Genomic DNA, 142,359 nt, shown 5'->3' on the forward strand with positions numbered 1-142,359 from the left:
TCCTTTCTTTGCCTCTATCTACTGGCAAATCTGCCATTTACCACTTTAAATCGTGCATCTGACCCATAGAAGCTAATCTCTATCCTCTCCTCTCGTCTCAGCACCACACCCCCTCCCCTCCTTTCACTCCACAAAGAGTGTGATGACAGCCGAGGATCATCCTCCACGCTACCCTCTGGTCACTGTCTCCTCTGCTGACCCCTCTACCATGAGCTTAATATCTCCCTCAACCAGTCCTAAATGAAGTCCTTAAAATATTCCCATGAGTAGACTTAACTTCTGCCCTCTTGAACCCACTCCCTTCTCCCCCTCCCAGACCTGTTCAGACCACTGATCTGTTCTACTTCCCAACTGATATCATCAACCCTTCCCTGACATCTGGCTGTGAGCCATCTGTCATTGAATCAGTTATAGCCACTGTTCTCCCCACAAAACCTTTTCTTGACCTATCCGACACCTATTACAGACTGCTGTCAAGCCTTTCTTCCACACTCCCAGCCATTGCTGCATGTAGTTTTATCGATCGGGAAACTGGACTTCAGTGTTATTTCCATGAATGATTAAGAGACACTATATTGCAGAATATTCAATAATTTTCATTTAAATCATGTTAATTTCTCAATGTGAGGAAGCTATAAATTCTTGTGCTACAAATCCAAACGAACAAAGCAACTGCCCAAAGAGCTGTATGTAACAGAAGCACAATCACATCTTTGATGTGTAGTCAACATGATTTTTGCACAATATCCAAATTCAGAAACACTGTTAATAGGTTTTTTGAATGGAATTTGCACATCTGAAGTTAAAGACTGACAATTCTTATATTTTAATACTTCTCAGAAATAACAATAATGAGAGTATAGGCAATGTTTAATTTTCAGTTTACTGTGTCAGTATGCTTAATTAGCATGGAAACCATAGTACAGCTGAGGCTGATGGGAATGTGATTCGTTTTGCAGGTATTATCATAAACCACAATATTGGCCAGATATAAAATTCAACCTAATGATAGCTCTACATGAAAAATCTGGAAATCAAGGATATCAGCTTATTACAATTTATCCCAAATTCCACAAATGTGAACTTCATGGTAGCACTAATCATCTGGGACCCAATAACAAATAATAACAAATACCAAAGCAATGGACAATTAACTAGCCGATCATCTGCAACAGTGTCATCCCTAAAGTCACAACACTTGTATGAAAAAAAAAAGATATCCCACAACGCACAGCAAACCATCCTATTGCAGTAATTTGCCGAGGATAAACTCTAACAATCCCTGAAATACGTGTTGTGTTGAAATCATTTCTTTTTATCCACAGACAATTTGAGCAATTTCTGCAAAGCCAGCACTCTCTGCTGAAGCCTGGATGTACTGAAAACAATGGCCTACCTTACAGGACCTTTGGTAAAGCCTAAAGTCTTGATCTTGATAAAGACCATCTCACGGTGCTTTATAGCATCAGATGAAGATGTGTGCCAAGACATTCCTCTGCTGAAACAAAGGCTATAAAACGTGACTGATACTTAACTCAGCAGCAGAGGTTGGGTTTCATGGCACATGGCTGGCCAATAAAGTCTGCATTATAAGAATATGGCCTAGGGCTAAGGCTCAGTCACACCTGTGTTGGTCCACAATACAAGTCCCACCTTAGTGCCAGAGCAGTATGGGACTAGGCTGGAGAGTAACATAAACTGTCAGACTGATGGACAGAGACAGACAAAGAGACTCTGAGGACCTGGCAGACGTACCAACGGCAAAAGAAACTCATCACCGGAATACAAGCATGTTAAAACTGTATTGCTCTGTATTGCAATACTCCATAGGCTACTCATTACTTCCATTTGTTGATGAATGTTTGGTTGCCTGACTATGAATGTTTCTTGTTCTCAGGTCATCATGATCACAATGAGACGACCTGATCAAGTTACTGAAAACGAACAAAACAGCATCCTGGTAATGTCCTGTAGAAATGCTACATCACTGTTATCCAGTAGTTATAAATGTAGTATAAAATGATAGATTGAGAAATATCATGTACTGAGTCGCATACATTTGCAGTTGTTTTGGTTGATAGGTTTGGTGAAGGTCATCTGCCAATCATGGGTTCAGGACAATGTGACTGATTTTTGGATTTTTTTTTTTTTCTTTTCGTTTTCTTTCATTCGACAAATGAAAAGCACCCGACTTCCACAGGGTATACTGTCTCTTCAGCCTCACTATGCTTCTGCTTTTAGTCTGGGTCTATTCCTTTGTTAAGCTAAGGCTGCAAAAAGCTCCATCTTGGCACAGTGATTTTATGAACAGCTTGCTCTGTACTGAATAGCAATACTTCTCCAGCTCTTAGAACTGTGGAGAAACAATGTGTTGTCTGTTCACATTTCCTAAATGCTAGCTTCCCCTAATTGCCATAATTTGTGGCTTGTGTGTAGCAATTACTGCATCTCCTAACACTTTTTAGGTGTTTGAATGTTGGCAGCTGGCCTGTAGGTATTATTAGGGCGAGTAAAAATATACTGACTTTAGTAACTCCACCCATCATTTGCTGTACAGCCTGCTACTGCACACAAACGTGCATTGTATTTGACTTATTGACAGACTGGGGGTGAACTGGTGTGCCACTTTTCCATGAGCGTGACCCTGATTGACTATGGTTCTCTAGTAAATCATTTTCATGGCTGACTTACATATCGATGTGCATGTGCATAAAATCATACCACTGGCCTGCTCTTGTTATTCTAACGCAGCAAAGGCAGGGATTCAGTTTCCTAGTAAAAAATTATGGCACTTAGTTTTTGCCTTGATAGAAACTGTGCTGGCCATCCAGATGAAGACCTGAACTGACCCACCTCAAGACTTTACTCATCCTCATTCTTCTTGATCTAATTCTACTACTGCTTTTTGTTTGGTTCATTTTGCTTCATAGTAACTGGAACAACTGAGTGGATGCATCACTCCAGCGGACAGGCTAATGCATTTATCTCATTATATCTTATTTTCACCAGACCACCAAATCTCTGCTGTTATATTTACAAAAACAGAAAAAAAGAATATTGTTCTCCTCCATTTCTTGAGTATGTTTCTAAACATAATTTACAAAGATATTTCTATTTAAACTCTTATGAGTCAGTCTGACGACGAAAGCATCCACATTTTTACATTTGAAAGGATAAGGCTGGTGTTATTCTATTTTTTTTTCAACAAATTCCACAAAATGAAAAAAAATAACAATAATAGTAGAGTGTCCATGTTTCAATAAAATCTTCTGATGTCTCTACCCTGTCTGTGACACTCAGATAAGGATTTGCATCTTCAGTTCCTACTGAACAAATAGATTACGAATATAATATATAGTTTCTTAAAAAGGTTCAGAGTTTCCTAAAACAGTGGGGCAGTGTAGTTTTTAGATACTTAAACAGGAGTCAATAGTGCATTTGACTGGTTTAAGAGGGGGAGAGTATGCAGGCCCTGGTTGCACAAATGGCAAAGTGTTGTGTGAACCGTAGGCTTTGAATTTGTCTCTGGTAAACTAATGTACATTAATACAGAGATGAGAGATGAGAACATTCTTCATACTCTCTTCAGAGCAGGAGCACCAGAGTAAAAATCCTCTGTCCAGGTAAATACAATGTGACGGTGTGTAATCTCTCTGATAAATGACTAATTCTTATAGATTAAATCCAAATTTTCTTCAACATGAAGAACACAGCTGCAACCATTTCCCAACTTATCTTCTATTTATCTGCATTTCCATGGGGACCCAAAATTTCATGACCCCACTTAAAGCACTAATACATTTCCAGCCTCTGTAAATCCTTTCATTGTCATATGTTCCATTACTTCACAAAGTTCACAAAGATACAGTTTCAGAGGAGCAATCCACCTATAATTAACAGGCTTACAGGCTTCCAAATTCTGGGCAGTCTGCCCTCCTGTCATACTTTATTACATAGTCTAAAAATGCCTCTAATGCTTTATCACTAATATGATCTAACCTATAACTTTGTGATCATTTTAGTCTTAATTTATCCTATTTTAATGATACTAAAAATGCATTTATTACAGACTCCCACCCAAAACATTATATTTTCCCCCTTGTTGCTTCCCATCCATTTCTTTTTTTCATTTCATATGTTCACAGCAGTATGTAGTAGAGCTAAAAAAAAAAAAATTTGATGCATTTTTTCAGCATCATTTTCAATTTTAAAATAGGACAAGTGGTTTATGTAGACACAAAAACCTTTAACATGTAGTTCTCACCGTACACAGATTTAGATTATTAAGATTATTAATTGTTACCATATGGTAAAATGGAGATTGTACCAAATAATTGTTTATAAAACAGAGATAATTTTCTTGATCAAAAACCACAATTAAAATGTCCATTAGAGATCTGCTGTGGTAAAATCTGATAAGAGTTAACCTCCAGCTAAGTCTAAAAAAAAGTGCTTGATTTCACCACCAACTGTTTTTTCTTTGTCTGTATTTACCTAACTACAATTTGGGGAACCTACGTTGTTTATTTCCATTTTGTGGAACTTCACTACTTCACCCATCCACCCATCCAATCTCCAAACTGCTTTTCCTGTTCAGGGTCGTAGAGGGCAGGAGTCTTTCCCAGCACACATTAGGAAAAAGGTGCGGTACTCCCCTGAGTTAGCCGCCACTTCTCTCCACAAACCTCTGCTCTGAACTACAGTCCCTACTGTTACGCAGCTTAATTACCTGTCCTCTCCCCAACACAGTCAAATTACCCAAATACTGATCCATAGCTATCTCAGCCACATCTCCACCACTCCCTACAGGTCAGAAAACCAGTTTATGCTCAAAATAAAACAATCCAGTTCAGCTCAGTTCAGTTCAATTATACAGTATTTGCCTTCTGTGTATGCCAGTGAGTGTATCTATACCAACATGCTACTTTCCAAGGTTAATGAGTCACCTGCAAAGGATAGTTAAGTTGATGTCTGGGCTTTTCCTGCTTTGACAGGTCAAAACATCTGCTGTGAAAAAGGCTGATTTGTCTGTGAATACAACATCAACTGAAATAGCACTGGCCTAAAAATGGCTCCTGCATTATTAACTAATTTTATACTTTTAGTTTGTGTAATTTATAGCCCAACCAATAGGGGATTTCTGAAGCACATACTGATATCATTAATTATCATATCATATTTGGGAGTAAACTCGTAAAAACTTGATTAATGATACCTCAGCCAATAGAACATAAACACAGAACTAAACACCCAATCTTGATACAGATCCCTCAGATTTTCAGTTTATCTGTCTATAGTGTAATTTGTACTCTTTACTCTTTCCATATGTATGGCCTCAAAATAAAGACTCTTAGACATCGGTGCACAAAGGTAGAGCACTTACATGATGGACTGTAATAAAAAAGCTTTGCTGTAATCCAGAGATCAGCACTTATCAGATTTTGGCATGAAACCCTTGAATAGCATGCCATTGCTGATTTATTGTACTCTATGTTCAGACTGCATATTCAGCAAATGGGACGAGGTGAATTGCTCAAATGATGTCTTACAATGTGACCATAAAGCTGAAGGAGAGAAAAAGTTTCATATTAAATAGGAAATATAGAGACTAAAGAATGTGGAGTACATTTAACCAAAAACTGTGCTTAAGTAGAAGATTGTGGCACTTGTACTTTAATTGAGTATTCCTGGTTTTACGTTACTTCCTACTTCCGCTCTGCTAAATTTCAGAGGGAAATATTATATGTTTTACTCCACTATGTTGATTTATCAGATATTGCTGCCACTTACTTTTTCAGATTAAGATTTTACATTTAACATATTAAACATGTTATATTGTATGAGACATTATTAAGAATGAAACCATTGGTTCTTCTTTGTCTCGAGACTTTTTACAGAAAAAGCAGTGAGTTACAGTAAGATGTCTTTCAGTTGTTTGCAGTTCTATCAAAGAAACAGTTCTCCAATAAATGTCTCAAATGGTTTCAATCAAATAACTGTTAGAGGGTTTTTTTGGGGTTTTTTTTAAATGGCAATAGATTTGCAGAATTTAGGTTTTTCTTCTTTCCTCTCCCATTAATGATCTCAGGACTCTTCAGATTTATCTTGTCGCCCTTTGAAGGGGGCCCAAACCCTAGGTTGTGAACCTGGACTGATATACAAACTGTAGCCTACATAAAGTAGTTAAAACTAGCTGTAAAATACTGCTCTGTAATATAACTTTTGATACTTTGAGGACATTTTCTGATAATGCTTGTGTATGTTTTACATTTCTTCATTGAGGTGTACTTTTACCTCTTCCCCCAGCACGCCAAGACACATTTGGAAAACTCTTTGCTTAGTCTGGTTTGTTTTGTGTTTGAGAATATTTCCAATGACATTAAACCATAAAGCTCACCTATCCCGGCAGCGTTGTCCTGTCCCGCTAACTGCATGTAGCTCACCCGGTTCCATTTCTTGCCTCTTGCTTCAGGCCGTTTCTCAGTCACTCATTCCTTAGCTTTCCTGTTAGTCTCTCTTGAGTTGGGCACTTTTCTGTGCCTGTGTTACCATTAGCATCCTCTAACATGACATTCCCTGTCATCACGCTTCTTGACCTTTCGACAAATGACTCGCAGCTAGTTCTCCAGAAACGATGCTTTCCACTCCTTCTCACTTCCTAAAAACTGATTTTTCAGCAATAAAACAGGAGTAAGTAGAAGAAGATCTCTGTACTTACTGCACTGGACTTACCACAACTGTGCAGATACGAACTCCTTGGCTTCACAACACGCTCTCTTAGAGTAACTGTCTCTCTTATTCCTGTTGTGAATCAGAACATGTTCACGTATAAATACAACTGTGTTTTTGTAAAGGCAGAAAGGACACACTCCTTTGTTTTAAGAACAAAAATGCATCATTATGTCATGGTGTTCGAAATGTACTGCCTACATACTCAGTGTTTAACACCCATCACCACACAAATGACTGTGATACACAAGGAAGCAACATATACCTGCAGTAAAAATGATTTAAGACATTAGGATATATCATCTGTGCTTCACTCAGTGACTTACTTTTTTGCCAAACAGTGCATCAGTTGAAAATCAGCCTCTGACCTACCATTTAATGAGGCAGTATAGATCATGGAGTGGAGCAAGTTTTAGATTAAAATAGACTCCATCTAAGAGTGTTTTTGTAATGTCCGAATTTTTGTGATACCAGGGCTCCTTCAGTTTATTCTCCCCCACGTCAGAGTGATGCATCATTTTTTTTGTAGAGCTGTACTTCTGTGCCACCTTGTGGTTAAAATAGCCTCAAATAGTTTGTGTGTGTGTGTGTGTGTGTGTGTGTGTGTGTGTGTGTGTGTGTGTGTTTATATATATATATATATATATATATATATATATATATATACATATAACGGTTGCCTTTTCACTCTTTTTTTATGTTTTACTCTATTACCTTCTCCACAATGCTTGTCACTCTGAGGCCCCACTGCTCATACTGGTGGACTACAATACACATATACATATATAAAGATGTTCCTTAATTGAATCAAATTCACAGTATTGAGATCTCAAGTCTCCCATAAATGACATCTTCTCTGTTACAAACTATAAAGCTATGGATCAAACAATAAATACACACAGGAAAAGAGTCATGTTGAATTATATTGTTTGTCAAGTCTGTGCATCTTGTACTTAACACATTATTTTTCAGCCTTGTTATCATCAGATCACCTTTGTTCCCAAGTCAGTCAGAGTCATATGTTTTCACAGTCAGTTCAGACAGTTTCACCAACAGTAATAGTTAACTATGTTACTATTTACACCTGTGTTTACCTCCTTCTCACTTATCCTAACTGTTGAAGAAGAGTAGCTTTTAGCTGATGAAGGATCTGAGGCTCAGAGGATGCCACGGGGGGCTGAAGAAAGGCATTATATGCTCAATGACATCTGCTGTGTCCCAGCTCCCACACTTCTGCTAACATGTATCCCAGTGTGATCAGAGGGAGGGGGGTGCTGTGGTCTTGTTGTACTGGGGAGCCTCACCTCCAATGACAGCTGTGGGGACTGTGTGAATCACCTTAAAGTGCTCCTTTCACCCGTCTACTACCCTGCATGACATCAGCAGCACCCTGTGTGAAAACTCCTCAGTCTTTGTCATGACTTGTGGTTACAATGCCCCTCTGTTACGGAATATGGAACTGTGCCCAGAGATAGTGTTGTGATTACAACTCTTGAACTACTGCAGATGAATTATGCTGACCTACAAGTGAACTCTGCCACAATCATCTTTACTGTTCACTGACTGCACCATGCATAACCCCAGTAATTTAGTCAGACTATTGATAGGTATCTACCACTGTGGCAGTGACCTTTCTTAATTCAGTATGTGAACTATGAGATTAATTGGTAGTTACTTCTTCAGCCCTGCTCGTTTGCATTTTCTCATCTGTATTTAAGATTTATCAGAAGATGATGAAATCCTAACCAGACAGGTTGGCAGTACACATTTAGACTACTGCCAGCTGCAGGCTAATTGATCCAGATATCTATCTCACTTTTATATATTTTTCAGACAGATAGGCCCAGGAACGCAAGGGCCTATTTGGACCTGCTCCTAAATATATAAACGTAAGAATTATATGAGAATATATATATTTTATTCAATATGTAGTTTAAGAGGTATCATTAAGTAATTAACTATATGGATCCATGCATAAAACAGCCACAGCTGGACAAAAACTACTAAATGTCCTTATTGCCTTCCATAGAAGAATTGCACTCAAAGTAGTGACAGTCTATGAGTATGTTTTTTTTTAGTCATTTTTTAAATACCAGTGATTGATTGAAATCTAATACCGTAACACTGTTTTCTGGAGCAGTGTTTGCAGTTGACAGGCCCAATAAATGACAGCTCATCACCAGGGGTGTCACTAAAATCAAGGGGAATGTAAATTTTGAATATTTTCACTCTCATCAAAATAATCATATAAATGTTCTACCCCACTCCCAGTCTAACCACTACTCCTTTGCACAATCTGTTTTTCATTGATTGACATTGGTGTCTTTCAATTAACTTTCTAAAAAAACTAAAACATAATATGATATTGTGTTCATATTCTATGATAAAAGGGATCTCACTGATACACTGTAACCATCATTTGAACAATTATTGAACTCGTCAGCTACAGCTGCCTTTAATCTTGGATCTCAGAAAGGTATTATTGTATTATCAAACTTCTGGGTGAGGTGTTTGTGTGATAGTGACATGCATTGGTGCAATCACAAGCTACGAATGTTTCCAATTTGGTGGCTTTGTGTTTTGATTTTATAGAAATAGAATAAATACTGTCCATAAGGCTGTCTTCTGAGGCTCAGCCTGCAAGTTTGTTCCTCTGGTTCAATCCAAGGGCCCCTCTAGCAGAGAGTCCTGAATCATACACATATGAAGATGCAGGAAGGAGTTCATAAGACACAACTGTGTCTGTGTTGACCGCAGGACACCCAATCTCTGCTCTGGGTGCCAAAGACAACTACAGTATTTTCCCACACTTTTATATAGACTACCATTTATGGGGAATGGACTCCTGGAAGATATCAATTTCTCGCAGTGATCAGCAGTGTTTGTTTGCGGTCTTTCTGCCCTGGGATGGGATCTGCTCTGTGGTACTTTAAACACCAACATGCTCTTGCCAGTTTATGCTCGGATTTCAGTGTTGAAGACCACAGAAATAAACTGGGCCACATAAAGTCAGACATGTCTGAGAAAATGTTGGCTTGTCTGGAGCTGTTAGAGAAGGCCAATGCCTCCTCTTGGGTTTAAAATCAGGACTGAAATCAGCGGGTGTGACCAAGCCTTAATCCCCACAGAGTACTGGCCTCATTCCAGTGATTGATTTTCATTCAAGTGAATATTGATTGTCCCCATTTAGAGATTTCAAGCAGCCATTTGTAACAGTACCAGTCTGATAACTCCCTCATCTCACTCCCTTACATGTCTTCCTCTCCGCACCATCCAGGCTATTGCATTTCGGTAGAATACTGTGGTGGTAGTAGTCAAAGTAATGGTTTAGTTTTTTTCCCCTTTATTCACACTTATTATCTAGAAACATAACGCAACGCAGATGAAAAAGTTTAAGCTTTGGCTACCTTTTCACTCTCTGTGAAATATGTTTTAACAGTTAGATGGCCCTCGTCTGTCTGTAATCTTATGTCCTACAATTAGGATGTTAGATTAAAAAAATTTGAATAATGAAAATATTTGCATCTTTGTATCATCTATAATATGTTTTAAATCCGCTTACAAACATCAAATCTTCCTGTTTATCATACATATGATTTTATCTGTCTATGCTAGATCATAAATCATATTACCAATAACCTTCCTCTCTGTTTCCTCGCCCAGATCCTCCTCTGCACTTTCTCGACAGCTTCAGCAGTGACGGAGCACTGTAACCTTGGACATGGATGTCAGCATTATAATGATAGATAAGGCTGCAAGCAGCAATTCACTGGCTTGAAGCAGTTTGGAAATGCTGGGGGGCATAGGTGGTGAGAAATTATTTTTGGGTGATATTTTCTCTGGGCCATTTACTCTCTTAATTACAGTAGGTTATAATTAGGGTGTCTTAAGCAACAACTATGAGGCCATTTTGTCTTTTCTTGGGTATAATCAGCTATGGTTGTTTAATCTTAAAGAACCCCAATCTGTAATCATGCATGTTGTGACAAGAAATGTGTCTCATGCAGCTGTACAACCGATAAAGCCTCCATATGCACCAATAGAAACTAAAATATTGATCATCAACTGTGAAAATGTAAATAACGTGGCTGTTCTTCTCTGTTGGAAACTTTCACAATCATAATTGAATTTTCTCTTTTCCGGTGCTAGACCTGCACCTGTAGTACATCCATAGCTGCACTGATTCACTGATGTTGTCTTGCAAAGATGTTGTCAGAGCTCCTGCACACCCACACAGATGTTTTTTAAGTCTCTGGGTGATCTGACCTCTGATCAGACTGAAGCTGGGTTTGGAAATTTAAGGCGAACAGGAGAGTGAGGTCTGGACCCACAGTCTTTAGAAGAGGTCTAATCATGCAACATATGTGAAAACATTAGTGTGGGTGGACCGTGTAAAGGCTTTAACACCATTGTATATTTTGTCTTTTAGACTTGATTGTGAAATAAGAGTGAGAAGCATAATATAACATATATCCTTAAATATCTGAGCCTCGTGTTCGACCTCACAGTCACCGTTCACGGCCCTATGGAGACACCCAGTGGCTGCTGGCAATACTTTCTTTATATTTGTACAGACCATAATGGGAACACTGCTGGCCAAAAAACAGATTCTCAAAAACCAGAAGACAACAATGTCCTAATATGGGGACAAGAACTCATCTCTCTTAGACATTTGAAAAAAAAAAGAAAACTCAAAATGTATGTCCACATGGGAAAAATCTTTTGCACCTCTTCTACAATATCTTGAGACAAGACAAATAAGGGTTCACCTTTTTTTTCCTGGTTTAACATGAGCAAAGATGTAGGGTCAGCCTGGTTCTGGTGTCTTTATTGTTGTTGTTCTTGGCTCAAACTTCGGCCTTTTGACTAATTATTAACACACAAACGCACAAGTGTTTGAAGGATGTTTAGTGTTCCCTGTGGGTGGAGTGAAGTCGTGGGTTTAGTACTTCTTATTTGTGACTGACTTACAGCAAATGTGAAAATAGTTCCTTGTTGGTAGGAATTATTTAAAGGTTAGTGAAGTTAAGGAAAAAAATATTTTTGTGTAATTAATAACTGCATTTTATAGTTAATATTTTTTTGACTGTGCTTGATTCCTCATTCTGTGGACAGACTTGGCCAAAACTCTTCTCGGACATTCAAAATATCAATAAGATGTCTTATCACCAATTGTACTTATCGGTTATCGCAGTTTTACTTTTTGACAGAGGAGTTAAAGTCAGTGTGATGGGCAGTGAGAGAGCAAATGAGGTTTCAACAGAGCTATTATGGGTTAACATAACAAATAGAATAGAATAGAATAGAATAGAATAGAATAGAATAGAATGCCTTTATTGTCACTGTACATAAAATGGGCAACGAAATTAGCAAAACAGGCAGGTTTCGTAAAATCACACAGACATTTATAAAATCAGACAGTAACCATGTCTTACTTGTCGCAAGAGGTAGCTACTCAGTTGTGATAGTGGGCCTATCTAAAAAAAAATCTAAATTCTAAAGAATTTTTTTTTCTTTTTTCTTTTTTCTTTCAAATTTATAGGATACTACTTTAGTCAGGTTATTTTTGTGACATATCTGTCATCGTATGTGAGCCGAACTGAAGTGAGCCGAACTGAACTGATCTGCAGTGCGGATTGAGTTTATCTGTAGGTTCTTTGTTTTAAAGGAACACCTGTTTTTTCATCCGAGGTATTTCCTTGTGGGTTGATAATTAACAATGTCATTTTCTAAAAGTTACACATTTTTACACGTTTCATCGTCACATCCACAGTCATGTATCAGCAAGGTTTATGTGTGCATCCAGATACACTTTCAACCCACCATAATGTCAGAATTATTAGAAATTAACTCTCTCTCTCTCTCAACACACACACACACATACACACCCACTCTACCACCCCACCCCTCCCCCCACCCCACACACGCACACACACACACGCGCGCACACACACACACACACACACAGGCTACAGTATATCAGGTGCTTGTGTGCAGGTGCTTCAGTCAAAGAGGAGCAACTCCAGCAGCACTCCTGTTCTCTGCTCACCCTCTCAGCAAAATGCCTCACGATTACTTTGGATTCTCCTACATAAGGAGCAATCCAAGAAGCAACAATGCCACCGTGGTCCTTAACAATGCAGCAGATATCTCCGTCATCGTGGTTTACTTTTTGGTTGTCTTGGCCGTCGGAGTATGGGTGAGTTATCCAGTATTTTAGACGACCACTCTTTAAGTCCTTCTTGCCTGTGAAAAGTTAACTTGTCTCCAGCCTTATAGCTGTTAGAGTAGAACTGTAGTTTTATTTCAGTCTATGAAATAAAAATAATTTTTTTCCGTATTTGGTTTACTATTATGTGCTGATATAAGATGTTAACACCTTTATAGCAGCACCTTGGAGTACCAGGAGTGGACTGATAATGTGCAATCACAGCATCTTACTCAACAACCTCGTTTACAATTGTTTTATAGCAGATCAGAGGATTTTTACACCTCAGCCTGCACATGCGTTTTGTTAAATTTCATCCATTTATTGGCAGCAATGCTACTGTGATAGATTTGTGTTGCAAACATGCAAGGATTCTGTTGTGTTCTTTTACTCTTTTGATCACTGTGGCAGCAGCCGCATATCACATAAAATGTAGTCCTCCACAAATATTGCAGTAAGTGTTGAAATAGTGTATGACAGTCTGTGGCTGTTTTTCACAAATGCATTTCTCCATTCTCAAAAATGTTCACTTCTCCTGTTGCAGGCTATGGTTCGCACCAACCGAGCCACTGTCGGTGGCTTCTTCCTTGCAGGGAGGAGTATGGTGTGGTGGCCGGTGGGTATCTCACTGCTCAGATCAAAACAGAGAGTCACTCCCATGATTTTTGAGAATAAGATCTACATAAATCCAGTCTACAGTAATTATCCAACAGAGACACATGCTGACTGTGCTAATTGGCAGTATAAAGTATGATGCAGCATTACTATGAAAGTACTTTGTGTGAAATCAGGTTTTATTGGAGTAATTAGGTGTATAAATCATCAAGTATATTTATTACACTGATTTGGCCCCACGTGACATACCATAAAAGTACACTCAGGTGGAATCCCCCTGAAATTTCTCAGCTTTTTTATCCATCTGATGCTATTCTTGTTATCAAATGAACTCCAGAAAAACTGTGAATTTTAGAAAAGATGAATGCACTTCACTGACAGATTTAACTATGCACTCCACAGATCGGAGCATCACTCTTTGCCAGCAACATTGGCAGTGGCCACTTTGTAGGAATCGCCGGGACTGCTGCAGCTTCAGGAATAGCCATTGGTGGATTTGAATGGAATGTGAGTGAATTGCGTCTGATGTTCCAATTAAACCATTATCAGTTCTTACACAAATGTGTTTCTAACCTTCGACACAGATATTATCAGTTATTTCCGTCAGGTGATCTGATAAATCCATAGATTATCATGTGAGTGATCAGAACAACAGAAGTCAACTTTATCTTTATAGCAGCACTTTAAGTGACTGGTGGCATTAATTATTTGTTGTCTCCTTGTATATCTGTGTGTTTCAGGCTCTTATTGTGGTCGTCATTCTGGGATGGCTCTTTGTGCCCGTCTACATTAAAGCTGGGGTAAACAAAACACACAGGCCACATAAAAGACATAAAAGAGCACGCACAAGAACATGGAAATAAAAGAACACATACTCCTAATACATATACATACTGATTACCCCTATCCAAATGTGCATTCATAACTTCTGTGAAGTTGACAAAAGTGACAAAAAGTAACATTAATAAAAATCTCATGATTTGTGGGTGTGTTTAGGTGGTCACCATGCCTGAGTACCTGAAGAAGAGGTTTGGAGGACAGCGTATTCGCATCTATCTCTCTGTGCTGTCCCTGTTCCTGTATGTTTTCACTAAGATCTCAGTAAGTCGCTGTGGCACCACATCTTAACCTTCAGCCCTGCCCTGCAAAGGCTACAGCATCTCTCACATGTCATATTTCTATTTCATCATTGTACCCATATTGGACGTTATTGATTGAAATGGTGTGTTTTTTCCTCTTCCCTCCACTCAGGCAGACATGTTCTCTGGCGCCATTTTTATCAATCAGGCTCTTGGGTTGAATATCTACCTTGCTGTTGTCTTGCTACTACTGATTACCGCGTTGTACACCGTCACAGGTTTGTCCACTTAGGATGCAGTCTCTGCCTTTTCCACTGAACTCATAGATCGACATTTTGCTCATAAAATAAAGCCAGAAGATGGTGAGTCTTATCTACTTTATGAACGGGATCATGACCAGGGGTGAAGGTAGGGCCATCTGTGGAGATGTGGATATGCATGCACACTCTCTCGTCCTGGACAGTTTATCTGTGGTGTGTTATTGTGGTTAATTACCCATAGACTGCGATAAGCAGGTACTGTCCTTCTGTTGCTGTAATAATACATCCACACCTGAACTTTGTAGCTTTACAGGATGAGCATGAAACAGCACTTACATAACACCACCTAACACTGACTAACTAATTTGGTGAGATGAATTCGATCATGTGCAAACGTTACTCGATTTTATTTTCTGCAATAACTTCAGTTATGTACAGTAGTGGCGATTAAATGTGTTGATTTTGAATGAAATATTTCTAGATTTATGACATCACGTATTGTGTCTCAGGTGGATTGGCTGCAGTGATCTACACAGACACCTTACAGACCGTCATCATGGTTGTTGGATCATTCATCCTTATGGGCTTTGGTAATATTTTTCTTTTTTTATTACTTTTTATGACAGGGCAAATCCTGTTTGTGACATCAAACTGTTAAAAAGTAAATATCACTGCAAGCTAGTCTAACCTGTTCACATATCCTCAGCTTTCAATGAGGTGGGAGGCTATGAACGCTTCCAGGAGCGCTACATGGAGGCCATCCCTTCCATCACAATGGGCATCAATGCAAGCTGCTACGAGCCTCGGGCAGACTCCTTCCATATTTTTAGGAATGCAATTACAGGAGACCTGCCATGGCCCGGCCTGGTATTTGGACTCACCATTCAGGCCTTGTGGTACTGGTGCACCGATCAGGTCAGTCAGAAAAAATGGGCAGCCCTGTTGGGCCATTGTGATAGTGAGCATTCTAGTGACTAGTAACTATTGCTGAGTCAGTGGCAGTTTTTACTAATCACATGCAACACCACTGGTCATGAACACAAACACACATCCTTGTTTTACTATATTTGTGGGGACCTGTGACTGACATAATGAATTCTCTTTACCCTAACCTTAATCACACCTGAATGTCTAACCTCAACCCTACCCTGAACTGAAACCTAATTCTAATCATAACTCTAAAACCCAGGCTTAACTCTTAAATAACAAATTAAACTTGTGGGGTCCAGCATTTTGGTCCCCACAAAGCTGTCAGACCCCACAAGTACAGTAGGCTCCCAGTTATACCACAAATATGGTAAAACAAACCACACAGACACACACCTTTATCTCACCTGTTTATGCCAGATAGCACTGAAGCGGTCTGAGTTGGCCAGCTGTTAGTTAGACGTTAATGCACTCCCAGAGACTGAGATAAGATCAAGAGACAGACAAATGCTGGACCTCAATGAAGAGCTAGACGCCAAATCAAATCTTGACATCCAGGACACACACAAACACATTATGATCAGCTTCCCTTTATCCCTGCTCAGTCAACAGAAGAGAATACTTATCATCAAGGTTTATTTGGTTTAAGTGTTGTATTTACTCTGCAAATATTTTGAGTGGAGCTTGAAATGGAGAGAATTGTATGGAGTCCACTTCAACCATTTTTTTTATCCATTTAATATTGATAGTATCATGGCTCTACCAATCTTTTCCCCACTGTAGGTGATTGTCCAGCGATGCCTCTCAGCCAAGAGCTTGTCTCACGTTAAGGCAGGCTGCATCCTATGTGGCTACCTAAAGTTGCTGCCTATGTTCCTCATGGTTTTCCCTGGGATGATCAGCAGGATCCTCTACGTCGGTGAGTGTGTTGTGGGTTTTTTTGAAGCTCAGCCTTAAGCTCACAGGCTGAAAGCGCTATTGCAGCTCATGTATATCTTACCGCAGAGATAATTTGAATATTTCTGAATATCCTGCTGATCTTATTCATTTTATAGATGAGATAGCCTGTGTGGTCCCAGCAGAATGTGAAAAATACTGCGGGGCTAGTGTGGGCTGCACCAACATTGCTTATCCGAAACTGGTGGTGGATCTTATGCCCAATGGTAGGTGGCTGTGGATCCCTGTCTGATGTGGTTAGAATGCAAACTGGTCTTTTTCAAGTTATCCTCCTTCATATTTTTCATCTGTTGTTCCATGCATTTCAGGTCTGCGAGGTCTTATGCTGTCTGTGATGTTGGCCTCCTTGATGAGCTCACTTACCTCCATCTTCAATAGTGCCAGCACTCTCTTTACAATGGACATCTACACTAAGATTCGCCGCTCGGCCAGTGAGAAGGAACTCATGATTGCTGGCAGGTAAAACACATTCGGCGTTGTGTTCAATTTGGTTTGTAATTATTTTTAAGATTCCTAACTGCTGCTATTTCCACGTGTATCTGACTGTGTACAGAGTGTTTATCTTGGCCCTGATTGGTGTGAGCATAGCATGGATCCCAGTTGTGCAGTCAGCCCAGAGTGGTCAGCTCTTTGACTACATCCAGTCCATCACCAGCTACCTCACACCACCTGTGGCAGCTGTCTTCATGCTCGCCATCTTCTGCAAACGTGTCAATGAGGCTGTGAGTTGCCACTTCAATCATCTATTGAATAGTCTGTGACTGAGCTAGGGGATCTACAAGGCTCTAATTAAGTAGAGCAGTGCTTTGAGTTACTGTCATCACGTGAACATGTTTACAGTAGAGTGCTGGAAGAACTCCTAAAACCCAGAAATTAGTTATAGCACTTTAGCACTTTTGATTCCCTCTTCCCAAAGTCTTTGGGTTTTTTGAATGGGTTTTTGATTAGATGCCTGAAATAAGGTCTGTAGTTAACAGAAGCACATTTTATTCTGGGACATAAAATACCAGTTGCCAACAAGTGGCTAAATGAGACTATAGAGTTTGTCGTAATCAAATCGTAATCAGGTTGTGTTGTAATCAAAAAGCCAATGTAAAAATCCCCTTGGTTTTTTGTTGTGGGAACAGGGTGATGCTAACTTCTGGGTTGGCTTACAAAAATATCTGATCCCTGCATTACTCTATGATATTTTTAACATGGTGATGTTAAGCAGGTACAATGTTTATTATTATAGCATGTTAGCATTCTAAGTATCAGTGTCAATTTTCTCATCTAACTCTTAAAGAAAATCACCATTTTAATCTAAACTTCTTTCTTTCCTCAGGGTGCTTTTTGTGGTCTCGCGATAGGCCTGTTAATTGGCCTGTCCAGGATGATAAGTGAGTTTGCCTTTGGGACAGGAAGCTGTGTTGAACCCAGTAACTGCCCCACCATCATATGTGGAGTCCATTACCTCTACTTCTCCATCATCTTGTTTGTCATCTCCTGTATCATCATCCTGGCAGTTTCTCTCATGACCAAACCCATCGACGACAAGCATGTACGTGACCGCTGAGAGATAAGGCTGGATAAATCATTAATTTCCCCAAACCATTCACAGAAAAACATTACATATATTAGTTTTAACCCATGTGTTGTGTTTTTCATCTAGTTGTATCGACTATGCTGGAGCCTGAGGAACTGCACGGAGGAGAGGGTGGACCTTGAACAAGAAGACTGGGTTGATAACAACAAAGATATGGACATAGAAGGTAATCAGCTGACTAACAGTATATACATAGATGGATGCACTCAAGTATGTACACAGACACAAGCAGATTTTCCTCATCGTTGTTGTCTCATCCATCACAGAACCCGAGGAGGAACCTGGTTTCTGCAAGAAGGCACTGATGTGCTTCTGTGGCCTGGAGCAGAAAAAAGCTCCCAAGTTGAGTGCAGAGGAGGAGGAGGAGCTGAAGAAAAAACTAACAGACACCACAGAGGTGCCTCTATGGAGGAACGTCGTCAACGCCAACGCCATCATCCTCCTGTGTGTGGCTGTTTTCTGCCATGGCTTTTTCGGTTAAAGAAACTCGAATAAGTCCAATTGCTCTCTGTAATTTATACGAACACTATAATTTATATTCAAGTGACAGATTTTTACATGAATGTAATATCTAACCCAACAAACCAGACAGTGACCCCAACCCACTAAAATAAGATAATACACACCCAGACCTTTTTATAATCTATCATTATTACAATCTGTATTGTATATTGTGTATGGCTACTGAACTCCCCCAGGACATAAAATATATTTTTGCTGAGTATGTTCCTGTCTAAAACTCTGAAAATATTATGTAATTTTGTTTTATTTTTATAATTTTTCAACACTTAACCTGTCCTGGTATTTTGCTGCTGTACACCAGTAAACCATACTATAATATATTATATTGTAACATGTATTGCACTTAAAAGACATTAATATTGTGCATAAATATTTACAAATCAATATGCTAAACACTGGCCTGATCCCCTGCACATATGTAGCTTCTCCAGACTTAACTGAAAGGTTTCTCTCTTGTCTTTACTGCTGCTTTTATGAGTGTAATCATAAAGAGAGAGGGCAAGGGTGGCTGGGGAAAACAGCTCATGAACGAAGCTGCAGGATGACTCACGCTTATCCTCACAAAGTCATGCGACTCAGGATATTTTATGTAATATGTTTTTATATGTTTTAATTCAGCATTCTGCCCTAAATCATAAGAACTGGAGCTCCCGTGATAAAAGAAATGCCAGTAAATTTTAAAATTCTTGATAATTACTATATTTGCTACCTCATTCTACCTAAGCCATGTTTTTTGTGTGCTCAAAGTCCATGAGTGCTGTCACTTCTTAAATCTTTGCACCTTGCTGTATGTTGTTTTAAGCGTTAATGAATAAAAACATCTCAGGGAAAAAGGCTGTGAATTACACGGTGATTGTCTGAAACTCTTTACTTCCCTCTGGTGGTCCCTGCCAAAAATGTAAGTTGTTGCTGTTTATTTTAATACACATCACATTACTGGTAAAATAACTGAGGTAAATCCGCTCAGCCACCATCAGCTAAACTTCCCAATGACTGAATATATAGTCATCCTGGCCAATCAATCTCTCCATCACAATATCAATATAAAAATCATCTCTCCATCTCTAACTTCAACCAAGATCATGTGAAATCTGGGCATCATGTTTGATGACCATCACTACACACAAGGCAATCACAGTTCAGACCGTTCTTGTCTGTGGTTCCCTGATGATGGAACAAGCTACTTAATGCTATCAGAGCAGAGGTGTCTCTCTCTCTCTGTCTTCAAGAATCTCTTTACTCGTCTCTTCTGAGAGCGCCTCCTCTCCTAATACCTCTAACACCATAATGTGCCTAACCAGCACTTTTTGTGCACTTTGGGTGCGCGTCTTTACCTGATGTCCTTGTACTTATTATTATTATTATTATTATATATCTAGCACTTACTGAACAGATTTAATTCTTAATACTTACACCAAGGTCTCCTACTGCACTGAGGTTTAGTGTTGTCCCTTTCTTGGAAGTCACTTTGGATAAAAGCTTCTGCCAAATGATAAATGTAAATCAAACTATCTTTTTATGTGTTTTGTAAATAAATGCTGAATATAAACGAATAAAGTCACTTTTTTAATTTACCGCAAGACTTGTGAGTCATTCCGGTTACAATACATTTATTATCTCTTATCACTAACTCTGTGGTTAATGTGTGAGTGAATAGCACTAATGTAGCCTTGAATATGAGCACCACAGTTGAATCATTTATGATGTCTGCCTTGGACTTACATTTTGTTCCACGCAGTTTTGGCTTTTTATATCCCTGCATAATTCTCCACCAGCTGCCCTATCAATGTTATATCCATTTGGCTCATATGTCCAGCGACAAGTCATGACTAAGTGGAACATACCACAGTCGAAGGGCAACTTGGAGGCTTGTCTCATTCTGAACAGTCAGAAGACAAGTTTTGGTTTTAGTGCTCCATCCCATCTGTCAACCAAATTTAACCCTGTGTGGTGAAAATTGCAAACAAAGACTGAAGAGTTTGCAATAGACTAATGTAAAATAATATGATGTACTATATCTGTTTGCACAATGTCACTTTAAAACTGGAAAATTAGGGTAAATGGAAAGCATGTAATAACACTACAATATGAACACGTGAGTCCTTAATGCAAAGCATTTGATGTTATTTTTTTTAATTTGTTGAGTTCTACAATTATACAAAATGGAATACAATACAAAATGATTTGGTTTATACACATACAAATAATCAAATAACAATCAAATAAAGTTGTAGGACTATTGTGTTAGATTTCATGAACCTGTACAGACAAGCACTGACGTAATGAATGTTCTGTCTGAATAAAAGCTCTCACAATGGAGATAATGGCACAGGCCCCACCTGTAAAAACACAAGGACAAAAAACAAGGTAAGATGGCCTCCCACTGGCACAAGAGCCTCATCGCAAAGGTCAAGGTGCAACATTACACCCTGCAACAAACTAGTTTAAACAGTTTAATCCCTTTTACTCAAAAAGCTACTGCATTTTGGTTAATTTGGCTTTAACAGACTGAGCTTCTAAGTAGAGTATAAAAATATTAGCCCTGCCTTTACCAACTGTAATATTTAACTGATGAACACACTAATTAACAATAATTGTAATCTGACAGTAATAAATTATCCTGAAATGTGTCATTATGATGAGTGCTTTTGCTATTGGTATTTAAGTATATTTTTACATTAACACTTATGTACTTAAATAGCATTTGAATTGTAGAGTATTTCAACAATGCAGCTGAAGTGGAAATCGGGCCTTGTTGAACGAGGCATGCTTCAGGGCATGTCGGGCCCGCTTTGCATGTGACAGGTCTCATTGTCCCAGCAACTACAATTACATAGGGCTTCAGGTCCTTACAGCTTCCTCTGAACCGCACTACACCTGTTCAGACAGCAGTGGGAAAACAACCCGCACACTGCAAACACTGTGACTCTGCCATACACCTTTTATGGCAACCCTTCATGGCCAATGTCTTGCACACACATTTTTGTAATGGTTTGGTTCACTGGCATTTGAAAAAAAATATAATAACAATGTACTTGGTCTTGGACTATTCTTAAACAAGCAAACAATTTAGTCCTGCTGCAAGTGCGTTTCTCATTTCTTACACTAGTTGCACACCAGTATTTTTAATAGGTTACTCATATCTATAGGATTATTATGATTTGGACTGATTTCACATTGAGAAAACCAAAGGCCTTCTGCCTTCTGGCCTTTGATTGTTGCTTACTTATTTATTATCGGTGTTAATAATAATAATAATCACCTATTACCCTCTACTCACAGAAAAAGTTATTTCATTATTTGCCAATACAGCAAAAGTAATATGTGGCATTATTTTCGTTACAGCTCCGTCTGAGACTCAAAATCACATGCTGCATCTTGTGTATTTCGCATGTGAAAAGGAGACATTGTGCTTTAGCATGACAAACATTACAGCCGGAGGTTTACACTGACCACCAGCAGCTAGCTTGACACCGGAGAAATATAATTTCTCCTATGAAGACATTTAACATTATTTCACATGTATTTTACGGTATTAACATTCATTATCTGTTTATACAAGAGGTGTAATACACACTTATTTCTGCATTCTAGTGTATCCCATGTATTAAATGGTTATATAACCTACTGCTCATTATCTCTAAATAGGGGCACTTAAAGTAAAGTGTTGCTGTGATGTAATTGTTGCTCAGAAAGCATTAATGTAACAGGTTACAAAGTAATTATTACTTCCCAACACTGGTTGTAAATATTTAATGTTCTAGAGAAATATCTCATTGTCATGGGCTTTCAACATGACACGCACATCCATTTACCTAAAAAAGGCTTCTGGGTAAAAGAAAAGACACCAGAGCAACAGAAAACTGCACAGCAAAAAGCCAGTTTGAGGAACTTCGGTTGCATCAGTGATGTACTGAGCACATTCGGTGGCTTTTCCACAAACGTCTGACTTCTCAGAAGTCTGAAGATCGAGAGAAAACTAAGTTTATGGAACTGAAATATACAGTACTAACTACTTATTTCTTTTTTTGCCTCTCATTACATTATGCATTTGATGCCCATATTATGTAAGCACAACCCTTTTAAACCCTCTATCTTTTTTTCCCACTTTGATGTGAGGATTATTTATTGGTCAGCACGAAGGCTCGAGCAGATAGAAAACTTATTAAAATCCTAGTTATGCAACATCAGTGTATGGTGATGTATCTGTGGTGGGAGCTTAGGATGCTGCCTTCATGTCACTGAGTGAATTTAAAGGCACTCAGCAGTGTCAGATTTAGCAGACAAGCCAAGGAGGAATGAATGCAAATAACACCTCCCTGTTATATTGTTGACATTTTTGCTTTGAGACTCTGTGTGCAGGAATCCATTCCTGCACTTGACAAACATGAATGAGAGATTTGTGGCCCATGCTGAATATGATTGGTCTGTTTTTGCCAAGTTTCCAGTCAGCATCCTGATAGAAAATTAATTTGTGAGTGAATTTATGCTTTATTGTCCCCTCTGAGATGTGCTGCACTGTGTAGATTAGAGCTACTTGCCCCAGCTTCCTGTATTAGCTGTGTGTCTGGCTGGTGTACTTAACTGTGTGTGTGTGTGTGTGTGTGTGTGTGTGTGTATTAATATTGCATATAATGTATAAGTGTGATTCATGAAGGGTGTGTGCATGTTTGTGTATACATGTGTGTGTATGTTTGTGTATACACACGCGTGTGTTTGTGTGTGTGTGTGTGTGTGTGTGTGTGTGTGTGTGTGTGTGTGTGTGTATGTGCGTGCGTGTGCATATGTGTATTTTAGATGGGGGGGTGTGGAGGGTGAGTAGCATTGTTAAGGTTCGTCATTGGCTGAAATATTTTCTCTGGCAACTAGAAAACGTGATCCTGCCTGCAGAGGCACTGCAGTGTGTGCTGCAACGAGAGAGAGTGGATGAGAGAGAGAGGGAGTGTGTGTGAGAGAGAGAGAGAGAGATAGAGAGAGAGAAAGAGAGCGAGAGGGAGGGGGGTGGGCAGGCAAAACAAGCCTCATGCATAAGGAGGGTGCCAGAAGCACAGAGACAGAGAGGGAGAGTGTGTGTGTGGGCGTGTGCATGTATGTGTGAAAACACTGCGCATGTGTGACTGTGAGGCGCACTGACTGAAGCAGACAGAGGAGGAGAAAGAGGAGTAATGAACGGCAGCTGAGTCGAGAGGAGAGGTAACATCAGAGGAGAGGGAACGAAGGAGAAGGGAGGTTTACCTGAAGACCAGAAGAAAGAGACGGGCAGAAAGAAAGAGAGCAAGAGAAGGGGACGTGCACGCAGAGGAGCACAGCACAGATACTCAGGTCACCACACATAATAAGCTGAATAATTTGACAGGCGTAGGAAGAGAGAGAGAGAAACAGAGGGATGGAGAAAGAGATACCAGAGGGAGACGCTCAGCCGCAGCTCGTCAGAGAAGGAGCAAGGGTGGGAGAGTGAAGGACAAAGGTACCAGAGGGGGGAGGAGGAGAGGAACGAGGGATGCGAAGCTCAACGAAAGCAGCCCGAGACATGACGCATCCACCTTGCAACAGCTTCCTCCATCTTACATCTCCTCCATCTTTTTCTTCCCCTCGCTGCTGCCTGTTGTTCATCCTGCCAGAGTCATATGGACAGGAGAGAGTATCCTCCCTCTGGTGAGACATCGCTCGAACAAAGAGACTGAGCGGCTTGGTTTACCTTTCGCAGAGCAGCATCAACAACGAGAGCGTCGGCAAGAACAGGAAGAGGAGAGAGGAGGACCGGAGAAAGGACTGGAATAAGACAAGTGCGTAAGCAGACAGGTGAGGGTGAGAAAGGGCTGTGCATCTGTTTCGTGGCGAAGATCGTGAGATTTTCTTGTGTGTTTATCTTCATGTTCTGCATCTGTGTGATCTGTACGTTTCAGATGTGCGAGGTCGGGCTTATCTGTGTGGGTTCTCTCCTTTTCAGCTCCCTTTGTGCAAGAACACAAAAGACAGCGGTGGTCTTTGCCTTGTTGCTTTGTTAAGTTGAGCTGGGATTTACGTGGTTGTTGCATCATGGCCGTCCATTTTGCAAACACACACACACGAATGCATGAATGGAAACACATATGACCACACACACCCACACACACCTGCTAATCTGCACAGACCACAGCGATGTTTAGGTTTGGGTGTAGATGGTATCTTGTGGGTGTCATGACTCCAGCAGGTCTGACATTTGACAGACCTCTGCACAGACAGACAGACAGCCAGCGGGTGCAGGGGGGAGGGAGGGTGGGGGTTATAGGGACAGGGCAAGAACGGCGTGTTCTGTAGTTGTCAGCAGTGCTAAGGCATCTCTATATTGGCCATACATTGGCGCTGCAGTGAGAGTGCTGGGCACACCATGCTGCGATTGCATAACTGCTGCTCCTGAGCTGCACCCCTCCCACATGCGAAGCAGCGAGCTAAAGCTGCTCCATCTCACACGGCCCAAACATTTTGGCCACCTCACCTCTATCTCACCGATGAGTCCCCTCTCGAGCTCACACAACATCAACAGTGCAGTCCACCTTAACCCTGTGCTGAGACAGCCTCCTTTAAAGGAAAATCAATCTCCTTAATCACTCGAGCCACTGTTGTTATTGAAGAGCTGGGCATTTGCTGAAGGTTTCCCTCATAAATCTTTTATGAGGTCTGTGTCAGGCAGAGCGATGCTGGTTATTGCTTTTATTTTTCTGCCTGTGTGCAGCTCTGCCATGTTGCTGTGGGAGCTACATAGACGAGAACAAAGAGCACTTGGCCGTAATGAATTGCGAGGCAAAATGGCCGATGTCTGCCATGAATGACAGCAGGCAGAATTATTAACCTCCACACACACTCAACGAGCAGTTTGTGCCCATGCAAAATGTACAAACAGACTGCAATTATACAGTCGCTGATGTTGCAAGTAACAACAGCCTGATGGATTGACTGTAAATGTATAGTCATCGCTTGGAGCCAAATGTCATATGTTCATCTGAATTCTAGGAAAAAAATATCAAGATGTATTACATCAGCCTGACACCAATCTACTGTATGTCATATGTGCATGAGACTCATTCCTTTATTCAGAAAATGATGGTGTGCAGAACTCCTCTGAGCAAAGCAGAAACATAAAAACAGCCTAGACACTGAGATGCATCTGACATCTGCATGCATACAGCACCACACCACTTTCAAAGTGTAAAAATGCAAACACAAACACATCCTCCGGTTTTTGAATTATTCACAATATTTCATTAAATCCCTGCGTCCACGATTCCCAGAGAGGAGCCGCAGCCAGCAAACATACAGTAAATCTGGGGATTTGTCCCCAGATCACGCTAAGGTCATAATATGTTATGCAATCAAAATACAACATAATATCCCGCACAGGTCCGAGTAGACATGTGACGATGCTTTTTACCAGCCGAGGCATGAATGTGGATATACATCTCCACATAGCTGGCATACCTGACATACTGCAGGTATGTGGTGTAGGGGCAAAAAGACCCAGGACTGTCCGTTCTGTCCTGGCCAACAGACTGCTCATAAAGATAGATAGATAGATAGATAGATAGAATAATAAGAATAATAATTTCATTGAGAGAAAAGCGAGAGAGACAGGTAGGGAGACAGACCGATGTGCATGGTCTGTATGACTCATTCAGAACATGGTGCCCTTCTCCTGTTCTTCTGATGTGTGTGTGTGTGTGTGTGTGTGAAAGCGATGAAGGAACCTAGTGGGAGTGTGAGAGGATAGGAATGTTCTAGGCATGTCCTCTTCAGGTCAGGTGTGTGTTTATTTCAGTTCAATCAGCCAGAAGGAAATCTAGCCTGACCGATAGTGTGCACATTTAAAAATACTCCTTTTAGTGCTTGTTATCTGTTTGTTTGTGTGCCTACTGGAATGTAAAGGGTGGTGCCGTGTACGTGATGGGGAGATGTCTGAAGGCGAGAATGTTGTAGGATATCTGTGTGTGTGACTTTACACTGCGTGTGTTTAATGGTATGAGGAATGTGCTGCTGAGACAGACTCCTCTGACATCTCTGTGGTCAGCTCTCCTCTTCCTCCTTTTGCTTGTGATGACGAGGTCAAATGCCTGCCATGATTTCATTAGTGTGATAATTCCTCTGCAGGGAAAGCATCCACAGATATGTATACACACACACACACGCACACACACAAAAATACAATGTCAAGACTATGGGAGAGCTGCAGCAGTTTACACTGTTAATATGGTGGCTGGGCCAGAGATGAGCTCCTTACATAACCAAGGGAGCTCTGTCGATTAGGAGGAGGCTGCGCCAAAGCAGGCCCATCAGCAGGCAGCCTGCATCAGTTATCAGCCCTTTTCATAGCACTGTCACCAAATTAGAGGGTAATTTTAGCTGCTTCATCTCCCCCAGGCTCAAAGGCTCCTCATGCAGTCTGGTTGCTTTATCAACTCGACCCCTGCCACCATCAGACAGAAGTATTTTCACAAGCTGTTTGTGTCCACAAAATACGTCTGGACATTTAATATCTGGGAGAAGTGGAGCTGGGCTTGAATTTCCCTAAGGCTTGATCAATAGCAGACCTGATACTGGATTTTTTAGGCCAAAATCACTATTTGAGAGTTTAAAAGATCTGATAATCATGTATAAGCTGAACATATTTTATGTTGTTTTTTTTTACTTATCATACAAACATGTTTTGCTTATTTTAGATCATTTAAATTTGTTTGTACTCTGCAGTTGATGTAATGGCGACACACACTCCTCAGTGATGTAAGATAGTATACTATAATATCATGTAGGGAATCATTTAAAATCAGTTCATGCTGATGTTATTATTATAAGTTTAGCGAGTAAATTATATATTTTGATACCTCAGGTTGATTAATACAAACATGATTTTCTTCAAAATATTTGTTTAATTCAACAAAAGAAGCCAAAACTCTCAAATGCTAAGTGTCTAAATACAAACAAATCTTTTCTAAATAAAAAGTTTTAAAGTTAGCAAAATTATTACCATAACTATTACTATTACTACCTTATAGATGTATTAAAAACGACTAAGAACCTGACCAGGCATTCAATGCCAACATGCTGTACATGTCAGTTTGTTATCAGTTTGTTATCCAGCCATAATAATGAATTGATGATCATATTTTTTGAATTGTTTTTCAAAATGTACGAATTAATATGTCAAAGGAATTTGTACGTAAATACAAACAAAATTAGTTGCCATAGTGATATATAGAAATTTCCAATAATTATGCTTATTATAGCCAATATCACTCTGCATTTGTATGGTGATATAAAACCAGAGACCGTCTTAGGCTATCGTCCGGTTATCATAATATTGTGAGTCTGTGTCTGAGTTTGTTAAAGATATTTCACAATTTCTATTCTTGCTCGGACCTTTAAGGTGATCATATAGCCTACACACTAATGATGGGGGTTTCTTAAAAATGTCTTGCACACATACTTGCTGAAAGCACCATGGATGGCATCCAAAATATATCACTAGGAAGACATTTGTATGGAAATAACACAATATAATAATAATGATAATATTAAAAACACAAAAAGAACATGAGTACAGAGGAAGTAAAAACAATAAAATAAGATCAATTCAATAGGAATAAAACAGTATAAATAAAAACCTATGTCAAACATCCCTAAAAGCTTTCACAAAGAAGATGTTTGAGAAGAGATTCAATTTGATGATAACACCATGTCCTCATACTGTGTGTAAGGATGAAAAGGAAACAGGCAATTTTGGGAGAGGTGTTGCAGCACTGCAGTGCTGGAGACACATTTGGTGAGATTGTGAGTGATTCTAACAGCCCTGTGGTGTTTGAGTGTAGCCTGTACAAATATGTCAACAGATTCATGGAGAAAGAATAAAGGGGAGAAACGAATGTCTGCCTGTGTGCCCAGCATGGCTCGCTGCATCACGTGAAAGTAATGGGCTAAACCACTTCCGTCTGTTAGGTACATCTCTCATACGCTGTGAATCTTCAGCAGAGGTTGGAGGCAGGAAACCACTGAGAGGTGCATAGATAAACAAACCATAAATAGAAACCAGGGCCAGCGCTTCGCTCCCTCTCCTCTTTCTCTCTCTCTCTCTTCCTCGCCATGTAGGTCACCTCCTCTTCTCAATGTTTTTTTTTTTCCCCTCTAATGAATCACCACTGTTGACAGCCATGCAAAGAATGAAAAGATGTGTCATCCTCCCTCTTCTGTTGTTTGGCAGTAAAAAATGTTCTTCCGTGCACTTGTTCTTTTTCACAAACCCACACACAGAATGACACAAAGCCTCCGTGCAGATTATAACCTGTTCCCACTCATGTCAGGGTCTAGCTGACGCAACTCACAAGACGACTCAGTGTTGACAGGAAGCCGGAACCATGACAAGAGTGGGGCCGCAACATGTGTCACAATCACCTGCTCTGGGAAGACAGTGTGGCAGGCTTTAGCTTCTCGTTATTTATCAGTGACTCTTACTCTGTCTCTGCAGCTCACAGCACAGTTTACCTTCAATCCTGCCATTTTTATACTGTATCGAACATGTGTATATGTGTGTGTGTGTGTGCCACACACACACATATACATGACACTGGACTGTATATGAAAAAATGAAATGATTTTAACTGAGAGAATACTTGTATCTACAAAATGATAAAAGCTCATATTTACAAAGAAAGATCATAAAACATATGATATAATGTATGTACATACAAGTACACCTGCATAATCTAATCTAATCCGGTACAGTCCTGCCATGACATGTTGTCTTAATGAAACTCATGATGTTCAGGCTTTGGGTTAAGTTTATTCGTACTGGACTAGATTATATTAAGAGGCGTCTATTTTTTTGTCCTTTCTATTCTACATACATTAAGAGGGGCGAAATATTAGAAATTCCTCCCGATATAATTATAAAACACGATCATGAGCCATGACCTCAGTGCTAACACATATAATTGAATCGTCAACAGCGTCATTAAAAACATTGTAGGCATCAGTAGTAGAGCAGAGCTGTACAATTACTTCATTAACCAATGGACAGATGGTGGACGGCAGTTTTAATAGTCAAAAGGAAGGCGCAGTCTCTGAGCTACACCCCAGAGCAAGTGGCTACATGCTAATTGTCTCACTCTTTAAAGAAATACACTTGGGCCAAGGCCAAGATGCAAAAGGAAATGGGACAAATCTTTTTTCACCTGAGTGAGCCATCCTGGTATCATCTCTAATCAGATAAAAAGAAACTGATCTTCGTAGAGATATAGTTGAGTGAACGCTGCTTGGATGATTTTTTTTTTCCAATAAAAAAATTCCAATGTGAAATATTCTAAAATCTTCCACAGAAATATAACATTTCTTCTTGTTACAGAAATCTAATATCTAACAGTATGTGTTCTTTCATGCACAGATATAAATCACAATGTAACCTGCGTACACCTACATACCTTTCTAAAAATAAAAATCATACTCCAGTAAAACTTAGCTTATCCAGCCCTCCACATTTGTCTTTCATCTGCATATTTAATGTTATTAACACTCACTTAAACTGAAAAAAAGGAGAAATGCATATTTTCATGTTATATATAAATATCCCTTTTTCCTGTTTTCACAGGTGGAAGGACCAAAGGAATCACGTTATGAGTCTGACTCAGTGAAAAAGGGAGACAAGCACAGAGGCATCCTTCAGACTGTTATCACTTCTGCTGCTCTGTTGGGAGGACTGTTTGAAAATCCCCCCCCCCCCCCAAAAAAAACCCTTCACTCCCACCTTTGAGGAATTTAGGAGCCTTGGAGATTGAAGGAGTCATTCCAACCACAGCTTTCTGGAGCATTATAGGACACCTCCCAAAAAAAGACCTCGCCCTCCTCCTTCTCCCTCCTTCTTATCAACAAGCCACTGAGAGGGTCACACAGGGTCACCTGACCAAATTGGAACAAGACCAGAGAGAGAGAGGTTATTCTTTCTTTCTTTCTCACGCATTCAAGTCGATGTGTAACACACAGGCAGGCAAAAACAGGAAGTCAAGCGGGCGTTAAAGCGAGACACACATGTGAAGGCTAGTTTGAGAAGGCAAGAGTTTCCCTTGGCAGGCCACAGGATATAGTTTAAGACAATACCTCTTGGACCTTTCCGAACTGCCTGTACTCAGTCCTGTCTGCCCCCTCCCCTCCCACCTCAGAAAACAACCAACCTGTTCTGTATGTATATATGTGAGCATCTGTGTGCATATGAGATTATTTATTGGTGTTCACTGAGTGAGAACATATCTTTGTGCTAAAGTACTAACTGTCCTTGTGTGTGAATATATATTTCTGTACATAGCCATCAGAGACAGCACAGGAACATCAGCGTAAGTGATTTAAAACAACAAAAAACTACCTTTAAGTGGTCAACACTGGTCATATACTGTAAGCTGGACTGTTAAATCATCTGTACATATCAGCCGTGACAGAATAAGAGCTGCAGACTGTGGTGCTCTGGCTGAGCTCCTCTATCTGTCATCCCCTCATAAAGACTCAGGCTGACAGTAGTGCACACCAGGGGGGATCTGTGAGGGAAACATGGAGGCAACCATCCGTCCCCACGTCCCCTCGAATGGCTGACTTTAGAGAAGGAGCACAGTCTTTTTCCCCTCGCGCAGAACCAGGCAGGGCCATCCAGCGCTGATTAGAGCCACAACCCCTCTCTCTTCCACCTCCAAAAGCGTGCGAATGTCCTGCCTCAGGCGTCAGCCCGTCACCATCCCCATGGACACCGTCAAGATCATTCAGTCGGAGAAGTTCCCCAGAGAGTGCCCCGTGCCCGTCACGCAGCCGCGCTATGCCCCACCCCCCAGAGTGGCGTGGGACGGCGGAGGTGAAGGCGAAATAATCGTCAACCAGGCCTGCAGCGACCTGACCCTGGACATAGCAGGGTCTCCCCGGCCGATGGTGTCCCCCCCGGCCCCAGTGACGCGCAGGGAGCAGAGCTTCCTGGCGCAGCGCAAAACCAGTGCCAACGAAATCTGCTACCACCAGTTCCACTACAAGATGGAAGACGTCATAGTCAACCAGTACGTGCTGCGCTCCTCCTCCACCTCCTCCTCCACTTCGTCCTCCTCCTCCTCGGGACCCGTCATGCCCTGCGAACCCCTGGACTGCCCAACCTGCGGTCACACCTACAACTTCGCCGGGAAGCGTCCGCGCATCCTCTCTTGCCTGCACTCGGTGTGTGAGGAGTGCCTGCAGATCCTCTACGAGTCCTGTCCCAAGTACAAGTTCATCTCCTGCCCCACGTGCCGGCGCGAGACAGTGCTGTTCACTGACTATGGCCTGGCTGCTCTGGCCATCAACACCAGCATCCTGAGCCGCTTGCCCTCTGACCCCAATGGGCCCGTGCAGTGGGGCGGGGACGCCGACCGCAGCTGCTACCAGACTGTGCGCCAATACTGCCAGTCAGCCTGCACCTGCCAGATTGCCAACCCCTTGTCCTCCTGTGGCATCATGTAGACAAGGGGGGGGGACGCTGCAGGCATGACTCGACGCTAACCCCCCCTCCCCCCAACACCACCACTCTCTTCGTCTATAAGCTCTCCCCTTTCTGCCAATTCCCCCTCTCACACACATACAGTAAATAAATTCCTCCACAGATGTTATCTCTATATATTTAATAGCACAGATGGATACTGTGTGGGACTAAAGGATGCTGGTGGTTCAATAAATAGTAAATAAATGTATTTTATGTATGGACTGGAATCCTATTCACCCTCTCTCGTTTGGTTGGACGTGTTTGTCATTGACATCTCTTTACATGGGAATGCCAGGGGAGGTCTATCCCCCCAACCTAGGTGAATAAAGATTAAATAATGATAAAAGTAACTATGTGTGGCCTGTGCTTGTTATCTCTCAAGCTACAGAGCATTTACAGCTGCAGAACACTGCCTTTTCTTTTCTTATTTATTATTAGTATGGAACAGAATCCCTTAGTTTAATTTCTTACCTTAGAATAGACAGATAGATAAATCTATAAAAATCAGGTTTTATGGGGATAGTTAATAGTTTAATGAAAGAAATACAATATTTTGAGATCTTTTCTAATGGGTTTTCTGCACAGTTTATAGAGGTTTAAATGGTTTTGTAAAAACTAGTTGAAATGCACAAAATACCATGAAGACCATCATTTATTTACATTTTACTTATTTAGTTAAGAGAAAAATTCTGAAATGGCTTTGATTACATTTATATTGTAGTGTAGTGTAAAGTGCAATCCTAAAACATACAAGTTTTAACTTTTTCTTATGAAGCTTTGTACTGCTTTGAATTATGAATTATATAAGAAACAAACTATACATTTTCTTTGTTCCATGTCAAGGTTTTACAGAAATGACACCGTTTATCAGTATAAATAATGAAGGCAAGTGTATAGCAGGCAATAAATAAAAGGCAGATTGCTACATGAAATGGGCTGAATAGGAGGTCAGTTTGAAAGCAGTGATAGCGCTCAAACATTTAAAGAGAAGTCCAAGAAAATGTCCAAACATCATGACAGACACTGCGGTCCATTCATACAGGCAGAGTCTTCCTCCTCCTCCTCCTGAACAGCTGGCTCAGCCGTCGTCGGGCCGAGCTTTTCTCAGGTGGCTGCATCTGTCGGCTGTGCAGATAAAAAATTCATCAGACATAGCTGAAGCAAGACTTTGTGGGAAACTGGGGGCAGTGTGTTAGCTAAGTTTCATGAAAAAAGGACAAAATGTTCAAGGGGAACAGATGCACAGGCTGAAAATGAACTCCCACCAGCGCCTCTGCATCTATTGTGCATTAGCTGTGGAGCACTGCATCAGAGTGGCTGGCTGCCATGTTGGAGCAGCACACACATTTCCTCAGAGCATCATGCATCATATGAGATTAATTATGCTGTCCCCTTAAAGGTCACTGTTATGAATCCAATATCTTACCCCTTTGTATCTCTCAGGGAAAACTCCTCTCTTCTCAAAGACCCAATTTTTAACTTCCAGGTCTTGCTAGTTTTACTCATCTCCTCCGTTTTAGACTCCTGAAAAGCGATATTGAAACACTCGTGAACCAAGATTGTGAGAAAAAGTAAAGTAAAAATAGCATAACTCTGTATAACACAACACAAATGACATAGAGTCTGTATTCTTTAGCTGGTACTTTGATTGTGGTTATCACATACATACAAATTGTGTTGTATTGGGATGCATTATACCTCTTTTTCATGCTCTTCCTCTGGCTTCTCCAGAAGATCATCTTTACTCAGACGCTGCCCTCTACAGTCTAACTTCATCTTTCCTGCACCAAACACACACACAATAAGTTACACACATAACCATATTCTTCTCTTCTCTCTAGACTGGTGGTCCAATTCCAAGAATATCGTAAATATTGTATATTTACATACCACATACAACATATCACTAAAAAAGGGTAGAGTGAAAATGGACAGAAACAAGATGACTCACTTAAATGCAGTCTTGTAATAGCTGTGTCCGAAGCCGATCTCTGACGAAAATGTTCAGAAGGATTATGTTTGCACTGCTGGTCTTCACTGGAACTGTGCTCTGCATTTTTTGTATTTTCAAGCCTTCGACAAGAGGAGAGGTCCTCATCAGCTGCTTTAGACTCACTCTGACAGGTGTCGAGAGCCTGAAAGAGTCAAGTGATGAGAAGGAAAATATCGTCATGGTTTAATTCCTGTCATGATCCCTCAGGCGGCAAGAAGACATCTTGTCATCAGCAGCTTGACAAGCCAGTGTCATGTTTGTAAACCCAGCGCAGTGTGAAAACAGTGACAGCTTCTTAATTGCCCTGCAAACATGTGATACATGACTGTCTTCACTTGGCTCACCTGCGTGTCTTGAAGTTCCCGCAGGGCATCCACCTCCGTCTGTAACGCTAGGTTGTGCATCTGTTGCCTGGCAATTCCCTCCAACATTTGGCACACCTGCTCCAGGTAGCTCAGCCCAGGGCTCAGTCCTGCCCGCTCCTCCTCACCAAGCTCCTGCACACATCATTAAGCAAGGAAGGTGTTACCTTGTAAGCTACAAATAAAAATACAATGTACATAGGTCTGTACGATTTTCTTCATACTGTTTGAAGAATCCAAAATAATGCAGTATTAAAAAAAATTACATATTCAATAGATGACTTTGTCCAGGTGGAATTCTTATAAAATCTCAATAATGTTAGATGGATTCAATTTGGGCAAATATTCATGGTTCTCAGAGGATGAATGCGAATGGCTTTAGTGATCCCATGAGTTTACATTTAGTGCCACCATGAAGTTGACATTCGTGGGTTTGAGTAAAACATCCCAACAACAATCAGATGAAATGACATAAAATCTGGTATACACATTTACAATATCTTCTGTGTCACCTTAAACTCTCACACAGCAGCATCACCAGGTCAAATTTTCAGTTCCTCCAATACCTTGGCTTATGACCAAATTCCTGTGAAATTAATGGCATTCCCATTAGCCTGAGTTGTACTTTCTGCTCAGTGCTAATTAGCAAATATTAGCATGCCAGCATGCTAAACTAAGATGGTGAACATGGTAAACATTATACCTGCTAAATGTCAACATGCTAACAGTGTCATTGTGAGCATGCTGATGTTAGCATTTAGCTCAAAGCACTGCCATATCAATGTATAATGTCACAGAGCTGCTAGCAAGGGTTTATGTAACTAAGGATTATTTTTTATTACGAATAAATTGGTATATTGTTTGTTTGTTTTGTTTTGTTTTGTTTTGTTTTGTTTTGTTTTGTTTTGTTTTGTTTTGTTTTGTTTTGTTTTGTTTTGTTTTGTTTTATATCTGTCTACAAATTGTCAAAAAATAGTGAAAACCCATCACAATTTCCCAGAGTAGGAGGTGCCGTCTTCATGTTGGCTGTTTTGATGAACAGACAGTGCAAAATTCAAGGCCATTGAACTCACTACTTATAAAACAAAGAAAAGTAGCAAATACACACATTTCAGAAGCTGAAACGGCAAACTGCAACTGATTTTATGTTGTCTGACAAATCCATTTGTCAACTTATTTCAGCACTAAACAGAATGACGAAGGGGACAGAATGATATAGTTACCAATATGGTAGTTGCAGTTGATCATGATATTAAAGGCTGTGCTATGTTTCATAATGTTACTTTTTTAAAATTACTGAGCTATTCTCTCTGATGAACCTTGAAATCCCGACCTGTTCTGTGAGAATATCCAGACTTGACTGAGTGAGCAGTCATTTCTTATTTAATATTAACACTTGCATACACTGAACTAAATGAAGGAAGTAGCCTATAATTAAATTTAATTACAAAAATATAATTGGGTATTTATGTCCACTGGATAAATAGGCTAGGCTACATGGTTTCTCAATAATGCACTCAAAGCCTTTTAACCCTGGCCCTCACACAAGACAACGGACAGTGTGCACACACACCCAAGGACTAAAACAACAGTCAATTAAGTACAATTGCAATAAATCCAGTTATTTCAACACCTCTGTGTGCTGTCAGCATGAACAGGTTCTCACACTGAGCTCACCCACTCATGACAAATGTGAAGAGGAATGTCTCCAACCTTCTTTTACGTACTTGGTCCACATAAGATTCAGACACATTTTTTTCCGTTGTGTGGTTACCAACATGTCTGTCACATTTATCTAAAAACCTCACAGACTGCTCAACTTCCCCCACATTTCTCCATCCATTCCTTTCGTGCCTGGGGGCATAAAGTCACCTAGGCAGACTGGTTTATGATCCCTCACACCACAGACGACTCATGGCAGGTTGCACGCATGAAAGAGATCCTGTATGAGTAATGACATGCCTGTCCTACTTTAAACTGGAGAGCAACTTGGTGAATGTATGTTGCAACTCTTTAACCACAGTAAAGGTAGAGGCCTTGTTACACCTCTGGAACTTTCTGTCATGCTTTCTTAACATTTACAAACTAGTGCTTTGCAAGACCATACACGTTTGTGTGAAACTTCTTATGTAATTCTGGAGCTTGAGGAACAAATAAGAACAACTTTTTGTTGTCTTTGTCATCAGTAACAGGAAGACATTGTACACATTTGTATCTCTCCTGCTCTTCCAGAAAACTGAAAACTAAATTTTTAACAGATTTGACCAAAATTTGTTTTGTGACATAAACAGCATCTCACCTCTGGTCTCTGCCTGTCACAACTCATAGACATCGGCCGTCTGCACATTTCTGACATCTGCCTGGTGGGCGCTGATGGGCTGGCTGTTCTCCTTAGAACAAGACTCTCTGACCTTTGACCTCTCACTAGCCCCGATGTGTGTCGTCTGGGCAGAGAAGATGCTTGAGGCTGTCGCCTGAGCACCTCCTCCACTGTGAGGGGCTCTGGGTTGTCCCTTTGATGTTTAGAATCAGTCCTCTGTACTGCCAACTCCAATTTAAGGTGCACGGTGGTGGAGCCGTCCTGAGGTCTGCTGGGACAGAGGTACTGGGATGAGGAGGAGGAACAGGAAGGCACAGGAGAGGAGAAGACAGGAGACTGTGATGTTGAGGCTGAAGTGAGTCCATCGCCTTCTCTTTCTGGTATAAATGCATCTATTTCTGCATTATCTGCTGAGACAGAGCAGGATGTGGCAGGGAAAGATGTGTCAGAGCTGGCTGTCTCCACTCCAGAGTCCACCGATTCTGAGCGCAGGTTTGTCTCCATGTCAGAGGAAGGTGTAGGAGAGTCTTCATCATGAATTCCAAGCGATTGTGAATCAGAATACAGGTTTCCTTCAGTTATCCAAGCCTCCATTAGGTTTCCAAAGCTCTTGTAGAGATTCATTCCCAAAGGTTTCTGTCCCACACACCTGAGCTACTGAACTGCAACAGGAAGACACCAGTTTAAACAACCTACGCTGTCATTAGCCGAGGTGAGCTGGTGATGTAGCATTCAAAACATCCCCTACGATCCGCCTCTGTTCCTTCACCACGCCTCTCCCTATCATCTGCCCTGTCACAGCGCGGAGCTGCATGTTGGTACCTGCTCCTTCCTGTCGCTAAACACTGGGGGGAAAAAGCTGTGACTCATCTACAGCACTATTTTTATGTTTGATTTGTCCTTACACCTGTAAGAGGTCGAAGACATAACAAGAGCAAGCCGTGGCATGGGTGCAGAGATTTAACCTGGGATACTCTGTGTATTTGCAGACAATACTCAGAGGGAGAGAACGCAAAACAAACTTGAGTTACATTGTGTTTTTCAGAGACAGAGGTGCTGTAAAGGGAGTGAAAACAAAGGAATGCTGATAGATAAAGCTACAACAAGTCTGTGAACAACCATTAAAATGTGTCCCACAAGTTGACATGGAAATAAAACTCACTTCTAAGACCTACGTGCATGTGAGAATGGTAACATTATATGTTAAAATTCCTCAGTGGATATACAACATTAAGGCATGTGTGTGAAAAGAGGAACTGTAAGAAGGAGTGGAAACAGTGGACGCCGTTTCGTCATTTCAACAAACCAAGATTAAAGATCTGAGACTGCAGGAATGTGTGCGCAGGAATGGACTGTCTGGTTGATATGATCTACATTCCCCAGGTGGACAGTGACAGCACAGGTCGTCTGATCAAACACACAGGCCCATTCACAATCCTGGAAACGTAAAACAAAAGCACGTTATACTGAGTCAGTGCACAGTCTGCTCACATTTATGTTGCTGTCGTAATGAATCTTAACAATCTTAACTTATTTGTTTTTTTTACTTATAAATAATGAAAAGTGGAAAAATGCTGTGGTTTGCCATACACACATACAAACACACAAACCCATAAAGCAGGTACCTGCCCTCATTCAATCAGATGCCAGCTTGACTGATACAAAAACTATTACATTATTTATTTATTTACCTTTCTATTTATCTGTTGCAGCATTAAAGGATAGGCTCACATTTTTCAAGTCTGTCTTAATACATTACACACGTTAATAATGTAGTATACCGAGATGGTCCTCAGTATTTGGGATTGGATATAGGGCTTTTAGCAAATTAGAGGGAGTTACATTTTACAATTACAATAGATCAATGAAGGAGTTAATAAATGGATAACACATGTGTTATGCGTTGTGACTTGATGTATTTAAAGTGTTTTCAGCCAAAAATTATTTCCTGGCAGTGTGGAGAGGGTGTTGAAACTGTATTTAGGCCGTCATACAGGCAACTAAAATTTACAGATAATATCATTAATAGAAATATATATATTTTTTTATTATTGTTGTTATTATAATTTTAAAGGCCTGGTGTATCTTGTAATCTTTTAGAAATCTGACATGAACTCAACAGCACAATAGTATTTCTGTTTTGTTTGTTTGCATTTATCCCTTTCACTTTTTTATACTTATCTATTTTAGATTCATACTTGATTTCTGGCACTTACATGCAGACATGGTTTCGTCATTATAAAATTGGTCACTATAAAAACATTAATTCTTCCTAATATTAGCAGCAACAACAGAACACCGCTAGGGGTCGTTGTTGAGCATTTCTGAAGAATATCTATCAATCAATCTATCTGTCTATCTATTTTCCCAGTGTTCCATTTTCGTGTCTTCGTGTCTCCGTGTTTGTTCTGTGATCCGCAAGGTCATCTTATCGTTTATTTATTTATTCAAAAACATAATTTGACAACGCAGTAAACTTTAATATAGACCTACTCAGCACTCCGCGGACTTTCTCAGAGGTGAGTGGGGTGAAGTGCTGCTTAGTCAGTCTGTCACACAAGAGGCCACTATAAGCTGAGGGCATCCTCTGCTCGCTGGGAGACGCAGCTCTGAGAGCAGGCTCTAGCTGGAGGCTGCAAAGACTGTTTGTCTGTTGCATCAACATTTGGAGGAGATGTGGGCTGCAGTTTAAATGTGCACCAATTCAATTTGGAGCAGTTTAATTGCAATTATTATTATTATTATTATTATTATTATTATTATTATGTCATAGTAGTTTCTTGGACGCGCACGTCAGTTTAACGACGGGGCTGTGTTTGTGTTTGTGTTTGATTCTCTGTGGCAACCGGCAGACACCGCGGCGAGGCGACCTGCCTCAGCAATGAACCGGGTCAATATGGAGAAATATGCCCCCAAATTCAGCAAAGTTCTGCTGACACCTGATCCGCATTATATCCCGGGGTAAGTAGATATCTCCAGACATGAGCACTGCTAGGAAATACTGTGAGAACTAAGATTAAGATTTAAAACAAAACAAAAGGGTGCGCGTGTCCTCTGGGCTCATTATTGCTGTCAAGTTCCTATAATCAATAAGAGGAGATACAATATGAACGTTTCATAAAATGTAATACGGTGTTATAGCCCTGGAAAGAACACTTGTATTATAATGTTGACATTGTATTTATTTATTCGAAGTGGTGTTAAATGTATAGTTATTCAGAAGGCCTATTCTGCTGTACTGCAATAAGTAGGGAGGTGTTTCTGTTCTTTTGTTCACAAAATTAAAGAGTTGGATTAGCCTTTAGTCTGCTACAATAAGTGTTTGTGCCGTTGTCAGAGAGCACAATGTGAAATCTGTTAAAAATTATATGAATTTCCTATTCATTTCTCATTGTTTCAAACTGAAAAGCTGTCGTCAAGGCACTGTACTGTAGGTGCTTGTTTTTCAGGTATGCAGGTCACTGCCCACAGCTGAAGTTTAATGTGGGGAAGTCCTATGGCAAGCTCACAGCTGAGCTGCTTACCAGCCCTGATGTGAATCACTCCAGTCATCTGGTCGTCCAAACGGGTCATGTCCCCTCAGACGACACGGCTGCTCTGACACTGAGAAGCGTCCCTGACAGTAACTTGAAGAAGGTGATACCAGGATACACAGGCAGGTATCACACACTAACACAGGGGGTCAACAAAGTAACTGAACACCTCATGGAAATTTATTTTATGCTGGGAACAAACACCACTACAATGTTTGGCAACATTTTAATTCACAAGCTGTTAATTACTTAGTTATGATTTGAAATAACTAAATGCCAGTTAGCAGCATGTGCCAGTTACAAATGAAGTCTGGCAACGAGCCTTTAAAAAGGAGCGTTTTCACAGCAACATGAAAACAAATAATCTGTGTCCAACTGCTAAATTATTAATTCTAAGCAACCAGGTAAAATAATAATTCTCACATACGTCATGCAGAAAGCTTTTGTGTTGTTTGCAAAGATTTTAAGATATCTCAATCCTTGCCATCCCACCTCAAATGAAGGTGAGTGAGTTTGATCTGGGCATCGACAAATAAAAATAATATCTTGATTACTCTGGATAATATACGGACATGTTTTTGGATTATACAGAGTAACAGGGACTGTCTCTCTGAAAATAACTTTTTTTTTTTTTAATGTCACAAAACCTGAGCTAATAAAAATGAAACCATCAATGAAACCAAATGATCCTTTTAATGTTGCTTGTTGCTGTTTTAGGCTTCATTCCAAGAAGTCGGAACTACTTTTCTTGCAGCTACTCTGAAGCATGTCGAAAAGCGCTGACTGAGTTTCACCAGGAAGGGCGTGCGAAGACTCGACGGCAATCAACAGACCAGCCAGCTGTTGTCAACTACACCAGCCAACAGTCTGAAGTAATCTCTCACACTCTTTCTTATACACACATGCCATGGCCCTACCACTCTCTCACTCTGTTGCCCACATACACCTACATGTTGACATGGCACCTCAGGTTCACTCTTGTTTAATTATCCATGGTTGAGCTATATTGACAGTTCACTGTAATGTAATCCAACTTAAAAAAGCCTGAAAGGTCGATGTTATTCTTATAGGTTTACATTAAATCTGTGTGTGTGTGTGTGTGTGTTGTTGCTTTTATAAAATGTCTGTTACGGTTTGTAAACAGGTTTGTCATATGATCACAGAGTCATGCATGTTTTAATGGTCCTGTCATCTTCTGTCCCAGAGACCAACCCTCCCCCTGAAAGCGATCACCAACGAAGTGATCTCCTACAAGCCCTTGAAGCCCTTCATCCCGACTGGAAAACCGTATTTCATGGAGGATGATAACCCACAAAAGTACTTTATGTCAGGTACAGTTTTACAGCTGGTTCCTGTGGCATTTAATACCATAAGACCTTAAACCACACAACAGTGACATCACATTTTAAATGACATGGCAAACTTGTTAGCAAACAGTTGCTTATTTCCACAGCACGTTTGTCTCTTAAGCGGCTAGAAGCTGCCTGAAGTCCACTGGTTGCTAGCTTTGTCTGTGTGCCTTTTGGTGCTGGGCAGGTAGCGTGCAGTGGAAAGCAGTCAACAATGACACTATGAGAGTACTGAGAGGGGAGAAAACAGTAAATTTGCTAGGCGGAAAATCTAAAAGGTATCAGACTCTGCCCTGCAGGTCGCTAAACCAAAACAACAAGCTAAAAAGCAAACAACAAGGAGGCTAAAAAGCTGTGGGGAGCTGTGAATTGGCTATTACTCTATGGACTCACTACTACACATTACTGATATGGTATGTATATCGGCATAAAATGGCTTAATGAGTGATGTCTTTCTGCAGGATTTATGGGACATGTGCCAAAATCTCGTTTCCTGATTGGTAAAGGTTACCCTATGATCACCAACCAGGCACTGATCCAGTTTGGAAAGCGGCAGAGTGACCCCACATCCCAAGATATCCCAGGGAGGAAGGACAGTACAACACCTCACATGCCCACTATCTATCCATCAAACAGGGGTGTGGTGCCATCATTCACAGGACACATCCCAGGTCTGTGTCAGAGCTAGCAACACATTTCACACCACACAGCCCTGTGATCAGATAAAAAGTTACTTTACTGAAATTGAACACTCGGCCAGGGGAAAACATCAAGCATGTCTAACTCTACACCATCCCACAGGATACCAGTTCATGTATGGACATACCTATGGTCAACTTTCCCAGAATGCACTGGAAAAAAGCAGCATCAAGAGGACCCTTCGAGAAAAGTCATAAAACAATCATACACCTCAATAAAATGATCATTACTGACATGACCAGAAGTCCTCACATTTCCATGAAACCAATTTGCACTGGATTGCACATGAATAAACTTTTGTACACTGCTTGCATACAGACAGAAAACCGGTGAGCATGTTACGTCTTTATTGACAGAGTTTGATTGTCACTGGGCATTGGAGGAAGCATTCATAGGCTGAGGAGAGAATAATGCTGGGTATTATAATTTCACAGACTTCACATTATTGTAGAACATTAAAAATTCTCCATTCAATAAATGTAGAGAACACATTTTCTATTCATTCCTCCTGCTTATCAAACTAACAGTCTATCAAAATATACCTTACACACATTTAAATACCTGAAACAGCCACAAGATGGCTTGTATTTGTGCAATTGAACAAACTTCACTGGAAGACACGCTACTGAACATACCAAACGTTTCCACACTTTTAAAATTCCGGTGACAGAAAATTTCCAGAAGCTTATTCTACACCTATAAAAAACAATAACAGGAAGTTAAGAGATCTAATAGACTGGAGCACCTATGGTACTGTATGTTTGTTAACTCATGCACCTACAGTAAATCCATGCTAGGAATTTGTTCAAAAAGGCAAGTTACTGGAAACATCACTCACAATGCACTACAAGAGGCTGGTGTGTGTGTGTGTGTGTGTGTGTGTGTGTGTGTGTGTGTGTGTGTGGCATATTTGGCACTAGTAACAGTGTATTGCTTGGCTTTTTTTTCACCTATCAATGAGATAAAGGATAGAGCTATGAGGAGACTGACAATGACATATAAGAAATGGATATTTTGGACCACATGAATGTCCAACAGTCTACAGCAGGTCAATATTCACATTTTATGATTGATATGCACCTATAATGAATACAAAGGAGAGTCACAGAAGCCCCTACTTACAGTTATTCCAGAGTGCAATTGCAAAATGGGGCATTGGCCTTTATTCATCAAGCCATTTCCTGGACTAAGCTCAGAATCTGATGTGGAAATAATCCAGCTGCTTCTGATAGTTTCATGAAGCCTGATTTCACAAATAATATGAGCACAAATCACAAAAGTACATGGGAAAAGCAACAAGACATTTTAAGACCAGGAGCTGGTTGCACCAAATGTTCACAAGTGTAAACTAAGTAGAGATTTACACATCTTTAAGAGAGATACTTTCTAAGAAGTTAAGGACCTCAACCTTAGTTATGGATTTATCAATACCTGGTGCAACACTAAGCTTGATGAATCAAGGCCATTGCCACAACTATTCATCTTGTGTTTTATGTGCTTTCTGATCAGTTCAGCAGTGTGATCGAGCACTGTGTATTATCATGCAGCTAAGACTTTTTATTATTACAGTCAGTAGGCTCTACTCTGTCCTCCACCCATAGAAGGTGTAGTTTTCAGTGGTCCTTGTTCTTGTCAGTCTGTGCTCCTGCGAGCTTCATCGACTTTATGGACTTAGCCAGCAGTCCGAGCTGCGATCTGTTCAAATGAAGCCACTGTGACGGTCGCCTGAAACCAGTCATAAAGAAATATTGGTCATGAGTACAGAGGAACACTGTCAATCTTTCATCAATCTAGATCAAGTAGAAAAACTGATAAAAAAGAGGAGCATTCTAAGATAAAGGAGAAACAGAGTTTAAGTCCTGTTTTCATTGCGCATGGCTGGTTCTTACCTTCTGCTTTGTGCTCCAGTGTGACTCTGAGAAACTGTCTCTGCTCTGGTGGAAGTATCAGCTGCTCCAAATAGTTTGGCCCAGCGCAGCCCACCCTGACAACGGCTCTCTGCCTGGACACAAGTCGACATATTTGGTGTCCAATTGTCTTTATCTGTCCTCCTCTCTTCATGTCTGCTGTCCATACTTACTTGAGACCAAGTGCCTGCATAATTCTGGCTACAGTCCTCCCCTTCAGCCACACCATCCATAAGGTCAGGCTCTGTCGGCCACAACTCTGGAATAGGAGCTAACAATGGACTCCTGTTAACCTTCATCCCTCCACATTGCTGCTTGATGCAACCTGAACTCAGAGGACTGAGTGACTCTTGGTAATGCAGACCTGTCTGGTGTGAAATCTTAGTTTGCTGACCGCTGTGGCTGCAGTCCACCTCTCTGTCGGCTTGCAGTAGTGGCCAGCTGGTCACTAGGAAGGCTGAGCACGGCGGAGACGGAGAAACGCGCTGCTCCCCAGGACACAGCTGCCTGTCACATAACAGTCGAGGCTCCAAGAGCAAGTTGAGGTCAAAGGGCAACACAGAGAGTGGCTGAAGCAGAAGCAGCAGCTCCTGAAACAAGGGCTGACACTGACCCAGTGACATCGACAGGAACCCCCAAGAATGGTAGTATGTCGTCACCATATCTGTGGAGACAGTAACCGGTGTAAACACACAAAGACCTGAACATATGTAATAATTTAGTAGTGTTTAAGAAGACCCTTATTTAACAATTATTTAGTAAGGGTCTAAAGACGTGCTGACAGTTCTGTATATACTTGATGTTAACATGGTCACAATAACAATATTAACATTCCGATTCTGAAATTTCATTAATGACCTTGGAAACAGTAGTCTAATGATAAAAAAATCTTATGTCAAGGTCCACTCTTTCAGATCTCAGTTTAGAATTTGCACGCTAACATTAGCTAATTAGCACTAAACACACAAGTACATAAACTGGACCGAAGTAAACCTCAGCCTGTGAGGAACATGAATATTGGTACCAAATTTCATTACAAGCTATTCAATCGTCACAGAGATATTTCAATGTGGACCAAGCTAACAACTGACTGAGCAACAAACAAGTTGTGGCAAAAAAAAAAAAAAAAAAACTTAGTGCACTCACCTTTTTGACTCTGAAGGTGACTGAGCCAGAATTCCAAAGCTCTCAAGCTGAAAAAGCAAAAAACCATTAAAAGATACAAAGATTTTTATGTAAAGGAATTCCAATAGCATTGTTTAGCATCATTAGTATCATCAAAGATGTGAGAATTTTGGTACATACTTAAGCAGGCCCATTATGAAGGCTCTCAGTCTCATGCAGTGGCTAGTGAGCTGGGGACATTGTTGGATTTTTGTGACCAGGCTGTGGAGGACCCTGGTCGATGGACCTGTAGTGGAGTTGGACAGACATCAAAGAGTTCATCAGAGAGCCCACAAAAAGCTGTGTACGACAAGCAATGCTGCACCGCCTATCAATCAAGCCAAAGCCATCTAGCACTGCTTAGCAAACTGACCCAAAAATACATTTATGACATGAATTATTCAATTATCTTATAGTTGCATATACCGATCCTAGTAGAGACTTCCACCACAGTCCAGGAGTGGTTGCGGCGCTGCCCGATGATGAGATCCAGTTTGTGATCCCTAAGCCCGTCCTCTAAAATATTCTGGATCGTTGGACACAAATGTTCCAGGACCAGACCGGCAATAGTGGGACTCCAGGAGCTGTTACCCAGACGCATCTGTGCCAAAGGAAAATAAATATAATACAGTACATTTCCTGCTGACACAGGTAATTTGACTCCAGGCCTAGAACGTAAGTAATATAGTTTGGCATTTTTCCCATTGTAACACACACTGTAGCTCAAGGTGCTTAGCTCTGCCAATTCATACCTTTTCTTCAGGGTCTCTGCTGCTGCCAAAATGAGCCATGATCAGTTCTACTGCCCTGCTCACAGACCTGAGCAAACCTAGAAACATTGGACAACAGAGGTTTTGACAAACTGAAGTAACAATAGTGCTTCATGCATTACAACAAGAGAGCCGAAACTTTTATTTTCCTATAATAAGTGAAAAAAAAGTTATAAATCTGACCTGCTTCAGTGCAAATCAACTTGTTTCAAGAATCTTCTGCAATAGTCAGTTTGTTGACTCTGGTGCAGCAATATCATTTCTAGAACATTCTTGAAACAAACTGATTTGTTTTGGAAACAGGCTGAGATTATCTTACAGCGCCAGCAGGACTCCATAATAAATAAAAATCACCTTTCCAGATTTTCCTGACTAACTGGGTCAATGCATATACATATGAGAGAATGCCTTCAGGGCTCATCATACTGCAGGAATGCAAATGTGAACGAGAACTGAAGATGAAAGAGTCGGTTTTCCATTTCAACGGTGACCCTCATTGCTTTTCTCCCTGCCTTCCTTTCTTCATCTCATCCTGGCTAGCGTCTGCAAATGTCATGGTAAATTCTTTATGCATGTTGATGCTGCCTGCAGTGCTGCACCACACTGACTCTTCACCGCTGCTGCAAATACATCCATCGATGATAAACCGTCACGAAAGGATCGCATTTGTATAATTACATTGGCACCAAGAGGCCCATATGGCAGCACTAAAACTAAATGATTAGGCGTGTTATAAATCATTAGCACCGTTTCTACTGCATCATTCTCCCTCTTATTTTCTTGCAGTCGCACTCACATAGGCTACAGAGCAGAGGGCTCAGCCAATCCTGTGCTGGGAGAGTTAAAAATAGGTCATGTTTGAAAGGAAGCCCCTTCAGGGTATTGGAGGCACTGCTGCAGCACAGAGAGATTTTATTGCCACTCTCAGCGGCTCATCACTGAATAGACAATCCAATCAAGGAGGAATCCTTAAGCCGTAACTGCTACTGAGTCACTTTTTACTCCATTCACATTCCTGTGTGTGTCATATACTGTGTTTCACATCACATTTTACATAAACTGATACAGTGTGTCAGTCATTAGTTGACCCTCACCTCTCCTCTGAAGGTGGCTGATAGACAGAGACTCATAAGATGTATCGGGCGAAAGGCAGAACTCTGTGGGCGGCCTGTCACTCAGGATCAGAGATTCACTGTGCTGACTCTGTCCATGTTTCCCTCTGAGCCCAGCAGAGTCCTGCATTTGCTGTGAATGCAGCCCAGAAGCAGCCAAGGAGAGCAGAGAACCCAAAGAGGAGAGAGGAGCTACTGAGGAAAAAGCAGCTGCAAAAGTACCATGAAAAAAGCCAGAGTCGGCTGCAGGTGCAGCTCTGTACTGTGGGAATTTCTTTTCTGGTTGTGAGAACATGGGAGGAGATGAGGAGACTTGCAGGTTTGGGTGATGTGTATCAGTGGTTAGGGGTAAAGTGGGTGGTGTATTGGAGAATATTGAATGGTAGGAGGTGTGGTTCTGGGACTGATGGGGACTGTCAGGTTCAAGGTTGTCATGGCTCTGCTCGGGGGTGAGGTTGATCAGGTCCTGGTAGGTGGGAATTTTAACAAGTTTCGATTGATTTGGGGCTGAGATCAGATTTAAAAAACCGTTAGACTGAGTTTTGCCTGAGTATGGGCTTGTGTTATCTTGCAGCTGAACCAGTTTGGGCTTTGGGCTGGTGTGAGATGGATCCAGGCTGCTTTTTGATGTACATAGACGTGCTTGGCTTCTGCTGGACTGGCTCCATGCGTGTCTGCGGCTGAAGCACTCTGGGCTCGGCGTGCAGGTGGAGCAGGTATCAGAGCTCGAGGGACCTTCCAGGAAGATGGGGCAGTGGCTGCCCATGGGTGATGGCTGAAGATTAGAAAAGATCTGACTGCTTTTGCCCTTGCCCTTGAAGCCTGGTCGGGAGCTACTGGACTTGCTGCTCTTGTGATTTATGTACTGCTCCAGGAGACAGCCCAGGTGCTGGGCCTGAGCCTGTGGTTTGCCTTCGGGAATCAGAACGAAGGGCTGAATGGGCAGCGAGGTTGGTCTCTGGGCCTTACTGTAGCGCACTACTGCATTTTCCAATGAACATGCGCCTAGAAGGATAAGAGGATAAGAAGTGGCAGAACAGATGTTACATTCACTTTAAACTGATTAATTTTTCCTGATATCGTATCTTTTTCTGTACTTTGTTGCCCTTCTTATAAAACCTAGTAACAAAGAAAGATCTCTTCACTGTTGCCTTACCCTTCTCAGTAGCATCAGTATTACAGCACTCTTGGTCCAGAATCACAGATGGCTGTGTGGACACAGCACTTGTGTCCTGGCATTTGCTGCTATGTGGGCTACACTGGCTGGGGCACAGTGAACGGGGAGTGTGGGAGAGGTTCTGGATGCTGTCTGCATGTTTCTTCCTGCAGAGGGCTTTGTCAGTGGAGGTGGTGGCAACCTGGTAATCATAGGTCTGAAAGTGGGAGCTGTAAAATCCGGAGCTGCGCTGTGCTGAGGAGAACTTTTCTTCCTTCTGTTGATCCTCGTTCTCCTTAAAGCAATAGAAAACAAAAAGATAGAAGTGCTAAGGTTTACACAACCAAATCATCAGTCTATTTTACACAGGCCATTGGCACCACTTTCTAACAAGGACCCCTTTATAAAGTGTTCATACTGTTATGGTGGCTTCAATCGTTTATGAGTGCTTTGTAGATTTTTTTAATATAAGCCAGGTCACAAACCATTAATAAATACTCACTGATTTCTAGAAGAAATCTAGTTGGCAGTTGTAACTGTTCATACATGACAAATAAAGGCTTATCACAATAATCCATCAAGTTTCTAATAAATGGAAATCTACTCTTCAGCTGTTTTCCAAAATGTAAGTGATCAAATCGTCCAGTGGTGGGACAAACACCAGATAAACAAAGATGCTCTAATAAATGGCATTTAACTAATGATTTATTTACTATTAATAATACTTTAGACTTATTAGACAGCGGTACCAAGGTGTTCTAAGCTTGCAAGAATGGTAATGTTCATGCATCAGAATTCACTACATACATACAGCGCCTTTGTTAATCTACGTCATGTTCTTTTTCTTATATTTGCAAATAGTCATCACCCTGTACAACCCATGTATCCACAAAACACATCAACTTCAGTTTGAAATGTCTGTTAAGTTATTTTTAGAAATGCCCAACCTTTTAAGTTTTATAAACTCAAAATCACCAAATTCCAAGATACATGGTTTTTACTGGACAGCAACAAAATGTTAACCTTATTTTTTTAAATATATACTCGCTGTAAAAGTTGATGTTTAGCATACAGAACTATGAGAAAAGTTGTTTTATTCAAAAATTACCTTCTTGACTTCTTTGTGTTGTCCTTCTTTCTTGTGATGGTTAAAGAGTTCAGAGGGAGGGAAGGGGCTGCTTCTGCTCTGACCCTCGGGACAGCCGGTCAGACTGGTCCAGGCTGGGCTGGGTGACTGGGAGGGGAGGTCACAAGTCACAAGCTTGTAGTACTTCTGGTTGGTCCCCATGGCCAGCGTGGCCTGGCTTTGGAGACAGGCAGTCAAGTCTGATACCTCCAGAGAAGAGAGACCCGGGGGTAGCGGCTCCAGGGAGTAAAGGTTGCAGTTAGAGTCCAGGCCCTGAGGAGAGAAGCAGGAAGCAGAGGGCTTCACTTCAACCTCTTCTTTCGGGGAAGAGTTAATCGTCAAGTCGTCTCGCTTGTCCTCTTCCTCGGTCCGAGTCTGGGGAACAGGTTGGAGGTTGAGGAACACAGATCCCTCACATGGCTGAGAGGGGTGAACTGCAGGACTGCTGAGGTCATGAGGCGTGGCAGGGTTGTTGCTCCTGTTATAGATGGTGCAGAAGTTAACCAGGACGCCATCAGAACTGTTACAGGAAGAGTCGCTGACATACTCTGTGTGACTGTTGGACAACAACTCTGGGGAACATTTGTGCTGGCCGTGGATGCAGCAGGACATGTTATCCTTCAGTCTGTCTGAGTCCTGCTCTCCACAAGCTATCATCATGATGCCAGATCTGCTCACATGAAAGCACTGGCATTTAGTCTGCAGAGAGTCCAGCTGGTTAGGCTGGTTAGAGAGCCACTCTTGGTCACTCTCAGTGGCCAGCATGGTCCCTTCATTTCCCCATTCGCTGTCCATGTCTTCATGGGGCATTGTATAATTTCTGGCACCATTATTTAGTGGCCAGTTGGAATTTCCATGCAACACAAAAGACGAGTCCTCATGATATCTGTGCAGATTATCTCCATCGCTATCTTCATCTTCCTCATCCTCATCTAGCTCTGTATTGGGAAGGAAGGAGTTGTGTGAGCGCAGACTGCCTCCTCTAGCCCCAGAGCTTTCCTTCTTAAGATGGGAACTCGTCTCCTCTGGCGACGAGGTGGAGTCGTATCTCCCGCTGCTGTCGCTGGCCCCCTCCTCCTCCGCTCGGTCCTCATTGAGACTACTGTAGCTGCTGGAAAAATGTCTTCGGCCACCGGTGAAGGCATGCTCTCGGTTGAGCGAGTCTTGCTCTGGGAGGGAGACAGCTCGGGTCAAGCCTACTGAGCACAGACGGCCGGGCCTCTTGGCCGAGCTGCACAAGGCCTGGACAGGAAGTTGCCATGTGGGAAGCTGCACCACAGGGAAGTGGCATGCTATCAGGGTGTCCCCTGAGAGACTGGACGCTCCAATCATACTGCTGGATGAGGTTGGACCATGGAAACGGTCTCCATGTTCCTGAAATTAATCCTGAAAGAATAGAGCAGAACAAAATCACTTGTAAGTGTGCTTTGATATCTGCTTTGAATGTGATATCAGTGGTGCACAAACATATTCACAACGAGGCCAGTCGATGCATAAAGGACTAGCATAGTAGATTATATGTGTAAAACATAAGAGTGCATGGAACATACAATCTCTAGTACTAATGTGTATTCAGACAGAGCACAGTTTGGTTGTCGAAGGTGATGAAAAATGCATTGAACTTGTTCTATAAGAATATACTAATGAGAATTAAAAATGTATTAGATTCATGCAGTAGAAAAGTTTGGTGGACCTTCAACACACTTCTTAAGGCTCGCAAAACTGTTCATGCTATTATTAAAAATATAAAAGTAAGTATAGGAATTTTAGGACAGTTAGACTTTAAACTCTATGTGAGGTTCTGAGAGAGAAGGTGGTATTATGTCCAATCTGATAAATTTGAGTAAAAAGATTTTGAATTGTGTGTAGACATATTTTAATGCGGTGTGTAAATGTTATCTGTACAAATGATTTATTCATTTTTGGTGTCTGCATATGAAGTGTTTATGTTGATCTCCCTGTGAGTCTGCTCCTGGGTTTTTCTGTTTTGCCTGTGTAGGTGTCAAAATGATCCAGTAGTTTCTCTTGCTGTACAGCTAAAGCAGGCTCATTGCCTCTGGGACCCAATTATAGACTTGTGCGGTTAGTAAAAAAAATGCATCCAAACAGAATATAAAAAGATTTTTTTTTAAAAACATAATGCACAACTGCAGGCTACTGCTGTCAGAGTCTGCTCCCTCACTTTAAACCACTGGTCCTCCAGTCAAAGTCCTACTGCGCTGTCTGCATCTGGCCCTCAGCAAAGCCAACCCTCCATAATTCAGTCAACCATTAAAAACCCCTCCTCTCTCTGACTGGGCCAACCACAGTCTCTCACAGTTACTCAGCTGCTCTGTAACTAGGGCAGCTGCACTGCAGAGATGCTCCGCTGGCACTGCTCGGAGTAAATACATTTTCACATCAGTTTAGTTAATCCAAAGTGTTACCTTATTCATACATACTGCTCCTGATTGTATACACATCAAGCTTGAAACAGAAACAAGTTGCGTGATAATAGTCATCATCCATTTATAAAATACAACTATTAAGACTATTATCAAGTGAAAATGTAATTACAAAGCATCTGGAAACTCTGCACATGAAATATTTAACCACTGGAGAGTGCTGATGACATTATTCATAGAGAAGAAGAAACCAAAGTGAATAAAGATGATATCAACCCTTTAAGTTATCAGTTTTAATAAATGTTGCTAGGATACAACCACCATTTACTGATGATGTGAATTTGAAGTAGACTGAAAAACATGTTCAGAAAATTAAATATTTTGGATTCAAAAACTTAAAACAGTGTTTGGGCTTTATGTGTTTCACAGGAATCAGTTCATGGCAGTCAGACTGTTGAGCTACTGCCTGGTCATAATATGCGAACAACCTAAACAACATCTGTTGCAGATGATTATAAATATGTAATCCTCTTTATCATCACAATGCTACAATAACAACATCTTTGGCATGGCAACAAATAGTTCATCAATACATACAACAACACATCAATAACATGCTCGCAAGCAGTAATGCATCCTAATCATAAATACCATCCCTAATAAAGTATGTTAATCAATATGGTGCAGTTTCAACACAAAAACAACAAATTAAAATGTAGCCAAATTAATTCTTTATGAACAAAAAATGCTCAAAAGCTCAAAGTGCTATTTTAAGTCAGGAGAATACTCTCTTCTTCTTGCCTGTTAAAGCTGGTAGAATAAAGTTTTCTGAACTATTGAACCACTTGCTTCAAAACAGGGCAATATTATTATCTTTACTTTTTAGGCTGCGATTGTTGGGAATCGCTGCTGAGGTAACTGTTTCAAACTAAAAGGCTCCAACCTCTCTTCATCTCCTTTAACCGAGTAGTGGAGATTTTTTAAATTTGTTGGGTAGGATGTTCTGGGATGAAATTTAAAAAATAAAAAAAAAAATCAGTGGGGGCAAGCAAGTCTATCGCTGCTACTGTTGTAGTGGATGTGGCCCGACACATTTAAATGAAGCTTCTTCAGAGTCTGATTTCAAACGACAAAATGTTTTTAAAAAATGCATTTTAGCAGACTTATAATCCTAAAATTAGCATTTTAGCAGGCAGTCGGTTTATTTTTAGTCCTTCAGATATTCAGCAATACACAGAATCCCAAACTGCTTCCTTGTGTAGGTGTGAGGACAAATGTAAGGAAACAAAAAGCTCATTTAAAATCAATATGTTTACACTTCATTATTAAGATTAATCTCTCTGGTAATATAATAAGATAATATGATTCAGGTGAGAATCTTGATTTATCATGTCCCTGCTTATTTTCAACAGTTCAATGGTTCAATACCACAGGAAAGTAGGCCAGTGTGACTGACTAGTTGTCTGCAGAGCACTAACAATGTCACTGCAAAGTGGACGCGAGTCCTGCATTCTATCACCGCTGGACGTCCCCTCAACTTGCAGCACAAAAATCTATGGCAAACAGCTCTGTCCTCTGGGCACTGGAGCACACTGAGATGGTTGTGATTAGCTGAACTACTTCACTGTCAGGTCAAGTCAGCCATCTCACATGAAGGATGTGACTGTGGCTCTGTGAAAGAGAAGACTCCGAGGCCCGCTGTCCTTGGAGACAGACTCACATCATGATGCTGCTTGTTATCAGTGATGTCCCCCTGTAATGAGACTGCATCATTACAACTCATACTGATGCGAGGAAAACTTTTTGTAAGAACTGTAGATAGTTAAAGATGATCAGATGTGATGTTCCACCTAAATCCTGGTCTTGGTTAAGTGGCCTTGTGCGTGTGTGTGTTTCAATTTTGCATATTTTGAACAGTTCTCACTTTCTGACACACCTTTAAATAGCTGTTGGGTAGTTAAGGCTTGGTTTTAGGATTTAGGTCAGTAATAGGTTTAGGTTAGGGCCAGGGTTAGGGTTAGGCAGTCAGGTGTGATGGTTGATGTCAGGGCAAGAGGCTGGGGAATGCATCGTGTCAGTGAGCCGCTCACACAGATGGCTGTGCAAACGTGTGTGTTTTGGTTTTCATGATGAAAATGAAATATTCAAGAGGCTAAAGTAGGACAACATGTTAGACAACAAGAGACTTTGTGCACACATCCATCCATGTCAAAAGTAGCATCTCTCCCTCTCTCTTTCTCCCACACACACACACACACGCACACAAAACACAGGATAAAGATACAGCTGAACTGACTTCTAGGCAAAGTAGCTAGGGCACATAAAAAAAAAACAAGCGCTCATACATCCCCTGATTCCCTTTAATATTAACACCTACTTGAAAACAGTCATCAGTCTGAGGTGATATCCATCCGCTTCTTCCAGGTGACTTTGATTTGCAGGTGCGGTTAGGTCCAAAATCATGCAACCAAACATTTAAAAAAAAAAAAAAAAAAAAAAGATCATGCGAGTGCTCGATGCACATTTGACGTCAACTGTGCATCAGAGCGCAAATATTTTCATCTCTACTACCTGATATCTGCCATTAAAATGTATGTGTTATCCCGGCAGTTTTTAACTGTAACACAGGGTAATATGAAACCGGTCCGACGTGAAGGTCCGGACAGAAGCAGTGGTCCCCACGCCGGCGCTTCAGCATCGTTCAGGCTGGGGGAGATTTTACGTCACAGCGGTTTCAACCAATGAAGAGACAAAGGTACCTGCCAATCAAAGCAACCAGACACCTGGTAGGAAAAGAGTTAAAACCCTGTGAACACATTTCTTTTCTTTTTTTCTTTTTTTTTTAAGAATGATAAAAATAAACACCAGAAGCTGACATATAACCTGCTGCCAAGTTATAGCACAGTACCTGAAATTATGACTTTGTATTATTTAATGATGAGTCACAAATATGACAGACTGAATCATAAGAAATTAAAAAGATAGCCTAAGGGGAAAACATTATAATAATGAATTATGCCACAATAACATTCTGATTATATGACTTTTTATGATCTGATATTTACTTTCTAATTTCTAACTTCATTTTTGATATCCAAATAATTCATTAAATAATTAAATCTTCCCCATTCAACATATTTTTAACAGTGTAAACCATTAAAAATCATTAGTTTATAAAATAAGAAAGTACAGTGCAGAGCACAGATATTCTGGTGCCTGGTGGTATTCAGCTCACTAAACCTGGCTCAGCTCGCCCTCCAGTGGTGACAATGAGCTCTCAGCTACTGATGCAATCATAGGACAGTTGTATAAGTCAGGAAGTATCATGTGAATTCCCCCATTTTAGGTCAATTTCACTTCTAAAGCCATAATGGATATGGAGATAATGGTGTTCTCTGATGTAGGTATTAATAGGGAATCCTTATTAACCATGGGACAGGGTTTGTCTCCTAGTCCAAGTTTCTTGAGGTCTTTCAGGCAGATAGCTCGCGTATATGTTAACCTCCAGAAAAATATGTTTTAAGGATTATAGGAGTTATTCAGGATTAGTTGATGCTATGCAAAAGCTTCTCTCTAATTCAGCTGTTCCGCAGCTGAGTGCCCCGAGGCCTGTCGGATGTGAACAAGGAGGTCTGAGAGGAGCCCCACCCAAACCGCTTCTCAATATGAGATATAATCCAGAGCATCAAACACATTGAATGTGAGCACATATACCAGCACGGTGAGAGAGAGAGGAAGCCCCACCAAGTCTACCATGATAATCCTGATTAAATGCTGCACTGAGCCTCGGATACAGTATTAGTGATACATAACATTTGTTATCTCCAAACCACACACTACAAAGAATTTGATATATTAACATGGTAAAAAAAATATCCTCACAATCACCTTACTACTCATGTTAGGCAAAAAGTGGCCTTTCACGCAGCAACTATGGCCAATTTCAGGTCAGTATTCGCACAGATATGCAATATTTAGGCATATCTATTTGAAGCTGAATTTCAATTTTTTTTAATATATATTTTATTATTTATCACATGAGATTTTGGTGGAGAAGCAGCAATACAAAAATAATAATTATCAAAAACATGTAAAAGCTGTGAGGCAAAGCCTGCCCCTTTGTTAGAAGATTTACAGAAACATTTCCTCGTACCTCAGAACGAGTTTTTTTTTTTTTTTTTTTGAATTCCATTGCATTAAAACGTACAATGAACTATAGGGAATATTTTAATTTGTTTTGAATTCTTTTATATTTGAAGACAAACAAAATATCAGCAAAACAACCTCTTAAAAAATGTAAAGTATATTAGAATATTTACATTACTTACAAAATGTACAAATAAATATATAATAATAACATGAACCAATAAACTCAGAGCACCTCACAAACTTTGCATGAATTTCTGTATTTTCTTATTAAGACCATGCTCAGATGTACAAAACCTTTCTGATGTTCTGCCAGATTTGTAAAGTAATAAGATGCTAAAAAATCCAAATATGGAGCCATTTTACTGTTCATGTGACTCCAGCTTTTACAGCTTTGTTTTGCTGCAGTGCACTGCCCGGTCAAATTCCTTGATCTGATAAACACCCACCATGTCTTCAATATATAAGTCAGAATATTAGAGCAATAATTTGGGTTCATTTTGAGGTCGCTTGGGTCCATAAGGTAGATGTTTGTTTGGTCGACAGTCACCCCGATGGAGTCATGTTTGTGTAGCTCTTCGTTAGGTGGTGATCCAGAAGGAACAGATATTTTTCCTGTAAAGATAAGGAGCAGCTTTATTGCAGTGTCATTACTTTCTGACTTTGTCCGCACCACGCAAAATGCACGTGGACAGAACTTCACACACTACACAAATGTAGTACAGAAATATCACTGGACATGTGAAAGTGAAGGAAAGGAGCATTAGATATTTAATACTGTATGGTGTGATCCAGAGCAACATGTCTGGTTTCATATAAATGGCAAACATTTAAGAGACACAGATTTATTCATGTTAAAGTAGTAACGCAGCAGTGAAAAAAAAAAAAACTTCATCAGAAACACAATCTTCTGACTGTCTGTGGATGTAGGCTGGAAACAGTTAAGTTTCCTTACTGTGCCCAATGTGTGATTACTTAGGCTTCAAAACTTCTGCAAAGCTCTGCTGTACCTGCAGTATTTCGTGCCGCACTCTAAGTGATCTCTGCAGCTGGCACCAACAGGCTTCATGCTGTTCCAACGCCACAGCAGTGATCGTTTGGTCCGCAGGATCAAACCATTCCAGTCCTCAGGCAGAGGCAGTGAGTCGACCTGTAAAAGTCAAATATAAGATGCTGTAAGAGCTCATAATGACCTTCATGATGTACTGTGTGGTCATAAAGTAAAAACTACTACCCCATCAAAAAATAAAAAAAAGCCATGTTGTTAGCACAGAGGAGATCAAGCAAACTTTACAGTAGCCAAAGGGTCATTAACTTACCTGAACGGCACAGATCAAAGACAGAAAAACTGAAAGAACTATGATCTTTTCCTGAAGCGTCGTCATCCTGGTTGCAGGTCAGATTCAAGAGAGATGCTGTTCTGTAGCAGGGCTGGTGTGTTATCCCATGCCACTTGTATAAAAGGCTTTAATTAGGTTGGGGAGGAGTCACTGTCTGACAGATATGAAAGATTAATTGGCCAGTTTGCTGTCTTAAACACTGAGGTTGAGGTTTGGCACAGGAACTGCAAACCTCTCTGCATAGTGGCACTTATCAGTTTTATAACGACAGCCAAAGTCAAAGTTTATCTGCAGGGAGTCAAAGTACACTTTAACCCGGTAATTGAGGACAATTCCACGTCGGAGGTGTCTAACTGAAACTTCATCATGTCATGGACTGTAGTACCAAAATTAAAACCATTTGGATGGCAGTTAGCTTAGCTCATCATGGAGTGGCAGTCTGAAATAACTAGCCTGGCTATTATCCAAAGTGAAAAAAAGTTCCTACCAACACATCAAAAGTTCACTGATTATAATATCTATATTAATTTACAAATATAGCAGTAGGTAAGTTATCAATCTTTCAAAATTTTACAGTGCACTATACAACCATTAGTTTTACCAGATGATGATTCATCATTCATTCATCTGTTGAAATCAGTGGTGGCGTGAGTGTATGAAGTGCAGCCTAGAGAAGTTTCAAAACCGATCAGACTTCTGCAAATAATAAATTAGTCAGACCGACCCCTGTAGTTAGTCACAAGGCAATGAATGCTTTATGGTGACCTGCATTAAAAAAGGAAATGGTGAGGTAAGTAATGATACAGCACGTTATAAAGCCTTTTTGCAATTTGTGATGGAGGAAATACAGACACATCTGAACACAGGGCACACCAAGTTTATTGAAGTAGTAGCAAGTGACAAGACAATGTGCAAACTGTTCGATATGTGACCTATTCAGGGTATGTAAACAGTGATTACATATTGATTTTATTGTGTAGTAGTGGTAGTGTACACAATATTATCTTTTACATATAAAACAAACTCCACAATTTAATTAACGGTAGACAGCTTGTCAGTTATGCGTTTCAAACAGTGGTTAAAAATAACACATTATAATGACATTCTGTATAGTGCTGGACAGAAAATCCACTGTAGTGATCCCAACAGCACTGCAGTTTTCTGCAAACTTTGAATAAAGTCACAACAATCTGATACATTCTGCACTTCTAAACCGAATGTAGCAATAAAAATCATGGAACATCCCTAGTGGTTAAAAAGAAAAACATTACTTTATATCTGGCAAAAATTGATCAGTAGTGTCTCTAGGGAGAAGCTGTTTATACACTGATTTTACCAAAATATTGGTAGAGGTTACAAATCACACATACATGCCAACATATTGTAATTAGGGGAAAGAAACTACTGCATCTTAAGACAAGACATCCAACTTGGCTAAAAAAACAAAACCTTCCCTTTATACTGCCACTGCTGAAGTAATACTATTTGGCTTTTATTCCACATTATATGATATATATGTACTGCTGATTAATGTGTTTCCACTTAAAGCTACAACGTGCATGGTTTTTAAACTAAGTTGAAATTATTCACTGTAGATTCAGAGCTTCAGACGCCTCAAGAGACTGAGTGATACGTCTAAATGACATGAAAATGACTCCTTAGATAGTGAAAGGACATGAGAATCATATTCTGAGAGCAGCTAATTTTAGGCTACAGAAATAATATTAATCACATTAAGGATACAACTTGCCAGCTATTTTGCTTGATTTATGTCTAGACAATAAAAAAAAATGTGAAAGAAGAACAAGAGGACACTCCTTTTCACAAAAACTATGGTCTAGATCAAATAATGACACTTTCATTTTTGGATTTGTTCTGGTGCAACTCTCCAGAGGATCCAACAATCTAAATCAGAGTTAAATTATTCTCATGTTCTAAGCCCCACATTTCAAAATAAATAGAAAAATACGCTCAATTTAAGATTTAATTAAAAAAAGGGATTTCAGCATCATTACAACTGTCTTGAGAGGAGACATTAGTCCCAACCCTGTAACAAGCAACACAGACTTCACCTCCTTCATTCTTTTCACTTTCTTAAACCAATAGATTAAAAAACGGATTAAAAGGTGCAATTCTAGTTTACAATGGAAACTGTGAAACTGTTATTTTTGGGTGAAACTGTTACTGTAGATTCACTGAACCCTTGAGATGTTGAATTATACTGCAAACATGACAATCGCCTTCTTTTCAGATCCTGTTTGGTGCTACGATGAGAGCAGGGGCTGTCGTTCAGCAGTGGTGCTCTGAAAAAGTCAAACCAGACACAAAACATGTTAACGCTGATTAAAATCTGATCCTTTCATCACTGTACTCTGCTGTGTTTTCTCCACCACAGCCTGCTGCAACACTAGCAGCTGCCCAGCTGTCTCTACTTTCAGACAGCTGAGCTCTACAGTGCAGCATCCTGCTGCATAAGCAAGTAAAAATTAATGAGGGTGAATGCGTAATATTAATTTGCTAATGTTGTTAATTTTCTTATGTGACCTATTCTCTCGCTCTCTCTCTCTCTCAACAACAGAAAATCCAAATTTTGTTAAATTAGAAAGGTTTTTTTGTTTTTTTATATGGTCACGTACCAGTTGCTGCTCTAAATAGTCACAAATTCATTAATGTCCATCTCAAACACTCACCTCGGGGACCTTCTGTCGACACATCATGAACATGAAGACTCCTCCCAGAATGATGCCTAGACCAATCAGCATGAACGGAATGTTGACCACAACATTCTGCTCCGCAGCAATCACCTGCAGCTTCACGACTGACTCGTTATCGATGACGACGCTCTGAGAAGATGGTAGGAGAAAAGATAACATAAAAACATACATGTTGAAAACATGCATAAAACAAAGAAAACTCAGATTTTCTATTAGACTAAACAGCAAACTTCATTATCCTGTCATTTCATGTTTGTAATGTGTGCCAAGTTGAGAGCAGGGAAAGCCATTATGGTTTTAGTTTAATAAGTATCTACTCATGAAATGTGACCGCGACTGAATACTTTGAAAAACACTTAATTGCACTTTCTCAACTTAAATTTTTTCCAAGTTGCACGGTCTGAAAAACTTGATGTTGTGTATTTTTTGTATTATGTATATATTTTAGGATTCAAAATGTCAGATCATTCAAAACTCAAAAATAATTCACACCTGCCAACTAACAATAACAGCCCTTAATTCCAGGCTAGATTTAACAAAGTTTTTCATTTTAAAAGGAAAAAAAAAACTATGTCTGTTAAAAACAACCTTGTTTACAATAAGGTAGCTGATAGGGTTTGTTTTTTTTCTGCATTCCCACCAGTGCTCAGGTGTGTGTGTATAACTGTGTGTGTGTCTGTATTTGTACCTCATTTAGGTAAACCACAGGAAAGATCATTGTCCTCACGTTTCCTGTTTGACTGAAACAAATAAAAATGAAATAAAATAATTCACAATTTACAGTAATTCACACTTGAGATGGTCTTTTGAGTAATTTGAGAATCTGCAATGAGTGAATGAACAAATGGCAAAATGACATTCAGGAAACAAATTATTTCCTCATACAACAAAATCCTCCCAGGCATGCCTGTCAGTTTGTACATATTCAGTACAGTGTACACTGAGTTTTGGTACATGACATTTGATAACATGTACATCTGTTAGCTCTGGACTCATGATTATCTTGCTGTTTTTTTCCTGTTGATGCCAAGTAGATGCATAACAAGTGAGCCAGGTCTGTCCAAAAGTCCATTTATAATGATGATGGTGGCAAAATTGCCTTACAGTTATCTTACTGGCAACCCGACCCAGATGTAGGTAGTCATACAGTCATTACAGCTTTGTTGAAAGTCAATATGGTTACGGGGGTTTTTATGAAAAAAGGGGACAGTATGTAAATTGCTAGGCAGTAACTAGATACTGATGAAGTCCATGAAATGATTACCTGAAGTTGGGAATTTGTTCCATATACACGTTGATCTGTAGCCGTTTTGCTGCTTGCAGAATGATTCCTGTTAGCTGCAAAACAAAATTAAATTTGGTTATGTTGTTTTAAGAGGAACTAAAAAGTGCTGACCAGCATGGAGAACTATGCTCAGATCTGTCACTCCTCGTCTATGAACAGTTATGCCTTGTTATAGCATATTCAGTACCACTACCAAGACACTACATAGTACCTGCAAGATCTTTATGCTGCAAGTATTTTTCAGTAAGCTTATATTTTGACACCAAATATATTTTTGTAATAGCTGTATGCTGTGACGTATTTGCATACATCTTTATTGTAGGTGGTCCAAGAGAAAATCACAGCCCTGACATTGGCAGCCAACATTGTTTTTTTGCACTACCCATGATGATGTTCAGGGCATCACAGCCCAATATTTATGACCCAGTAATGAGGACTTTGATCACTCTCCATGATCACTCATACAGTAAGTGGCACAGTGAAGATTACAGTATAGGAAGGAGGATAAACAGACAAAACAGTAGCTTGTTTACCGGGTTCAGTGACACCTTTTGAACTTATGATGCTACCATCTTACACGTAGGACTAGAAGTGAATGTGAATTTGTGTGAAATCAAAGCGTATGGTTGCGTGCGGGGTTAGGCGATATGACCACACATTCTTTAATAATTGCAAATAATAAAAAACCTTTCCCTAATATTCCCGCATCACCGTGCATTTTTCACTGTGCTTGACTGACCAAATTAAGCTTTACTGTACTAAATAATACATTCTAAATTGTATCAGTGCAGCTCTCTACAAATATACTGCAATAAGAACAAAAGGAGTTAAATAAAATCTATGTGGAAAGCAAGCACTGCATGGCTGCCAAAGAAAGACAACAATGTGAAGAAAGATAAACAAAAGTCTGTCTTATAATTAGACCTAAACTTTTTTTTGATTGCACAAACATTTATGTCTTTATAGTCACTCTGCTTTCTTGCAGCATTCAAAGTGGTGTCACATTCAGTAGTGGAGCAAATAAATTGTAACAAGGGTCATGAGCAATTTATTAGCTCTCATTTTTACAGCTATTAGGAAACCTCCTTTGATAGCTGATTTATTCCAGAATAATTTATAGTCACTCTTTTTCCACTTCAAGTAGGTCTGAAAAGTGTAGTGAAGTATCACATTTTATATTTATTTTCATGACATTTTAACTTTTTTATAACTTAACAAATTTTCTGGAAAAAAAAAATAGCAGAAAATATTTTATTTAATGTATTATTGCATTTAAAAGCACTGAAAATGGTCAAAAAGAATAAGGAGCAAAAAAAAGGGGCAGATCTTAATTATTAAAAAAGCTTCTTAATGGTGCTTCGTCCTCCAGCGTGACAGTTGAGGTGTCACACAAAAGGATGTTTCAGCCTTTTGTGTCAGTTATTGACCTTGCTATGCTTAGCTAACTTGTCATCAGCAGTCAGCAATACACATTTGCATAATTTTTCATAATTATGCATCTCAACATTTACAGGGGGCTTCTATCCACAGGCTTCAGTAACATTACCTTGTGGTCCCTCAACCGATTAAAGTTGCCAGTGGAATTGCCCGATTTAAAATCAGGATATGGTGTCAGCACACCAGAGGACATGGTATCAAGGAAATGCATCAAGTTCCTACGCATTCAGAAAAATATGGGTGAAAAAAAGACTGCCATTTACTATAATAGACACTTGTAAAATGATGCCTGAGGTATTTATCAAAGTTTGTATGCTTTTGTTTTTTTATTTTTTTATTTTTATTTTTTTATTATTTTTTTGGGCTTTTTATGCCTTTATTATAGATAAGTGGAGATTGACAGGAAAGGGGGCAGAGAGAGGGGAATGACATGCAGGAAAGAGTCGGACCGGTCGGGAGTCGAACCAGTGACTGCCCTGCTAAGAGTGTCTTGCGCTCAACATGGTATGCGCCCTAACCACTCGACTACCGGGCCACCCTGCTTTTGTTTTTTTAATTGATAAAAGTTATAATTCATTGAACTTGAAAAAAATTTTAAAAATCTAATAACAAAGCAAAAGCTCAATGTGAAACAAAGAAATGTTCAACCATTTACTACATTTTAAATGGTAACAATAGTAATTATATTCCTTTTCATCTGGTGTGACAGTGTAAATGTTGCGTCATGTCTACAGCTAATTTTCAGTCTGATTCTCTTTATCATAGATTTACCACAGGCTCAACTAAGTTATTATTACACATGATAAGAGCTGTTAGAGCTTATCTTTGGTGACAGCTCCGTACCAAGACGCCCGCTTTAATCTTTAACCACTGTTTAAAGAAGTGGATAATCATTGGCTCGCAGTTACAAAACTGAGATAGTTCACCATCTAGTGGTTAACATGAATGTTACTGTCACTGTGCCAGGTTTAATACACATTTTCCTACAATAAAACATATTCAAAACATGAGTGTATAAAGTAAAGAAAGGCTTAGAACAACATTACTTATTTAAGTATGGAAGTCATAATTCCTACCGGATGGATATCAATGGCAGTCTCATGCTGTTCCTTGTTAGGTTTCATGCCAAATATATCCTCCACAAATTTCTCATCTGCCTGGTAGAAGTGTGGTGAAGACATGATGATGGGAGCTCCTGAACACACAAAAGATGCAGTCATTAAGTAGAGCAGATTCAGAAAAACAACAGTCCTGGTTAAACCCAACACTACATTCACTCATGATGAAACAGCCACCTAAAGAATATTTGCCTATGTGGCACAATGAAACGCTGTTCTGTTCTGTTTTTTTTTTCTGCTTTTGTTTTCATGTAAAAGAGCTGCTTAATGCATTTCCCACCTTGTTTACATACGCTGACATTCAACACACCGGAGCCCAGGCAATTTCCAGCAGGGACACAGAAGCCTGCGTTTGCTGGGTTCACGGTCAAATTGGCAAACACCTCACTGGGGGGAACGAAGCGATACCCAGGGATCCCCTTCACTGTCACATCCCCCTCGTACAAAGCATACAGAGACCTTGGAAACAGAGTCAGATGCTGGTTAACCTTTGCAGGCACAAATCAATTCCATGAAGCTTAAAATGCAACAAAAGGAGGGAAGGTTTGCATTCATTTTGTGCATGAGCTCTGTGGTAAGATGATTTACTGAAAACCTGCTCGGTAGAAACAGGTTTTTCCAAATTTGTGTTGACATTTCACGGCCTAAGAAAGCATAAACCTGTCTTTTCAGAACCTCAGTGAGAGTTAGTTGATGTGCAAATACTGCACTCTCATGTCTGAAGTGTGAACAGTTAAACAGAGCTGATATTAATTACTTTAAGCAGCACTAAACAGGCATCAACATTAACAGTGACCTCATTCAAAAGGCTAACACTGACCAGCCATGCAACCAGCCAGGCTAAATTGGTATCCCTAATCCAATATCCAGACCTGAATAATGCAAGGGGGAAGGCTTAGGAAGACATTCTTAGCATGATTGAGGAGAAGCCGTTTTTCCTTGCCAACTCAAGCCGGGTGGATATGTAATACCAGAAAAATAGTGGACGAGAACGCAAAAAAAAAAAAACCCAAAACGCTACAGTATACAGTATTTCGACTCTGCTGTCTACTCACCTGCACAGGTCAGAAGAGAACATGTAGAGCGTTTCAGTCTTGGTGATGATCGGATGGAAAGATGCTCCGTTGGTTCCATTAATCATATTGCACTCATCAGATGTCCACCAATTCAGCGAGCTGTACGCAAGCACAAAAGTGATCATGTTAATGTTTTTGCTTGCATCAGTGTTTCAGGTTTCTAAATGGCCCAGCATTCAAGCAGTTCATCATTTGTCTTTTGTCAACTTGATTAAAGGACATCTAATCAGTTTCTCAGACAACAGTGTGGGCTTGCAGTAGATCAAGACTGAAAACGTTTTTAGGTCAGGAGAAGCTTGGCTAAAGCTGCTGCCGCTGATGACTTTGCTAAACAGCAGTCCTTTGTGTGTTAAAGGAATAGTTCAGCATTGGGGTTAAGCTAAGCTAACTACCTGTTGCCTATAGGTTCATATTTGACTGACATATACTGTATGAGAGTATTAGTTGGCTAGCAAGTCAAGTATGGAAGATTATCATTATACCTTCCTGACAGAGACAACAGAAGAGTCTGAAACAATGAGGTTTTAAAAAGATACAGGAAAAAAACCCCACAAGGTCAAAAAAGGAGGATTGTGGTGTGAGTGAGTGACATAGCTTGTTTTCTGTTGCACAGATAACCAAGTGAGATAGTTGTTTTGACTAACTAATGAGCCTGAATAATCATATTTCATTGATCATTATAAAGACAGGCCCAGAAACAGTGTTACATTAACTGTGATATGATAATGGCCTGGAAAATCAACAAGAAGTTCCCTTTGTGCTCCTTAATCTGATCAAACAAGATGAAGTCAGCCTGATACAATCAACGGTTATCCATCCATGCAAATTCCATGTTATTAATGATTTCCACTGATTGGATTTACAGAGTGATTGATAGTTCTATGAATTTGTGTTGGAAGTGAGGGGGGGGCAATGACCTTTCACCATTCCATGTATCCACTCTAGCAAAGTCCTTGTAGTTTTGCTGGCCAGTGAAGAACACATATTCACCATCATTGGAAGCATTGCTCTGTAAGAAAAAAAAAGAATAATTTCAACAAAAATATCTTTTGTACTACTTTATAAATGTATTTGAACTAAGTATGCAGTGCATTTATGTACTAAAATGCTTAAATGAGACCTTATAGAAGAGTCCAAACACATCATCCAGCTCAGGTTTTATAGTTTTGAGGGCCTTGAGCAGGGCATCTTCATATCCCCACAGCAGCTCCCCCACTGTGCGGGTGGTGAACAGGCCTTCATCAGTGGCCTTCATGTAGGAGGAGATCAGATTGTCCACTAAAGGCTCATCCTTGAATCTCTCCATTACCGTCTACCAGGAGGGAGGGAGACAAGGGGTCTAGTTAGTTAAAGACAACCTGTTGTATAAAGCCCTACCTCCATACAAAATACCAGGTAATTTAATCAATCATTTACCTGCATAGCATTTTAAAAAACCTATAGGACAGATCACACGACAGTAGAACAGTACAGCAGAACATACTATCAGTCTGAGAGCTGCAACAGATCCTTTGCTGCCATATTTTTACAGCCAGGAAATCACGCGCACTAAGAATAAGATAATTACATACAGTAAAAAAAACTACACAACATGGACTAAACTGTGAACTTTAAGATTAAACTCTGTGTCAAGTTAGTTAGTTTAATAGTTTTTTCCTGTAGCTTTTTAGTGGATGTCAAAATCATCTCAGAAACAAGAAGAAACACTAAGTGGGTTAATAGTCAGAGATTTACTGAGTGTGCTGTTACTCCAAAGAATTAAGTACTTATTATTTGTTTCAAAAGTAATGTTACCCCTTGTAGTTACATGGGCAACATATTAATCCTCTCACAACTTAAAAATATTACATACAACGAACACATAAAATATTACTATAACACAATTTCCTCATTGGTATATTGCTACACAGTGACATTAATAAATAACAGTAGAGAATAATATTACTGAGACTCAATAATGTGTTATCAAACAACACTGTAATTCATTGATTTCTTTGGCTCACCACAGCAGGGATGTTGACTGTCCTGATGAGGTCACTCTCTGGCCCTCGAGACATGTTACGCTGGAATATGTAGGTTTTAGTGTTGACAGCTGATACTTTAGTGCCATTATCCTGGAAGCTTTCTTGCTCCATAGGCCGGTACTCCCTGCGTAAAAAAATATAACAGTCAAGTGGGTTAAGGTGGAAGGAGGTTAACTGTTGCTAGTTAGACATGACAACAAGCGTTCGTCCAGAATGAGTTTATGTCTCTATCTTGCTACAGTATCAATCTCCCCAAGTCCCATGTAGAATATTAAACATATTTAAAGTTAAACAATCATAAAGTCATCTGTATCTGGAATCTGTACATCTGACTTAAATATAGCATAATGCATAGGAGCAGAGGTTTCCTTAAAGTTATATTTCTTCTTTCCTGTCTATAACCCACAGCTTTCCAGTTGTTGCACAATGGTAACTGTTTCTGTGATGAAATTACTGACAATCCAGAAACACAAAACTCTTCACCAAAAGGGTGAATCTAAACTGTCCTACACAACTGATTATCAACTTCTTGTACCCTGAAACATATAAATATCAGTGTTTTGATATTGAAGTGAGTAATAATGGCCTTTTAAACAACTCTTCAACCTGCCCAGTTTAACTGATTCAGTGAACATATTTGTGACTATAAAGAAATGTAGTGCCAAAATACATAAAAAACACAGCTCCACTACAGAATGTTAAGATATTTGCCATTTTATTTGTCATATTTATGAACTTCTGCAAGTAGGGACTGGGTGAGTAATTGGGTCAAAGAGCTATGGTAAACCAAAATAATGCTGAATTGATACAATGAAATGCTTTTTTGGGAGAAAATAAGGAAGGAAAAATATAAATATCTTAGTGATGCAATTCTTACTTTAAACAAAGCTACTGTGTCTGTAAGTGCTGAGGCAAACAAGCAGCTTGAAACAGCTAGCCAGAGACGGGACCACACTATTATCTCTCTGGATCTGCAAACTGTCACTGTTGTTTCTAAAATGATAATAATTAAGTAATGGCATAAACACGTGATTTTAACTGTTTCTTTTTTTTTATTGTTATATTTTGTAAACTATTTACAGTTGCCTGCTAAAATGAAAGAGAAAGCCTGGAGATAAGCTTTTTAAACATTTTTTGGACCGCCATCAAGTCTTTGTGTGGTAGCTTTGGTGCTTTTATCAGTGTGAAAATTTTCATATAAGATTCCCTGTAGATGTACTATGATCACACTATTCATGTAAACCTAAATTTCCTATGGTCAACTTTGTTGCTGTATTTTTTTCAACTTTATGCCTCAAGGGAATGGCCATTATTCTTTCAAGTCAAGAATCCCATTCAAAAACATCAAAATCTATTGTAATAATTGATATCTTAGTGGATTATAAAATTTAAATTTTGTATTGTAGTGTAGTTTTCTTCCCCTCCTCTGAGTGGCTGACTGAGTAGCTTATCTTCTTACTGTGACATGTGCACTAATGTTTTATTGAATAGATAAACAGAGAATGAAAATTGAAGCTTTTCTCTTAGTCCACTTTTACCTGTATGTATATGGTCCAATCTCCACCACAGCTGGCCTGTCCCCATCCAGCACCTCTAGGGGATTGGTCAGGTTAAAGAAGTAAAACTGCATGTAGATAGGTGCTGGTGGATTTTCCCAGGCCTCAAATGCCTCAGTGCCATTCTTCAAAACTACTTCCTACGGGCGACAAAGGTCAGTGGGTTACTTGTCTCGCACAGTTGACAAAAATGTGTGACTTCAGACAGTTTATCTCCTGCTGACTAAGGTGTCCTCACATCATATGACAAATCTGCTGCTAGTTGTGGGCTAAATGTCATGTAATGCTGTTAATGTCACGTTAACGTAGACCACATGAGGTGAGGTTACCACAATGCAGAAACAGAAAGCAGAATAAGTGAAAAAACTATATCAAACATCCAGGTGATGCGGATTTGAATATTAAAACAATGCAATGTTTATGATAATCATATAAATGTTAGCGACATACAAAGTTGAGCAACATTTTACTTTTAGGTTCCCATATTCTGCCTTTATAAGCACTATATAGGCATTAAATAAATCACTTATAACAGATTATAATATAGTTTTAAGTGAATGTAACCATTTGTTGTCAACAACTGTAAGTCCTCCATGAGTGGAAGTTTGTATATACACAGGCAATTAATAACAATAAGGTAAAACACAGATAAGTTGCAATTGTTAAAAAATACGTAATCATGACTAATAATATTATTTATTTATCTTATTAAACACTTAAAGCTGAGGACAATTATATTAGTGTGTTGTAAACCATATATAAGCTAGGCCTTTGCTAAAAAGGAGGAGTTAAAGTAAATTGCCACCTTAAATTTAATCAGATATTTCATTTAAAAGTTGATGTATATAACAATGCCCCTCTGATAGCTGAAAACATTACAATTAATTGAAATGACTACAAAATATGTCATGGCAGCACCGGCAGCAGCTGCCACAAAATTTAGGGAGTCGTCTGAAATTACATTTCTAAATGTGAGCCATTTGTAACACATTCAACTTACTCAGCTTGAGAGCTACAAAGCGGGATCGACATCTTTCATAATGAAACTCAGCATTTAAAGACGCTAAGACAGTGGCTTTGCTGTTTTGTCAAATCATTAGCATTAGCTGTCACCAAAATGTCTAAGTTAGCTAACTGGCACACTTCCAAACGTCAACGCCTGCTATAATATGTTAGCCTGGGAAAATGCTTACCTTCTTAACCAGCGACTGCAAAAAATGTGGAAACACGTTAGACAAGACCAGAGAAATGCCCGTGATCAAAAGTAGCAAAGAAATAACTCCTACGCTGTAAATACAACATGATTTCAGCATGATGAGACAGCAGGCTAGTCGCTAACAGATACAGCTTTCGGTAAGCTTTCACTGACATTAGCTACTGTGGCTGTGTTTGTTTTGATTTCCCAGGAACTCGGTCGACGGTGCAAAGACATCCGGAATGAAATAGTTCACTGACATCACTTCCGCTTTCCTCGAAGGGCGTCGGCTCCGTGAAGCGTGAAGCCGTGACGCATACGCTACAACAAGGTGTTTAAAGCAGCCCATGTAGGTTGTATATACTTTTGAAATGTGACAGTCCTCTAACAACCATTTGGCGGTTCACAAAATAACCCTTTTACACGTGATCTGGTTGTTAAAGCCGAACTGTAGGTCAATATCTATCTTGCAGGTGAACACTCTTTGTTTTAAATCACATGACAGTAACAGTCAGATTTATTGTGGACCATTGTTTCAAAAATGGGCTAAAAACCATTGATATAGGCCTATATATAATACTGTGGTATGGACTTGTATGAAATATTTATTTGCTAATATACTTGAGTAAATATATAAAACAAAATTGGGCACAAATGTGAAAAAAAAAAATTAATCTAGGAAAAGGTCCATTTTGCTACAATGCTGAGGTATTGTGGCCATCTGCAAATGTGTTTGTTTATATGTAACCCTTATGCAGAATATCAACACACAGTTCTCTCAGGTGGGTCCTGCATTATTAACTGTCTTCTATGTCGTGTATAGGGGCCCACAACGCTGTTTAACTAACTTACTATTTGCAGGGTTTCATTTGGAGGCCCAGAGCTCTTTTTGTGCTGGTGCTTTCCTCGCAGGTAAATCCATCTATGTTTATGTTCTCTGAATTTTATACATAAATGTAGGCCTAACTTTACTTTCCTCTAGTTTCTTCATCCTCACTGTACTTCATTTTTACATTTACAGTGCTGAAGTACCCACGAGCAAGGCACTTAACTGCTTTGAATCATTTCTTGGCAAGACAAACCACTTTCATACTACCTATCATTCGGGTAAATTCAGTGTTTTACGCACCCTGACCTGAAGCCTGCAGACAGGATCTTAAAGAAAATATGGAATTATCACTTTGTGGGTCCTTAATAACACAGAAACCATGTAAATTGAATGACATATTTTGTTCTGTCACTTAGTTGATGAAGTGTTTGTGCACTATGCCTGCATTCAGAATATGTTTAAACATAAATTGGTGTATATCTATAGACTGAGAACAGCTCAGACATTAGTATATGTAAATATACTATGATTTTGATTGTTTTCATGGTTTATTGTGTAAACCACTGGGAATGACACTTTTGTTTTTATTTTATCAATTACATTGTTTCACAAAACAACAATGTAGTAAATATATTCTCCACTAGACGTCACTGTCTCAACAATTTCTGAGACTTCATGCCACTGCCTACATTCTTTGCTGCCCAATAAACTGGAGTCACAGTACTTGTTGAGTCATAATTTCATATAAAAGGGGCCACACCTTGCCTAACTTGACTTTCATGTGAGCAGTCATCTGTGTATCTGTGCCACACTCTCCTTTTCTCTCTCATTTTCCTTTCCCTGATTGTTTACACAGAAATTCCAAAATTACATATTTTGAAAGACCCAGCCGGTCATACTCATTAAGGAGATATTTTAAGATCTGCCAGATTAAATAAAGTAAAGGAAATTAAAAAAAGTGTATATAAAAAAATGAGAATATCAGATTTAAATGAATAGTTTCGGTTTATGATGCACAGATAGTGAGGTGGGCTAGGTAACATTATCTCAGATTACCAGATGGCATCAGCATTACAACCTTACAGCTCAGACACGTTCTTACACGTATCAATAGGTTTCATTGCAGTGCTGTTGCAACATAGGCCCTAACGTCATGACTTGTCTGGCTAGCATAGCCTCTCATCAACACTGATACACCCTGATTTTACACATGAAGACCAAGTTTGGGAGGACAAGACGTCCTGTAGATAATTGATGTATTCTGTTGACTTTGTCAAATCTGAGATGCATTATGAGAAATGAAGGATCCAGCTTTTGGGAGCTTGACCCATTTTAGGTTATAAAAATTAGGAAATCTCAAACCCTGCTTGGTCCACTCTTAAATATATATCACTTGGAAGTACATTAGTTTTATACCTTAAGGTAAGTAAACTTTCCCTGGCCACTTAAGGTAAACCTATACAATCTAATGTGATCCAGCATAACAAAAATTCTTTCACTCTTTTAATCTTTTAAATCTTAATTTCTGTGTCAAGGAAGACTAGCAAAGTAAACATTAAAATGCACAATGTAAGCGCCTGTTTTACTGTGGTATGGCAATCAAGACTTTTGAATCTTGAAAATAGTGAATCTTTCTGAGAAGTGTAAATTTAACAACATGTTTATAACTGGTTGTAGATAGTTATGATGTTGCAATGCCTCTAGAATTTAAGATGAGCTGTTGGATTATTTTACAGGTGTACCAAATGGCATGACCACTGAGTGTATACTGACAGATTAATTTGTTTAAATTAAAAAAAATACATTAAAAGGTTTGATATAGGACTGTGTGATAGTTGTATTCTGATGGATTACTGAATGGGCCTTCCAGGCACAGGCCTGGGGGTCCAGAGGGTCAGGGGGGCTCCTGGGTCAAAGACAACACAAGTCAATCAAAATACCACAAAGAGTCTCCAAACAATGACAAAGTGATGCAAAATGACACGAAACAGCTACAGGGAAACTTAAAACGACTACAAAGAGACTCAAAACAACCACAGAGTGGCGAAAATAACGGGGAAATATGGGAAATACCCCTTTAACCAGAACATGAATGGGCCACAATGGAGAACACAAGGGGGCTTGCCCGCCGCGGTCACGGGAGCACCGGGACAGTGACGTCACTTTCCTAAACCGGGCTGCAGCGGTTGAGTTGAGCCGAGTCCCGGGCGAGAGCCAGGCGAGAGTCCGCGAACAGCCCAACTTTTAATGTCTGCGGGCCGAGCCGGGTCAGCGTGTGGCCGCGGACGCACCGGTTCTCTTCTGCTTTATGCATCCTCCTGCTCGACTTATCCTCACGACGGCTCGCTGTTTTCTCACCGGTTCGGCTGCTAATCCGGTTTTTTTGGGCACGAAAAGCGGTTGTGTGTCAGTCTCTTTTATGTGTCCAGCCCTTCTGCGACTCCGGCACATAACAGGGTAAGAGTGTCCAGTAATTTCATACCATGTGAAATGTCGTTGGTCGAAATGATTGCTGGTCGTGTTTACAAAAGCCTCATAACTTAATGTTCGTGACTGCCGGCGGTAAATGAAACAAGTATCTCCTGTGCAGTCCGCGGCGCAGTTACAAAGCTCAGATATTCAAGTGTTTTGTGTACAACGATGCACGTCTCCCGCCTTTGATACTTTTTGTTCTCAACGAGTCGCAGCTTCTCTCTTGTTTATTCGCGTATCCATCCACAACCTCCGTTGTTTGAACATGCACAGGTAACTACTTGATCAACTGTGGTCTGAAGTGTTTGTCGGTGGCAGTGAGTAGCCTATGTGGCAATTACCAGACTCAGTTAGTGCTTTAATAGGACGCTTGACAGCGGATTCAGTGGTAAAGTTTGCTGTGTGAAAGTTGCACAAGGCTACACATTTATATGATATTTCTTAATTGGCCTCTGATGTCTGTAGAAATGTTCTCAATCCGTACCACCACGTCTTAACTGTGGGTTTGATTCTGCTTACAAAGCTTTGTCATTGATGGACTTCTGTTATTTTACAGTAAATCTGAATGAATGTAGTCAGCAAATGTGTTAATCTGAATGGCTTGGGTGTTGCCAAAGGACCCGAGACATGGCAGTCCCTGGTGCTCAAGACACCCGCTCTAATGATATATCAGTGTCTGTCCACAAAAATTCAAGATTTACTCTAGCTTACACTTTATATCCGCAAACCTTTATGAATCAAACATTTGAAAATGTTAGCCCTTTAGGACCTAAATACCAGCACTCTTTGCAAAGAGTCTTAAACTGCTTACATGGTTCTTTAAGTTGACATACAAGTTGACATAGAGGACCCTGGACATAACAATAATGGAGTAAGTAGCCTAATTCTGGCTGGAGCACTCCCCAGGATATTTTGGGGGGGCAAGTCATTGACAAGGTAATTTCAGGCATGAAAAACTGGAAATAGCTTGAGGTGCAAAAATGCAGTCACCAGACATCCCCAAGGATCTTGTGGTGATTTGAAACATCTCTATAGGAAACAATACAAAGCCAGATACCGTTTCCAGCAGCAAGTTTAAATTAGAATTGCATGTGTTTATGCTATGTCTGTTTGGTGACTGTAAAAGTTCATCATATTTGTTAAAGCTTGAGTAGAGAGTGTTGCGATGAAACACATTATAGAAAAAGTTTTAATAAACAGCACGTTTCAGTTTTTATTCAGAAAATGTTGATTTACTAAGGCTGTAGACCAATGCCACCTAAATCCCTGATGCTTCACTGCACATTTACATCTCATCTTGACTGTAACTTGTGTGGGCACTGTGTCACAAAGTACTTCATAAGTCAGGTAGTTCAGTCTTTTCAGAAACACTAAATTGCATTTGAAAAAAGGAGCAAACGTCACTGAGGCCAAGTTTAAACATCTGTGTTTTTTTTTTCTTCGCAGCCTTGACTGAGTGATTGAGTAAGTGACTGCATGGACCGGACTGAACATGAAGAGCCTTAAAGCCAAGTTTAGAAAAACTGATGTAAGTATTGTAACATATGTTCATGGCTATGTAAAGTGTGTGCAGATGCCACCATGTGTGCAAGTGTATGTCTGCATGGCTGAGTCAGTGTCTGTGCATGTATGGCTTGAGTAGTTGCAGATGATTTATGGTTGAGTTTTCTCAACCTTGGGGTCAGCAGCACCCAGTGGCTTGTTGATATTTTGCTATCTGTCCAAGAAAAAATAAATAGTTTTGAAAAATGAAATAAATAGATTTTAATGATACTCTGTATGTAATCCATTTAGAGCTTCCTCTATGATGTTGTAAACAGAAAAAGCATGCCATGTTCAATTTCACATGTCAACTTGTCGGCTCTGATTATGGGTGTCGTGAGAATTTTAGGACCTTGAAAATGGGGTCATGAGGTTGAAAAATCATGATTTGTGGTGGTTAGCGATAAGACAGACTTTAATACAGACGGGCAACACAGAAACCACAGACTAATCATGTTGAGCCACTTTGGAAGGTTTTTTTCTTTATTAATCCTACAGAGACCACAAGTAGATTCAGATACTCTGACTCTGCACTGTTCCAGATGAGGTTTTCATCCTGCTGACTATGAATCAGCCTTTAGGAGGAATTTTGCTCCATATTGGTTCAGTCATTTATTCAGTCACAGTCTAAGATACTCACACACTCACAGGAAGTGAGGCGTCTCCACAGCATCTGACTCATCTGTTGTCACGGTGACTGTAATGACACAGAGTCGAATGCCAGACAGGAAAAGTCTGGAGGGCTGCTGGATGAATGGGATAGGTTTTAGGGGATAGAGGGAGTTTCACAAGTAGAGAAGTTGTGATATGGAGTGAAGAAATGAGACACTAGACAGAGAGACAGTAGAGTAGACAGTTTCCATGAGATTAAGAGAGTGTGGTGGGGCAGGATGGTGAGCTCTGGTTAAATGGCATGCTGTTGAGAGAGACTGTCCCACACAGGAAGAATTAGGTGGAGTACATCCCTGCTTTTACTCAATTATAGTCACAACATACTGCAGGGCATAACTAGAGTATGGATTATTTTGCAGAGAGCAGGGCTTCTGTTAGTGTAGAGCAAATGAAAGACTTGAAGAACGTTCAAATGTACTGTTTAAACTGTTTATAAGGAATAATGAACCATAGAAATATGTATATCAATAGAAAACCTGAAAAACAGCATTTTTTCCTGATGTCTAATTTGACAGCCTGCAATTTTGCATGGCCAACCTCCTAATATTAGTAAATGATTGCAAATTCAGTCAGCTATGTGGGGGAGTACAATAGTGTCCATTGTTCTTGAAAATATTGAGTCCAGGATTGGGCTGCAAGGTCACAAAAGTTCCTCCTCAGTAAGTTTAATGGACGATGGCAGTCTCACCTTTACTATGTGCTTTCCAGTCAAAAACTGTATTGTTACAGTAAGAGTTGTAAATAGTTTGAGATTGATGCTTTCAGAGGGAAACGCTTGTCCTCGCTAAAATAGCCAGTTGTAGGCGGTTTGAGAGAAGGAAGAGAAGATCAGTGGATGTGAATGTTGCTTAGAAACACGACTGAGGCCATTTTCAGTCATGCATGCCTTTGCAGACCTCACACCCACATACATTGTCACAGTTTGATCATTAGGATGTCTCATAATTTTTCTTTTTGTCCTTTAATAGTAATAAATCCCCGTTTTATGTGTGTACATTGACATGGTTCTGTTTGGAAAAGGAAATGATACTGCCTTGTTGTACTGTACATGTATTTCATGTTCCATGCCAAGCTATGTCCATCATCAAAGTCAATATTACACCCTCTGTGTATGTATGTCATGCTAGATATATTGATTATGTACTATAATCAGAAAACAGTGTATTTCTGTCCTGCTGCTTTCTGGAAAACTGTGTCTGACCAGTTTAAAGATAAAATCATTTTCTCTTGAGCAGTGTTGTGAAATACCGAGCTATTATACCTTTTTTCAAGAGCACATTCATTTTCTATGCAGAGGAAACATGGGTAAAACAGTACCACTATTATATTGCACACATAGTAATTATAATTAATGGTCATGATTAAGATATGCAAAAAAAGGTTCACAAGCCAGGATGTTTGTCCTTTGAGCCAATAGTCATTCCATTGCTTTTTATAGAAACCTTGAACAACCGTAATAGAAAGAAAATATCTCTTTGGTTCTATTTTAGGCTGTGTATGTCAGTGACAGATTACTCAGGAATGTTCTCCCCAAAACCAGCCCTTCACTTTTTAACAAAATAACAGAAACTTAATGCCCTCGTAAAGAGCTTTTTTATAAAGTCAAGACATTTCCAGATAATGTGTAATGGAACATGTGTTTTAGTGTCAAATCTTTACTAAACACCTCACTTTGAGGGTTGTCCTGCAGTGCAGTGAACTGAAGTGGACTGAAGGAGAGAATGGGATGTGTTTTTACTGTAAAATCAAACAGGCTATGTATGGGCAAAATATAGATCTGATTGCTAAGGCCTAATATTAAAACCTTGGCCGTATATATTTTTTAAAATTTATGATATAAATGTACACAACATATATACACTTACATCAACAATATATTTTCACACACAGCAGGAAAAGCACAGTTGTGCTTTTTTTTTCACCAACACATCTAAATGTCTGTTATTAGCAAAACTAATCCCATCACTTTAGCCTTGAATCTCAATTATATCATTCAGACATTTTGCACACCATGCAAACACATAATTACGCTAATTAATTTGCCTGTTTAGAGCCACCTGGCCCACACAGGGGTCATTATATCAAAGTGCTGTGCAGACCCACCAGGGCTTAATTTTAAATTCTATTTCACATAATAAATTTTCCAAACATGAGAAATACTTCAAGCTGAGCAGCAGAGATTGCATAACAATTTATGCACAAGACTTCTTCTATTTCATGCAGTGGTGCAGCCATAAATGATATCTTGGGGTTTGAATATTGAACTCAGGGAGGGAAGGAGATAATGAATACGCTCTAAACCTGGTTATCCTTTATACCATTAACCTGAGATACACATGAGTCCATGCACTTTACTTTGTCTGGATCATAACCCTCATTTCTGAAAGTCAGATGTGATGACAGTTTTTCTTATGTTTTTTTAGGTATTTTTGTATCATTCATACATTGATTTTCATGATGATTTTATAAGTTATTGTTTTATTTCCTCTTTGACCCTATGTTTGTGTGTGTGTGTGTGCTTTTAATGCTCTGTGATGTTGAATGCCTAGCTGCAAACTAATGTCCTCTAGGATGATACATTTTAAGTGTGAACTATAAATGTGACATGATGTTAGTGTCTAGAAAAATACTTTATGAAGCTTAAGGAATTAGTGCTAGAGTTTATTTCCCTATCCTACGTTAAGTTATTCCAAATGTAATTATTGATTATGCTGCTGTACCTGGTGGTATCAGAACTGAAGGTGATTATTTCTGATAGGAAAGATGTAGAGGTCAGGTTGTGGGATGATTATCAGTATGGTTGCCTGAGAATGCACACACATTTGCACAGACAGAAATTATTAACTGCACACCAAGCACGTGCACATTTGCCACTGTACTGTGTAATTCTTGTACTGTAGGGATAATGTGGGCAGTAGGCTGCAATCAATATGTACTGAAATAAAACTAAAATCACTCAATGCTAGCACTTAAAGCTGTACTTGAATGATCTAACACTTCCGACCCTTAATCAAGGCAACATGGAACAACTCGATGTCATATACTTAATTAAGTTTGAGAAAAAACAGACCTTTCTTCTCACATTTGGTTTGGAGAATGCTTTAAATTATTTTTATGACCTAGCAGCATTTTTGATTGTTGGAAAATATGTTGGGCCATAGAAATACCATGCGAACTATCGAACACTGTACAGCGAGGCAGACTCCGCAGGATGTGTCACCAGGTTAAGTAGATCGGCCTTCTCAAATGCTGCACTGTGAATGCACTGTGAGGCTAAGTAGTGTGAAAATGCCGCCTACACTAAAGGTGCTTCTGCATTTCCAACCTCAATATTAAACAGCGTTGATGCTGCACAAAAGATGAACTGAGAACACAACTGAATGTGTGATTTTTCTCACAGATTACACAGCAGTGATAATAACAGTATTTATTCGGTACTAGGATCATCATGTCTGTGTTGTAATCTGACTTTTTCCACAATAAATTTTTCCACCAATATTATGAGCATTCCAGTGCTTAAAAAGGAGAAACATCCGTGTTGCTTTATCAAAGTCTCAAAGCAGGTGTGTAGTTATGCAAGGGAAAAGTGAATCAGAGGAATTCTACTCAGACTGTGTGTCCACCATGTATGTGTGTGCTGAAATATTTGCAAGTCTATCTGCTAAACTGTGTCTGCATTTCACTGCTGTTTCTGTTTGTCTGTTCTTGTCTGAATATGTCTTTAGAATACATCATTGACATTTTGGGATTCATTTGTGGATCATTTCAGCTAAGTCTTTTTGGCCAAACAGTCAGTATAATGAGTTTGTGTGTGACTGTGTGTGACTGTGTGTGGATGTGTGTGGATGTGTGTGGATGTGTGTGGATGTGTGTGTGTATGTGAGCAGTGTTTAAGACAAGCAGACGGTGTAATCTGGTTTCTGGGAATGGGTTTGGCAAATAGCCACAGAGAGACTTACAGGCATTTTGCTTCAGTCATGTCACAACAGTCAGCTGTCAGAAATGGGTTTGCTGTGACCTGCACTGATGATATTGATAAGAATGGATCTCTTTGTTGTGTTCAAATTAGACCTCACTGATTTCATTTAAATTCAATTCTACCAATTTCACTGTTTTGACACATAAGGAACTGCTGAGGACACAAAGCCTTTGTAAAATATGTTAGTGTAAGAATGTAAATGATACTGTTTTGTGTCTGTCAATTGATTTGATAACCATTTCTGGCCCTGAAATTATACTAATAAACTTTAATTAATTTAAGTCTGAGTTTGATTGTACAAGATTGATTCAAATATGGGTCCCAAAGCATTATCTGTATTAATGTGAGTATTTTTATTAGATTAAATTGTAATAACACCATTTTAGCCTAATTCAGTATTATATGGCTGGGTATCGTTTGACAATTCCATATTTGAGTTTCAGTACTGATATCAAAATTATACTTTTCTGATCCCTCATTTGAGAAGTAAACATGTTTTTCTAAAAATCCTTGTTTTTATTCAACGAAGGATGCTAAAGATCTCAATTATGAAATATTGTGTATACACAAGCATCTGTGCAAGAGCTTTGCCTTAAAATACAAAACTTTCATTGTGACTATGCATTTAACTTCAAATCTGAACAAACATTCAGTTCCAGCCTTCAGTACTTGATGATTATCAATAGTTAGTGTTACGGACACATTTTGGTTGATTTATTGAATATTGATATATTGTTTCGCTAACCAGCTCTCAATAGTGTACTGTAATATGTTACATACTGTAAAACAGTTCCAACACCATTCTGTAATGTAGAAAAACATGGCCATTTTTCTTGAGGGTTTCTCGAAGCAAACTTAATCTTAGACCAATCATGTGTAATTAGAGAAATCTTAATTAACTCTTGTAGTGTGCGTCGACCCTTTGAGACCACATTAACGACCGAGTCCCTGCTGTTTGAGCAGAGCTGCTCTAAATTAGTTAATTTGCTTAGACTATTATCTTACTCTCAGCCCTTTACTACCATCCCCCCAAGCACATTACTTAGCGGCTGTGCTGTTGTGCATACACATGCGCACACATACTTACACATACTTACACATACCCAGGCTTTGTTATTATCAGTGTGTTCTATTGTTGACAGTAGTTCTAGTAGTAAACCCTCACCCAGCCCTTCATACTGTCGCACTACTTAAACCTGCTCCCCCAGCTGCTAGACTAAGCGGGATTACTTAAGGCTTTCACACACACACACACACACACACAGAATTTTGCATCCATGTACATAGACCAGTATCCAGCATATGTGCAGACACACACACACCCACTCCCTTTATCATCCACTCTCTGTGTCTAATTGATGTGTGGATTATGCTGTCTCCTCTCACTCTACACAGCTGTTTCATGGCTTCAGTTCATCCAAGCTACATGACACTGGAGACTAAACTGTACATTTAGTGTATTTTTGACACTTACAAAACCTGAATTTAGCTGTGTAAATAATATAGGAATGGGGCTCTGCTTATCAGGAGTTATGAAATGTGTCTGCTAGAGCAGCACTACAAAGAAAATCACACGCTGATAACCTGAAAACATTTCTAAAAAATGCCTTGTGCACAGATTTGTTGACATTAAACCATTCTCCTGGCTCCTTAGTACAACAAGGACTATGTAACCATTAAAGAAAAATGTTACACCCTACTTTTTCCATGAAAGTTAAAAAATAGCGCAGCCACAACATAAAAATCATTATGTAGTAACCTAATAATATAGCAGTCCTTCAGTTATTGGTTTCTTTTTAACTGAAGCACAGCCTGAAGTATCTCCACTTGGCTCTGTTTGATTTGGCCCAGATTGACTTGGTTTGGCATGGAATGGTTTGTTCTGGCTGGGTGTAGTGAAAGGGTATTAGTACTGGGAATGACAGTAAAACCTCAGGGACAGCCCGGCATTAATCTGGTAGAGAGGAGGTGGAGGAAGGGTGCATGTCTGTCTATTTGTTGTCCCTTGTTAGCAGGAGATAGTTCAGGAATCCAAGGGATGAGTATGACTCTGTTCACACTTACTGCATACAGTAAATTCAGATTGTATCTAGCTCCAGCTGAGAGAAAAGGCAGTTCAGGGTCAACATTGATAGCAAAACATCTATGTAGGCAATGCAGAGAAGGAAAAATAAAGGTGATTTACAAGTTTGATTCAATCACGATTGTCATGAGGATGAGCCACCTACCAACCAATCACACAAAAGTCAATCCGTGGCTTAGGATTCCCCTGACTTGATCACCCAATGGCATTAACAGAAACAGAGCTGAAATGGCTAGTTGATTAATTGATCAGTTATTTAACAGAAAATTCATCTGCAACTATTTTGGCAATTGGTAAATTGTCATTTTTTAAAGTAAAAATGATAAACATTGGTTTCTCAAATGTGAAGAGTTTTATAACATTTTAAAAGGATTTTTTTTTTAGTTTTGGGTTGATGGTTGGACAAAACAAGTTTAAAGATGTCACCTTGGGCTTTAAGAAATGAACAAAAAAAAGAATTTTTCACAATTTTATGACATTTTATAGACCAAGCATTTTAATGAGAAAATAATTTGTGTATTAATCTTTAATTAAATAATAGTCAGTTGCAGCTTTGTACAGAAATGAAAAGTACTCCACCGTTCACCAACTATCTATTACTGATTTCTTCTTATTTGAAAAATTACATTTTAAGTGTTACAGACTGATATGGTCTCATAAGGTGCATTCACTATAGGCATCTCAGTAGGATGGGACATTACATGATCACTGGTTGATGCTTTTTAAATCCTAAGCTTCTCAGCTGCTTCATGTGGCATTGTAAGGGTATTAGAGTCCACGTCATGAGTATGAAATGTTAGTCTTGACATAAGCTCTATCAATTAAACAGAAAGTGAATGCCATTTAGTTAAATGTCTCTTACGTGGAATGGCAATATAGTCCTCTGATGAAGAGTATTTTCTTTGTTTGTACTGGTCAACTTGCTTACAGTAGCTTGTGCAGATGTCCAGTCCACCTATGCTTCTAAATTACTCACAAGAGTTAGTTAGCTCTTGATAATATCACTGTGCTCATGACCCTGGTTTCACCCTTGATTTCACCACATAGCTTTCTCTAAGAATGCTAAAAAATACCGACTTGAAATAGCTTAAATTAATCCAAGTCAAAGCAAAAGGAAAATGGCTTAGGGCCTGTTTAAACATGGATCCAATTAAAGCAGGAACCGCCCATGGGATCTCTTTATTCCTTATCGCCTGTGTACATGAACTACAGACATACAGCCAGGAAACCTGCTCGTCAGCAAATACACAGAGCACTGAGCATTGTAAAGGGAGGCGGGTGTGATCCTTGTGTCCCTGTGCATGTGTTTGCATGCTCATTTATGCGTGGGTGTGTGTTTGTCATGGGCTTGTTTGTTGTCTGCTGTGGGTGTGAGGGCACTGGTGATGATGCAAGGTGCTTGTCTGCTGCTTTGTGTGTATAGTTATGTATTTGTGTTTATCAGAATTTGCTTGTGGAGGTGTATTTATCAGTGGGAATTTTAAATTCCTGTGACTCACTCGACTGACATGTCTGTTGACATGGTTCAGAACTACATGTAGATGAAGTCATGGTGTAAGATGCAACTAATCACTGATAATGATGGCGGCACCAGAAAGATAGACAGAGGCTGATATGGTGGATGAGGGGAGTTCAGCTGAAAGCTTAAGGAAAAGGGGGAGGAGTTGCAAAGAATGATGAGAGAAGAAGAGACCCAGATGAAGAAGTAATGAGGAACAAGAACTGGATAGAGGACGAGATGATTAAAAGACTAAGATAAAGGAGGAGAGATTGGGGACGATGGGGGAGAAAGCGAGCCAGAGAGAAACCCTATTTGAGTAAGAAGGGCAGTCAGGCTCCCGCCCCCAGTTAGACTCAGAGGGTTTGTTTAGTTTGGCTTGCTCTGAACAACTGGAACAATATTCATGCTAGGAGATGGATAGGGGAGGGGTTAGACTCAGTTCACCTGAAAAAACTATGAGAACTTAACTTCATGAGAGACTTTTGGCATTGCACATTGATTTGCTGCTTACTTCCGAGAACTGTTTCACTTGCAAACGTTTGTGAGGTGTGTTTTTAGTTCTGTCTCAAGATTTAAGTGATGGAAGTGACAGTTTTATGGATTTAACTTTAAGTTGATTAGCCAGACAAACACTGTTTCCTTTTTCAGGTTTGTTGCACAAAATTTTGTCCTCGGAGCTCAACACAATGGTCAGAGAGGCTGTGTAACTTATGTTTTTACACTATCTTGACTCTTTGTAAACTGACTGATGTCTTCATGCATCTGTGTGTGTGTGTGTGCAAGTGTGTTTGAACTGCCTGCCCTATCCCAAGTGAAGTGAGCGATACAGTATATTTTGCCTTACTCCACTGACTTTATGAGCAGCCCTCGAGCGTAATGAGGCTGGTTGCTTTCCAAGTCCAACAGTGTTTATTTATAGGGCAGGAAAGGCTATTTGTGTCAGGAGGAAGTGTTGCATGAGGGCTGGTTTTTACTGGAGGTCTTCTTGCACCCGTAAATGTCCCAGACTGGACTTCTACATTAATTTAATCTTTAAAATGGAAATTAAGTACTTTTCAATGACAAGAACAATATAATAACGTGTATTTCTACTAGAGTTTGAGGCAGTACAGAACTCACAATTTCTCAAATCAGAACTTCTACAAAATTAGCTGATGACCGTATTCACAGCATCTATGAATGAGTACATGAGTACAATGGCTTCCTCTTCCTAGAGTCATGGTGGCCTCAGAGTATTCCTGTAACTACACAAGTTGTTTGTCAGAGGAGCACAAGAATAGGACTAAAATAAGATACAGTTAGTGGAGTCAAAGGGAAATGCTTTGAGCAGAGGTCAAATAATGTGAGTTTTTCAATGGCAGATACTGAAGTGAAGTGAAGGGAGGGTAAGGAAGGCTGATGGATGACGTTCAATTTTTGGTCAATTTTGGGGGTTTTTTTTGTACTCTTCACTGCTAAGTCTGTTAACAGTGGTGAGGCTGAGAGACCTTTAAAACAATAAGATTAAAGGTTGAACAATTAATCGAAATATCAAAACTGCATTATGGTCAAGTCCATTATCCAAATCACAAAATCTGCAAAAGAAAAAATGGTGAAATATGTCACAACACACCATAAATGATTTTGTTGTATTACAGAGATACATTGGCCTATAAATTATATTCTCGAGACATAAAGGAACATGCTTGTTTGGTACAAGCCCCACCAAAAATCACATCATCATCATTTTTTATATTTTTTTCAGTGAATATGAAATGCAAAAATGACCATTCAAAGTGAAATTGTGACTCATATTGCAATTGCAATATCTGCCAAAGTAATTGCAATATGATATGAAGGCTAAAATGACATGAAAATAAGGTCTTAAATGCCCTACTTCAACATCATCAGATGTGTGTCTGATCTCAGATACATTTACATGGCAACTGCAACTCGGTGCCTTTGAAAATGAATTCTCATCAATGCATCTAGGGCACAAATATTCTCCTTGGCAGTCTCAGATGTTGGCAAAGTTGGTACAAAGAAGCTTCCTTGGCAGACATTTGGTGTTAATAGTGGTGCCATTCAGCTTAGTTCTCATTAGTGTCTGTGAAGGGTAACTCCACCAATTTTACACATCAAAGTCTGTTTACAGGTCTTGGGGAGTGCTACTGCAGATGTGAAAAATTTTGTGTATGAAGTCTTTTGTTGCCCCAGAGGCAGTGACACAAAGTCTTATACATTGCCTCAAGTGATGTCCTCCATCTGAAGGCTACAAGTTTGCAAATGAAAAGAAAATATGCAGAGTTAGAAAATGATCTTAGTGAGCTGTAGCCTGCTCCTCTTGTCAGTTTGAGGCTAGAGGCTCGAGGCTACATTAGCCACTGCTATTGTAAATACGCCCAAATTTCCAATCAGACTTGGTGGCTGAGTTGCATTGTGGGTCATGTAGGCACCTGGTTTTTACAAGGAAGAAGAACAAAGATGTTACCTCTGGTTCTGCTCATAGATTTTGATATCTTTTCCCCAAACTTTCCGTTGTATCTGGCAGTGTTATAGGAGTGCAGTGATATATTAATGTACTCTTTTAACTGCACCAATGGCTTATGTACATGCATGGATAATATACTGAATGTACCAATGATCACTAGTTTTAGAATAAAACCCATTTAGTGAAGTAATGAGGGTGTTAAAAAAATGCAGTTAATCTAAAACAAAGTTGCCAAATGAGAAAAATGATGTAAATTTGTTACATTTGTTATAACGTGTGGTCCAGATTGGGCTGTATTGTGAAATACATAGCAGCGTCTTTCATTATGAGAGCAACCATCTGGTCTTTGTTTAACAGTTCTGTCTACCAACTCTCTTATTCTGGGATTTAGTTTCAGAGTCTAGTAAACTATTGTGGTGTGTGTATGTGTGTGCGCCTGTTGATGTGTGTTTGTGCTACAGAGGGCAGTAAGCAGTTTCAGCTGTGGCCCCAGAGAAAGGATGTATTGTTTGAAGACATCTGAGCATCTGCTTTGTTGCAGATAAGGGGATTGAAGTTAACAGCCACTGCTGATCAAAGGGCATTGATATTGTAGATGTGTCAAACTTTGTCTTTCCTTCGCTGTTTCTTTTCCTTTTTGTCCTGTACATTGTTCACCCTTCCATCCTCTCCTCTGCTTCCTGTCTGTACTGCCCTCCTGTGTCTCTGAACCACTCTCTCAGACAAAGAATATTCTTGTAACATGTATGGAGGTCATTCCCCTCTGGAGTTAAATCTGTGTTGTTTGTGTGCTGTGCCTCCCATCTAACCATCCTTTCTTTATGTATTTATTTAACTTTATCTCTCATCCCTGCATGTAATCCCAAAGACAACAAAATTCTTGTTTACACAGAAAATCTGGTTTAGTGTGTGAACTGGAACAGTGAATGGTATTTTGTGTTCATGTAATGTTCGGTCAATTCCCCTGTCTGAGAACCTGCGAGGAAGAAAAGTCTTTATAAGAGTTTCTCTGTATTTTAATTTATTAATAATCTTGTGCTACTTGGCTGTTATTTTTCCATTTCTACTTGACATAACCTGAATTAATCTGCTTTATTTCCTCTCCATGTTTTAGCCTTTTGGTTAGTAAGTCCCTCTCTGTCCTCACTCAGTCTACTCTGTCTTTTCCCATCTATTTCCCTTTTGTTCTCTCTTTATGGCAAAACGTTTTGTTTTTCTTCCCCAGCTAACAGCAGGGCCTTGTTGGTTGGTCTGTCTGTCCAACACTTCAGTCCAGAGCAAGATTTCCTGACAATTACTGAAAAGACGACCGTGAAATTTGTTAGGGATATTTTTCATTCCCAGATTATGATTACCGGCGATTTTGGTGCACAGTCAGGTCAAATTCCCCTTAAACAAGACTTTAATCCATAACAAGTCATCTGGAAAAGTAATTCTTGGATTTCCATGAAGTTTGCCATGGATATGCGTTATGATTTGTCTATTTTCTGATCTGTAGACTTCCTGAGAAAGGATTTGCTCAACATGTGCTTTGTTTTTTTTTAGTTTCAACTGAGTTCACAGAGTTCACAGATCTTGACAAATAATGGAGACGTGAAGGCCTCCTGGTCTCTTTGCTTAACAGGTTAAGCTTAACTTAGTGTTAAATGTACTTATAGTCTTACAATCTTTTAATAATTTATATATACAACTAAAGCATTTGCATTGTAATTTATAGTGGTGTAAACATAGTTAAGGCAAACAGGAACACCCAGAAAATCAAAGAAGAACAAACACTTTTTTCTGTAGATCAACAAAAGTGTTATTTTGTCTTTTTATGGAGGCAAATACTAAAGGTTTTCTAAAGTAAATGTTTTTCTCTTAAACTCTGTCTGCTCCTAGCCACTGAACTCTACAAACATACAGAATGTAATGTAGGAATACTGTTGCCCGATCTTAGTTTGTTTTTCCTTCAGAGAACTGAGAAAGTTCAGAGAAACTGAAAAAAACACTCAACAGAGCAGAAATGTTTATGCAAAAACCATAACATTAACAGTCACACACACTAGAACACTTATCTGTTTTCTTTGCAATTTAGTCTAAAACTATAGTAATGACTTGATGTTTGAAGTTGTGATTTCATAGTTTGTTTTCAAGACTTTACAAATAGAGAAATTAACACCTGTGAGCCACATGAGGAGATGAGGGAGGTAATGAGTCTCTAAAATATAACTTTAAAACAATGCACAAGGTATCAGTAGTAAAACTTATTATTTGTGCAAGTCCAATATTTCTTTGTCTCTCAGCATGTCTTATTGCTCCTTGCTCTCTTGTCCTTGTCCTTGCAGCCAGCCTCAGGCTTGGACAAACAGGAAACACTTAGTGTTATCAGTGAACTCTTTGTGTGTCTTAATGAGTGTCAGGCTAAAGACAGAGAGGGAGCAAACACTACTGTCCACACCCTGATCCCACTGTAAACACACTTATCACAGCACAAGAAACATAAAAGAGAGGGAGGACCTGAAGGAGAGGCAGGCAAGCAGATCGAGCCAGAGAGAACGGGGACAGTCGAAGAAACAGCACAGAAAACGAGAGAAAGTGAGCTCTGTTCAACTTCCTGCTTTAACACATATATGCACAGTCGTCTCTATTGGTTTATAATCTCAGGATTATAGTCTCATGACCTACAGTTGGCGCGAACCAATGTGGGCCAAACCTACAATATTCAGTGCAAGCAGATATTGTCTGAAGTCATTTAGAGTTTTTGTGTTGTGTGCTGGTTTAACTGTTTTTGAAAGTGTTCTGGTTTGTACAATGTTTTCCATGCTGTTTGCTCTGTTATGTATGGCTGATAAAATGTCGGATAAAAAGCCTGTTGCAGTTTCCTAACCTCAAGTGACATTTTCAAAGCACTTGCTTTTGCTGACCCAACAGTCCAAAACCCAAAGATATTCAAGTAACTATCACATAACACAAAGAAAAGCAGCAAACCCCCACATAACTCAGAAGCTGGAACTAGGTCATGTTTGTCTTTTTGCTTGAAAAATTACTTAAATGATTAATAGATTATCAAAATAGTCTCTGATTAATTATCTGTCGACAAATTGTTTCAACTCTAATGAGGGGTTTTGGGGTAGTTCTGATGAAGTGCTGCCCTGATCTGATTGATGTTGTGGGATGTGTTTGGCACTGATATTAGGATATTACAGATGAATCAAAGGCATCTACAGAATATAACTCTTTTTCCAGCATGGAAGTGGTTCTTGTCCCTGTCAGCTTGTTGTCTCCATGTCGGTACATCCATCCAGCATAGCCACCATAAAGGCATCTGTTTTACACTGCATGGACTCAGGACTGTTTTTAAACCATGAAACATTTTTAAAATAATATTTGCTGACACAAAAAAATGTTAAATCTTTGATGTACTTTATTTTAAGTTCTTTTTATCTAGTATTCTTATGCATAGAAGTAAACACAGCAATTTGTTATTTACTTAAAAGATCTGAAGATATTTTTTCATTGATGTGCTGCTAGAACATGGTCATTTTCAGAACAGGCAACATTTTCCTGCTTTAGGCTCTTTTTTAAGTGTAGAAAACTCTACAACACACTTTTTGTTTGAGCCAAGGCCTTCGCTCATTTTGCACCATCTCTCCAAGCACATGATTATTTCATCAGCCTCCTTGCGATGATGAGTTATGTGCACGGCCGAAACTGGAGCAGTGCATTCCGCTCCACTTAAACCTGTCCATTACAATGTAGTCTAATGCTATCGGTGTCATGCTGCTCTGTGGTGACGGCCTGTCATTTTTTTGTTCAGCCTATTAAAATCACAGAGGCCATTAGGCAGGATCATGCTACACAGTACATCAGTGTTTCCCCTGTAATTTTTTCTATTAGTGCTGGTAGGGGTTCATAGTCCATTCCAGTTTTTCTCCCACATGCAGGTCTTGTTAATGAGACCATTATAGGAGCATTCACAGCAAATGAATACTTGTCAGTTTTTGGATTTGGAGACATTTCAGTAAAGTGTCTACCAAACCAAACCATTCACCTGCCCAAATGCTAATCACAATATGGATGTTTTCATATATCCCAATCATTTTGTTATTGCTTGTTCTTTAAACCATTAGATATTTTTCTGATTTGAATTAATGTCGCGGTCGAGGGTGACCAGTGTGATGCTTCAGTGTACAAAGAGGAAGTCCTGTCCAATATGAGGCGAGTGACATTACTCATGAAATCTGGACAATGTGCACTTCTGAGACACAGATGTCCAGATGTTGTAAGACTGATTTCTCTTTCATACAAACCCCTTTTGACCTGGTAATAAACAGTGACAGTACATCTTTCCTTTTGATAGTGAAAGGGAGTGTTGACTCTACTCTGTAGACATGGTGGAAGTTCAGATGAGGTAAAAGCTTTTGCAGAGTTGTGTATTTTTAGAGTGAAAGTTTTGCTAACAGGGAGGCTATAGGGAGATGCAGGGTAGTGGGCCTTCCTACTCTTCTCTTTGCTCTCAATGTTCTGTAGTTTCTTGATAAAAAGCAACTGACAGTGAGCAACAGCATGAACAAATCTTTACTGAAGCAAATATGAAAACTGGCAGTATGGTGTTGCTGGTTGTGTTTTCAAATCTACATTACCCAGATCCATGAACCTTAGTTTTAAAATGCTGCATGGGCCCATACCCTTTTTTGGCTCCCTTCACTTTAAAACCACACTCTAACTTTCTAATTACCAGGTTACTTGTCTTACTGCCCTGTTGGGTCAGCCAGGTTTGTGTGGTAGACCACTTTTTATGGCAACTCTGTTCTGTCCCCTCTGGGTTGTAAATCTTAGGTGGGTACATTTTAAAGATAAACTTTGGTAGTAGTTTCATTGCATGGTGCATTTAAAAGCCTCTATCCTCTTTCAGTGATACATTTTCCAAATATACTGTCTGTTGCTAGTCTGAATGCAATTACACCAGTGTGTTTCAGCTTTTTGACATCAGTCTGTGTCATTTGTGACATGCTCCTCCAAAAGAACAAGTCTCAAAATCATCTCGAGTTTAATATTTGCTGCTTGAGTGGAAACCAGTAACCGAGATGGCCAGTATCAGGGGAGAACATCTTACTCTTGTCCTGCTGCATGCTAGTGTGTGGACAACTTTGCAATGCTTATTCAGTACTTGCAACAGAGGTAACAGAGGAAATATAAATTATTTTGGATTTTCAATGTGAAATTGGCAGGATTACATTTTCCCGAAAAGATGCAAAGTCTGGTTTGATCAGAGCAACCCCAGGGAAGCTGGAGCTAATCCCAGAATGCACTGAATAAAAATAAAGTGGGTAGTCAGCTTCACGAGTACAGGCAATGTCAAGTTTACTTTCAGGGTTAGATGCTAGAGATGAGAATATTGAGATCTATTTATCAGAGTAAGAATTCATACATCCAAACAACAACAGGAGTGTCCATTCCCAGTAAAGAATCAGATGTGAGATCAAAGTAGTTTGTTGTTCTTTTTTTTTCTTTTTGAGATCTGATTAGTCACTGAACTATTCAGGTGCATGCTATACAAGTTAGGCTTAAATTTAACTGTAGTAGACCGATTGAAGTCATATTAAGTTTCACTTCACTATGTGCAAGATCTGACTCCTGCTGTTATTCAGTCTGTCATGTATAGGAGCAGGTTTGTTTTACTGCTGTTTCCGGATCACAAAGGCACTCAATTACAGTAGTAAGTTCCACCCTTCCTGATGTCTACATAACAAGATAAGAAGAACTGAGTACTATTAAACAAGCACAACATCTAATTCAATGAAATGTACAGAATACAGGAAACAAACCACTCTTGAATTTACTTTAAGATTCTCTTTAACGGTTTTGGTAAAACTTGGGCAACGGAGGCTGTGGTTACAGTATATACATATTCCTATTTTGATTTTTCTTTTCAGTTCCTCCAACATCTCACAAGCGTACCTATTTTTAGTATTCGACTGAACAACACATGACTGTCTGTATAAAAATCATGAGACTTTTCATACCATCACATTGGGAGGCAAATCCAGCCCACCTCTGTGAAAACAAGGACTCCCATCCACCACACCATATGGGATATGTCCTCTATAGCTTCAGCTATCTCCTACTGTGTCATGTTTCACTGCACACTAATCAAAGTGACAGGCAGATGCACGCTCTCTGACTTCTCTGTTCTCTGTTCCACTTTCACTCACGCCCCAACCCCACAGTACCTTTGAGAATTTTTTTGCTCTATACCACAGGGTTTAATGTTTAAAAGAGGTGGTAAGCCACCCAGCTCCCAGTGCATATTGTCTAATAGTAAATTCAGTTATCTAAACAGTATCCACACATGGTAAAAGATGGCAGTTGCAATGTAAACTAGCCCTCCCCTCTTTCCCTTGAGGTTAAGTTTTAGGTCATATGACATAAACATGTTATCAGAGGTGGTCAGCATCTGAGGCAAGGTGCCCCTCCCCCTCTGTAAAATGTAAAACTTAGTCCTATGATCAAAATCAGAACAAAACTAAACAAAAAGAACCCACTGCAAATGCATAATACACAAGCAAATGTCAGCACATATGCAACATTCAGAGATGTGCTGCAAGTTGCGCACAATACATCTGTCAGTGTTTCCAGCAATAATGGAACTGTGCAATCTGATTGTTACAACTCAAATAAACTCATATTGTTGGCTGATTTTCCAACATCACTGACAAATAGTTGACTAAAGTAAATCTCATTAACTCTGAACTGATCTTGGATATTTTTTGGATCCTCTGTGAGGTACGCCCATAGACATGGTGGGACACCTGGTGGATTCATATATCTTTTTCCCATGCTTCTGTCAGTGTTCAGCTGAGTGTCTTTATATCCAGTCTGTTATTTCTAATCTGTCAGAGAATGTTCTCATCTTACACCATCTGCTCGATAGTATCTCACCTCTTACTTTAAGGCTTTGAAGCCTGGATCACAGGGCGTCTTGGATGTCGTGTATGTGGGCATTTGTTTACACCTTGATAAGAATCAATTCTGTAGAACTCCTTGCAAGAAAAACAACTCTCCACCTCACTCACCTTTGATTCAGCTTTGTTTAATTTGCAAAACACCAACAACATAGCATTTTTCAGTTCTCTACTGGTCCACATTAATGACTCTGTGGCTTAGGCTGCAGAGCTCAGTGGTCATCCTCAGTGACAGAAGGGATTTTTATAGCCCAGCATTTTTCCACCAGCTGTGCAAAATGCATTGCAGTGATTGCATTTGGGTGTTTGCCACAGAGGTTATTTACACCTTGTATAGCTATGTTGGCTTATTGCTTTCCCAAAATAGGGTACAGTTTGCCACTTCAAGTATTTATACAGTCAGAGAACTCAGCTCCTTATCACGTGTAGGTCAGTAGGCTATCGGGTCAAATCTAATACTGTACTGCATCCTAATATGCACAGGTGGTTGCAGGGAGAGCTGACTAATGAACTTGAGCTGCCAACAAGTTTGGGGTCCATGGGTTCAGTTTTCCCCCTTACTCTGCTTAGGTTAAGAAAAAAACAATTTATTTACTACAGCTCCTGTAACCACAATTTCTCTAAACACATTTTCTAATCTGACTTTGATAGGGCCGGATATTGGCACGTACCTCCCAATTCAATACACAAAGTCCAGAATCAAGTTATTTTTTATCCAATTCTTGACATGTTGGTTCCATCACAAAAATATCAGTGATGCGTAAAACACTTTGTCAGAATTTATCCTAGGGACTTAAATTTTTCCTACATTCAGCAAGTGAACAATGCTGTTGTTTCCTTGAACATAAAATTGTGCTAAGTACACATTTTCCAGTTGTAAAACTGTGAACCAAGGATTTATTTTCTTTGGCAAATCCAAAAGGACTAAAACATCTCTATTATTTTCAGTCTACATGTGCAAAACAGTTTAGCAAGAATAATGAAAAACATACACCACTTACAGAGTCTGCTAACCATCCTGAAACATGACAATCCTATAAACTGCAGCAGGTCCACATATAGGTAATTATATACGTCAGAGTTTACATGACTGAATCAAAGCAACTAATAGAGTCACTAATAGAATCATCTATGTTATTTTTTAACTTAAAATAACCGTTTGGGCAGGTTATAATAACTCAGTTACCACAAAGTAGCCATTTCACACATTTTTCAGCTGTAACTGAACCACTTACAACAAGTAACCAATACCTACACAAAACATCCAGCACAGATACAGTACATGTTTACTCACAAAGGGTGCCAATGCAAAGATTGATCTTCAGCATTTGAGAATTGATTTTGGATCATTCAAATAATAATTGTGATTGATTGATTGGAAAATCTTTTATTTTTTTATCAGCTCTAGTATCTGATACAAGTTCTCCTTCAAATGATCCTGATATAATATTCCTGAGTTTGAAGTCTGAGCCGTTGTCCTCTTTATATGGTTATTGTCGATGTGTTTTCATAATTTTAGAGCTGAAATAGTTCTAAATAGTTTTAGAGCTGTATTTTTTCGGCCAGAGGTAAATACTGTGGTAGACGGCTGTTAAAGCTCTGTGCTGTATCTTGTGCCATCAGACTGCTGTGCTGCAAGATAGTCTCTGAATGAGATCATGCTTGAAGCTTTCCAATAGCTGACTTCTTTCTATCTGGATAGCCTGTCAGGGATACAAATGTGGGGCCATTTGGTTTGTGTGTATCGGTGTGTATGTGTTCACATTGGATGAAGCTTATGTGTATTTGTGTGTGTGTGTGTGTGTGTGTGTGTGTGTGTGCTTGCTCACATATGGACACAAATGTTTGTGTGGGCTATAGAAGAGCCAAGAAAACATTCTCTCCCTCTGAGAAACATTACTCAGATTTGGGGCACCTCAGCCGTTTTGGCTGCAGAGTAAGATTTGCTAATGTGTTTGTTAATGTCAGACAACAACACTTTGTTGTTAGGAATGTATACATTATTATTAAATGTAAATATGTATACATACATCCAAATGATAGAATAAAAAAATGTCTTGGTTTACAGCCTGGGGAGTTATTCTGTTAATAATGATTGTGATGGTTTCGTTAAGTGAAATATGATTTAAAATACATAGCAATACAATAATAATAATAACAATCCTCGATTACATTTGATATGAACTTTTTTGTCTCACCTCATCACCTGTGTTTTCTTTTTTCCACCTTTCTCCTTTTCCCTCTTTCTCTGTCTTTATCTTCTTCTTTCCCTCAACATCACTTATAGGTCAATGAGTGGAACAAAAATGATGAGCGCCTGCTTGCTGCGGTGGAGCATGGCGAAGTGGAGAAGGTGGCATCACTTCTGGCCAAGAAAGGTGTCAGTGCTGTAAAACTGGACAGCGAGGGCAAATCAGCGTAAGCATTCTTATTATTATGTACATACAATAAATGAAAAATGGCTTTGGTACAGATTTAGATATCAAGGAAGTTTACTTTTTTGCACATGCTTGTGCTATATATAGAAGTTTTGTAATCAGCGCATGAATTCCAGTGGATCTAATTTCCCATTCGGGACAATAAATATCATAGCACGCCTAGTGCAAAAAAATATTCCTGAAGCGTTATTAATTGACAGAGACAAGAGACAATAGACTGCATTGGCTTCTTTTGATTTAGCATGAGATGGGGAAGGCATCTTTAATCTGAAAAGAAAGAAACTTAGATTGAGGTCTGCTACACTGACAAGGATACATACCAAAACCAGAGCAGATGAAAAGGTACAGATCTTTAGTTTGCTGCTGGATTTAGTGATACAAGTGCAGCTATTTAGGCACTATCTGATGCTTTGCTCACTGTTTAGTGACAGTGGTTTGACAAGAAATGGTGTGGATGTAGTAAAATAAAACTGTGCGTATTAGCATCATATCAGGGAAAAATCATCCAGTCTTGAAGATTTTTGTGCTGTCTTTTGAATTTAAGTGCTGCATATACATCTACAGCATATACCCAGATTCTTAAGTGTTGGGCTTCTGAAACTACTTTCGCACTCTGCTGCATAATGTTAAAAATGAATGGCCAATCTAAAAATACAGCTGTTCTTCTTAGTTCCTGAAAGTTTGACATTTTGCAACTATTCATCCAGCCTCCCTGGCATTCAGTATTTGAGAGCCAGTTCATTTCACTGCAGAGGCAGTGCAGCTTGTTGCCTCACCGGTTGAGATAGTTGATAACACAGAGGCTCAGTGTTAATATTTGACCTCTCTCTTTTACTGAAACATAACACCGGCTGACCTCAATGTGTTGAGCAGCTCATGCAGAGCTAGGAACATCAAAACACAGGAACGAATGCGAAGAGAAGCGAATGTGCAGATTTTCACATGCTGAAACAAACACACAGTCTTTATTGTTCCACCAGTAGCTCACATCCTTGACCTTCTCTCTGTGAGCGACTAGAACGCAGAACCACACATACAGATGCATACTCAAAGCCTTTGTAAATCATGATGAATGTGGTGGTTTGGGATCGCAATGCTCCAATCTTTTCAGAACTCACAAAGGAGGAGTCTACAGTATCTCTATGGTGATAAAACCTGATTGAAAGGCATGTGGGCATAGTTGTGTGCGTGTGTAAGAGTGTGTGTGTGTGTGTGTGTGTGTGTGTGTGTGTGTGTGTGTGTCCTACACACACACCAAGGGAGAGCTGGGCATGTGTAGTGTTTTTTTTCATTCTGCTTGCTGAGCTGGAAAAAGGGTTGTATTGATTCCCCACTGCACACATACACACAAAGAGACACGCGCAATTCAGAGGGTGTTTTTTGCACACGAAGCAGTGCTTTACCTCTTATACTCATGGCTCTCAAAATAACAGTGATCACCAGACACGTTCAAATTCTGAAACTTTAGGTACACTATAAAGTTGTCAGGGTACTGTTCTTATTTGGTCAGGGGAGCTGCTCAACAATACCCACATGTTATCACTTTCCTAAAGAAATAGTTTGGGAAATGCGCTTACTCACTGTCTCGTCGAAGGTCGGATGAGATGATTGATAGCACACTCATGTCTGTATGCTAAATATGATGCCAGCAGCAGCACCTAATTAATTAACGTTATATCACATTGGTGCCACTCAAGTGAAAAAATAAGTCTTCATTATAATCAACAGTGCTATTTGTGATGGACGGAAGCAGCTTCATTTCATGTTTAAAGTTATGATGACATTATAGGTTGAATTTTTTTATTTATACCAACTAATGCAGCAGGAAGTCACCACTGCATCTGTGTTGTGATTTTATAACCACTGACAATTAATATACTGCATTTCTAATCTGTTTTTTTTTTTATTTTTAAATTTTTAAATTTTTTTTATTGCTTTGGCTTTATATATAGTCTTCATGTAGCAGCTGCACGTGGTCAGACAGACTGCCTTTCTGTCATCCTTGCCCATGGAGCAGACCTGTCAGTCACTGATGCTGCAGGTATGTAACTCTATTTAGTAAAGAGAGTGGTGCTTGATGTATAAATATGGTCATTTCTGTCTAGATGGATAAAACACTAAAATGTTTTTGTGTTTCTGTGGTTATTGGTATTGTTATTTGGTTTTAGGATTTGATAAAAGTCTCATAACATTTTAGGTCAAATGCCATTTAACCTTCTAAAATGATTTTAGAAGGTTTCATTTTCTTTTTCATTTTATTCAGTCTGTTAACAAAATCTGTGGCCTAATGTGGATCTTAACTAACATCTTTTTTGCTTTATGTTCAGGTTTTAATCCGTTACACCTGGCTGCCAAAAACAATCACACTGAGTGCTGCAAAAAGCTCATTCAGGTAAAGTGGATAAAGTGAAGGAGGCTTTCAAAAGTAATAAATCATGATATATGAGTCTAAAATAGTTTTTAATATGACCAGTCATATCATCATCATCCACTGGGGTGACCAATAATACAACAAATTGCTGCAATCTGCCAGTAACTCACAATATGGTCCCACAGTGTTATGATGATGATTAAAACACCACAGTATTTGATTTAATATACTGGTTGTACAGTCTTTCAGGTTTAGTGAAATGTTTTGAAGATGTGTTATATAACAAAAAATGAAAGAAAAATGAAACAAAGACTGTTTTAATGGCAGAGCATCTGGTCAGGCAGCAGGACTTCTTCTTGGTTGCATTACTTGGTGCTGCAAATGCGGCAGGAATGTGTGAAAGCCGGAGCATGAACCGTGTGAAATCTACAGTCTTGAATAGTCTCACTATTCTGCTAAGATGTTTGAAACCAGACATTTTCACTGCTTCATTACTTCAGTCTGCTGATTGTGTGTCTTCCTGTGTGTGTGTGTATCTCTGTGTGTGTGTGAGTGCCCTCCTGTTAAGATCAACTGATCTAGGCAAGGCAAGGCAAGGCATCTTTATTTATATAGCGAATTTCATACCAAGGCAACTCAATGTGCTTTACATAAAGACAAAAAAAAGAAGAGCATAAAACAGCATAAAAACAAAAGAAAACAGAGTTAAAAGCAGGGGCAAAAAAGTAAAATAGAAGAAAATAGAGTTTTAAGTTCTTAAAAAGAGCTCAGCTATAAGCACATGAAAAGAGAAATGTTTTTATCCTGGATTTAAAAGTGCTTACAGTTGGGGCTGATCTCAGTTCTGCTGGTAGTTTGTTCCAGTTGTGTGCAGCATAACAACTAAATGCTGCTTCACCATGTTTGGTCTGAACTCTGTGCTCCACTATCTGACCTGAGTCATGTCATTCATGTATTCTGGACCTAAACCATTCAGTGATTTGTAGACCAGTAGCAGAACTTTAAAATCTATTCTGTAGCTGACTGGGAGCCAGTGTAAGGTCTTAAGAACTGGGGTGATGTGATCTGATCTCTTTGTTCTGGTTAAAACTCGAGCTGCAGCGTTCTGAATGAGCTGCAGCTGTTTGATACTTTTTTGGGGGAGTCCAGTCAGAAGACCGTTACAGTAATCAAGTCTACTGGAGATAAAAGCATGAATCAGCTTCTCCTGATCAGTTTGGGACATGAAACCTTTAATTCTGGATATGTTCTTAAGTTGATAAAAGGCTGATTTGGTGACTGATTTGATATGGCTGTTGAAGGTCAGATCTGAGTCTATCAGCACGCCAAGGTTTCGGACTTGGTCTTTAGTTTCTATAGACAGTGACTCAAGATGTTTACTGACAGCAACCCTCTTCTCTTTATTGCCAAAAACAATGACCTCAGTTTTTTCTTGATTTAACTGAAGGAAATTTTGGTTCATCCAATTTTTGACTTGCTCTAAACAGTGACACAATGACTCTATTGGACTGCAGTCATCTGGAGACAGTGTATACACACACACACACACACATGCATACATACACACACACTGCTCTGATCTGCTAACCTAACTATCTCATGACAGTCTGCAGCATCTTAGCAACACACACCAGTCTGGTCAAACATCCATACAGGTCTGCTGGTACATACAGCAGAATTCAAAGCATATGTTTCTGTACTCGGCATAATGTTGTACACAATAATTCCAGCTTGTTGGTGTTTTGTTAGTTGTAACAATTAGCTGGTTGTTCACTCGCAACAAATAATGCTATTGTTTCCAAAACTTGTTGCAGGTCATCACTACTAGCAAACTATGGGGGCAAAATAACAAAAATATACATATGTATGTATATGCAAATGTGTGATTTTTTTTTGTGCATTTACAGTGTTGTTTAATATGATAGAAAATTTCATCTACTTAAACCTCCTAAACGTACTGTTTTTATGAAGAAATTAAAAATGGAACAACCTGCAGACAAACAATTTTTCACTAGCATTATTACAGATACTCTACATCAGAATTAAATGCAGGCACAAGACATTTTGAGTTTTAAGAAGCATTTAAACACATTTCAGGACACAGTTAGGATTTCCATTCTCTGGTAGTCATTTAGGGAAGTGTGAGAATTCACAAAATGAATATTAGGTTCATTCATCAAAACATGCACAGAAATGTACTGCATGACACTGATACAAAAAGAACAAAAAAACTGTAAAAGTATTTAACTTTCCTTTCATAATCATTCATAACCCATATGTTTCCTTGATTTGCATGTCTAATATTGTTTCTGTCCCCCCTCAGAGTAAATGTCCTATTGATGCTGTCGACAGCACAGGAAGGACTGCCCTGCATCACGCTGGTAAGTGTGTCAGTATCCTGAGAGTTAACCAAATAAAAATGCCTTTATTGAAGGTAAGTCTGCTTAGCAAGTTTAAAATCTTAATCTTATTTGGATGAAATCATCGACCATATTTGGAGTGAAGAGATTAAATGTGGTTTCAGTCTGGTTAGGTTCAGGAGTTCCTTCAATACTCAAACCAGACACTTCACTGTCTCTGAGTGATGAGAAGATTGATAATTGTTTTTTTTTTTCCATGAGGCTTCCTCACAAGTTTGTGTTACAGTTGGGATGTTAGTAGACAGGGCTGTTTAGGTAAATCATTATAAGTATTTATCACTGTTGAACTTTTAAAGTAGAAGCAAAAGCTAACTGGTGGTGTGCTACTTCAGTTACCATGACCCTGTCCTTTTCTGTTTAAAGAGAATTAAATTAGACAGTCCAGCTGTGTTTGACTCATTTTTAATTAATTTGGTCTTTTGTAAATCAGAGAGGGAGACAAAGGAGAGAAAATTCCTGCTAAATTCAATCCTGGACCAAACTGGACCAAGCTGTGATGTCTGGACACCTGCGTGCTTTCGTTCATTGTCTGACTGTTGTTTTGTTTTATCCTCAGCTGCCAGCGGGAACATCCAGACTGTTCAACTGCTGTGTGAACTCAAAAGTCCCATCAACCTGAAAGATGCAGTATGTACTTTCATTATTACTTCCACTCTTTCTTCCACAGATTTATTTTTCCTGGCAGGAGAGTAATGGGCTGAGAAACAGAATAAAGACCACAGAAATGCTCCATTCAGTCTCATTCATATCATTTTCTACTGTGTTATTTCCAGAGGAATTTGCTCAAGGAAGGTGAATCACTCTTAGTATGCTCTGGATTTTCTTAAGGATTTATCTGTCTGTTTTTATCTGCTGTCAAATCTCATTTCCTAGATTGCATTTTTTAAGTTCATTAAGAGAGTTGAAGTAAAGCATTGTTGTTTTAAAACTGCAGCTGTCTCTCACAGCTGGAAGTCTACAATATGAAGGATCCTCAGTCGCTGACACTTCCTTTCGTTGTCCCTCTCTGTTTTAAGATTGATTAGTATTGTTCAGTGTGTGTGTGTGTGTGTGTGTGTGAGGTAGAGGGTCAGTGTACTGTGGGAACTCTGTTCTCAAGCCGCAGACATGTGGTCTCCATTGCAGTGATGCTCCATGCCTGTGGTTTTTACCCAACTGGGGTGTGTTAGCATTATTGTGTGTGTGTGTGTTTATGTGTGTATAAAAGAAAAAAGAGAGCAAGTGAGAGAAAAGAAATGGAGAAGAGAATGTGTTGCTCATTTATTTCCTCTTTTATTATCACGCCACAGCTGGCCTGTTGGAGATAAACATACTCACACGCACACTGACTCACAGTGGTCTCTCTGCTTACATGTAAAGTAGTTATGTTATTTTTTGTTAAGATGTATTGCATCCCTGTTGCTTGACAAGTTATGTGAAGTTATATGTTGTGGCTTTTGAAACTGGTTCATGCTACCACTTCACCACCGGCTGGAGGATTTTAAGGCTAAAGTACAGGGTTTCTGAAATCCTGTTGGAGCAACTCCCCTTAAATATTTCCTCCTAATCAATCCAACAATTGTTAAATAAAAAGGTTTTGTCTTAGGGCTTTTACGAAACTGTAAGCTGCATTGGCAAATGACACATTTCAATATGTTTTATCCACAAACCATATTGTTGTAACTGAAACAGAGTGTTTTAGCATTGTTCTGTTGACTTAAAGACAATGTGTGATATCGCTTTCATTGGACGGCATTCACTTTTCCAGCCATAATCATCTGCAAGTGTGTGTGTGTTTGATTTGAGTTGCTGTGTCTGCTCTTAGCAGACATGTAGACTGGAAAGCTCATAGTTGTCTGGAACATACTGCAGTTTTTGTGCTGAGTAGAACATGCCAGCTTGTTAGCCTCAGGCGTACATTACTGCTACAGCATACAACATATCTATACCTGATTTATATCTGACTTCAGTATACAGACAGAGAGATATTGAAAGAAAACGAGGAACATTTGCCAGGTCTTAAATATGTCGGACAAAGAATGTTTATACAAAATCAAGTAAATGTAAACTTAAAGTCTGCTCAGAGAAGTTGGCACTATATAGTATAAAAGATTCCTTATGTTTTCTGTTGGAAAGAAATATATCTCAGTTACTTAAAAGAAGCTCAGCCTTGATATAATTCACAGACGTGGCCTGGTAATTCTTTAGAAGCCTTTGTTTGAGTTGGTCGAAAACTCTTGGAGGACTACAAATGGGCAGTGATGGAATGTAACTAAGTACATTTACTCAACTACTGTACTTAACTACAAGTTCGAGGTACTTGTACTTTTAAGTGTATTTCCATTTTTATGCCACATTATGCTCATGTTCATACATTTCTGAAGGAAATATTGTACTTTTTACTCCACTACATCTCCAGTTACTAGTTACTTTACATATATTTTAAATACAAAACTTGTGATATGATTAATTTATAAAATATGTTGCATAATTATAGGTAGCAGAGGTGTGTTTGTGTGTGATTGTCTCGACTGACTTTTCATCACAAACTTTGTCATGACGGTTGTAAATAACTTGCCCCATTTCAGTTCTTCTCAGGCTTTAGGCTGTTGGGTAATTTGGCTTTAAACAATTGGCAGGAAATCTGTTAACATAACTCAAGTAACATTTATAAACAAACATGTTAATACACCTGTGCAGCCGCACACATCCACACAGCCACTGAATGTATTACCCTGAGGAGAAAAAATGGTTTCTGTCATTTTGAAACAGTTCAGTAGAAACACAGTCTGAGCAGAGCAGACACAGGGCTGTTAAAGTCTTTAGCAGAGCTCAGAGGAACCCACAACATAGTTTTCTTCTCTGTGGTGGATGGAAACAGCAGCCTTGTAATAGAAAACACAAAACTATGCTGACACACTTTACATTCTTTTGCCTTTTCCATTTGAACAGAACTTAAGGTTTTTTTTACTTCTTGTTTCACTGTTAACAATATAAATGACCTGTGGAAATGTCTGTTCATACAGTTTAATACTGATTTCCTTATTTGCTGTGTTTGTTGAATTGTGTTGACTTACTGGTTGAAAAACTATGCAGTCTTAGCCCACTGTTGAGTCACAGTTTACTGAGATACATATTATTTCCCAACTTAATCTTGGCTAAGTAAAAGTTCCTGCCCCGAACTGAACCTCGAGGCAGCAGCTCCTCCCAGGCCGTACATCAGCCTCAACAGTCCCAGCCAATGAAATGTGTAGGTTGAATTTAGGTAATAGAAGGTTCAGGTCAGGTTAAGGGTCAGGCTTGGATCTGTCAATCCTGGTGAGAAATGTGGGATGTCTGCATTGCATGAAATACTGCCCCAGTTGCCCAACTCGGGGCAATAAACTCTCCCATACCCATTCATTAAAATCTGTAAATATATCATTTAGGGGATTTTCCCTTGCTCATATTTCTCTCATGTTAAAACATATGCCACTCTGTAAAGTGGAGCAAGTTTGGCTTTTCTGTTTATTGGCTCGGAAATTCATTTACAGTAGGAGACATTCTCTCCTTTTTCACAGGGATCTGACACTTCTCTCACCACACAGACACTTAACCATACTCTATGTCTAGGCTCACGTCCTGATGTCACACAAGATAAGTTATGTGTGTCTGTGTGCATCTAAATCTGTGGCTGTGTGGCCCCTCCATAGGATGACCTCAGTCACATCCAGTGTTTATAATGTCCATCTGTCTGTCTCAAAGGATGGTCTCACCTCCTTGCTGTTGTCAGCTAAACACGCTCATGCTGAAGTATGCAGCATGTTACTGGACTGCGGTGCTGAAATCAACGCTTCTGACAACAGTGGCAGGTACGAACACAGTCAAGACACATGCTTAGACACAGGCAGTTCAGCAACGACGTGTGGTTGTAGTGATGACTGATTAAAAACATTGGTAATCAATATTTGTACTTTTGTGTTGTAGGACAGCCTTGATGCTGGCCAGTGAATCCAATGCAGTGTCTGTTGTTGAAGTCTTGGTTCACCGAGGAGCAGATCTGGCAGCAGTAGATTCACAAGGCCATGATGTCGCACACTATGCTAAGCTGTCCGGCAACTCAGATGTCAAAACTGTTCTCACAGCTGCTCTGAACAGGCAGCAGATTTCAGGTGAGAGTCACTCACCGACATTGTATTGACTCATATTCAGTCCCTGGAGACGTGAGCGTGACCACAACAACTAAACCATAATAATAAACCATAAAGTGACTGTTTGCACAGATCTTTGCCTCCACATCATGATGCACACATATAAATGTATTGCCTGCCTGTGGTAGATTCATACTGGTCTGGTTTCAGCACAAGTCAGCACTGCCATCTGGAGGAGATCTCATGTTATTATGAGTGTTTTTTTTTTTTTTTACATGTCCTGTGTTTTCCATTTTCCATGTATGAGATTTTACCTATTGTATAAACCCTTAACGAAAAGGCTAAAGTTTCTTTTTGATTTTTTTTCATGTTCTTCTATCTCCTTTGGTAGATACGAAGTCTCCTAGAAGTCCTCTGGTAAGACATTTCAAATATTTTTCTTTCAAGATCCTTGCAAACAGGCAATCAGAGTAAAAAGAAAAGCACCTACGAAACAAAGCCTAGAAAGAAACAAATCCTACAAAACCAATCAATTATCAATAACAATTGTATTGACTGTATTTAAATATTACAATGTGATTCACGAGGAAGAGCTAAAAATGCACAACAAAGCCAAACTTTGTCTATAATTCCTGTTGTGTAGCTACACTACATAGACAGTAGTTTAGTATCAGCTTCTGTAATGTGTCAATATCACATTTCTCAGCTTGTAAAAAATCTTTTAGTTGCCATTTTTGGCAAAACGAAACTTGAGTCTTAACTATAGCACTCATTGATTGCCAATCCTTTTACTAACCAGCACTGAATCCCACCCTTCTCTTTCTCTCTCTTCATTGCCTCTCCTCTCTGTCTCCTTTGCTGGCTCTTCAGCATGATCAAGTAGCTAAGCTAAGTGATGAACGGATCACAACTCCCAAAAAACGAAAAGCACCTCCACCTCCTATTAGCCCACTGCAGGTAAACGCATGTCTCTCCATGTATCTGTCTGCTTGTATCAGTATGCCACTCTTTATATTAGTGCATGTCTGCAGTGTATTCATAAAATGAGTAGTCTGACCTATGTTTGTCTGTTTACATATTACCTGTAAGATTATTGCTCCCTCAGTCTTTTCTCACCAGAAACCAATTTATAGGTTTGTCAGTGTATCACAGTAATTCATTCATTCATGTAGTATGTTCATTCAATTGGTATACTAATGTCTCTTGTTTTTCAGAGATTATGAATTAAAATGTACCTAATACAAAGATTGACAGCAGATATAACTCAATTTGTCACTTAATTAATTATTGTAACAAGATACAAAATGTTTAATCTTGTTTTTTTTTTTTTCTTTATGCTGTGTGTCTGCACCAATAGACTATAAACATAATACTCTCATTGGTTTTTAACTCTGCCCACAAACTGTTCTTATAAACCAGCTCACAAACGAATCCGGAGTTAGTTTTTTCCAACCAGAACATGACAAAAGGTTTGTGAGGAAAACAAATCCAAAATGAATCAAACTAACACTACTCAACTTCATCCTTTTGCAGAGCTCTGGACCCTCATCACCTTCACTCATTACCTCTACTGGGACCCCTGCATCTGACAAAAGTGAGACTCCCAAGAGATTCAACTACAAGGTATGTAAACAGCAGTCAACATGGAACAAAATCTAGTAACTTGAATAAGAAGCAGGAATATGTAGAAATAACAGATATGCAGACAGATGTGTCTGCAATAACCTGCCATCTTCAGAGCTTAAGAGTCTTATTTATTGTTCTTGGGACATCCAGATGTGTAAAATACACAAGCTTAATAAACATATAGTCATTTATTATATTAAAGAAATTATAATATATTAAAAATAAATATTCAATATAAATATTCAAAAAATATGTAATGGTCCACAAGAGCAATGAAAATGTGTAAATGCACAAGTAAATATCGTACATTTATAAGTAGGTCAATACACATATCTGCTTCCTCCTCCTCTCGCCTTAACTTTCTCTTCCTTTTCCTTGCCCATCTTGTACTATTCTCCCCTCCCCTTCCTCTTTCCTGACTCCCCCCACCCCTCTCTCCTCCCCTTTCTCATTTCAAAGGAGGATGAAGTGAGAGGAACGGTGCTGAGAGAGCAGGTTGAGAAGCTCCATGAGGAAAGAAACATGTTGCTGGAAACAATCGAAGACCTGAAGCAGACAGTGGAGCAGACGTCCACTGGTCCTGAGCTGGATACAAAGGTGATTAATGACTAAAATGCTATAGTGACATGCTTACATTACATAAGAGCAGATTTTAAAACGACTGATGACAAGAACAGCAGAGCTGGAGGTAAATGATGACTTTCAGGTGAAAAGTATTAAAACACAGTGGAGTACAACACATAGTGAATATATTTATTGGTGTATAAACATACTGTAAATGGATCATCTACTCAATCCAACTAAAACGTTTTTCCCATGCATTTAAAAATAGACATTTCACATGGTGGCTATTTGGACTTTTCAATCAATTTTTATCTAGTTTACTAAAAGTCTGTCTAGTTGTTATAATCCTAAATCAACTCTGTTTCTCTAAGTTTAGTACCATACTCTGACAGCAGACAACTGCTGAACTTTTTCACCCTTGCATTCTTTGAGGAGGTCTAACCTAAGCTTTCGACGTGTCACAACTCGTTTTGTTTTTCAGTAGGTAGCTAGTGGTCTTTTACGTCGCTTTGGTGGTTCTCTCTGTGCCTCTGCGTGTAATACATGTGCATTTTATGTGTTGACAGGTCGAGCACAGTGGTACGGCATCTGCAGCTCTGGTTTCTGCTCTGCAAGCAAAGATTACTGCTCTTACTTTGGAGAACCAACAGCTTGCAAGCAAACTTAAGGTATGTAACCCCTACATTCATTTTTTTGTGAAACTGTAAAGGTAAAGGTAATAGACTGTGTACCATATAAACAAGTAAATCAGCTGCTGAACATTTTTCATGTAAAAGGCTAAAAACTTGGACTATATATTTTACAGCATCTGCAAAACTTTTGAAATTCTGCTTTTATTTGGATATAACCAGCACAAAAAGGTCAACCTGAAAAAATGGGAACCTGCCCTTTAAAGTGTGAACCATATAATTTACTATTTTAACATTACAATATGTAGGGCAAGAACTGATGATTATCAGGTTACTTGACAATGAAAATAATTTTCTCAATTGATAGTTTGGTCAATAAAATATCTGAAAATGTTCTTTAAAATTTCTCTCAGCCTTCTGTCTATTTATGTAACTTGTTTTATTCAACAGTCCAAAAGATAAAGACATTAAGTGTATGATTATATGACAAAAACAATTAATTAGTCACCAAAATAGTTGATTAACTTTCTGTCAATCAATTAATTGTAACTCTAAAAATCTGTAATGAAAACAAGAAGGTAACAGAACACAGAAGCCTGGGTGCACCATTATGATAATTAAGTTTAATTTAAAAATTGACATTTACAAATGATGAACGTAAAGATGTAATATGTGACCCAACTTTCTCTTTTTTTTTTTTTTTTAAAGACAAACTAACTTTCACCCATTATAAATAATGTCAATTCAATTATCTACTGAGGGTTTATTCTCATCTATTCTGCTCCTGTTTGTAAAAGCAGCAAATTACTTTTTTGTTTTGTAGAAAACCTGTTTAATGTTCAGGAATTTTTATATTTGAATCAGAATTTTAGCAAATTACTTATTTTTAAAATTTTTTTTCTATCCTGTCTTAACAGAAACATCCATCCCTCCAAGGAAACGAGGACCTGAAGGAGACCAGTCGTCCGAACAGCATGGCGTCCAACTCCTCCTTCCACTCCACCAAGGATGAGTTTGATCCACTGCCACCAGTCCCCTCCACCACCCAAGTAGAAAGGGAAGACAGTTCAGGGGGTGTTTCTGTCAGACAGGAAGAAGACGAGAGTGAGGGAGGGAGAGGAGGGAGCAAAGAGGAGATCAGACTGTTGAGGCAGGCGCTAGAGAGCGTTCAGATAAAGCTACTCGAAACCAGGAAGGAAAACCGTTCACTTCAGGCTCAGCTGAAACCTGAGAGAGGCAGAGAAAGAGAGGATGATGTAGAAGTGAGGGAGAAGGGAAGAGAGGAAGAGTTGATGGAGAGTCTAGCTGAGCTGCAGGCGAAGCTGACAGACACTCAGGAGCGATACCACCAAGCTGTGGAGGAGGTGGAGGAGCTGAGAGCACAGATGGGAAGAGAAGAAGGCGAGCTGCTGGAGAAAGAGGAGGATCAGAGACGAGTATCATCCACACTTGAGCATGAAGTGAAACAGCTGAAGGCTCAGCTCGTCCAATCGGGATCTGAGCAAGAGAAAGCCGCTCAACAAATCAGACAGCTGGAGGAGGCACTGAGGAGGACAGAGGAGGAAAGACGGAGCATAAAGGAGAGAGAACAGAGGACTGCACATATTGAGGAGCTGTACAAGGAGTCAAAGGAGGAGATTAGGATGCTCCAGGTTGATATGGGCATCTTCTTGTTCTCTCTGAATTTCTGTATGACTGAATGTATAGAAAAGCACAAATGAAATAGCTTTAACATTTTTACCTATTCATGCAACATTTATCTAATAATTAAATCATTCTTTCACTCTTTTAGTCTAATTACGTCACTACTTAGATTCAAAGACAGTCATTTTATTTCAGTTATTCATATTTCACTTTATCCCCTTGTTGTTCAGGAGGCTCTGAGGGGCACAGTGCCTGTTGAAGCTGCAGCCAAAGACTTTGAGGAAATGAAGGCTGAGCTGAATGAGGTCATTGCTGGGCTGCAGCGCCGCTTGCTGGAACTGTCACACTCCTACAGTGAAACAAAGAGTCAGCTAGGTGCTGCTCAGAAACAGCTGGCAGAGGCCCGAGCTAAGAGCAGTGCATCATCATCTCCCTCTTCAGCAGAACAACAACAACAGCAGCAGCAGCAAGTCCAGGTGCTGACCAGCAGGGTGGAGGAGCTGCAGACTCTGCTAGCTGACATGGAGAAGAAGTACTCGGCTGCTCAGCAGGAGATTTCAGCACTGAGGCAGGAGGCTGAAGCTCAGGCACAGAGCTCTGTGGCCCTCGCTGACCACACACAGGTGATGTCTTCACTGGGAAATGCCATCAAAGAGTTGGAAAGCCAGTCAGAAGCCCTGAAAGAACAGCTACACCAGAAGACCTTGCAGGTGGAGGCTCTTCAGAACAGGTGAGAAGAGAAAACTGATGAGATTCCACATGATGCCGCTTTTCCTGCTGTGACCAGAGCCTAGAGGTGAATGATGGGCTTATAAAATAGTATTCATGTAACTAAGCACTGTGTATTTACTCGAGTACTGTATTTGAGTACAATTTAAATGTACTTGTACTTTACTCAAATGTTTCCATTTTACTACTTTGTACTTCCACTACATTTTTTACTCTCCTACATTTTTTGACTGTCAGTGTTAGTAGCAGATTCAAATTGTACTAAAAATGTAAAAAAAAAAATCTCCAACATATTGTTGTAAATGTAACTATGTACATATCTAACTATAAGTGACTAAGATTAGCTCCACTTTGACCTACCACAATAAAATCTTACTTGTTAATGCATCAGTATAAATAATCCAAAAATGTAATATATAGTCTTATAACCCTCACAGGGCCCATTTTACTTGATAATGAGCACTTTCCCTTTGAAGTCAGATTTTGAATATCAGGATTTTTATATCTCAATGAGTATTTATGTATAAGGATGTGGGGAAATGTGAATGTGACCACCTGTTCCATCAATGACAAAACCCATTCTCACTATTCAATCTTAGTCAGATATTTTTCCTAATTGATCACATCATAATTAGTAGATATACTGTTAAAAAAAAGTCCACGTGAATGGAGTGAACTTTTTACATGTGTTACACATTTATGTTTACAGAAACTGAAAGTGCATAAGCATCTTGTGTACAATCCAGTCTGAGGGGGATAAAGGTTATTGATATGGAGATTGTTTCTCCTACTGTAGTGATAGGTTGATGAAGCTGATTGTGGTCAATTGTCAAAATGCTTTTCCAGTCTTGATACTAAAAAAGAAACATGAACTCCATTACTAGTTGTTTGTTTATATGATCATGTGGTTCTTGTGCTTCTTTCAACAAAAGAGTGACGCCAGAAAAAGATGTTACCCCAGACAATTCAGTCTCCCATCTGGAGCATGAGTCCATGCGAGAGCAGCTGGAGGGTGAGGTCAACCACCTGACGCAGCTCCTCCAGGGGGCCCTCAGGAAGCAGGACGAGATGGCTCTGGAGGCTGCTGATGCATGGCAGAAGGTGAGAGGAAAGAGGAGCATGGGGGGAAATCCAAGGAGGGAAGAAATATAATTTGAATATTATTATATTTTTTCTTCATATCACTAAATCCATGTATTTCCTAATACCTACCTGACACCCTCTTATCTATCCATCCACCAGGCACGGGAGAATCGTGCAGAGCGAGAAGCCCTGCAGGAGCTGGTGATGTCGAGGGAGAAGGAGAACCAGACGCTGTCCTCCAGACTGGCTGAGTCCCAGGATGCTGTGTGTCAGCTCAAACAGCTGGTGGAGAATCACGTTGCCTCTGAGAGAGAAAAGAACAAGAGGGTCAGTAGTAACGGGAGAAGTACTATCACTATCCTAGTTGTTGACACTCCAGTGAACTCCAGCGCACTTACTGTACAACCTAAACTTGAGAAATAAATTCATTCAGTCTAATCACATTGTTTTGCTCTTATCATACTATTTTAGAAACTTAAAAGAAATGAATCTCTTTAAACCTCATAAACCATGTTTTATGCTTTTCCCCCTCAGATAGATGACCTGTCACGGGAGGTGGGGAAGCTAAAGGATGCCTTAAACAGCCTGTCACAGCTCTCTTACACCTCCGGTTCCCCCTCTAAGAGACAGCAGCAGAGCCAGCAGCTGGAGACCATGCAGCAACAAATCAAACAGCTGCAGTACCAGCTAGCTGTACGCTTCCTTCAACCTACTTTAAACAATAATAATTCTCATTTTGAGACTGTGTACTTTGAATACTTAAATGTGATTCCTGAATGCTACCTTCAATGTATTAAAATGTATTTACCTCGTGTTTTCTTTGTAGGAGTCAAAGAAGCAGCACAATGAGATAGTGTCGGTCTATAGGATGCACCTCCTCTACGCTGTCCAGGTAAATTCATCCATTAGTTTCCTTAAAGCTTAAATTTTCAACTTAAGAAGAAAATACATATTTTCTCACTTACTAGTTGTGGTATGTAGCCATGCAGATAGTTTAGGTTTTAGTTTTGAAATATGGAAACTTTTGCCTCCATCCCAACCCATTGGAGTTGAATGGAATTGTGTTTGAGGCACTCACAAGACTGAAAAATAAAATTTAAAATATCCTACATCCTAGGGGAGAATTTCTTTGGTAAAAACAAAAAAAAGTTCACTGAAACCAGTTCAGGGTGACTGCTGTTGCATTTGGGTGATCTTGCCCTTTAAATCACATCACATTGGGTTTCACTTACTGTAAACTGAAATAAGTGGATGTGTGTATTTTATTTTCAGTTAAGTTAACTGAACCTGTGCTGTGTGCCTTCAGGGTCAGATGGACGAGGATGTCCAGAAAGCCTTGAAGCAGATCCTGATGATGTGCAAGATGCCAAGCCAAGCCAAGGAGGCGTGCTGAGACACTGCACAGGGCCTGGTTTCCCAAAAACATGTTGCGACTGAAGTTAAAGTGACCCGCTGCTGTCAGCTGCATCTGTCACCACATGTCCTCCCATCCGAATTCACGCGTTGCTTGTGCCGATTACAAGCAAGGCCAACACATGGTGCCTCCGGATAAATGAGGAATAGGTTTACAATCATATGGTCATTGCCTTTGCTTTGATCATTATGACCCTTTAAGATCTAAGGGTCATCAATCTTATGACAGAAGATGTTTTTGGGAAACCCCAGCCCAGCATACAGATACTATCCCATCAGCCACCTGGCCATTCAGATGAATGGAGGAGCTGGGAGGTTATCTTCTGTGTACCAGCCAAACATATAATATGTAAACACTACACTGAAAATGTGCAGTAATCTTAAATCACATGCACTTGCACAAGCGTGATAATGCAAACATATGTGTGTGTACTTAGGCATAAAACATACATGTACGTGCGCACTAATCAGTCTTTCTGTTACAACGTGCGCTTAGAGAAAGAAAAGACTCAGTTGGCGCTGCTGTTACTAGTATCTATTTTATGATACAACAGTGTTAGTTTTATTTTACTTGTCTAAATGTTTCATGGTTGTCCACAGTTTCCTGATACCATCTAAATTATTTGTGCCCGGATAACAATGCATGTGACTTTGTTTAGCGCCGGCCCAAATCACATAGAAACGTTTTTTGGCCGCACTTCTATGAAGAAAAGCATGATACTGTTTGTACTGCTAGTTTCCTATTAGCACAAAAATTTATAACAATGTATTTTACTGGATTGTATTGCTTCATCATGTTTTCTACATTACTGTACTTAAATGAAGAGGTTTGATAGCTGTATTTTTGATGGCCTTGTTTTTGTCTATATGTGTGTTCTGTGTGAATGAGATTTTTTTCCTCCAATATAACAAAAGCACTAATTGATCTGACACCTGAATTAGTTTATTTACCTGGTAGTATTCATATTTTACATATGAGTTATTGACTATAATTGTTCACTGTAATCAAAAAAAAGAAACATTTCAGTTGTAACAAATACCCAACAGTGTGGGCTCAATATTTTTGTCTTTTTGACTCAGAGGATAGTTCAGTGGCAAGATTTTTAGATCTTGTCCCCTCTTAAGTCTTTTGTTATTTTCTTACTTGAAGAGCATGCAAAATATGTTAGCTGAAAGCAAAATGTTGAGTTTTACATAAAACTTTTGTGGTCTTATGTCATGTGCCTGCACTTACAGACAGTATTTTTGTGTCTCTGCTGTCACCCATCAATAATTCTTAATTGTTACAGATGCTAATTTCACCAGACTTCCTCATCCTATTAAATGTGTCTGTCTCCATCTCTTTCAATGTTTCCTTGTAGGTACGGATCTACACTGTACAGCATTTGAGAATATTTTTCAATGGCATTTCTTTGAGCATGTCTTCTAGAGGCTTCTGAACTGTTTTCACATCACACTCCTCTGCCTTAGTACTGTACTTAGAGCCATACACTCTTAGATGTCAATTTTCTACTGAGCAGTTTTTGAGACTGTTCAAAATACAGACAACCCTAACGCTGTTTAACTGGAGTGAGATTAAATGGATTTGATTCTGAGGCTCTTATGCTTGTTTCTCACTCAGGACCTTTTTTTTTTTTTTTTTTTTTTACTGAACATGATTTACACCTGACGGAGATTTGTTAGACCCAGAGTAGAGCCTTTGCATGTCTTTATTTCATAGCTTCTAACACATTATATAACTTCCTCTCCTCGGCCTTGACTGAAGTGTTTTGTACAAAGAAAGGGAAAAGAAAGAAGCAACTTTTCTGTTGGTTGTTTCGTCAGTAACGGTTTTGTAGTGACATGAAAAAAATGCTTTTGCCAACTGCTTTTTTTGTCCACATTAATAAATTTTCAAGATACTACACCATTGTGTGTCTGTGTTTTATGTTTTCAATCTCCTATGTGACGATTTCCAGATTCATTTAAGGAAGGTTGTAATATTTAATTTTGTGCTCAATAGTATTTTTGTATGAAATGTAAAGTTTCTATCATGTCATGCATACAACTACACCATGCTCAGCTCACATGGTTTTAAAAGCCACCACAGATTAATATAAGCCAGATTCAAAATGCCACATATCTATCTTCAAACAACACAGCAACATCTTTCCAAGGCTTTTGAGACAATGTTGGCAAATATATTTCAGAACTTTGAGTAAAAAAGAAAATGGGACAGACTCCTAAATCACACAGCGAACCTGTTTTCCTCCTGATTATTCTTTGGCCTCTAGATAAACAAGACAAATGATTCAGGGCTATGCCAGATGGGGATGTTTCATACGCCCATTAAATGTTCAGTTTCATTAAACCTTTGTTGGCAAAGTCAGAGTGTGTTCCTCTATTAGCCAAAAAAGGGCCACGAACACTTTTTTCATTCCACTGCCACTGTAAACGTAACTTGTGGGAAATGTTCAGTAAAATCCAAGAACAGTGTAAAACTGAACAGGCAATAAACGACCACTAGATGGCAACCTTTACCAAAATTGGATCTCATCTCTCCCATAGGGCCGTACGCCATCACAAAATTAACAGGTCGGTGGCAGATTAAAGGAAGAGACTGGAGAAACAAAGTAAACAAAATTGTTTGATCATCATAAAAATGATGTAAATCATTTGCTGTTGACCACACAAGTCATCAGACCAAACTGATGGGAGACATTTGACTGCTTAAAAATCAACACACCACCAAATGAAGGAATACTGTTCATCCCTCTAGTAGAATTTCACACTAGTACCCACCCGTTCTTATTCTCTAAACACATGCATTCACTGTGACATCTCCCAGAGTCAGAGTAAAATATAAAATTCAGAGTTTGAAATACTGGGCTAATTAAAAAATATCATATGCATTGTTTATTTTCCTGTTGGGTTAGGCACACCTTCCCCTGTGTCAACACCCTGTCCTCCCTCAGTGTCCACTCAGCTTTGGCTCTCAGAAGTCCTGCCAGCCTGACTCTGGGTAATTTATCTGCCGTTCTGTTTCCTCTAACCGGTGGCACAACCACTTCGTTTCCTGCCCTGGCCCTGTGTTCTGCCCGCTGGGCAAACACACACATTACCCAGATGCACGCAAGAAAGCACACACACACACACACCTCTGCCTTTACACGACAACTTCCTGTCAATCTTGCTTTCCCACACGCTCTGCCCTCAGGCCTCGGGGGTTAGTGGAGAGAGATCTAGCGCTGTGATCCTAATCCAGCTAGGACCCATATTTGTCAAGCATCCTGGGCTGCAGCAAAACCTCAGTCTGGAGTCTATGAGTGACAGGATGAACTCTGCTCAGCTACACTGAAATGTTATGTGTTATGCGACTAGGATGTTTAAAACTTTTTTTCTTTTAGTAATTTCTGTATTTTAGTTGGTTTGATTAAAATTAAATTGATCTTTCAGTTTTACTTCAATATCTAATCTATAGAGGTTAAATAAAACTGATAAAACTGACACAAAGTCTTTAGCTCCGTCTTCCAAAGACCAAAGTAGACCTGAAACAATTAGTTAATGGACAGAAAATTTGTTGTCAAAACTTTTGGTAATCCAATAACAGTTTAAATAATTTTTCTAGCGAAAATACAGCTACTCAAATCTGAAGATCTGCTGCTTTTCTGCATCAATAGTAAATTAGGCAGTTTGGGTTTCAGACTTTTTTGTTAGACAAAACAATTTCAAAACATTACTTTTGGCTTTGAGAAACTGTGGTGGGAACTTTTCATAATTTTCCGACATTTTATGGACAGAATGATTCATCAGTTTATTGTGAAAATAATCAGCTCATTAATCAATGATAAAAAAAAACCCTAGTTGCAGCCCTACTTAGAGGCAAGAAAGTCCGGTTCAAATATTCAAAACCAGATGTGATTTTTCTCTTCTTTCTCCATTACATCAAATTCTAAATATATTAGGTTTGCACACGCACTGTGCATTTCCTGCACTCCTTTGTAATAATGACTCACCATTGAGACAGAGGCGTTTAAGAGGTTAATGGATTTAGCTCATAAAATGCCAAAAGACAGCGAATAAAGAGTGGACCCAGAACTGAACCCTGAGGAACCCCCAGGGCACAGATGAGGTATAGTGAGACACTCTCCCCGAAAATGACAAATAAAGACATCTTATTTGAATGCCAAAAAAACAAAAAAAAAACCAGGTAAGTGATCCTTCCTTTTCAATTATATATATATCCAAGGATAGCGGATAATTCTGTATAGAGAAAAGGAGCTCAGAAATGAAACAGAGTTCAGACAACGTGAAGGACTCATAACAGAAGGTCAAAACCCAGGAGAGGAAGGCTGTGGCTGACGGAGCCCATTCACAGAGGAAATGAGAGGAGGCTGTGGCCAAAAGAAAAAACATGGAGAAGCAAGAGTAGCAGATCAGGAGAGCAGGACAAGTGTATATGTTGAATCACTGGAAGGATGACTAATCTGCGACTAACAGACTCTTCTGAAGTAGCGTACAAACTTGTCTCAGCTGCCAGAAGTATGAGGGGCTGAAGACGGAAAGAAGGGGGAGGAGAGGAAGCTGCTGATGAAGAGGTCACTTTTCTGGTTAGTTTTCTTGACTACCGTGGCTCAATCCTGATTAAGCATGGCAGCAATAAAGTAGTGTAGTTCCAGCTGTCAGCTCACCACTATTAGAACATCTTTTAAATTTTTTAATCTGTCTTTGCTATTTATTTATTCTGTGTATTTCCTACTAATCAAGGTTTGTGTGCTTAGCAAATATTTCTGAATGGCTTCTCACTAATGTGCGTCATAGGCTGTATGTTTGCCCTCAGTGAGCAGGTGTTATGCTATGTTATCTGCTTAAGTATTGGTACTTGTATCTGCCTGTGCAGAATGTGTTGTTGTTTGTGTTAATGTTTCAATGAAGTATTTCCGAATTTCTTTAGTACTAAACACATCTGGACTGGGACTATTTTAGCTAACCACGGCACATTGACAGAAATACCTAACCCAAACCTTCAAAGCTGCTGGTGACAACCTTCACCAACCTTCTGTGCTGCAGCTGAACTCTGCCCTGGAGCTGATCTAACTGTGGTTAGTTTTACCCACAACAAAATGTAGTATCAAAAAGACTATTAAAAAACATCACTCCACTGTGGGTCGTATTTTCCACCCACCAAGGGGAATATACAGATAGACATCTGTACATGAGAAAGTGTGCAAACAGCAGCACATATGTCATGTGTGTGATTTTCCAGGCCTTTAACCTTTTTCCTCTGGTGGGGAGGTGGATTGATCTGACATTGTGTGTAAATTTGCACAGCATGTCACTGCCCACATTCGCTATATCGTGGACAATGTCAACAGACTGACGTTTTAGAAGTCAGGATGCATAATATATTCCAAACAATTAGCATGTTCAAGTATTTAAACTATATGAGCAAAAGTATGTGGACACCCCTCGCCATCTGCAACTGTATACTTTTTATCTGCACAGTAAATTATTGACTATGAGCAGTAGGGTGGGGCTAGATGGAGCTATAACCCCATCAAATATTGAAGTCATTTCACATCCTGTCTGATTTCTTAGTTTCAGCTGCACCTTCACCCTTTCCAGGTGGTCCAGTCAAGTTGTTCCTACTATTTACTATGCACTGGAATCACCTAAGGGACATTACGCAAGATGTATTTACTTAAGTTATTTTAGTAAGCTTTGGTATGCTAGGTGACGTGACATTAATGTATTGTTTTTTCATCAAACGACTTCCTCAAGAGCAACTGGAAACTACTGAAAATTAGCCAGTCAAAGCAGGTGATGCTGCTGTGGATTGTTAGCCCACCGACAGCCAGAGAGGGACCCCAACAGCCAGAGAGGGACCCCAGCACCAAGCCTGTGACAAAAGCCTTGCCAGAAAAGTGTCAGCTGCCATAGCAACTTACTAATGCCCATGTTTTTAGAGTAAGACATTAGCAATCATATATAGGTGTAATGTTTGGGTGTCCATATACTTTTGGCCACGAGGTGTACCTCATTGTGCATTGATGAGAGCAAAGATTTTGCTTATTAATAACCACTGAAGTCATGTAACTGGAGATCAAAGCTAAATTTACCAAAGACAGTCAAATCCAAAATGTATAATATATATAATTAAACACTGGCAGCTTGTTAAACACTGGGGATATGTACTAACTGAATCTCTTACAATTCCCCTCTCAGGGCAGTGTAGGGCTATCTACATACTCATTTCCACTAAAAAGCCTACAAAGTATTTTCAATATATTCATAGCCTCCATAAAGAATACTGACTCTACATCCACAGCTGATTATTTGTTTGTTGGTTATCTTTTGACCTGCAGTTGAAAATAATTATATTGTCACATGCAGCTCAGGAATGCTAGGGACAATTGGCTTTTGGCACACAGGCAGGGGAAGGTTTTGGTGTGTCAGTAATCTCTGCCACGATATATACTTCCATGGTTTCAGTCATGTTGTCATCAAGGAACTCGAAGTAAGGAAAAGAGAGTGATTCCCAGTCTCTCCTTGGCAGAACATTGAGACCACAGGGGTGTTTACATATATATTTTAATGGGAGGTCTAATGGTAATGAAGACTGTGGCGAAATAAAATAAAACATGTTTGACACATTTCCAAATTCAAATTTGATTTTTATTTCTGGTCCCCATTTTTCAGCAACTGTCATCACATTACATCTTTCACCTCATCTCTCACTTCACCTCTCTCTCCATCCCCTTTTACTCTCTTTTGCCTTCGGCCCACCTCCTCCTCTCCCTCCTCCTTTTCATCCACTCCTTCTGTTACACATCTCTATGGTTTGTCAACATTGTTAACATGTTTCATCTAATACAACCACATTTTATTGTCAAGTAACTAACTGATGTGTGCAACATGTTGTTCCTGTGTTCACCCATTTAGCCCCAGCCACCAAGCCGTCAAATGTTCTCAGTTTGTCTAATGCAGGCTGGCCTTGAAACAAGACCCTGCAGTAGATGAATGGAGGGGCGTAAGAGACGCATGCAGCTTAATTGCTGCAAGATGTAACCTCGCCTGCAGCCTACTGTGGCCCACAAACACACTCGCACACATTTGTGCACATGAAAGCATGCGCATACACACACACACAAAAACATGTAGGATATGCAGTAAAGAATACAAACTGTTCTAAGTGTGTCACTAAATTACAACATGGCTGGGTTTTTTTTGTTCTGCATCACGGCACTGGCCCAAACCTCATAGACACATTTTTTATTTATTTGTTTGGTGGAAAAACAAGGTTTTAATTCTACTACAAGGCTGCTCTTTGATGGAGAACATGCAAAAGGTCTTTTCTCCGAAGCAAACCAAATTGAAATGATTCAAAATCTAGGGGTTGTGTTTCCTCGAGGCATCTTACAATGGTCTGTGAACCAAATTCTAATGGATAAAAGATGATATTAATGCAAAGATGCTTTTGAGTAACCTACTGAGGCTCTGGACTGATTTGATCTTAAATGTGAGGATCATTCCTGTAGCTGGGGAGCGCCTCTGAATTTCACCATTGCAATATAATATTTCTATTATGTAGTTGACTCCATATACTGTTTGTGACCGTTTAGTGCTGTCCATCATAATCTGAAACGATAAAGAGTCTGTGACCGGCACACAGGTCCATAGACAATCAATTTTAGAAGCAGGAATAGGTAATTGTAACTTTATGCCGGAACATTTCCTCTGGGAAAATGTGCATTTTATGACTCAAATCTAACATCACCGAAACATCACAAAGAAATTTCACAAAATTTTGATTGTCACTCTGGGCGGCACACCAGGATGATGTCACAGATTACAGCCTCGGCTCTCTGGTTTCCTGCTTGAGGAGAAAGGCTACTCAGGTCCCTAAAAAAAGCGATTTGACGGTGCTACGCCATGATGATAGCAGATGTGATTCCTTAAATTGATGGGTATTCCCCTACAACCACAACACCATCTCTGGGCACGCTGATGCATTCCCTGACATCATAGCGCTGACTGCGGCAGTCACCCGGGTCACAGAGATACAGTTACACTCACGACTCTGGCAAACCACAGAGAGGTTTCTGCACCAAACTCCTGCACAGAAACACTGCAAGTAGTGTATCAGCAGTGGTTGCAAAAGCTATGGCTGTGGTGGATTCAAAAGGTTTGATTGATAATGTGACTCTCTGATTTAGAAAGGACAATTGCATTGTTTAAACACAAACATTTAAGAAACTACTTTAATGAGCCTCTGTTTTCTGCATCTACAAATCTCCAATTTCCACACATGTATTGATCATATTCAACCTGTAATCAATAATATGTTATTATGTGCTGGATATGATCCCTGATCTGAGAGTGTTTTGGCTACAGATCCAAACCCCAGAGATGTTTATTTCTGCATCTGATTTAACACAGAATAATTGCAGCAGTACTGTCTGGAGGTGGGGTCACAGCAGCGGGCAGAGCAAGGCCTTTGATCAGGCTATTTTCTTGTTTGTGTTTTACGTTATGGCATCTTACAAATATGTTAACAGTGATGTCAACTTACTCTTGTCCCAGGGCACCTACACTTTACTTTGTAAACCAATCACATAAGACAGTATAATTATATGATCACTTGTATGTCACGAAAGTTATGTGCATGTAAGTATTTAGCTAGGAGCCATGAAACAAGAGTCTGAGAGGGAAAAAAATGTACAGTGTGTTAATTTTAGAAAAACAGCTTTATTTGACTGTTTATTGCGCAGGCTGGAGAATCCTTTGCAGCTCTATTGTTTCCATGAGGCTTTCTCATTCCAAACAGACTTTTCATATATCACTGAAGTGTATACCTGTGCACTGAAATAGTGGAGACCCTGTGATTTAATTACCTCGCCCTGTCCCGCCGTTCCCACTCTAGCGCAGGCTTCCCAGTTTCAGTCCCTTGCGCTTACTCCGGCCTCCCCACATCAGGTTCTGATGAGCCTAAACTGGAAACACGTGGTCCACGCTGGCTCCCCCGACAGATGGGACAATATCATATTATTAATGACAGAGAGAGAGAGACAGAGGGTGGGGGAGAGAGAAGTGGGGAAGGAAAATCCTCCATCCTCAAAGGATTGCTGGTCTTAAATAGCTCAACACTGAGCTGCCGTCGCTTCTGAGGAAGTTATTGTAGGAAGGCAGCACGTCTGTGTTTGCATAATATCCTCTCAATCTAAGTCAATACTCAGCAGGCTTAGCCCCATGTCACTCCTCTGGACCCTGTGGCACACTGACTGATGATATATACTACATGCCCAAAAATATATGGACACCATTCTTTTGCGTACTTTTGGTCTGGGAATGATTTTCAAGTTAGTTTAGTTATAATTAAAGAAAATCTTAAATTACAGCTTCTGATAGTATTTGAGGAAATAGTGTGTTTCCAACTTTGTGGCAGCAGTTTGAAGGAAGCCCTTTCCTGTTTCAATATTACAACGCCCCTGTGCACAACCCGAGGACCTTATAAAATAGTTTTCTGAGTTTTACTACACAGAGCACAGAGCTCCGACCTCAACTCCATCCAGCACTGGAGCAGCGACTACCAGCCAGGCTTTATCGCTGAACATCAGTGCACAACAACACCGATAATAATGCTCTAATTAGGCTTGGGCTAATATTTGATTATATTGAATATCGCAATATTTCCCATCATATGCAATAATTTTCATGATATTAAAAAAAATCTTTTTTTTTGTTTAACTTTTAATTTACTTTCTTACTTTCTTTACTTTTAATTTACTTAATGTCTCTTTAAGACCTTTTGAACAGAGTGCAATTTAATGCTGCTGTCACAATGATACAAGTCAAAAACGATGGAAAACCAGTAGGCACAAAAAAGCCTACAATTATTTAGGATTAAGTATGAGAATGCGTTACCATTTAAATCACATTTTTGTCAGTATTTTGCAGCTGTATAAAAGAACAATTCCTAGTTATATAATGAATCATTTAACTTGACCTGGACCCTGATAAGCTGCAGAAGTGCAAAGTATTTGGACGTATCGCCATCTATGGCAGCTTTATCTCCCACTCCTGTGCAAACAGGAGACACAAGAACAGAGACAGAAACAAGATAAAGTGGAGAAGCAATTTCGTTATTATTTCATGATGTCTACTGCTTTCAGATGATATTCATCAGTGCTCCATTCCTGGATTACGAAGAAAACATCCTTGTGCTTACAGGCTGAGTCACAAAGGCCAGATTCACCTGTACCACATTACTCCAGGGGCCCGAGGCCATGTATCCTGCCAGCACAGGAGACACTGAGCATGTGCATATCGCAGCCGTATGGGGGCTAATCATAGGAGAAGGGACGCAACTTCTTTCCTTTTCAGATGCCAAACTGAGCGCCTGTGCTTTAGTTTTAGAGTGAGGTTTGTGTGTCCATATACTTTTGTGGATGGTGGTGCAATAAACAAGCAAATAATTTATCTTGAAGTGAATGACACAGATATTATGCACAGAAGATCACATGCTGAGCGACAATTAGGTGGTCTACAGCCTAGATGGCTTTTTTCACCCCCAGTCACCACTGATTCACTTTGTATCAAAGCACCGGAAGCTACATTACATACTGAGTCAAACGTCCAGAAACCACCTCTGTCTCTCTCTTTCATTTGCCCCCTCCTTCACACACACACACACACACACACACACGTACAGTACCACAATATATACACAGGAAGGGTTCTCTGAGTTTGCAACCAAGTGACAAAGAATTTACAGGGGTGCTGTAGATCTAAGTGTGTGTGTGTGTGTGTGTGTGTGTGTGTGTGTGTGTGTGTGTGTGTGTGTGGGTGTGGGTGTGGGTGTGTGGGTGTGTGGGTGTGTGGGTGTGTGGGTGTGTATGTGTCAGACTGTGTGTGTAAGAGAGAGAAAGAAAGAGAAAAAAGGTCTGACACTTGTCTATGAGTGCCTTATTAAAAAGGTGAGAAGTGAGTGCAGTGTCTGGAGGAGGGGGTTAATTGTGCTCTTAAAAGAGGACTTCAAAGGGAGGCTGGTGTCAGGGCTGAGGGGCATGGGAGTGAGAGAAGATGAAGAGGAAGAGGAAGAGGAGGAGGAGGAAGAAAAGATACAGTAACTGATGATGGGGGTTCAGGGGAATAGCTGGGAAAGGGCAGAATTCAGGGGAAGCTAGCGTTGAGGTTATTCCAATCGTTTGGTGATGCGATAGAGAGGAGCGAGGCTGGTTGAGAGAAGAAGTTTTCGTTCTGGGGAGGGAGCCAAGAACAATGAGAAGGAAAATTAGCCATGCTGTGAAGTAAGAGACGGTTTAATTAGTGCAGAAATGTATTGAAACTAAAGAGGTTGCGAGAGAGTGAAAAATCATAAAGATGGCTCTTAACATTGTCTTGGGTTTTGCTGCTGAGAATATCAATTACTCCTTTGCATACCATCTAAATGCTTGGGTGATAGGAATTCCAGCCCAACAGTGCAAACTGTTTGCATTGAGAGAATATGCCATATGTCGTATCTTCTGTTTTTAGCCACACTTGTGGCATGTCTCTAGGGATGGCAAGTCTGTCTGTCAGTCCACCACTTTGGTCCAGACTGAAATACATCAGCATCTACTGGATGGATTACCGTGGAATTTTGAAAGACATACCAGAGGACAAATCAGACTGACTGTGGTTAGCCCCAAACTTTTCCTTTTACAGCAACCATGAGGTTGACTATCACAACGACAATGGTACAGTTATAATGGACTTTCACTTATATATAAAAATCCTGCACGCCAGCTGAAGCACAGTCACACAGGTCTGCTAGCTTGGCTGCAGATGCTTAAGTCTTTTCTGGTAATTTGGGTGAACATTTTGTTTTTATGTAGTAGATTGAAATGAGTAGATACATGTGTGGTGCATCTGCAGACTCAGTCAATGTCAACTAACTAATTAAACAACTAATCATGTCAGCACTAGTTAAGACTTGATTTGACTCCGATACTTGAACAGCATCAGACGTGTGGCTAATCCACATAAACAAACGGAATAAAGTATCTTCTTGTTGTCAGATCAAAATCTATTAGCACTGCTCTCATTTTATTGTGTTGGTTATGAACTATTATAAACCCATAGCTTTTTGACAGTAACAGCTCCTCTCATGAGCTTTGAGCCCTCACGCACCCTGACCTCCTGATTGGTTGTGTTAGATGTTAGCTTAATGTAGCATAGATGATTGGACATTATCATTGTTCTAATTAGACCCTCTAACAGGCAGCTGTAAAGCAGATGGTGGAGCCGAGCTCTCAGACTAAACACTCCAGAGCCAGAGGAGACGGATTCACATCCTCTGATATATCGCCGCTGCTGGGTGAAAACCTCACATCTCCGAACAGACATCTTTTTTTCAGCAACTAAGACAAATAGGCATGTTTGGCTTTCAACAAGTTTTGAAAGAATCACAAATCTCAACACATCAAATACTGTGTTAGTTTGAGTAAAATATCTAAGTCATAAAAAGACACAGACGTTCACACTGAGCACTGCCGATAATGCTTTTATAAGTCACTGAGGCAGAAGCACTTACTTCAGCCAGATGAATTACTACAGGACGTTTTATTACAGTTACTGGTTTGCTCTTTGCAATTTGTTCTTGTTTATTTATTATTCCCCCCCTTAAATTTTATAAAATGAGTCCGCACTTCTTAGACAAAGACTTTCTGATGTGCCCTTGAATTTTGTAATAAAACAATTATTAACAAATTAATAGTGAATAGCTAATTTTAGTAAATAATTTGATAATATTTTACAAATCCAAATGCAAAGTAATGTAAGTAAATTAGTAATTCAATGAAGCACTGCACTTAGGTATAATGTTTAGTTACTTGTAATTTACTTTCCATTTTATCTTTCTTTACTTCTACTCTTCTACATTTTACTGATGTTTCCTATAATTAATAGTTTCTTTGCTGGTAAATCTCTTACATACAAAATGAAGCAGTTAATATTAGCACCACCTCAACCGGCTTTAACAACAAAATGCTGTTTCAATAATATAAGTTTATAATAGCACACTGTAAGGAGTTATTCTGCTTGAAGAGTATTTTCATCTTTGATACTTAAAAACATCCAGTAACTGAATTTTCTGGCCACTTTGGGGGCAGCAGAAACGCGCTGTAAACACAACAATGGCATATGATGACCTCATACAGAAGTTATGCTAACTTGTTAGCAAACAGTTTCCTATTTACACATCAAGCAAAGATCATCATTAACATTTATTTCTAGGCTTCTTATCAATACTCAACTCTCATTTACGGTTTACTGTCAGTTGCCACAAACTCTATGAAATACCATGCTCTTTTAGTGCTAAATGCTCCAACATGTTCACAAGCTAGTGGCCAATTTTGTCTGCATGCCGTTCAGTCTGTTGTGGGTCATAAAACCAAAACAATGAGCTTTACAGACACTCTTTTGCCACTGTTATTTATTTGTCAAAAGAAGAAGAAAAATGTAAGAAGAAAATGCATGGGTGTTCATCTTGCCCATTTTTGAAATCTTACAGTGCGATTTAACATATTACATGAGATGGTAAGTTAGTAGCTCGCCTTCATCCAGTGAGAGACTAACCAGTAAAATCACCTGTTGTTGTTTGCGTCTGTGAAATACTCTAGTGTGTACTGAAGGATTACGGTCATTACACTGCAGTTTAATGGCAATGTCATAACAAAAGGCCAGCTCTGCATTTATGCCGTTCAAATCACAACCATCTGAACCACACAAGCAGTGCGTATAAATAAAAAGCTTACATTGCACAGTTCTACATTTATGGTCGAAAAAAATAACAGGTGTAATTTATGTCCATGAGGGAAATGTGGAACACTCCTAGGCATATGCGAACCACCTTGGGCTCTTCATAAATTGAAAACTCTGCAAGGGCAAAAACTTTGGCTCATGTAACTCCAGGTGTTAGACCTTTAAACTGTCATGCTCTAAAAATATCTCCCAAAATATCAGAAACTGTGGGGCACGTTAAAAATCCTGAAAAACAGAACACTTTCTAAACGTCAAGGCTCTCAAAAGAGCTGTCCAAAGCATTGCTTAAGATTTCCAATGCAGATTTTTAATCAACATTAGAATTTTTCCAGTGGTTCATGGTCCATCCATGTTATTTCACCTGACACTGATTACTCTCCTCTTGGACAGATGGTTTTGCAGCAGTGGCGTTGAGGGATTTTATCCAACCACAGCACCAAAAAATGAAAATATCATTTGTAGCTGAATCAACTTGGCCTGCAGCACTTATTCGTCTTTTTTCCATTTTTGAAAAAAAGTTGCAGCACTGTTTAAACCATTTGTCTCATGTAATATGTTAGCAGGTATGCCATCATATATCTAGAGACTTTCTTGGAGCGTAGATCATATTATGGGGATAATTACTGCTCAGTTGAGTCCACAATATTCAATATTCCGCATCTGCAGTCAGCTGCTCAGCTTAAGTGATGGCCGTGCTTAGATGACACTATAATGATGGCCTGAGGTATTCCCTCCCAGCACCCGTCTGACAATAATTACAATGATTCATTTAGTTTTATTATAGAACAGACGTCTCCCTTTGTGTGTGTCTTGGCCTGGGGAGCCCTAAGTGTCTCTAAGTGACGGGTCTTTAATTACAAGCACAAACAAACGACACCATGTACATATGTTCTGGTTTACTGTAATGAGGGAGACACCATCATGAAAATAATGTTGTCATGGCACAAAGGATTACTGAGAAAGAGATATCAAATTCTCTTTTTTATCTTCTTATGCCTCTTTCGCTCTGTCTCACTGTAAAAAGCAATCATCATTACTGTAAGTTCAGTAATCCAATCTGCTGATATTGCTTTGATCCGCTGATGTCGCTGAGGCAATGAATCTACATGTACTTAGAGTAATGAATTAGACCTGGAGTATCTGGCCCTTAGATTCAGTTCTCATCAGGGCCTTACAGGAGTTTAGCCATGTGTTTCTGTTCAGTTAAATTAATCACTGTTTATCTGGCCGAGGTTAATTTCTCACTGGGAGAAAAAAAAACCACACACACCTAAAATCAGGTTTTCACCCACGTCTTGTGCTCCGTCTCTGTCACCTGCTGGAGCTCGGCTTGTCAAATGTTTGGAGGAGAGAAGGGTTGGATTACAAACCAAACTTGGTCTGCGAGCTACAGTCAGGTAACAGGCCAAAGGAGCCTGAGAGCGGTGTGCACACGCTGAAGAGCTGGAGTAGTGTTTTTGTGCATATGAGTATGAATGTTTGAGTTGTGTTCTTGCTGCGTGTGTGTGTGTGTGTTTATCAGTGTGTGACTGGAAACACCAGGCGGTGTGAGTAATGCTTTAGCCTTTGGATGTCTCTCATATGAAGCGACGTCAGATCCTGTTAGTAAATGATTAATCAACAACGTTATTTGGGCTAATGCTGTCTGATAGCATTTTTCCTGGAAGCTTTGGAATTTGTCTTCACAGCTGGACTTTTACAAGATCTCTCTGCTCTGTGAAGGAGTGACAAAGGAAGAACTGGAATAGCTCTGCAGTGTTGCAACAGTCGAGAAACTTCTTGGACAGTACAAATAAGCGGAAACTTAATTTATCAAAAGCTGAAGAAATTGTTTAAACTTTGCAGATAAACTGAATGGCAACTATTATTGAAAATGATTAAAAACATGATAATGATAACAATCATAAGAATAACAAACTAAAAGTTTTATTAGTTTCTATGCCACTCTATAAGTACATAATGTATTTTTTTCTCAACTGACATAAAACAAGTGCAAACACTGACTTGAGGTTATCTTATAATGTATCTTAGTGGTGATATATTGTTGCATTTAACCTCTCTCTCCATCCAATTTCTTAGATAACAACTTCACCACTTGTCTTTATCTCTCAGACAAATTGTTCTCATGACATCATTCCTTGTTGCATATATCACAGCGCACCTACTCTTCTCAGTACTCCCCCTCGCCCTCCTCAAGATGAAATGCCTAAAACTGCTTAGTTTGTAACTAGCCAGTAGCCATAAGAAGTAGTGAGTGTTTAAGCCTAAAATCAATTGAAATGTTTCAAAATTTGTGTGGGGTTATATTTAAAATATCACGTAATTAAAGGTGATTTCATAGACTTAATTAAATCTAAGGAAATTGGGTGTTTGCGTGCAGTAATGTATTCCAGTTTGTGGTTTTCAAACTACAAAAAAACAAACAGTTTACTTCATCCCAAGCTGAGTATTTTCTCTCCCAACATCAAGAAGACTCCTCTCGATTTCACGCTAGTGGCTGGATATGCTAGATGACAGGGGCAGACATATATAACGTCACACATACTGACAGATTTACCACCGCAAGGATCACTGCATCTGCTGGGTTAACAATGGAACAGATGGGCATGCTGGGAACTGGAGTTTTGGATTGATTAAGGTTTATATTTCGTCAGCACCAAACTATTTTAATTAAATGAAGATTATTGTAACTTTTCAGGAACATGAGAAAAATGTTAGATTATGTGGTTGTGTGTAGGCACATGCGTTTGTGTCTGCATGTGCATGAAAGACTACGAAACAAAGACTGTGGAAGATATACTGTAGGCAAAAAGAAAAAAAAAACAACACATATGCGGGTAATGAGAAATACAGACAGACAGAATGTGGGTCACCCTTTCCTACTGAGGTAACCGAGCTGGCATGACCTACTGCTGGAGGTCCCTCCATGCTGAACTGACACTGACTTGTAGATGGCTTTCATGGACTCCACTCAGGCCAAGCAAAAGTGTTATGTTAGTATTAGTCCAAATAAAAAGTGAATGGAACTATTTTTCCATTGCATCTGACAGATTGCATTTTTTAAAACAAGTAATAGCACATTTTAACATCCAAATATATGAGGAACAGCTGCATAACATGGCATTTACTCTCAAAATGGGCTCCTAATGTATCTTTCATCATTTCAATCTAATTTTTCTTTCACATTTAACGGTGAAGAGGAAATTTGATTTCTTATTCCCACAAAAACAACTGCAAAGATAAACAATGTGCTACTAGAAAAACTGGACTTGAATTCTGTTATATTATACAACTCTTACCCTAAGCTAAGGGATCAGACTGAGTAACCTTTACCAAGATTAGGAACAGCTGTGTTAAGATCTGGTAGAGGTTGTTGACCCATTCGGACAAAAGAGGTTCAAAAATCAAAACCAATCACGTCATGCAATGTCTGATCCTGATGACTCAGAATCGCCTTAGTGGTTTTACTGCAATGAGCATCAATCATGAAGTGGCTTGAAAGATTTCTGATGATGCAAGAGAAAAAAGTGTGATCGGATGAAAATATGGTGTGTGTGCTGTACTGACTTTACTCATATTAGTGTTAATTCTGTTTTACTTTTTGCAATATATTACAATTGTTATATTTTTATATGTATATAAAAAAGTTCAATTGAAAGCCAATAAAGTACTAATGAGACATTGCACTTGGTTGTTTTACACGACTGACGTGATAGTAGGTTTCAGGTCTGATGATGGTGATGGTGGTTGGGGGCCTCTGAACGAAGGGTTGCCTAGGGCAACAACAGAGCCAGGACCGCCACTGTAATTTACTGTCTGCAACAAGATTTCCAAATGACTGACATCAATGATTGACAACCACTGCAGCTGGTAAAAATATAATAACTAACATGCATCTCTAGGCAGCACATCTACACAGAACAAGACCAAACGCCTAAATCCGTACAATGTTCAACAAGCCCTCCAAATTAAATGACAAAATGCTTTGTGACTGCCCTTAAGAACCACACACACAAGCACATAATCTCACGCCTGTATCTATGGGACAACATCGTTTGCCACTGCCTTCCAAAACCACTACAAATCACTTCTGAAAAAATGAAAATGTTTTCTGATCTGTCACTGCTATGGTTAAGGTTTAGTCACGACAGCGACTTGGTTAAGGTTAGGGAAAGATCCTGGTGTGGGTTAAAATGAGTACTTGGTTGAGGTTAGGGGACTTTTGACATCATGGTTACAATAATAATCATGTGGTTCAGGCCAGGGAATGACTGCCATGTTAAATCAATGTTGACTGTAAGAAACCGGAAGTGGACAGTCGACTCCCAGGTCCAAGCCAAACATTTTGTTGATCCATCCAGCCAAACCTCCTCCCTCTGCAAGGCCCTGGCGAGTTTTAAGGATCGGTATTCTAGCAAGTTTCAGTACTGTACCACTCAACCCCTGCACTCACGACGAACATTAAGGCAGAAATGATGGTTGTTTTCTCAAATGTTTTGCGTATTTGTCTCTAATGGATGGAACTGATAATTTAGATTATTGCATATTATGTGTGCATGTGAAACCTTTGGAAAGGAACAATATTTCCTTACACAGCGTCTTTCACTGCCTCTGCTTTTCTGCTTCAACCTCCCTCCATGAATGCCTCATTTACCAATGTTACACTTGGGTTCACTGCAAACCCTCCAGGCATCCATCTCTGGGCTTATTTTGTAAACACTTGTATTGTGTTTATTCTAAATGTGGTAAAACATTGTCATGATATCAAAGAGTTTCACATCTTCGTGCTAGAATGTGCCATGCTAATTAAAATAATCAGTAACATGGCTGTCCATCATCTTGACAGGTGAAAGACGTCTGAATTCCAGAAATTGGTTCAAGATGAAGCTTCAGTGAGCCATGATCCAGGTCCCTCCTGTTGAGTCAGCGGATGTCTTGTCTCGGTCCACTGGACAAGTCAATGTCAGGTTCAGGATTAAATCCACAATCAGACAGGGTATAATGAGGTTTCAAACCAGCAACCCACTGGGACAAAGTACTGTAATCCCTGCCAGTGAAAGGTTGAGTAGTCATCGAATCACGTGTGTTTGTTTTAGACTCAGCGGGAAATGGCTGAAGGTTCCAATAATGTTATGTCTGACATTAGTTTATTGTCTCTCAACAAGCAAATGTTACCCATCGAAGTTCATTATTAAACTGTCAAACATCTAAAAGACTCGCAGTTTAAAAAAAAGAGTTTATATTGTAGCCACATTTGTCTTCACAAAATAAATGTTCATGTGTGTCTTGAGAAAACAAATCCTCAGATATCTTACAATGTTTTAAAAAATGTGGCTTTTCAATGAGCTTTAATGATCTACCTGCAGGTCCACAGTTTGGCAGAATGGGGACTAATGTAAAGATGTAATACAATGTCATGGCTTTCTCTTAACTTTTGCCAGTGCCACACACAAGAAACCATCTATGACCATCAATGCCGATGACAGACTTCCTACAAGTCATTTCCATTTGAAGATATTAATGATACATTCATGGTTTGAATTGTGTTAGGACTCAGTGAATGCTGACATGTCTAAAATTAGGATGATTGTGAGTCAGTTATTTTTTCTATGAGGTAGCAAAGCCCCGCTGTCATCAGTTTTCTTTTCAGTTTTCCTCTGCTCCACCAATCACATTCACATCCAAAACAACCCAAAGTGACAGAAAAGTAAATCAAGTAAAACCTTTGTCACTGTTCAGACTATCAGTGCAGCCCACATTCAAATTCAACCAGTATCTTATCTTAAATACATAAAACACAAATGAAATATTTGTTTACATTTGCATGTGTACATTAATAAAACATGCAATATTGTTGGTTTTCATGCTCCCCCCTTCTGCTCTCAATCTGTGGTATATTTCCCATTAACCCACAGCTTGCCTGCACATTAGCATCACTGGGCCTGCTATAGATATACAGTTATAGTATGAAATGAATGAAAACACTTCTACAAAGTTTGCTGGTGAAGAAAAGACCTGTCCGCGGCAGCAGCAGGTGGTTAATGTGTCTCTAATGACATAGTTTTAATTTTGTAGCCAGCTCAGCTGTCTCAGTCTGTCAGTCCACATGGCTAAAAAAGATGCTAAGCTAAAGCTGGCCTTTTGGTCTACCCCACAATATTCCTTACTTACACCAGATGCTTGACAGATCACATCAAAGATGCAACTGCTGACTGCATCCAATATCTATTGGTTTATTGTTTTCCGGCCAGACCTTAACAGAATGTGTTGAGCTTACTGAAGCAACAGTATAACATTTCTCCATTATCTGTGTCAGATATGGTCCAGAAGATACTACCTGTTTAGTATCTCATAATGGTATTTTGCACAATGTACTGTACAGTAATGGTGCAGTAATAGTAGTGAAGGTCTAACAATCTTGGGAAGCCAGTAACAAAGCAAGGACGTGCTAAAAATGAACTCTGACAAAATCATTTCAGTTGTCTTATGCAGATACTGATGCAAACAACTGAACCAGCCTGAATAAAGAAATGTCAAAGGACCAACCCGAGCCATAGTGCAGAGTGTTTCCTGCTTAATTACAGGTGCAAAATCTGCTCCACAAATGAATGAATACTTATTGTCACTGCACAGTTACAACTAAATAGTGTTTGCCACTCCCAGGGGATGCATTGGTGAGTTAATGCTATTTAAGGTACTAGCGAGGGTACTGTAATCACGAGGTAGATGGTAAAAATGCATGTATTTGACTGGCCAATGCAGCGCCTTATTGCATGACACTGCTTTGCAATAAAAGCAGAGCCAGCATGGGTGGGTCCCACTGGCTCTATTCAAATGAATGAAAGGGGTAAATTTTTTTTTACACTGTCAGTCTGAACACAGCCTTACATGGACAGGAAAAAAAGCAGACGAGTTAAGAATGAGACAAAATGAAGCTGAAATTGTGAAATCTTCTATTAAAAAATAAAATAGAACAAAGAAAATAGAACAAAGAAAAAATAAATGAACAGGAAAACAAACCTGGATAATTTCAGTTTCTGGGAAGATGAACAAGAATCCTGAGGGTATAAATAAAGGTTATATAATAATTAATACAGCCCATTAGCCCTAACAAAGATTTCAATGTAATTTTGGTGCCTTAAAAATCAGTAACATGTGTACTGTTTTGAGTCAGCAGGCCACAGTCCTTTGTGAAGAGCCCAGCGATGATGTGAGTTGCCTCATCAGTCATCAATATCTCAGACGAGACAAACAATCAAAACCACTATACAAACAAACGTGACACAACATGTTTGTTGTGCATAAAGTTCATGACCTGCATTGCGGCAATTTTCATTAATCCTTTTCTGTTCTATTAGCCATTAATCATCTCCTTGGGAAACATGTGGACTCAGTTGGGTCCACATCCAAAACATCAAAGATCTTTGTGTGTTGCTGCCTCCATATGAGGGAGTTGGCCTCAGCAGACACTTTTTTTACACAATGCAGAAGGGTTTTGCAGACTCTGTGTGTGTGGGGTGGGGGTGTGGGTGTGGGTGTGTGTCAGAGAGAATCAGTCAAATACAGAGAGAAGATAATGTCATTTATGTTTTGTTGCCTCCATATGAGAGACTTGGCCATAGTTGACACATAGTGATGGTGATAACAGAGGAGTCAATATGCCAGTTCCACTGGCCACCATATGAAAAAACCCTTTGAAACACAAAGGGTGTCATCACAAAGATATGTCAGAGCTCCAAATACTGTATGTCAATGTCAAATCTGTGAGAGAACATGCTGATCTGTAACAGTCTACTATCCTCCAGCTGGTCAGATCACTTAACATATATTATCAAAGATATATAACATATATTATTAAAGGAATGGTCTTTTTTAAAATACCGTTTTCTTTGCCAAATCCCACAAAAAGACTAAAACCGACAATGCGTTAGTCCATCTCTCAGAGCTTCACGACTTTCCTACCCTTTACCTTATCTTTAAATTTTATGTCTTTGGACATAAATGGAGCTCTGTGACATAGAGGAATAAGCTTGATTATGTGTCATGTCCACAAACAGTAATTGTTAGTGGAATCAATATATTGTTGGTTTAGTTTTCTTTTTTTTTTTTCATAGAATTTTTTTGGCAATGAGAAAAATATACTGTAGACTACCACCAGACTTTCCTTTTAGACCAAAAATTACAATTTGATGCCTTTTAAAGATGTATTATTTATGGTGATATTTAAATCTCAAAAATGAAGCATAATTTTCTGATTTACGTCCTTGCTTTTTCACTGGCTTTATGATTTATGTTCTGCTTTTTTTAATCATCACGGGACCCTTCAGATTGATCTTGGTCCAAACTGCAGGCTGAGAACTAATGAGTTGAAGGAAGCTGGGATGTATCTTCAGTCAGGACATGTGAGGGACAACCGCTGTGGGAATCCATGAGTAAGGGGAAGCCCTGACGCACTGTCCTCATTGTAGGCAACAGACTGTTGTGATGATGAAGCATGATGACTCCTTTTATGTGAGACTGAGTCTCATGTCTAATGGCCCTATCATTACTGGAGAGTGTAAACAGGAGAAAACACAACATACAGACATGGGATTAGTCCTGGAGCAAGTGTTTGTTGTGGTTTTGAAAACCGCAGGTTCATGTGTGTGTTTTATGTGTGTCTGCCCAAGTGTGTGCCATCACTGGTAGCAGTGCTTGGTCTAACTAACTGTAAATGCATTTTTCTTTTGTGAGCCATCAGAGCACATGATCACAGGTGTTCATACAGGCCTTGTAAAAGCTGGCAACACAGCTATTACAGACAAATGACAACTTATACCATCAATCAAGCATCACTTACAAATTTAGACTGAAGGGATTGCAGGTGCTAACATGAATGTCAAAATATTTAACATATTTTTGATTTGTAAATGCAATAAAGAAATAGTGCATTCAAAATCTACCATTGGATTTTGTAGAAATGTGGCTTTTGTAGTTTGCTCTTTTGTAGGAAGAATGAAGACTGGGGGTTACTCCTCTATTTGCCAATCTGTCTACATCAGACAGTGTTAGTGCTTCAAGGTCACTCACATAACACATATAAACATGCTTTCAAAGTACACTTAGGGCTTTGAGTCTTCTTTGGATCTTAGAACAAAAAAAAAAAAAAGACAGACACCAGACACCTGTAAAACAATCTCTCCACATTGATCTTTAAACTGGAGTACCCCTTACTGAGACAAGTGCTTAACAGGTTAATTCAAGTGCATTTCAAGTGCTTCAAAGTACTTTCAAAGCATTTTCCGCTCAACATTGTTTTTGCTCTTGTCTCACCAACTGACAAATGTCTTCATCTTGTGTGTATGGACTCTTTTTGCTTTGGTTTGTTCACGTGTCTAGACAGAAAACATTCGGCACGACTTTGGAGTTGGCTGTCTATTGTCTACCTGTGTACCTGCGGACGGCTGGATGGCTTCACCACATCACACAGCTTTGTCTGCCTGAGTTTGTTGTCTCATCAGAGACCAGACATAATTGCCTTTCAACTCCAGTTGCCCTCTCTTCTCCTCCCTAATGTGTGGGGTGAGGTTTACATTTACATTATCCTGCTGTGCATATATGTAGGATACAGCTACAGGTATACTGCTCGCCTGCTGAATGAGTATGTGCAGAGAGGCTAGAAAAAACAGGAGGCAGGGGGGTTATTGACCCACTTAAACCTGATACCTGAAATCCAACCTCAGTACATGGAACAGGACAGGTGTCTGGTTCCAACTATGGCCAAAGTAATGGACAAGAGGATGCGGGCGGTTTGTGTGTGTGTGTGTGTGTGTGTGTGTGTGTGTGTGTGTGTGTGTGTGTGTGTGTGTGTGTGTGTGTGTGTGTGTGTGTGTGTGTGGTAGGGCCTAGTGTGGGAGGTTACAAAATCCTCTAACATTTGGAAGGAGATGACAGAACGTCCTATGTCTCACTCTTTCCTCTGACCTTTCACCTTCATCTGACCTTTATATAAATGTGTGTACTGTGTGTGTGTGTGTGTGTGTGTGCACACATGATTGTGTGTTTGTGTTTATGCGTCACTAAGTGTGTAAGGTTGGAGGTTGTGGGCATTTGTGGCAGCATCGTGTCAGGAGAGAGAACTGAAAGTTAAAATGGAACCGGCTTCCTCGCTGTGTTGTCTAAACCAGGGTTGTCTTTGTGCTGAAAAGGTCTGGGAGCATTTTGGCCAAATAACCCTCGAGTCTTTGCTCACACACACGCACACACTCGCTCACACTCGCACACCTGGCCTCCATTTTACCTCCTGCCTGACGCAATCTTGCACGTCATGGCAAGTCACTTGTAGATGTGTCCCCTCCAGAGGACTTTTCCAGTGAATTTTGTTGACTGTGAAGCTTGGTGTTTATACAAGTGTAGATGAAGTGTTAATACTTGAGTTAATGATAACAAGCACGGTTATGATGTATATCCATTTGACTTGACAAACAGAAGACCTTCTGCATCAAATGTGCCAAATTGGCTTGCAAACCATCCAATAGTCATTGAGATATTTTAGTCTGAAGCAGTGGGACACTAATAGACCGTCTGCCACCCACAGAGCTGTGTCACTAGCACAGCTAAATTTAGTAATGTAACATGGAAGGATGGGGGGAAGAGTTTCACAGACTTAAACATCTCTCATCTGTTTGCCAGCCTTCAGACAACATGCCTGCGTCCCTCTTGTCTTGCCTTCTAATGAACTAGCGTTTGATTGGTTCTGGCACTCATCCCACCTTTTAATGATGACCACTGATTGGTCACAGGCCTACTCTGCTTTCAACTTCCCGCCTGGTGAAATAAACGAGAAAGCCATGAGAATCATCAATCATCAAAGACAATTTCCTTCCCTTCTCCCCCATCTTGTATACCTTTTTCTTTTTGTGACTCTTAAAATACATTCATGTCTGGTCTGTGACAGATGTGCCAGTTTATGTTGAATGTCAAACTTCATTATGATCACATGAGAGGTGCTTACTCAAGTCTGTTAAATGTAATGTAGCAAATTACTGCTCAGCCTTAAAAGCAAAAGACTAAAATAGATTTAAGAATAGCATACCAACATGATATTTAGGGTCATTAACATGACTTGGTTCTTTGCATGCAGGCCTAAAGTTTTGTAGTTATATGTCATCAAATAACACTGTAAGGCCCAAGAACAGATCACTGTGAATGTTTCGCATCAATTCAAACCCAGAAAACTAGACTACTGCCTGTTTCGTTTTTTGTGAAACAGAAAGCTGGATGGAAGTAGCTATAATCATTAATTCATCCATCTGCTCGCTTTCTCTGAAACCAGAACTAATCCACCTGTTGCATTATTCACCCGGAACCAACACTCCCAGTCCTGACATCAATATTTCAGTGAAGAGCATGCACCTCCACCGGGCTTTGACCAAACTGTCATTAGATAGAGGTGGACATTTGTAAGTTACATAGTGGACAAAGTCTAGCCCACAGGGGATTTTGCTGTAAATTTTTGTATAAAATTTTTTGTTTTTCCTTTTATTTTATATATAAAAATGCTAAAAGTCACACTATTTAGTATTAATTAAATAATACACACATTTCATGCATTATTTATAAACATACTATTATATAGTTATAAGGAACTATGAGTTTATTCATGGATAGTATTTGTCAACAATTACAGTTCCTATGAATACATATTTTATATGATTACAGCTGTGTTTTACTATGTCATCCTTTATCTGTTTATACACCAGATCTCCTCTTATTGGTGCCCACAGGAGCAGTTACAGTTGTAACTAAATATGCTAATATAGATGTGGATATCTGCTAGAAGTATAGTATAGTGTGCAATCATAAACCAGTCATCTTGTGTTTATACAGTGTGTATAAATGCTAAATAGCAGGACTTTTAACAGAGTAAATTTTAACAGAGTAAATATATAAAATACAATGAGAGAATGTGGATAAATGTTAATGATAAATATAATAAATGCTATCAATGTAGCGAAATGCCTCATATTGTATGTTACAAAAAGATGTCACAAAATAGGACAATGACTTTGCCTTTATGAACAAGTGGAAAATAGAGGTGACATGACCTCTGCTGTAACAGCGCTTTCAGCTGAAGAGAACTTTCCAGCAACAGACACTGATGGATGGAGAAAATGATCACTCATAGTCTGAAAGGAGCTCTCCAGGCTACAGAGTTCATTTCACAGACACCGAGGTGACTGCCAGGAAGTTAACAGCCAGTCAAGTGCTGGAAATCAGCATCACTTTGGTGTAAATGTAATTCGTTACCAATGGCAAATGTACCATGAGAATTAGTGCTCTGGTGGCAGATTTGTTTAACATTCCAGCCTCTCAGTGTCCTGCATGGACTGCACAGTAATTACATTTTATGCAATTAATATAATTAAATATGAAAGCTATCTCAGCTTGTAGAAGCACTAGAACATTAGAAGAAGCTGTCTGCAGTGTATTAGGCAGCCTTTCAAAACTTTGGGTTTACATTTCAAAATGTAAACTCAATCGAGGAACTGGCACCATCTGATGTGGGGAAACAGATTGGAATCAGTCAGTAGTTGACAAAGTAAGTATGAAACTGGCTGCAGAAAGATATCATGAGGCTTTGTGATGTTAGATGTAAAACTTGAGCTATTTCCAACATGCAGTCACAGCTTTACAGTAACTGCTTCTCCACTTTACCATAGAGGCTTTTCTGTAAGATGCCAGGGCCAGTTTCATCGATTTAAATAAGATTGCCTTGTTGGCACTGTGTTTCCACTGACAGTAATTCCTTATTCTGACCCACATAAAATGTGAATGAGGATGTTAGTTTATACTGAACTTAATGAGCCAACACACAAGACGAGCAAAAATGACTTCCGAGGAGGTCCACAGCCATTAATAAAATCAACACCTGCTGCGCCCACATCCTATGTGCTCTGTGAAGTTCATGTTTCTGAGTCTTGTTTGTTTGACTGTATGGCTCACTATGGCATTAGTGCTCGTGCTGTATGGATATATCTGTAAGGCAGATGTCAGCGGGTTATGTCTGCTTCACAGATGCGAAGTTCGGTGTCTAAAACCCAAAATATGGCAGCACTTTCCTTCAAATGTATAATTAGGTCCGTCATGACTTCATATTGAGTCATGATTTTCTGCATGGCTCTAAGAAATAAACTTCTTCCTTCTCACTGTCGATTTTATAGGATAGTGGTGGATGAAGAAGAACAGGAGGCCTGCACCGGACAGCTCTCCATGTTGTTGTTGTTGTTCCCGCTGGTTAATGACTCTTTAGTGCATTTATTAAGATAGATATCTTCACCCCATAATCATCTGGATTAACCCTGAGAGACAAAAATACTAATGCCACATGAAAGTACTCATGTTTGGCTCATATGATGTTGCATAATGTAATTTCCAAACAATAAAACATTCTCCTGAAAGACAGAAACCAGATCATCAGGACTTTCTAATATGTGACGATCATGACGTTGACCGAAAGAAACTGTTACTCGAGACAGTGCTGCCTTTATGTGTTGTTTTGTAGCTTAAGCGGAGACTTGTTCGTGATTATAAACCTGCCTTTTTTTTGGGAAAATGTGCATGAGGAGACTATTGGAAATACTGTGGTGTGTGAATCATAAAACTCCCTTAAACCAAAGCACCAGTCTTATTGTTCTATGTCACCGTCTCAGAACATCTTTGTTTATGTGATCTGAAGGTCGTGTCTCTTTGCTCAGGAGTCTGGCGTACCTTCTGAGGCTGCCTGAGAAAGAGGTGTTTACTCATGTTTCTCTTATTGCTGCAGTTAACACGCTGATCCGTGTTCGTTTCCATTGCGACTCCATGTAGTAGATTCCAATGGAATGACAAAAATAATGTACTCAGTGGGGAGGAAAACAAAACAGAGCTTTAAAAGGACTTGGTGCTGCTTTATTTAAAGTCGGGACTTTATTTTTCATGCTTGAAATTAAAAAACAGATTGAAATCAAACTGCTCTGGATTGTCATTTATGGTTTGCATTCACTGAGAATTATCTATCCAGCAGCTTGACCTTAAGTGGAGTGTATCGCTAAGTTAGCTTATCGTAAGGCCTCCTTTTTGTCTCCAAGTGCTTTAATGTGTCTGTAATTAAAGTTAACTGCCAGGGCCATTTCTGTAGAGCTGTTTTGAAGACCATAATGTGTTCAAAGCCACCAGCTCAACCGCAATGAAACAATTAGAATCACTGAGCCAAACTGCTGGTCCCTAATGGCGTTCACTTCCCTAGACATGAGCAATCAAGACTTATCCAAGGCATGACCAGTGGAGCCAGAGGGGGACCTGTGTCTGCTCATCTAGACTGGGTTCCGCAAAGCTGCTCCCATTTGGTGAGCTAAAAAATCAGTGTAGCTCTTAGCCATTTGTTTTGGGTGCTGATCCTGGATCAGCACTTCCATTCTGCGGGACTTTGAAGTTTGGCCTCAGATTGCATCGGAGTTGAAGCCAAAACCACGAGACAATGAGACTGACTCATTTCTTTCCTACAAGAGGGGGGCGGGGGCTGAGAAAAATGGTCACATGTAGAAAAGAATTCAAGAGGCATGACTTTTGCATTCTAAATATAAGAATCATTGTACAACTGTAACAATGTATTAATGTCAGCATAATTACAGCATCACTTTTTTTTTCCAAAAATTTGAATCATGTTATCTGTGGTTTAAACAAATGTCCACAATATTTGTTCAGTTGCCTTAAAATTAATTGCAGTGAATCATAAACAAATGTTTAAAATCAAATGTTATTTAATGTAAAGCAAACAGCATCTGAGTGACAATCCTCTCTAGCGAGGGAAGCCCCTACAGCCTTCCTAAGTAGTTCAAAGAAAAAAAACACAAAACCCAATATGTGGTGCTTCACTGCATCCAACAAATTGTTTTCTGGTGTGACGAAACATTTTTTCCTTCTTGGACGACTGACTTCCAACATCTGAGTCTTGTTAGGACTGTTACCCAGAACAACAAGACCGCGGGGCGAGGCAATGAAGAGATCAGTCAGTAATTGATCAGTAACTGATAATTACTTCAATAGTGATTCGTGCTTACTTGTACAGCACAGCAATGATTAAACAGTTTTGGAAATAAATTTCAGTGCAATAAAAGAAGGGTCAGATACATACTATATGTATTTGTTTGTGCATGTGTGTGGGTGTGTGTTGTGTTGTGTTGTGTTGTGTTGTGTTGTGTTGTGTTGTGTTGTGTGTGTTGTCATTCTACACCCTGAATTCAAGCCACAGAGCCACTGACCAGATGTTTTTCTCTCTTTCTCCCTCTCACTCTATCTCTTGGCATTTTTCTGTCTTTCCTTCTCACTGCTTTGTTCTTTCCCTAAGACTTTCCCTTTTTACTGCCCTGCAAGTTCCCATGTATTCATACATTCTGCCTTTGCACGTGCTCTTAACAAAGTACACAGAGCCTCCATGATCAACACAATCCTGAAGACCCAGCTAAAAGTATAGAATGATTTCTAAAATATGGCCAAAAGTTACTAGTATTTTCAATATTGATAAATCTGCTGATCATTCTCTTGATTAAAATTGTTATTCTTGCTTATACAATGTCAGAATATTGAAAACGGTGATGTGACATATTCAAATGTCTTGTTTTATCACATCAACATTTAAAAGCATCTAAAAGGTTGCTGATTATTTTTGTGCCAATCATCTAATTTTCTAGTCTTCCAGAATAACAATGAACGAAAGAAAGGTTTTTGTTTTATTGCAACAGAGTTGTGTCATCCGGCACTAAATCACACCTAAACATGCCACACTGCCAGGATTTGCTCTACCTTGTCACAGTCTATCAACACTGCTAGTTTCTTCTTCAGAGAGGTTCATGTCTGTACATGTACTGTACATGTCTGCCTCAGAGATTCTGCTTACACAAGACTGAGTATTAAAGATGTCAAAGGGCTCAGCGAAGACATGAAGAAAAATGTACGATTCCTAAAGCGAGGATTTTCAGTTTCATACGGCATGAACCACATCGTAAAGTGCTGTCCGTGGTGCTGAATTTTATCAGCAGGTGTTGACACGTAAATGATCCTCTGGTACCTGAATATATGAAGACACTGTGTGTAGAGAGTAAATCAACTGCTTTGATAATCATTTCATGGTCATAAGTCATCTTGTCACACAAAACAAATACAATATGATGACATAATTCTGAGCTTTAGGAAACTTTGACTGACATTCTATGGACCAAATGATTCACAGATTCTTTGAGAGAATAACTGGTAGATTAACTGATATTGAAAATGATTATTTTTAACTCCTAGAGCTACTGAGACCTGAGAAAAAGTATAAGCGCTCAGTATTTTTACATTTGTCAGTTACATTAAGTAAGTGCAAAAAGTATGCAATTGTTGATCATCATTTCATCATGATTTTCTGCACAGTGGTTGGTCTTTCACCAACAAATCAAATCAATCTTTGCTATCCAGTCCAGTCCTCAGCAGGAAACAGATGGCTGTAAAGCTGATGTGAATGACGTTGATGTTGGCTGCATCCAACATCTGTAAAATCTCACTATGTTAACCACCTCAGAGGGAAATACGAGCTAACTGTCGGTGCACAGGTCTCTCTTATTATATGGTTATTTCTGTTCAGTTGATGAATCCCCAAAAGGAACTGTTTGAAAATCCAAAGGTACTAATGCATGATGGACTTCACAGCGTCAAACTAAATGCAGAAAGAAACATCATAACTCAAATCTGTCTGCAGCATAACTTGGACAGAATTCAGTAGTTCCAGTAATAAGAGAAGAGAAGAGAGGAGAAGAGAGGAGAAGAGAGGAGAAGAGAGGAGAAGAGAAGAGGCAGCAGCGGAGATATGGCTGTTGTCTGACAATGCGAAAAGGAAATTAAAC

General features: G+C 39.5%; 8 protein-coding genes across 12 annotated transcripts; 4 read left to right on the forward strand and 4 right to left on the reverse strand.

The window, feature by feature from the left end:
* Nucleotides 1-12,654: 12,654 nt before the first annotated feature.
* Nucleotides 12,655-19,715, forward strand: slc5a1 (solute carrier family 5 member 1). The gene is made up of 15 exons (XM_071466534.1): nt 12,655-12,928; nt 13,482-13,553; nt 13,955-14,059; nt 14,293-14,352; nt 14,549-14,653; nt 14,804-14,909; nt 15,401-15,481; nt 15,598-15,806; nt 16,602-16,737; nt 16,874-16,981; nt 17,084-17,234; nt 17,329-17,497; nt 18,100-18,315; nt 18,427-18,526; nt 18,627-19,715. The coding sequence occupies exons 1-15, from the start codon at nt 12,791-12,793 to the stop codon at nt 18,839-18,841; spliced, it is 1,971 nt and encodes a 656-aa protein (XP_071322635.1). The 5' UTR covers nt 12,655-12,790; the 3' UTR covers nt 18,842-19,715.
* A 4,208-nt stretch (nt 19,716-23,923) lies between these two features.
* Nucleotides 23,924-32,739, forward strand: rnf208 (ring finger protein 208). 2 transcript variants are annotated; one of them, XM_071466206.1, is made up of 2 exons: nt 23,924-24,684; nt 30,494-32,739. In XM_071466206.1, the coding sequence occupies exon 2, from the start codon at nt 31,594-31,596 to the stop codon at nt 32,368-32,370; it is 777 nt and encodes a 258-aa protein (XP_071322307.1). In that variant the 5' UTR covers nt 23,924-24,684; nt 30,494-31,593; the 3' UTR covers nt 32,371-32,739. The 2 variants fall into 2 exon arrangements, with proteins under 2 accessions (XP_071322307.1, XP_071322308.1); XM_071466207.1 differs by having other exon boundaries at nt 24,007-24,668.
* A 284-nt stretch (nt 32,740-33,023) lies between these two features.
* On the reverse strand, nt 33,024-37,796 carry LOC139611480 (uncharacterized). The gene is made up of 6 exons (XM_071466205.1): nt 37,044-37,796; nt 34,727-34,879; nt 34,341-34,524; nt 34,088-34,170; nt 33,816-33,913; nt 33,024-33,514 (listed from the first exon to the last, which is right to left on the reverse strand). The coding sequence occupies exons 1-6, from the start codon at nt 37,686-37,688 to the stop codon at nt 33,424-33,426; spliced, it is 1,254 nt and encodes a 417-aa protein (XP_071322306.1). The 5' UTR covers nt 37,689-37,796; the 3' UTR covers nt 33,024-33,423.
* A 1,628-nt stretch (nt 37,797-39,424) lies between these two features.
* On the forward strand, nt 39,425-42,880 carry cimip2b (ciliary microtubule inner protein 2B). Its single transcript, XM_071466597.1, has 7 exons — nt 39,425-39,583; nt 39,917-40,025; nt 40,514-40,719; nt 41,315-41,469; nt 41,802-41,928; nt 42,408-42,617; nt 42,748-42,880. Exons 2-7 carry the CDS (start codon nt 39,946-39,948, stop codon nt 42,840-42,842), a joined length of 873 nt encoding a protein of 290 aa, XP_071322698.1. The 5' UTR covers nt 39,425-39,583; nt 39,917-39,945; the 3' UTR covers nt 42,843-42,880.
* Nucleotides 42,881-42,975: 95 nt separating this feature from the next.
* On the reverse strand, nt 42,976-55,077 carry LOC139611722 (AP-4 complex accessory subunit RUSC2). Of its 2 annotated transcripts, none has more exons than XM_071466596.1 (10): nt 54,642-55,077; nt 49,863-51,266; nt 48,755-49,046; nt 47,581-48,603; nt 46,469-46,545; nt 46,143-46,317; nt 45,858-45,963; nt 45,699-45,745; nt 44,535-45,216; nt 42,976-44,370 (listed from the first exon to the last, which is right to left on the reverse strand). In XM_071466596.1, the coding sequence occupies exons 2-10, from the start codon at nt 51,210-51,212 to the stop codon at nt 44,259-44,261; spliced, it is 3,864 nt and encodes a 1,287-aa protein (XP_071322697.1). In that variant the 5' UTR covers nt 51,213-51,266; nt 54,642-55,077; the 3' UTR covers nt 42,976-44,258. The 2 variants fall into 2 exon arrangements, with proteins under 2 accessions (XP_071322697.1, XP_071322695.1); XM_071466594.1 differs by having other exon boundaries at nt 48,755-49,049; nt 54,642-55,075.
* A 1,574-nt stretch (nt 55,078-56,651) lies between these two features.
* LOC139611529 (liver-expressed antimicrobial peptide 2-like) lies at nt 56,652-57,883 on the reverse strand. Its single transcript, XM_071466276.1, has 3 exons — nt 57,730-57,883; nt 57,421-57,560; nt 56,652-57,025 (listed from the first exon to the last, which is right to left on the reverse strand). The coding sequence occupies exons 1-3, from the start codon at nt 57,793-57,795 to the stop codon at nt 56,992-56,994; spliced, it is 240 nt and encodes a 79-aa protein (XP_071322377.1). The 5' UTR covers nt 57,796-57,883; the 3' UTR covers nt 56,652-56,991.
* Nucleotides 57,884-58,611: 728 nt separating this feature from the next.
* Nucleotides 58,612-70,392, reverse strand: scarb2c (scavenger receptor class B, member 2c). The gene is made up of 12 exons (XM_071465435.1): nt 70,154-70,392; nt 68,943-69,100; nt 67,384-67,528; nt 66,501-66,692; nt 66,298-66,389; nt 65,360-65,479; nt 64,585-64,763; nt 64,263-64,381; nt 61,729-61,802; nt 61,153-61,204; nt 60,441-60,593; nt 58,612-60,053 (listed from the first exon to the last, which is right to left on the reverse strand). The coding sequence occupies exons 1-12, from the start codon at nt 70,271-70,273 to the stop codon at nt 60,015-60,017; spliced, it is 1,443 nt and encodes a 480-aa protein (XP_071321536.1). The 5' UTR covers nt 70,274-70,392; the 3' UTR covers nt 58,612-60,014.
* Nucleotides 70,393-72,192: 1,800 nt separating this feature from the next.
* rai14 (retinoic acid induced 14) lies at nt 72,193-113,582 on the forward strand. 3 transcript variants are annotated; one of them, XM_071465433.1, is made up of 21 exons: nt 72,193-72,406; nt 74,903-74,984; nt 94,938-95,068; nt 97,041-97,129; nt 97,416-97,480; nt 99,783-99,840; nt 100,436-100,506; nt 103,603-103,709; nt 103,825-104,009; nt 104,380-104,405; nt 104,859-104,945; nt 105,522-105,611; nt 106,074-106,211; nt 106,745-106,846; nt 107,725-108,459; nt 108,682-109,181; nt 110,113-110,281; nt 110,423-110,590; nt 110,798-110,956; nt 111,090-111,155; nt 111,570-113,582. In XM_071465433.1, exons 2-21 carry the CDS (start codon nt 74,949-74,951, stop codon nt 111,654-111,656), a joined length of 3,069 nt encoding a protein of 1,022 aa, XP_071321534.1. In that variant the 5' UTR covers nt 72,193-72,406; nt 74,903-74,948; the 3' UTR covers nt 111,657-113,582. The 3 variants fall into 3 exon arrangements, with proteins under 3 accessions (XP_071321534.1, XP_071321535.1, XP_071321533.1); XM_071465432.1 differs by lacking the exon at nt 72,193-72,406 and adding an exon at nt 73,097-73,441; XM_071465434.1 differs by lacking the exons at nt 72,193-72,406; nt 104,859-104,945 and adding an exon at nt 73,095-73,441.
* The last annotated feature ends 28,777 nt before the right edge of the window (nt 113,583-142,359 follow it).

The sequence above is a fragment of the Trachinotus anak genome, unplaced genomic scaffold (genome assembly GCF_046630095.1).
Source record: "Trachinotus anak isolate AG129_WGS33_773 ecotype Australia unplaced genomic scaffold, CSIRO_AGI_Tana_v1 ptg000028l, whole genome shotgun sequence".
In the NCBI taxonomy this organism is placed as follows: domain Eukaryota; kingdom Metazoa; phylum Chordata; class Actinopteri; order Carangiformes; family Carangidae; genus Trachinotus; species Trachinotus anak.

Bases quoted from the DNA above. Each gene is read 5' to 3' on its own strand.
- LOC139611480 (XM_071466205.1), bottom strand. From the start codon at position 37,688: ATGAATCTCTACAAGAGCTTTGGAAACCTAATGGAGGCTTGGATAACT. The intron at 34,880-37,043 runs GTGAGATGCTGT...TGATGTGTGCAG, and splicing joins GTGACAGGCAGAGACCAGAG to GAGCTTGGTGAGGAGGAGCG. The intron at 33,515-33,815 runs GTAAGATATTGG...TTATCTGCACAG, and splicing joins TCCCTGAGAGATACAAAGGG to CCGACAGATGCAGCCACCTG.
- rai14 (XM_071465433.1), top strand. From the start codon at position 74,949: ATGAAGAGCCTTAAAGCCAAGTTTAGAAAAACTGAT. The intron at 104,946-105,521 runs GTAAACGCATGT...ATCCTTTTGCAG, and splicing joins CTCCTATTAGCCCACTGCAG to AGCTCTGGACCCTCATCACC. The intron at 106,847-107,724 runs GTATGTAACCCC...CTGTCTTAACAG, and splicing joins AGCTTGCAAGCAAACTTAAG to AAACATCCATCCCTCCAAGG.
- LOC139611722 (XM_071466594.1), bottom strand. From the start codon at position 51,212: ATGATTGGAGCGTCCAGTCTCTCAGGGGACACCCTGATAGCATGCCAC. The intron at 48,604-48,754 runs GTAAGGCAACAG...TTATCCTTCTAG, and splicing joins TACTGATGCTACTGAGAAGG to GCGCATGTTCATTGGAAAAT. The intron at 45,964-46,142 runs GTATATGCAACT...ACTCCACTACAG, and splicing joins GGAAGTCTCTACTAGGATCG to GTCCATCGACCAGGGTCCTC.
- cimip2b (XM_071466597.1), top strand. From the start codon at position 39,946: ATGAACCGGGTCAATATGGAGAAATATGCCCCCAAATTCAGCAAAGTT. The intron at 40,026-40,513 runs GTAAGTAGATAT...CTTGTTTTTCAG, and splicing joins GATCCGCATTATATCCCGGG to GTATGCAGGTCACTGCCCAC. The intron at 41,929-42,407 runs GTACAGTTTTAC...GTCTTTCTGCAG, and splicing joins ACAAAAGTACTTTATGTCAG to GATTTATGGGACATGTGCCA.
- rnf208 (XM_071466206.1), top strand. From the start codon at position 31,594: ATGTCCTGCCTCAGGCGTCAGCCCGTCACCATCCCCATGGACACCGTC.
- scarb2c (XM_071465435.1), bottom strand. From the start codon at position 70,273: ATGCTGAAATCATGTTGTATTTACAGCGTAGGAGTTATTTCTTTGCTA. The intron at 66,693-67,383 runs GTGAGCCAAAGA...CCCTCCTGGTAG, and splicing joins CAGTCAACATCCCTGCTGTG to ACGGTAATGGAGAGATTCAA. The intron at 60,594-61,152 runs GTACAAATACAG...CCATCTTCTCAG, and splicing joins CTGTGGTTTACCTAAATGAG to AGCGTCGTCATCGATAACGA.
- LOC139611529 (XM_071466276.1), bottom strand. From the start codon at position 57,795: ATGACGACGCTTCAGGAAAAGATCATAGTTCTTTCAGTTTTTCTGTCT. The intron at 57,561-57,729 runs GTAAGTTAATGA...TGACTTTTACAG, and splicing joins CTTTGATCTGTGCCGTTCAG to GTCGACTCACTGCCTCTGCC. The intron at 57,026-57,420 runs GTACAGCAGAGC...TTATCTTTACAG, and splicing joins TGCGGCACGAAATACTGCAG to GAAAAATATCTGTTCCTTCT.
- slc5a1 (XM_071466534.1), top strand. From the start codon at position 12,791: ATGCCTCACGATTACTTTGGATTCTCCTACATAAGGAGCAATCCAAGA. The intron at 16,738-16,873 runs GTGAGTGTGTTG...TTCATTTTATAG, and splicing joins CAGCAGGATCCTCTACGTCG to ATGAGATAGCCTGTGTGGTC. The intron at 18,316-18,426 runs GTACGTGACCGC...TTTTTCATCTAG, and splicing joins AACCCATCGACGACAAGCAT to TTGTATCGACTATGCTGGAG.